Consider the following 117,879-nt stretch of genomic DNA (forward strand, 5'->3'; position numbering starts at 1 on the left):
AATTTATCTAAAGTGAAACTCACAAATGACAAAATTTAGGTGTCACTTGACTTTCTTGGTGTCAATTATAGAGATTGAAACAAAACTTTCAAGATTTTTAGTAATGCAGATGACCCTAACCTTACAAAATTTAAGTAAGATGGAAGACTGATGGGCAATGAGTGAATTAGAGGACACACTGCTTCAACCAATATGACAATATAGTTTGAATTCTGGAGCCAAAAGTTAGCCTGAAAAGAGGGAACAAGTTGAAAAAGTCCTCATTGGTCATTTTGACATTTACTATCCAACTTAGAGAAAATTCAAACCTAATCCGTTAATTATCATAAAAGAAAGCGACCTTTCTCCTGCCAAATCAGTTCTACAGATTGACCAAAAAGAAAAATCCCCTTTACGGCGACGTTTGGTTTGAAGTAATTGCATCCTTCCAAACGTCTCGGCCAGTAACTGGAGTTGCCGAGAAAATTAGTGAACGCCTTGTCGGTGGTAGAAAGGTATCTTCCATCTAAACAACGCGTTTTACCTAGAAAAATGCATTATTTAAGTAAAGAGAAAGTTTGAATACAATTTTGCCCAATTAAAAAAGAGTAAAAATTTAATGCAATGAAGATGGAAAGACCGACAATGTCAACCAATGGGATCAATACAATGAGTATGAATCTTCCTTCCACATAGCAAGGGAAATTTTCAATTTATATGGTTGATCTAAAATCAAAATTCTTATGAAAAAAAAAAAAATTGTAACTTTTTTATTTTTTTTTTTTTCAAATAGAGGTAACTTGAGATTTCAAAAAAATATTATAATTATTTCAATTTCAAGAAGAGGGACAACAAGGTGCAAGTGGCTAAAAGAAAGATGGTTTAAATGCAACGTTGATGTCTCTAGTCGCCAAGGTAAATATAACCAAGAAGGAGGGGTTTTAGAAACCCTGAGGGAAGATGTATGTGGGATTTTGTTGGTAGAGTCCAAAAGCGAAAGTGCACTAGAAGCCAAAATGTAAGCTAACTACCATGATATAAGACATGCTTTCAAAAAAGGTATTCAGCCTGTACTTGTGGAATCAAATTCAGCTCAGTCAATAGACCTGCTTAAGCCATGTGCCATAGTACAACGAAAGGTGGCCATGTTAAATTTTGCTATTAGAGACTTTACCGGTATTAATTGTTGCATCAGACTTAACCATGTGTCACTTATGATTGGATGTTGAAGAGGTCTAACAACTATGGAAGTTCTTCGCAATTCGGTTAAGATATTTCTCCTGACTCCTAGTTTAGAGGAAATCTTTCAAGGTGAAAGATGACCGGTTTGTTTTTGTTATTTTTTTTTGGGGTTTTTATCGGAAAAATAAAATAAGCATTCAATTAGGTGCATTATAATTTTTACTCATGGATGATATCTAATAACTTTAGGGCATGTTTGATTACATGAGTCTAGAGATTTCAAATATCTAGAAATTTCAAATCTATAGATTTCAAATCTATGGAGTCATAATTCATAAAGTTAACTGTTTGATTGTGGAATAAAATTTGTGAATTCATCCTTACAAAATTTGTAGTCAACGTGATTTTGGTGAATACACAAATGTCTAGTGTTTTTATAGTAGCAACATGAAATCTATAGATTTCACCCTATACCTATAAATTTACAAATTCATGTTTTTCTTCCTTATTTTTTCTAAGCTTAATTGTAATGGTGTTTGGTTACTAGATTTCAAGATTTCAAAGATCTAGAGATTCCAAATGGATATAGACTTCAAATCTATGAATCCATAGATTTAGAAATTAAGTGTTTGGTTCGTGGAATGAAATCAGGATTAACAGAAAAAGAAGAATTGATCACATGATTTTCGTGAATGTGCAAATGGTCTTTTTTGAAATCTATTGAATGGACACCACGTGGAGTAAATCTACAAATTCACGTTTTAGTGTAAAAAGGTGAAAAATTGAAATTAATGTGCCGATCATTTATCACCAAACATCCTCAAGTCAAACGCATCAAACATGATAAGATCATCCGGCGACGTTTTTACATAAATTATATTACACATTTTGTCAATGGAAGGGTTGAGTCAGGCGGTTAAACGGTCCGTATTGGATGTACACCACGTGGAGTGAATTCTGTTACATCTCAGTCGCATAAAAATTGAAATTAATGTGCCGATCATTTATCACCGAACATCCTCAAGTCAAACGCATCAAACATGATAAAATCAATTCAGAAGAGTGGGACCGGAGTGGCTGTGTCGTTAGATTGATGCGGTAGGTCCTACTTTTCTATCTATTTATACTTTTAAGGCGGTTCGTGAAATATCCGATGTACGTTTTATCTTTCACGCGGTGCACAATGGGGAAAGGTGCTTAGCAGCTCGGGCACCTTCATTTACAGCTATGTGCTATAAATTATCTAAAAAGAGAAGGGAATCTTCCGTCCCTTTCGTCAATTATTAATTTTGCTATAAATTCACATGGAAAGATCCCGAGGGGGCAGCAGAAGCCTCTGCTTCACTAAACGGAAGACGCGGTTCTGCAACTTGAAATCGCGTCCTTTGCCGGTTCATCAGCGGATCCGTGATTCCGTAGCACGCGAGGACCGGGAATGTATTTAATTATAGCGGCGGTTCGACCGAGAAGGTGGACTACCGCCTACCGACAGCAGCCATGCTCCCATGTCAGGAACTCAAGAGTGGACCAGTAGAATGCTGCCTGACTGAGTGAGCCTCATGGTTTGCACATGTACGTTGGCTTCTGTCCACCTAAATAAAAACCATTTCTATTTAAGCTTTTAAATTGTTGGAATTGTGTATCACCCAAACCATTTATAATTAGATTAAAAAAAAAGAGTAATTTTCATCTGGACCCTGAGATTTGGTCCATGTCACTTTTGGTTCAATTTAAATTATCTTTTGCATATGGGTCCCCTGTGATTTTAAAAAATGATTAAATAAAGACAATTTTAATAGAAACTGTTAGTTTAATAAATTTTGTAACGAAAATACCCTTATGTTTTTTGAATTTTATTTATTTATTTTAGTTTTAATCTACTAAATATATACTAAAATAAATAAATGAAAACCTTATCAAACTATTTTCTACGCAAGAACAGCCGACTGAAGAAAAAAAAAAAAGAAGAAGAAGAAGAAGAAGAAGAATACGAACAGTTGTGGATGTGGATTGGGGCGGAAGTGATAAAAGTAGCAGATTTTAATCACCTTCCTTCCAAAAGAACATGTTCATGGGATAGGAGGAGGAGGAAGAAGAAGAAGCAGAGGTGGTGTGCTGATTTGAAATATGAGAGGAATCGAAATCTTGAGGATGGGAAGTTGGGAGATTGGGATGCAAGTAGATTATTCGAGCCATCAATTTGGTCCCAAACAGGGCTACCTGGACCTCAGCTATACCTGTAAATGGATAGTCGAAATCCGCCTCCGAATTCGCATTCGTATTCGTTTAAGGGTATCCGTATCTGAAAATTTTCTTACCGAAAAATATCCGTATCCGTCCGCTAAGCAACCAAATTCAGATAATTGCTTATCGGATCGGATAATATCCGGATAAATTTTGATCCGGATAGAGTAAAGTATTTAACATTTTTTTTTAAAAATAGAGAATAATCGGATTCGGATAGCGGTATTCGGTAATCGGAAATTAAAAATTTATAATACAAAATGTAAAAAAGTGACAATTATCAATTAATAATCGGATATTTTATTGGATTGGATTATTATTGGATATCCGATAAAATTTCGAATTCGGATTCAGATGCCTTCTTTAAATTTTTGCCGGATTCGGATTCGGATACTGGTGTATCCAAGCCGAATCCGGTCCTTTTACAGGCCTAACCTCAGCCAAATGGAATAGCACCAAACCATGCCTCCTCCATCATTTCCCTCCATGGAAATTCCGGTGACCCAAAAACGCCTTCCCATGTCGCAGAAGTCGGTTCCTGTGCAGTGGCTTCAGTATTTTATGTTCTTCACTCGATTCCAATCCGGAAGGAGAATTGCCCTCAAAATAGGGCTTCTTATTCAGATCGTCTTGAGGTGTTGGCAAGATCTCCATCACCTGTGCTTGTAAATATATGCCTTCTGGAGATTGTTGTTGTTGAAGCTGCTGTCGTTGCGACGGCTTGAACCGGCTAGGTTGGCGATTTTTGGGTGGGTAAGGAGGGATGAAGGGGATGAAGCAGGAGTTGTTGCAACTGCTGCTCTCTCTATGGTGTCTTTCTCTAGAAAATGTTCGGGGAAATTGTGGTGAGCATTCTCTCCTCTTAGCCTGAAAGCCTCGCGATCATAGGCCATGGCTATGTCTTCTGCAGTGTCAAATGTGCCCAACCAGAGACAAAGGTAACTTGCAGAATGAACTGTTTGTATTCCGTTTTGTTTTCTAAACCCTACCATTTTTGCAAGGGAAAAAAGACTTTTGATTTTATTTTAGTATTTTTAAATTAAAATTCAAAAGACACAAGGGTATTTTTGTTATAAATTTATTAAATTAGTGGATTTTGTTAAGATTGTCATTATTTAATCATTTTTTAAAACCACAGAGGAGCCATATGCAAAAGAAAACTTAAATTGGACTAAAAATGATATAGACCAAACCTCAGGGGTCCAGATGAAAATTACCCAAAAAAAGAAAAGAAAAGTTAGAGTACTCGTTAGTCGGAGCTGACAGCTCGCTCTGTTAAGGCAGCTAGGATCAGGTCGAAGACTGCGAGGTAGGGAGACGTTAGCTACTAGATAGACCAAAGCTTCTAAAAAGTTTAATCAAGTAATTATTTATGGAGATAACAAGTTCCTCATTCACCTCTTAAAGACAAAAGCTCGTTTCCAATAGGCATGGTAAAAAATTCGAGAGAAACTCAAGTTTCGACCAGGTGAAAATGGGAAACTTATGTGAAAATTTAAGAAATTTTCCGAGGAAACTGAGGACTTTTCCGTACAAGTTTCGACAGGTTTTAGAGAGTATTTTGGGGTGGGATCCTGTATTTAAGCTAATTAGAGTATAAATAATACATTTGTTGTATTTTGCTAAAAAAATCAATGTAGATATGTCATTCAATGTACATAACATCAATGTATATTTGTCCAAAAAGTACATTATAAACTTAACTACTTAAGCACATAACATTTAATATATAATTTCTAACTTCAAAATAGTTGACAATAAAAGGAAAATACAACTTAGTGTTAAGAGGAGTGATAAGAATAGATTCATCTTGTGAGCTGAGTAGTACTATGCTTGTAACATACTCTCCTCCAACTAACGAACATAGACATCCAATGACATTTTATGCCTATGGTTGTCAAATTAATTGACAACTGTAACTTTATGAGTATGATCATCAATATGCTTAAATTAACCAACCTGATGGAATACGCATTTTGGATAGGAAAGTCCTGATGGAAGGGGTATTTGCGGGGTATTTGGGGAAACATGAAATAAAACAAAAAAAATTGAAAATTTGGGAAAACTACAAAATTATAGGAAAAAGTCCCAAGTTTCCCACGAAATTTGAGATTTTTTTTTTCCTCATGAACCAGCTGGTCCAACTGGGTTGAACAAAGTTTCGACAGGTTTCGAGGTTTCGACGAAATTTCAACAGTTTTGATCGAAACTGAGGATTTTTTTGGGTCTCCATAAGTTTCGTTTCGCATTTTCTAAAATGGGTGAAAATTTTACAAGTTTTGATGGAATTTTGTTTTATGCCAATAGGTATTATGGAATATCAACCATATAATTTGAATTATTCGGGATAATTTGTAGTCTCTATACTCTTTGGTTGCATTCTTAGAGAAGGGAATAACATAGAAAACTCATTAGCACTGTATGAATAACAAATCAGCACTCTTTTTTTGTTTTTCTTCCCTTTCTTTTTTGCTTTGGTCAATTTTAGTTGATGTTTAAGGATGTAAATTTTATTGTGATTTTAAGTTTAAATAAACTAAGACCTCATATTTTTACCAAACTTCCCCCTCCCCCCCTCAACCCGCAAAATAAATAAAAATGGTGTACTGTCCAAGGAATTGACCATTCATGAGTAATGAGGGTGACGCAGATTTTTGTATCCTCTACACAAGCGCAAGGTTGCGACACCTATAATTACAAGGATCCGATGGTTGAAATGAATATAGTTAGTAAGATTCTTTCTAATTTGCAATCTTAATCCCTTTAATGAAAGTAAATTTACAAAGAGGGCTAAATTTTGGATGAAACATAGAAAACAACAATCTTAAACCCTAACCCTCTCTTCCATTGCCTTAGCCTTCTCGGTTGTTCCATTCGCCAATGATGTGTTAGTCAAGCAGTTAAAGACCCGTCCCATAGTCACAAAGAGTGTCTCATAATCTCTCCTCTTCTCATGTTGAAGCTGAAACCAATTACAGTTCCAATTAAAATGAATCAGGATCTTTTTGCTTGTGGCTTCTCACTTGGTCTCAAACTTGTAACGACTCGTACAAAGAAAGAAGAACGGCAAGTTCTTATCTTATACTTAATCCCATAAAATTTCGTAGGAATTTATTCAAAAGCGATGATGTTGAACAAAATTTGTAATTTTTAATTTATAGGGTATATGATGAGCAATATGCACCATTCTTGTAAATCTATTCTTAATGGGTACTCTCCCTCTGGTTTGTTTCTGCTTGTCTTAACCCTTTTCTCAAGTATATTTGTCATGAATGTATTTGATCTGATCAAGCTTTTTTCAAACCATGATACTATCAACGTTTTCCTTCCTTTCTATTTTTCTTTTCTCATTTTTTATAGCTGGTTTGATGTAAATACTCAATTGGGCCACATATGTCTTAGGACCAAATTTATGTATAGGCATTAGGCTGAGCTACATAGGGCCCACAGAGCCAAGGGACCATCTTCAAATTCAATTTTTTGAAATCTATTTTTTTTTGGAAGCCAAAGAGTTTATACATAGGGTAGAGGAATATTACTATTATAGGTGCCGCCAGTTAGGTGTGAACCCAGGACTCTCTCCGTTTGAGGTTGGACTTTTAATGCACCATTGAAATCTGAAATATTCGTACTTGACCCCACGCCTGTTAAATCTTAACTTGTAAGTTGTAACCCGTCCGCTTCCAATATCGGAATCTACCATTTCCGCTCATTTGGGCCTAGGTGGGCTTTTCTTTCTCTTGTTGCCCAAGAGATCTGATGTAGATTTTATTTCCCATTAATGAATTTTCACTTTAGCAAAAGAACCAGGTTCTGGAAGCGGAAGCTGTAATGGTTCACTGGCGGCGATAGGGGATAAGAACATGAAGTCCTCTCGAAGAGAAGGAACTTGAACAAGGAAGTTGCAGCTATAAATTTCAATTTCAAATTCGATAAGAATGGGCTCGAATCAGTAAATCTGAACATTGTTTTTCCATTCAGAGGAGAACAAGCTGCAATGCTCTTCCGAAGCTCAATGGCCGTCACGCCTTCCCTGACTAGGAACCACTCTCTTTTCACCTTCATCACCAAGATTCCGTCACTATTAGTTGGTTACAGAAGTCAAGTTCATTGTCATCTTCTCAACTGTCCATCTCACAAACTCCTCAACAGAGACAGCACGACCTCCTACATGAACAAATCGATCCGGCACTGCTCAACAGCGCTCTCTGCAATAACCCCTGCTCATGAATCCTCAAAGACAACCAATGTTGCAATTTCCAACAAATCAAGGAGGAAAGCCTATCGAGATTCCGCGGAAGGCAAATTGCGACACGAACTCGATATGTGTTCGAAGCGTGGTGACCTCGCCGAAGCCCTTCGGCTCTATGATGATGCTCGGAGTAAAGCTATCCCACTTAGGGAACACCATTACAACGTTCTGCTCTACCTTTGCTCTTCTTCTCAATCTAAGGTTGAATCACATAGTGGCGTAGAGAATGAAAACAGCTTAAATTTGGGTTTAAAGAGGGGTTTGGAGATTTTTCAGCAAATGGGTATCGATAAAATTGCTCCAAATGAGGCTACGTTTACTAGTGTAGCTAGATTGGCTGTGGCTATGGAAGACCCAGATTTGGCTTTTGATATGGTGAGAAGGATGATGAGTTGTGATATCCCACCGAGGTTGAGGTCATACGGGCCAGCATTATTTGGTTTCTGTAAGAAGGGGGAGGCCGATAAGGCTTATGAAGTTGACGCTCACATGGCGTCATCTGGGGTATCACCAGAAGAGCCAGAGCTTGCCGCGTTATTAGGGCTTAGTGTAGATGTTGCCAGAGGGGATAGGGTTTATGAAATGTTGCACAGATTGAGATCCACAGTTAGGCAAGTGTCAGAATCGACGGCTGAAACTGTTGAGAGGTGGTTTAATTCTGATGCGGCAGCGGACGTTGGGAAGGAGAATTGGGATGCGAACAAGGTGAAAGAAGGAATTGCGAAGGGTGGAGGAGGGTGGCATGGGCAGGGGTGGTTGGGGAAGGGGACATGGAAAGTTGAGAGAGCTGAGATGGATGAGACTGGTGTTTGTCGTACTTGCGGGGAGAGGTTAGTTTGTATAGATATTGACCCGTTGGAGACAGAGAATTTTGCCTCCTCATTATCCAGCTTAGCTTGCAAGAGGGAGGTTAAGGCTGATTTCAATGGGTTTCAGGTACAACTATGTTACTTTCTCCTTTACTGCTATCATACCTTGTATGTTAAATTGGAAGCAATTCGCTTTTTCCACTGTTCTTCATGTTTGTGGATCGAAAATCATTTTAGTTATTTCTGTTTCTTGTACTTGTATGGCAGATTGCATTTCTTCAGCTTGAGATAGAATGATCGTTGTACTTTTTATGTATTTATTTATTTATTATTATTATTTTTTGGATGAATGAAGATATCATTAACCAAAACGCTGAAGGGGAGAGAGAATGTAAAAGGGAAAAGAAAATAGGGGAGAGACAGAAAGTGGGGTGGGGGGTTACAATTTACTAGCCGGCACAAAGGAAGAGCCAATACCCCAGGAAACAACAATTTTCCTGGGGGTATCCAAAACTGGGGGATGAGGGAGAGATTGTAATCTAGCATAAACATCGAAGCAAATGGCTTTCCAAAAAAATTCAAAAGATCTCAAGTTGGAAGTCCATCTTTTGAATTCTGCTCCCACCATAAATGAGAAACCAATGTGTTGAACACCAATTTTCTACCTCAGTACAAATAGATTTGCTTGAGAAGTGTCTCAAGAACCTGACCTAGTAGTAGTCTCTAGGGAAGCTAAAGGAGTGTCTGGAGCGGGGCCAAACTGTGACAATGGCTTTCTCCCATAGTGAGCAGGAGAAGGGACAAGAGAAGAAGAGATGATCTACATCTTCAAGGCCATTGCAACGTAGAATGCAGTTTGGGTTGACATTAAGGTGCTGGTGTTTAAGACATGTCTGGGTGGGGAGGCAAAGGCTAACGGCTCTCCTCTAGGTAGTTAGGGCATCATGGGGGATTTGGCCTTTGTACCAAACCGAGGGATACCAAGTAGGGAGGGATGGCAGATGAGGTTCCTGGTGGAGGAGGTGGAAAGGGATCTAGAGGGGGAAGGGAGCCAAATGGTACGGTCTTAGGTAGACAGGTTTTGGGGGGGGGGGGGGAGATTGGACTAGACTTGACTGGGACTCAGAAGGGAGGGATCAAGGGGGGGGTCCAAAGAGTTATCTTAGATAAACTCTGAGAGGAGGGAGAGTTTGGGGATACGAGTGGCATAGAGTTGACGCAAACTAGGAGTTTATAGAGGATACCTAGGGGATGCCAGGGTTCATGACAGAAGAAGGTGGAGGCTCCATCGCAATTTGGGTGGTGATGGCAGGGACGGCAAGGGGTTTGAGAAGGAGGAGCTTCCTCCAAACCCAGGAAGGATTATAGGGGAGAGAGATAGTCCAAAAGGAGTTCTCAAGCAGCAAATGGGAGCATACCCAGTTGACCCAAATGGCGTCATGCTTGGTGGAGATTTTCTAGATGAGGAGCTTGAGAAGACTGGCATAGCTATAGTCTCGAATCCCCGGAATCCACGACCATGCCCAGATTTAGGTTGACAGATAGAGGAGGAATCTAGAAGATTCTTGACCTTTCCAAAGGAAGGCATAGAAGAGGATTCCATGGCACGGATTGTTGCTTTGGGCAAGTAGAAGACACCACAACAGTAGAGGCAAGAGGATTGGAGAGAAGTCTACCCTTCTAGAGTTGAAGCTTTTTCTGAATTTGGTCTAGCATGGGGGAGCATAGATTCCATTTTTGACATAATTCTAGAAATTGTTTTAGGTGGAAATGAATTCACTGACAAGTTTGCAGGATGGTGACTTTCTATTGTCATTTGAGGCATCCTAGTCTAATACTTGAAGCATTTCATACCTGTATGCTTCCATTCTTACTTTAAGTTTGATATACCGATGCTTTATGGATTTCTTTTATGTCAAGTTTTTGTGGCAGGTTCCAATATGAAATGACATAATCTCAGTTGTAAAGACTAGTTTGAACAAGCCAGAGAATTTTCTTAATTCCTTATTTCAGGGATGAGTAGGGGCAGAAAAAAGTTTTTATTTTCAGTATTTTTTTATTGAATTTTATTCTGTCTTGGATTGTTCTTTATGTATTTCTCTATCCTGTAGTGAAGCGAAGAAGGTTTCGTGGAAATGCATATTCTTTCACCATTGTGACTAGGTCTTGAAATCTGAAACCTTGATTGTTGAATAGTTATATGGTTTTCAGGTGAGGTGCTTGTTTGTTCCCTTGAAGATAAAGGTATATGGTCACTTGGTCATGTTTGATAGGTGATAACACATATACCTTGTATTTGTCTAGGCTTTTCTTTTTTTTTGTTCAGTATGGAGGCCCAACTCTGAATGCACAACTTAATTGTAGGCACCAGGACATATTTTTTGTGTTTTAAGTGTTGTGGTTCTTGGTTACCACAAAAGAGTTGACCTCCACAATAGCTGCAGGGCCAGTTGGGTAAATTCATGACCCGTGTAAATTATCTGATTCTCATTGCCAAGAGAAGCATGAGATGTCACCTAAATATGACCATAGAAAACATAGAAGACCACCATCATTTCTTCTCTGTTTGCTCACTTGAAATTTTTTGTAAATTTGAAGTCTGTATGCTTGTTAAGGTGAACTTCAGCATGATTTATTTTTTGGAATGAACCATATTACTGAAGCATCAAAGAGTTTCTGTGCATGAGCATCTAAATGCATTGTAACAGTTATAACTCTATAGGAAAAAAATTGCCTACTTTTGCATTTGATTTTTTCTTCGCTTGCCTTTCCTGAAGATGGTAAACCTGTGTAGATGGTTGCTTGAGCTGTAATGGTTATTCAACTAGTTCTTTTGCTTCTAATTTATTTATGTTATTGGTAACTAATGTTCCCATTGGTTACCCACCTTCTTCAACTCTTTGGACTGACAAAATATGGTCATCAAATTGGAAACGAGCACATTGTTTCTTTTTTTGGACAGGATTCTCAAGCTGATTGATGTGCTATTTTTGGATTCGTTTTTCTACTTCTCATTCAATCTAATGAGGGCTTAACATGCCCCTTCTTCTTCTTCTTCTTCTCTTTTTTTCCCCCTTTCTTCATCTTCTTCTCACACTGGGCTGGCACGAGGGAAAAGTGAACTTCTTGATGAAAGAGTCACATGGGGAAGAAGTTATCTTTCTAAGATGGTGCAACTGGCATTTTTTGCGAAATTATAGAGTTTGTGTGAACTAACTCTGGAATTAGCAACCTTCCCTCTGTTTTTGGTTTCTTTGGACCGTCGTGTGTGATCCTGTTTGACTACTACAATATTGAAATTCTATAGAGAGTGAGAGTATGCTTGACATCCTCTCCGTTGACCAACTCCAACCAAGGTGCGAAAGCTCACTTTAAACAGTTGTTTTGACCACGTCGAGTTTCATCAGACCTCGGTGAGTTGGTGGGTTTTTCTTTTCCCCTCCCTGTTTTGAAGTGATGTTTTGGTGTGCAAGTGGCCATAGTTGGCTTCAAAATTTTTTAGGGGAGCTTGTTTTAGGATCAATAAGCCTATTTTATATTCAATGTGTTAAACTAAAAGACTGATTTGGTGTTCTGGTTTTTCATTTTCTTACTTTGTAGTTAGCATTGAACCCTGAAAGTGCCTATTCTACTCCTTGTTTGTCGACATAATCATGCAATACATGCATAAAGACACAAAATTACTTAAGAATGGTTAAAGTTTCGACTGCAGACCTAAGATACCATAAAGCGTTTGTAATGCATGTTGCATAGACACTGAATCCAAGTACAATGAATAATACATAAATCACAGACACCTTACTGCACTATTCTTCTGGTTCTCAACTCTCAACTCTCAACTCTCAACTCCAGCAATACAGTAGTATATGTATCTACCAACGGAGGATGTGAAGATTCTAGAAATATTTGAAATTCCATTGAAGTTTTCTGAAACTATGCATTTTTTATGTCTCATCTGTCATCTCATCTTGAGATGGTCAAGACTCATGAGTTTTCCAAGATTCTGCTGCACTTTTGACCTGTGCTCCAAACGTTATTAAGCATTGAACTGTGAAGTATCTGCTGGTAAGAGATAAAAAATTGGTTCTTAAATCTGAACAATTAATTTGGTACTTCATTCAATCTGGTACTTCATCTCCAAGTTGAATCTTCTGGTTGTCCTTTGTAAATGATTGAATCTATTGTTACCTGGATGATATTCTTTGCCTATTTGTGGAATGAGCCCTTCTCTTGTCATTCATCAATCATCAGTTACTTCCATAAAATTTAAGCAAATGTAGTCAACTTGCAAAATTAATTCTCAAAATGTTTTTCACTCGTATAGTTGATGGCTATTGCTTGGTCATGGTCTATGCCTCAGTCAAGTATTAAACAGTACATTTACAGACTGTCATTCAAATCTTGACTCACGTAGAAAAATCAACTTAATACAGGAGTGGCTTCGCCGACGTGATCCATATGATGCCATCATAGATGGAGCCAATGTGGGCCTTGTCAATCAGCACGATTTTAGCTTTTTACAAGTGAGTTGCACAGATACTACAATAGAAACCTGTTTGTTTGCTAAATTTGCTTTCCTTGCTTCCCTTCTGCCACATGCAGGCACCCTTGCTGATAAGATTCATATTTGCTACCTCATCCTGATAGATGAGATGCTGAAGGTGTTCATTTCTATGGCAGCTGAATTCTGTTGTAAATGAAATGCGTGAAAGGAGTCCATCAAAGAGGATACCACTTATTGTTTTGCATCATCGTCGTGTCCATGGTGGTCCTGCTGAGAACCCGAGAAATAAGAAGCTGATACAAGCCTGGAAAAAGGCTGGTGCACTTTACGCGACACCTGCTGGTTCAAATGATGATTGGTAAGATGTCTTGTTCTGTGAAAGAATTCTTTATCTACTGTTATACTTTCCCTCTATTGTGGTCATACTCAGTAATCATTGTGCTACCTATGCTCCACAGTTATTTAAGTGAATCTCAGAGTGCTGTGTATCTAATACCTCTGTTTTGTTCCATATGAACTTCCCATGTTCTGTTTACTGATGCTGCTACATTGTTGAGCTATATTCTGCATCCTATCTAACCAAACTATTACTTTTAAGTTTTGCTTTGTTGAGTAATAATTATGGTAATATTGATGCAGGGGGTTCCCTAGAAACTAGGGGATCTACAAGGGCTGGTCACTAGTCTTTAAGTTAGGCAATTATTAGTGGAGGTTTAACAACTAAATGGGGAAATGGAGCAACTAATCTGCTAAACATGCAAGTTTAGACAAATAATAGCAAAGTAAGACCAATTTAGCCCTAACTAACAGCATAACAGAGCAAGGAATTAATAGGGAAATATGGGGATAGGGATCAATGTGTTGTAAACCCTACTTTGAGTGCAGAATTTATTAAGAATCCAAGAAAATAATTACTAGCCTAGTCAAAATCCTATATCTAACATAAAAATGCAGTCAATCACTAAGTAAACAACCTTAGAAATTTATACTAGTGTACCTGCTGCAAAAGGAAAGGAATTGAGGATACAAAATAACTCAATAAAAGACACATGGAGATGAGGGTTCCTGGAGAGAATTTGGTTGATTCATCAAATTTTAGGTTGGGTCTGATGGGTCTCAACCTCAATCTTTCTGCCTCGGCGGAGTGGTTCTCCAAATGTTTGAATCACTATCACCTAAAATTTTCCGATTGCTTTCAAAGCATTTGCTTTTTAATGCCATCTAATCGTGGAGTTTACTTTTCAAATCTTCCTGGTGTTCATGTCCTGATTATCAATAATTTTTAAATCTATATTCTAATGTCTGACAATGGTTGTTGCTTATAACCCCTGTCATGTGAACAATTTTAATGTTAATATGGGTAGTTTTATGGGAGCATTGCAGAAAATAAGATAAGCTGCTGCTGTGAACTATGTCTAGGAATGGAAATCTTAAATGAATTTTAATGTGTAAATGAAATCTTATTGTTTTGCTATAGGACTTGCCCTTTTCCATTTAACGAGCAATTGCTGATGAAAAATAAAAGATAAAAAATTTACAAGTTTGATGTTAATCCAGGTACTGGTTGTATGCTGCTGTGAGTTGTAACTGTCTGCTGGTTACAAATGATGAGATGAGGGATCATTTATTCCAACTGCTAGGGACTAACTTCTTCCCAAGATGGAAAGAAAAGCACCAGGTTTGTTTATTGCTTATCTTTATGGTACAGGCATCTTACAGCAGTTCAGTTTAGAACATATTTTCTATCATGGAATCAGTGTTTTAATATCTTAAATGTAAATGTATCTGAAAGTCTGGTTTCTATGATGTGACAACATACACAGCATATAAACTGTGTTAGTTCTCAATGTAAATGAATATATTTTGCAAATATCAGTGGGGCACTTTTGGAACATCGTGAAAATGTTGATAGTTACATTTACTGTTCTCCTAGAGTATTTCAATTTATAGAGAATTTAAGTTCATTGGAATATATATATAATGTAGCTGAGTTCAGGAGGCTAATATAGAGTGGGAGGACTTGCAAGGTGGTGAGAATTGAGTGCTTCTGAGGGGTGAAGCAGTTAAGCTTTTCTGGATCCTGGGCACCTCATTTGCCCAATATAAAAGTCGATAAAGTGGGAGAATATTGAATGTTTGAGTTAGGTTAAGACCTGTAATCTGTTTTGAGTTTATATACTCTATTGGTTGTTTTAGAGATGACTTGAGTAAAGGATGAGTTTTGTTTCTCCAAAGAGTTGGGATTGTTGTCCCAAACTTGCTTCCTATTATCTCGGATCTGATCAGAGATTTGATTATTGTGCCTGGTTGCATCTGAGACCTAGAGCCTGGATTGTGACAATGAGTGCATCTGGAATCTGGATGGCAGAATGTCAATTTGGGTGACTGGGTGATGACCAATGAAGACCAACAGATGTGGCAGACTGATATGGTGACAACTGTTCCTTCGTGAGTGCTGAAAACCAATAAAAACATAGTTAGTATCAATGTAAGGCAAATTGAATACAGAGGCAGAAGTTCGCTGGTTAAAATGGGAGAAAGTGCCTATGAGTTATAGTGTCTATGGCCTGCCTGTGTACCATGGCAGGCTTGTGTCAGTACCCACTGTGAGGGTGGGAGGATGGGTGCCTGTCAAACTGATATTGTGTCACCTCAGAGGGGTCAAAAAGAAGAAGAAAGAAAAAACGAAAAGAGCAAAAAATCCCCTCTTGCTCCCGCACCCCTTTGATGCAGATGCTAGACTGAAACAAATCAACACTAATAGACATGCAGAAAAAGAATTGTGATAATCCAAAACACAAACTTAGACTAAACAGAATTGAAAAGTGATGAACCTGATGAAGGTGAAATTAAGATATTCTAGAGAATCTGTAGGGAGAAATTGTTGGGGGTAAGGCTGCATAGGAAAAATTACCCATTGGACTCTGCTTGTGCGGAACCCTTTGGGACTGGGTTTGCCCTAGAGACACTGTGGGGGTGCGTAGGTGGTAAGGATGGTAAACAAAGTTAGTGGGTGAATGATGAGAAACTGACAGGAACAGATTAGCAAGCCGAACAACAGAAAAATATTAAGTACGGAAAGAAGCCAATGGTCTTTTTCCTTTCTTACCTGGAGAGAGGTGGTCATTTTTCCCTTCCTGTGTCTGGGTGCAGGCAACACAGCCTGGTAGCAGCTTTTTCTCTCCCATTAAATAAATTGTAGTGTTTGCAAGGGGCCAGTAGACCTAGCTCTTTGGCTGTAAATCTCTATATGGCATTGGCCACAGGCCCTGGATCCATCACATGCTAGCTTAATAAGTGTATCAAGTAACTACATAAGAAACAAAAAGAATTGTATCTATTCATGTACTATGAAATTGGGATAAAATCTCATAAGTTGGCAATACCAGTGAAACCCAGTGTCTGTCTTCTTCATTTTACCTTGTCATTGCTTCAACAATTTCTTCATCACATTCAGTAAGTCAAGATAATTGAATTTTGAGAATATATGGTGAGTACTTATGCAAGATTAAATGGTGCGTCTCCTGTTGGAATTTCCGTAATCACTGTTAAGTCATTTATTTTAGCAATTTTCTACTTTCAAATAAAGGATTTTTTGTTAAAGTAAATTGATGCAACTTATTTGCTCCTATTATTACCATTCTGTATTATTTGTTATTCGTCTTAATAAGTCATATCCATGCTTGAGATGCCTGTTGAGTTTAATCATATTTTTATGAGGATTCTTCTGTGAGAACAATGGATTGGAATATTACTAGTCAACATGCACGTAGGCTTCAGCAAGTGCGATGTGAGAGCATAAGATTGCTCTTAATTCTATCACTGTTGCGCAAGTAGTTATCATGATGATTCAAAATTGAATATACAAGGCTGTCAAGACCCATTGCCATGTATGATTTCTCTCACTGCTGTGCTACCAATTAGCAATGTATGATTTCTGTTGATCTTTGCAGGTTCGACTTACAATGTCCAGACGTGGAACCACACTTCATATGCCACCACCATATTCAATTGTTATACAGGTGACTGATTCTCCCACTATCATCTTTTTCCCCAGTGACTTGAGTTGTGCTCCATCTTTCACTTTCTGACTAGAATGAAACTGCAGGAATCAGAGAGAGGTAGCTGGCATGTACCAATCGTCACTGATGATGACATTGAAACGCCAAGAAAGTGGGTGTGTGCCACCAGAGCACAAACCAACACTCTCTCATCGCAATAGCATGCCTTGGTGGGTGAAGAAAATTGTTAGATTGCTGTTTCAAAACAAAAGATTGTGTAATTTTTTGAATGTGAGGAACAGAAGCTGGGTGGTGGTTGTTGGGGTTCGAATCTGATCTTCTTCAATGGTGTATCAACAACGAAGAAATGACCTCAACAAAAGATAAAGTAGAAAGGACAGGAGATTCAAGCATAATTGGTGGATGTTGTATTCAACAATGAATTTCAAATAACGTACAGGATTGCGAAGCTTTCATGTTGCAAGTCATGTGATGAATCTTCACTTCATATTCTTCTTCTAACTACTTTTTTTTTTTTTTTTTTTTGGGGGGGGGGGGGGGGGGGGGGAGATTTTCAATGCCAACCCTAAGTTACTTGCCCCCTAATATTAAAGCAAGTATGCCATCCCTTGAGTTATGCAAGTTATTAATTAGACCCTCAATTAGTAACACTATTAGTCTCAGTTTCTAATTATTCTTTCAATGTTACTCCCCATGTGAAGTTTAAAAACACCATCCATGAACCATGGCTCCCAATTTCATGAGGGTTTGTGATTAGGAGAGGAAGAAGTCCAAAAGGTAAAGAAAGATGAAGGAACGTGTCAAGCGTGAATTTTTTTATTCACGGTTATTATTGTACTTTTGAAAAGTTTAATTTGCTTATATCAACATTTAACTGTGATTTTCTAATGACTAGAGATCTGTAGCTTGATTGATAGGTTGGATGGCTAGGGGGTGACATTAATTTTAAGGAGTAACTTAAGAGGTGTCTTTGAAAATCTCTCTCCCCCTCTGGTTGGAGAAATCACTGTATATTCGGATCAGTAATGTAATTCTTACCCTCAATAAAGGGGTAACAATTATTTCATGTGAGAATAGGAGAGGGATGTGCAGCTATGCCTTCTCCACCCTACTTCACACTTTATCTCACCTGCTGCCATCAACCAAACACAGACATAAGAGATAGGAATTGGGTTCTCTACCTCTTGGGGTAGTAGGAGTCGGGATCAGCTCCCCATCGGGAGAGCACCCGATGGCTTCCCAACCACAAAAACAGTGGTGCCGTCGAGAAGATATATTTTGAAAAAAAAAAAATTCATATTTTTACCTGTGGGCCACTGGGTTTTTGTAGTTGAGAATCCTCCCAGGACGAGAAGATGATCCTGATTTGAGTAGGAGACCATGAAAACTGCACTTCTAAGCATTGACGTCAATGTGGGGCGACCACAACGCTCTATGCCAATCCTTGGGATGGATAGTGGACCTGAACTCAGAGATAAGGGCCCAGAAGAATAACAATGGACGGCGCAGATTGATTGGGGACATGTTGTCTGACTCTTAATCTGTTGAACTTGATTAGAACTGTTGCCACGTCAGCAACTTTCGTCTTCAACATTATCCCCAGAAAGCCCATCAAAATGAAAACAAATACCGTGACGTGCCCGAACGTATGCCTGTTTAAATTAAACTTTTACATGAAGAACGGTGCCGGAGGTTGTGGATAGGAGAGAAGAGAAGAGAGTAGAAAGTACTTTTGGTCTTGTGGACTCAAATTCTCAGGCTCCACCAAAGACCAAGCTGCGAGATCTCTTCACGATCCCCACACACTCACTCCCTTTGCTGGCTCTGGGAAGAAAGAGATCGAGAGATAATGGAGCAATGGGCGAGCAGGGGAGTTCTGGTTTTAATAGAGAAATCTGAACAATGAGCAGTAAGTATCGTGTTATGTTTCCATGGCTTGCCATACTGCTACTTTATCTTCTTCTTCACCCAGGAGAAATGTGTTCTCTCTTGAAAAAAAGAAGCCAATCTCTCTCCAGATTTCCTCTCACAATAGATCGATTCCCGCATTTATTTCATCTCTGAACAGGAGGGGTTCGTACAAGTACAATCCCCTTGTTTTCCAGGTTTCGTTCTCTCACTCACTGCTACTTCAATTTCTAGGTCCTGTTCTCATGCTAGCTAGATTTTGCTTCTCTGGTTAAATAACTGATTCTTGTTTATGCATTCCTTCAATCCTTGCTTCTAAGTTTTATTCAGTTTCCGTTTTATCGCTTATCACCAAATGCACATCCAAAATGTAATTGATTAACAGTTTAAGTTTAATCGAAAATATATTTTCGGTTCAGTGCATCCAAATAGCTGTTATTGTGGTAGCATTATCTGGACTAACTAACTGCATTCCTTCTCAAGCACAAGAAGAAAATCAAAACAAGATTTGTAGCTTTGTTTGGACAATCATGGTTAAGAAAACTCAACCTCAGTGAATAGGATAGAGGCCCCAGTGACCTTTATGCATACTTAGTTCATGTAGAACTGCAAAGAAAATGAAATCAGACCATAAAGTTTGTGTCAGTGATTTAAAGGTTTTGATTAGAGAGACTCTGTGAATAGAGATTAAGTAAGTTGCATTGGTGTTTGCAATTATAACCATCAATGCTGCTCTTCTGATTTAGAGACTATACGCCTTTCCCAGGACATTCGTATGCTGAGTGTATTCAGTTTTGCTGTTATTCTTTTTCTTGTCCCGGTATTTGAAACTCAGAATTTATGTTAATTAAGAAAATGAATGGTATGTTTACCAGATTGTTTCTTGACGCATGTTTGTTTTAGGCTGCTAAGCTTTTGGGGCCTCCCGCAAGGTTTGAAGCTTCGAAGCTCAAAGTGGTTTTCATGGCAGAAGCAATTGAGAATAATACTGAAATTGTTCCAAGAACATACATTCTCTCTCATTGCGATGTGACAGCTAATTTAACCTTAGCCATCTCCAATTCCATCAATCTTGATCAGGTGCTTGCTCTTATTACATGCCCCCTTCTCTTTGTCATAGAACATGTGATAGAACCACTACGATTTGCGCTAAATTCTCCATCAATATCCTTGCAACACTTAATTTCGTAGTGATCCCCAAGGTCCAAGTTTGAATCCCAACTGGTTTTGATAAGAAAATGGAACTACAATAGAATGACTAGTTGAATGTATAAAATGGTATTAAGATTGTCAAGGAAGGTTCTTTGTATAACCCCTCTGACACCAGTAACTCCCAAGGGCAACTCATGTTAAATTGTTCAACTGGAAGGATGTATCCTACGCTGGATTATTCCTATCCTGCCCTTCTGCTTTCTAAGTGGTACCACAATTCAGGTTCTTGTTTGGTTATTTCACCAGAGAAAATGCAGTTCTGCACCTGCCATTACTTTTACACGTATACATTACAAAAACTGTCACAACACCCAGAGAGGAATATGTGTTCTTATAGTGTTGAGTTTCTAAATTAATAGTACTTTGGTGTTTTTCTTGGTTGATTGAATTCATTATCTTCCCCTGGAAGTTGAAAGGATGGTATAGCAAAGATGATGTGGTGGTTGAATGGAGGAAGGTTAAGGATGAATTTCTTTTGCATATTCACTGCCATGTGAGTGGTCCCAATCACTTGCCAGACATCATCGCTGAGTTTCGATACCATATCTTCACCAAGGAGTTGCCTTTGGTAAGTTATGACAAATTCAGTCTTGATCATTAAAATTGTTGTTGTGATCAAATCTTTTTCTTGACCATCAGAAGCAGTCCCTGGTGTATGCTCATAGTATTACTGGATATGTAGTTACAGTCGAGTTCAGCCTTGCTTGCAACAGCAGATTAATGAGTTGGGGCTTTTCCTATTGGCTAATCTTAAATATGAACTGGTCTTGAGACATCGATAAATTTTAATCTGATTCCCCATTTAGTTGTATACCTGCCTTGAAATTATAAGGATGATGATTGTGATGATGCACTCATGTCTCTAACTGTATCAGTGGTACATGCTAGGTTCTGAAGGCAATGCTACATGGAGATTCTATCCTTTTCAAAGAGCACCCAGAGCTAATGGAAACTCCAGTTTGGGTATATTTCCATTCTAGCTCAAAGAAGTACAATTCCGTAGAATGTTGGGGGGCCCTCAAGGATGCTGCAGAGGTAAATATGATGTTACAATTTGACAAAAAAAAAAAAAAAAATTGATGTTACAAGCGCAGGCAACAATAATGCAAGACCATTTGCACATTCAATACTTTGGTGTTAATTTGCAATGGTTTTATAAAAGCTTGCCCATTTACCACAGCTTTTTTACGTTTGCCCTTCCTAAAAACTAACGTCATTTTTTGAACCAGAATCCCAAGCAAAGCTTGCCAGGTTCATATAAATTTTGAAATATTATCTAGATGAAATGGATGAGGCAACCTGTATATATGGTACGGTTTTTTTTTCTTCTTCTTAATATAGATTTTGTTCATTCTGTTCCCTTTCAGAGAACGCAAGAGCATCAAGTGCAGAAGTTATTCAGTTCAGGTCCAGAAGTTTGTCAACCTTCTCGGCAAAAGTGGAGAAGCCCAAAATCCGTCATACAAGCTCTTGTGTTTTTCCTCCTTTAATTCAAGACCGCATTGCAAATATCTTCACATGATAGCAATCCGCCACCACTAATCCAAAACATTGGAAACTGTAAGTAATGAAATCTAGTGGTCGACGGGTGTGAAGATTACTCCTCCAGAAGCACACATATTACACATTTCTTCTTCACTCACCCCATTTTTAAAACGGAATCAGAACCATATGATTCATTTGTTAATTGATGGAGAATGTATTTCGTACTTCCTTTAATACTTGTGGACAAATTGGACTCTTTCAATGCCCTATTATGGTTGGTCTTCTTCGATGGTTCTTCTTCTTTACTTGCGAAAACAGTTCTGACATAAAACTCAACAGTTTCTTCTGACTTTTGCATAATTAATTGGATCTCCTTATATCTCTGCCAATAGAAGTTGGTCTCTAGTTTCTTGAGAATTATCAAAAGTAACGTAATGCATTTTGATTCCAAAAGAAGAAAGAAAAGAGAAGAAGATTACTACCCTTCTGAAAAATTGGTTTGTAACCTAAATGTGGTTAACCCCTATTCGATTCAGTTCTGCATTTCCTGGAACTAGAAGAACTCCATGAACTACCTGCTGTGGGAACGGCCTGAAACAAGATCTGCCACAGCAAAGATAGATTTGATCTGGTTCTGGTTTTCAAACACTGACGCCGATCCATGCATGACTGGATTAGCTTATGTTCTTGAAGACTTCTGAAGGAGCTGAGAGCATGTCTCTTTTTTTCTAACCCTTTCACCCGAAATAATTAGCCATGCCCAGTCGATAAGTATACCCCCCAGACTCATTAGCGACGGAATGCAACTAAATTTTTTTGGGGGGGTTGGTGAAAGGCCTCACTGCTTATGGGGCGGGAGACAGCGACCGTCGCTTAAGAGAAGCCAGGGTTTATTTTGTCGGTACCACGCGGTCCTCTATGAGAATGTACGATTTGTTTTAGCGACCGAAATGTGCAGACCAAAAACTCAGCGGTCAGTTTTAGCGACGGACACAGACAGTGAGCGGTTGATTAACGGGGGAGCAGTCGTAGCAGGAAAAACAGCAAGGGTATCAATCAGGCTTTAGCGACAGAATAGGTTCGAAAGCTCACTGTCACATAAGAAAGCGTGAACGGCCGATATTTCCTCAGCGACAGGATTTAGTTGTAGCGGAGTTTTTTTTTATTAATACAGTTCATGAACTGGGGATGTTTTTTCTTCTTTTTTTCGCAAACCTTTGTTATCCACTTTATTAATACAGTTCATGAACCGGGGATGTTTTTTCTTTTTCTTCTTTTTTTTCGCAAACCTTTGTTATCCACACTAGCATCGCTTTTTTCGTTGTGAATGATCCTGAGAACGCCCTTGAGCACGCGGGTAACCGCATCTATTTTTGCAGGACGAATAGGAAACCATAATTAGCGGATTGTATGTTCATGACTAATAACAGAGATTGCAACCAAAAGTGATTCCTTAAGTTCTATACACGAGCTTCGTAGAATAATTGGGGTTTTACAATTCAAATTTGTATAATGAAGATTGTCCTATGATCCCATCATATTGAAAAGAGAAAAAAGAAGCCAATTACTAGCGTGCAAAAATGCGTCCCGAGAGTCATGTTTCTGTAGATTACAGAGCAAATTCTATTTCTCAGCCAGGTAAGAACCGAAAACATGATTGGCCAAAACCAGGCCAATCTTCCATTTTAGCGCTAAAAACTTTCAGTCAGTAACACAACTGGTCACCCATAAGCTAGTGTTGAGACACGAGGCTTGAGATGGCAGCTGTTATCTGTTTTCAACAGGAATTTAACAACTTGCTAATCAAATGATTGATACAATCAGTAGCAGCACCCTCTCCCCAGTTGTAGGAAAACTTCATTCCAGAGATTTTGTTTTCCAGCTATATTTCTCAGCGATTTTCCCTCCTGGTGTACTCCTAAAAAGTGAACCGACATCAACAAAAGATTTCTAATTACTATGTTAATGAACCAAAAACACAAGTAACATGCGTTAGCAAAGAACCCAGCATCTGGGAGGATTGGACACACAACAGAGTAACCCAGCCCCAGCCCCATCTCCATTTCACCACCCAACACATGAGCCGGAGGCTGCTCGTCGCAACCAATGACTTCTTCACCCTCGGTAGCAAAATAGATTCCAGAACTTTGTGCATATTAGATGATCCCTCCATAACAGCAGCAAAAATCTCTCACCCACCAAGTCATTGAATTTTTACCAACTCGAACCAACAAACATGAAGCAACAGAAAGGTAAGGAAAAAAGGGAAGAAAGGATTAACGGCTACAAGGTAGAATTATATCCTTGCAGGTATCAACCTAGCCCCTTGTCAACAGCTAACCACTACGTTACTGAGTTTCGTGAGAACTAATATTGTGAGGATGAGGATCAACTGAAAGGTATACAATTTCATAAAATGCAAAACTCCTATACAAATTGCATCAGTATTGCTTTGTGTAACCTCAGTTGATAACATCCAACATGTCACAATAAAGGGGAAAAAAAGGAAGAAAGGATTAACAATTAAAACAATAGAATTATATCCCTGCTGGTATCAGCCTAGCCCCTAGTCAACACCTAGTCACTATGTTACCGAGTTTCGTGAAAACTAACGTTGTGAGGATCGGGATCACTGAAAGGTATATTATTTCATAAAACGCAAACTCTTGTACAAATTGCGTGGCTATTGCTTGGTGTAACCTCAGTTGGTAACATTGAGCTTGTCACCATAATCATGTTGCCCACACAATACAACCATGTGGTCGGGCGTAAATAGGTGTATTTTCACAATTAAATATTTTAACCATCAACCTCATAACCATATTTTGCCTTATACGTAGTTCATCTTTTATATATCACATACAATGAAAATATCTGATAACAACCCAGCACTAGGAATACCATATTACACTCTTAACAAATGTAGGAATCCCTGCACTAGAACAATTTAACCGTTTTTTCATCATCTAGTAATATAAGAAAGACAATAGTTTACATATGGGACAAAATATTATCATGAGATTGATACTTTGATTACCCAAAATGCACCATATTATTCGTCAGTTCGGGCCACTAGAAGGCAAAGTCCTTTTTAGTGCCACATTCAATGTAACCAATCGTGATTACACCAAGCAAGATGCAATTAATGTACCGCACAGTAATATACATGGAATGACTGTCAACAATAGCCACATTACATCAACAGCAGTAGAACAGAATGGCAAAGCATCTAAAAGACAAATTGATCTAACCATGACTTCCTCACATAAACAAGAAATACGCACGAAAGCACAACTAAATGCCCAATGTCACCAAAATTCTGTTTCAAAAAATTGAAAGAGGGAAAAAAGCATGCACAATGATTGAAGTGAAATTAGTAGAATGCAATCTCTTTGCTAACTTACTATACTGTTCCAAATTAGCAAAGTGGACGTGCCACTCTAACCAAACACACTCCCTTGTTCCATCCCCCCCCCTCCCCCCCCCCCCCCCCCAACCTCTCTTCCTTTCTTTCCTCATCTCCTACCAATTAATTCAAAAGGGGGAAAAACACCAACCGGTTTAGCATGGAGTTCAGAATTTTGTATGTTAGGACTAATACCAATTTACGTCTGTGTTGTATTTTTGGGTATATAGCATTCACGGTTTTTCAATCACATACTAAGAAAAATTCACTTCTCAAACATGCAACAGTCCACATCCACATCATAAAGCAGTTGGATTCAAACATTGAACAACCACGTACAAATATACGATGTAAATAATAAATAATTTAAAGAGTGGAGCAAAGTATCAATATATAAGGCTCAAGTAAAAATGGAACTTTTTCAATATTACATGAAACCAGTAAGAAAACAGCGTACCAATTAATACTTGAACATGATTACCCAGAAAACACCATGTTGGATGGAAGAAAGCTCATTGTTAGTGCAATGAACAAAATTTTTTCTTCCCTTGGTCATAGGGGTAACTGAAAACTGTCACTCGCACTGTCATCCAACACAACTGGACACATGACATTTTTCACTCATAGTATGACACTTAATTCTTTCAAATTAATTGGATCTTCCAAGCTTGAAAAATCTCATACAACTGTTCAGACCCGTTCAATTGGAGCTTGTCAGAGCAAGTAGGACTCTTCTAAAGGAACTCATTGCAAGCATACTAATGGTTTGTGTAAGATAAAGATTCACTACATTCACTTGTTTGCAAATAGTGAATGCATTGATCAGCAAAATAGACAAGGACTAGTCAAAATGAAAGCTGTCCGCTTCTGGACTAAGAACAAGACACACTAACATGGTTCGAATCAACAACCAGGTTTACGGGAGTTGATTTGGACTCCAAGAAAAAGTCATTGGGATCAACAATCAGGCTTTACAGAAGCTAACTCCATTGAGTGTGACTAAATATTCTTATCCCACGATTGGTTCACAATTACTTCAGCAAGTGCACTATATGATAAAAATAAGTATTTTACTGAACTCATCTCTTAAACCAGTTATACAACCTTCATCTCCCTCAATAAACAAAATGATGCAAAACTTCTCAAGATACTCGACCATAAGACTCTAACATGCAAAACAAAATCATCTTCAGGGTCTTAGGTCAGAGAGATTTTTTATGTAAAAATTACATTACCTTATCTGCAGTAGCCTTTCAGACTCTAGTCCAATGCAAACTTAATCATCATTTCTGGTGTGCCCTCGTGATCTGATTCAACTTGCTAGTTAGCATTACCATTTATGCTTGCCAAAAATTGAAGAAATGTACATACATGCTTCTAACTATCATTCCCTAATTAATAGAGAATATTACAGTACAAATCAGGCAAATTAAATGAGAACAGCAGCCAAAACATGGGTCCAGCACAAGTAAACCCCTTAATAGTCTAGTTTCCCAGTAATTCTCTTACAAACGGAATAAACCTCACATAATACTTAGCATTTACTTCTCCATCAAGTTAATCTCCACTTCACAGGAAAAAGTATGTCAGCATAGTGACCATGGTTTGAAGTATTGGTGTTATATGATACGCACTGACACATATCTTTCTTTTTTAAAACTGTATTTTTTTTCAGTTGGTACAATACAATACCTACCGCTACAACGATATATATGTTAAAAGTTGTATAAGAGTATTGCCATGTGTCTGCCTAAACAGCTAGATGTGGCTGATATACAACTTATGCATCTTGATAGTTGCTATTGCCATTAAAGGCCCCTGCAATTACTAGACTATAGTTTTGGTGATGAGATTAAATTGTTAAGAAGATTTCACGAAAAAGGCAGGTACCAAAAAAACTTGATCATTGTATAAACCATAGTTTTTAATCCTTTTTTTTTTCCTTTCCATAAATCAATATATAGGTAAAACTAGTTTTACTGATGCATCAAACTTGCTAATTGCAAGGGTTTGTACTTGAATCACTGAACAGCTCAGCTCGCTATAAATTGTTATCCATTTCAATATTTACGCATTATACATGTTATATATTTATTACTCATTTATGTTTTTTGCCCCAAAAGTGTACTTTCCTATGTGTCTTGACCACTTCCAAGCGTTGTTAATATGTATCTCCCAATGTGATACAAAATGCTATGATACACTTCTTAAAATCACTGAAGCGATACGACACCCAATATTGATACTTTAAACCTTGGTGCAAACATAAACGGATTCCCTTTGACAGATGCCAAACAAAATTTCAGCTTTCAAAACATTGACCGTTTTTACACCAAGGATCTGCTAACCTCACCAAAATGGGGAACAAGAAAGAGAAAAGGGGGAAAGGGGGGGGATCTGACTTGCTTAAATAGTAGTAAATGTAGGGAGGATGAGTTCATCATTGTATCTGTAAATAATGTCAAAAGTGCTACATATAAAATAAGGGTAACTAAGGCAGAAACAACATTTGCAGAGAACTAACACTGTAGTGAATAAACACAATGATAAATCAATAATAATATAAATTACCTAATTTCCCCATCCTCTCCGAGCTCCCCATCTTCAAGCTCCTCGTGACCGCCGTTTCTGCGGGAACCATCCCTGTGGTCTCGCTTATGTCTCTTATGCCTGCTTTCACTATCTGTTTCCGGAGAATATGCATGCTGCCCCAAAAATAAGAACATGTGTTATAACAAATTTCAAGATGTTCAAAGCTAATTACAATCACGAGTCTAATATTCCATGACATTTGAATTATTGATAAATAAGATCTGCAGCATACCTTCCTCGATTTTTTCCTATCACTGCTATGCCTACGGGACTTTTTAGGCTCTTCCTTGTCATCTTTTTCAGAGATGTCATCATCAGCTGCACTATGATGTCGCTTCCGGTGTTTCCTGTCCTTGTCTTTGTCCCTCTTTTTTTCCTCTTTAGATACATAACTGTCAGTTACATCAACAATTTCATTTTCTGTTTCATTCTTCTTGGATCGTTCCTTTCCCTTGTCCTTTTCACGTTCTCTCTCTTTCTCTTTTTTCTCTTTCTCCTTCCTCTTTTCTTTTTCTTCTTTTTCTTTTTCTTTTTTTGCCTGCAGAACAATTCACAGCATATCATAGTTTACAGTTAAGAGAGAATATTAAGCAGATAAACACAGTAAAATAGGAATTACTACATTCATTAGGATAATAAACATCAGTTGTTATTCACTCCAGAATAAATAAATAAATAATCATTAGTCAATTGCCTATTATTTTGGTGCTGTAGGCTCAGATTAACTAAGGCTTAAATGGAATTACAAATATTTGTAACAGTACTTAAAAAGAAAGCAGCAGTATGAAAATTAAATCTGAAGGTGGTCTGTGGATCTGCCATACAAAAGATGTCAACTTGGCTTGCCTCCTGAAACTCATCTGGCAGATGGCATCCAAACACGACTCCATTTGGGTCAATTGGGTTTACTCCTATTTCCTCAAATCCGACTTCCTCTGGTCTGCTCCCATCCTTGCTAATCCCTCCTGAATCTGGAGGAAACTCCTCTTGAACAATGCCCCCCTCTGAGAACCGTATAGGAAAGACCTCGTGCCCTTTTTGCCATCTCCACTCTTATCTCTTCTGGCTCCTCTACCTCCTAGCTAGATCTGTGGCATCCGATGGGTATTCTTTTCACTCTCATTGGCCCCTGTGCTATTTATTAGACCCGTATCCCTAAAGCTGCCCCCATTTCCACTTTCCTTACTAACAATTCTTGGGGCCCCTCCCCCACCCCAGTCTCACACAAGTTTGGATTCCTTCCCCCCCCCCCCCCCCATGACCTCATTGTTTGGCTCCCCTCTCCTTCCAATCTTTTCTCCACTTACAATCAGGTTATATCAAGGATCAACCTTAAAACCTTACTTGTTTGCACCTTTCACGGGTGATTTAACCAACGACAATCAAGATAGTGTTCCTAGTGTATGCTTTACAGTTTACGCTGATGATATTGTTTTGATAGATGAAACAAAAAGCAAGGATTAACGCCATAAGAATTATAAAGATCAAATTTTGAACCGCATTCATCCAAAAAAAACAATTTTTTTTACCCCAATGGCTTCATGCCAGGTACAATGAAGACAGAGTCGTGGTCTGCAACATTGAATATAGTAGAAAGAATAATGAGGTGCTGAAACTTGATGTGATCATGAGGGGGAGATTCCACAATGGAAATATTTTAGGTATGTTGGCTCAATCCATAAATCAGGAAAGCGATACAGGGGATTATGCTTCATAGAGAATTCAAATACAACAGTCAACAAATGAAGCGGAGAGGTATAACTTTGAGTTTTCTGTGCACAGCATGCTCCTTTAAAACTTTAAAAGGAAGATTTTATAATTCATAGGATTGGGCAAGGTGAAAGGTGTAGAATGTAAGGCAGCTATGACTTATGATGCATCATAAAGTCAATGTATCAGAGATAGGAAATGAGTGACTTAATTCAGATTGAAGAAACTAAAAGATTCAAGGGCAGACCTGAAATGACTATAGCAGAAATTGTGAGAAAGTCATGCAAAACTTAGACCTTCAATCAACTTCAACATTGAAAGTTAACTGAAAGGCATGAATTCATGTAGCTGACCCCATTTAGTTGAGATAAGGTTGCAATGTAGTGGTAGAGCTAGGAATTTCTCCCTAGATGGCTCCAATGAAAATTACATAGTATTCCTAAATTTGATTGAATAATCAACAAAATCAAATGACATTGTGCACCAGAAGTAGAAACCAATTATCAAACATCCAAATAATAAAATTTGCTGCCATAATAAGAGCTAAGAGGGCATAATTGGTCAACTATGCACAAAATAGAATCATCTCTGTAAATACTGGAATAACTACAGTACCTTTTCCTCCTCTCTCTTGCGCTCTCTCTCTTTTGCCTTTTCCTGCAGACGTGCCACATACTCCTCAAAGATCTCTCTCTTGAGGTTCTCTTCTCCAATTGCTCTAATTAAGTCAATGTGACCAGAAAAACATGAAACCCAAAATGCAAAGCAGGAACTTAAGTGTAAAATAGCATTAAAATAACTAACCCACCATACCTATATTCTTGACTATCTTCAAAAATAGGCTTGGACTCTTCCCATTCTGAAGATGCAGTAATTTCCTACAAAAAAGGGAAGCAATAAGTTAATCACTTCCATCACCAAATTATTCAATTAGGTCAAACATTTCTTCTTCTTTTTTTCCAATTAGGTCAAACATTTCTCCTAAATGGATGTCATCAGTACTATTTTAAAACCTTGATAGAATGTAACAGATCAGTGAAATCATCTGCTAAACGTTGACGCTTTTTGGCTTCTTTTTCTTCCTTCTCCTTGATCCTTTCAATCAACTCCTCAAATATAAGCTGCATGCAATATGAAAAAAATGCAAACATCACATTCGACCCATTTCATAGGCAGGTATAAGATGTCAAGTACAACATAGAGAGTGGAAATTACATCAAATGCCACAAGCTAGTGCTAAAGACCAGAAAATGCTACCATAAAACTGTTCAGAAGATAGTTCATAACAGCAGCTCAAAAACTATAATACAAGCAATGATACAAACACATAAGGATCTAATGACAAAAAAATTTAAATCACCATGTTCTAACAGTCATTGGAATCTGAAAGGTTAACTTGTTAAATTGACCACCAACCCAAAAGATTAACCTAATCTAAGGATATTCCCAACAAAATATCTACCATTGATTACATATAGGACCTGATAACCACTTACCAACACATAGAAGGTTGTGAGTATGCATGCACATGTGTGAGTGCATGTGCAAAAGCTGCTATGAGTACAAGTTATTAAGAAAGTGGGACAGATCACTAGGCATTAAGGCAATGTAAAGAAATGGAGAAGATGTTGGAACTTGGAATTACCTTTAAGTTGATATCAGAAATGGGTTGAGAGACAACAACATCGGAGATAGATGCCTTAAAGTCTTCAAGAGTCCAAGATGATGCAATATTAATCTGAGAAAACACAATGTTATACTTCCACTCATACATACAGACCTTTATACCTACCTTAAAACATAGATCAGAAAAAATATGAGTCATTACCTTTCCTAACTTAGCTGCATCTTTTATCCGAGTCTTATCTTCATGATACTGCAAGAGAACAACAGAAAGCGTGTCAACAGCAGAAGAACCACATATATATATATATATATATATATCACTTCATAATTATCTTGAGATTTGTAAATACATATATCTCAAGTTCTATTTGGAGTTGCAGCGTGCTTCGATTTGTTATAGATCCATTCTAAGGATATTAGGTGGCATCAAATCAAAAGATGGATCGAGTTTGTTTTCAGAAAGAGATCCCCCAATGCAACAACCCCCCCCCCAAACAACAACAACTACCAAAAAAAACCAAGAAACAAGGAAAAAAATGAAAACAAAATCATTTTAGGGATAAAGTTTTTCAGTTCTTCTAAAATAGTTGAACAGTGTCCTAGATCCTACATGAATCATCTGGAATCACCCCTGAACGTGTTCATTTTTCTTAAGGATTTGAATACCATCAACTTTGCTTTGACCAATACCGTCTTGAAAAGTCTGTGTGCAAGCATGAGCATCTGATGAACAGAGACAGCCTAGGTTTCAGACAACTGATATCTAAGTCATGCTTAAATTCAAATGATAGGACAAAGAAATAATATAGCCACTTAGCTACCCAAGAACATTGAAAAATCTACACAGCCCCAGTAACAAAGTTTCCTGCAAGTAACCATGTCAAAATACCATTGTAACAAGTAATCCAGACAAAGATTTCCAATTAACAAAAACAATAAGTAGATATAACTTAATTATACTACTAATCCCATCAATCACATCACAAGTAAAATTAAAAGTATACTGATACTTGGACAATTTACTGAAATCAGTACAAATTCAGTGAGTAGTTCTAGATTGGTAGGAGACCAACTTGAAGCCAAATTTCAGGATCTGCCATGAACAGGAAGGTTAATAGTCAAAATCATGGTCAGGGTTTAATGATTGAGTTATGTCAATCGGAATTCTGAAGTAGGGCAAGTTATCAATGAAGTTTATTTAGGTCCATTTCCAGATTACTAGAAAGAGAATAATCAGGCAAATTTAAGGCTGACGGTTGGGGCTAGGGTTTGGATCACATTTCCTAGAGTGTGTGAAGAAGATTCAGTCCAAGTTTGACTGGATTCTGAAGGAACTTAGGCATTGGCAGAACTTAGGTTCTCAGAATATCCGAAGATGGTGGAATATTAGGTTTTGAGGTTTAGATGATTGGTATAAGATGGGTTAGGGTTGGGAAAGATCAAATTTAAAGTTCCCGCAAATATTCAGAGACAGGAGTTTGACCAAACTAGAATTTGAATAAACAGTGCATTTCTAACTATAATTTCAACACAAACTTCAACTAGACCCAGCAGGCTTTCCACTGCAAGATGTCAATTGGATAAAAAACTGATCCCACCAGCATTTATCAAACACAAGATTAAAATCTCCAATTGGGAAGAAGAGTAGCACAATAGCTTTTTATTAACTCAGAATCTGTTTTCAGTGTCATCACCCCACCCCCCTGGGGGGTTGCGGGGCCCCCTTTTATTTCTAGTGCAATACTCAACCTTTCGGATAACCTATACTGACTAAGTGACTAGGGAAGTGAAATAATGAAAGAAACATCTTCAAAATAGACTGGACTAATAGAACCCTTATCCAGCCTCATTAAACAGTAATAATTATTTGCAGTTTAAATTGAACAATACAGGACTAATTCAAATGAATAAACCTGAAACAACGTAAATAAACAAAGTAAGAAGCAAACTAACTAATCTCTTATGCAACCTTATTAGCAAATAAACCCAGTTTGGTGATGAACCTAAATAACTGATTGACCAAATAAATAATAATGTACATAAACATAACCATGAATACATCAGACATATCTTATCAGTGGAGTGGTTACTAGAACATGACTAATACCAATCATTCAGTCAGTACAGTTGACCATTTTAATCCATTATCAGGACGCACCAACATAGGGGGTGCTTTCTAAGGATAAATAAATATGATAAAACTTATTTAATCCTAGTATTGTTAAAAAAAATACAAGGAATAGGATTATGCATAAGAAAATACCTGTTTCTCTAATTCTTCAACAACATCCTCAAACAAATCTTTAGGCGTAGAACCAGAAGAATTTGAAGATACTGCTATATATGCGGATAAGTCTTTAACCTAAACGTAGAAATGAAATGGGACAGATGAGATTCAAGAAAGATAAGGTGAAGTAAAATGATTTGGAAAATATCACCAGAAAACAATCCACTAAAAGTAACCTGTTCTGCCAGCCCAAATACAAAAGAGTTAGGCAAGAATACCTTCATACAATAGTCATGCCAACGAGTTTTAGCTGTAAGCATTCCTTCAGCAACATGCCCTTCCAGCAACTTACGGAATTCATCACGGTTTTTTCTCTCAACTCGTCTCTGTTGTTCCTGTAGTTGGACAACAAAGACAAGAATAAGAATGAAGATCACAGGAAGTTAAGGCTATAATACGCAAAGGAAGTGGATTCTTTTTCTACACCTTCTGAATCTTCTTCTGCTCTTCTTCTTCCTTCTCTAAGTCACGTATGTATTCCTGTTAATAAAAAGTACCATGAGTGCAGAGTTCAGTTGGAATATCAACAGGATGATTAAGCAAATTACCTGAAAATTTTCCAACCGATCTATCTTTTCAAGGCGAGAACATCTTTCATCATCCTCTAGGCGATCTTGAACTTTACGCCACTGACTGTTTACCTAGAGGCAAAACATACAGTTACATTAATCAAAACTTCTATGAACTCCAGGAAATATACGTATTTAAAAATACAGTTCAAAACCTCCTATTCTTAATTCAAAACCTCCTTACTTTAATGAAGTCACAAGATTCCAGAAATTGCCTGTACTCCATTATGTTCCGTTTTTGCTCCTCCTGAGCTTTAGCTCGTTCCTACAACACATATCCATGACATGAACTGTCAGAAAGATCCATACTGAATATATTCACTAACACGGAGATATCCATGATTCCATGTAAAGCAATACTAACTTTATAGAAAGCTCAAATGCTAAGAGAAAATATGCAGATAAAAGACAGAAATGGGGTTATTATAGTATAAAACACGACTTGAATTGGATCATATATGTTTTGGGCCTTAAATCAAATGAGTTTTCTTCTAATGGGCAACAATTTAAAGTAGGAATACAGGATTTCTTTATTGGTTTGCATTGAAAATTTTTTGTCTTATTTTATTTGTCATTTAAGTGTTTTAGTTAGGCTGGATTAAGTCTCTGAATTCAGCCATACTTTATGTTGTCTGCATACTGTCTTGGCTGAGTTTCAAGAGTAAAACACATCTAAGGTAGGCTGTCGGCTTGGATACAAATTTTGACCAATAAATCTTAAATCAATAAAGAAAATTTTGAAAGATTAGAATGTCTGCATGAACATATTGCACACACAGTTGTTAAGGCTTCATCTAGGCATCCAAGCGCCATGTAACCTCGTTGGCATGGTTTGAGATCTCACGAGATCTCGGCAACCTTGTTTTTTTAGGAAGGCGAGATGAGATAAAGGGCCACATGTGGAGATCTCGGCTATCTCGCTTTTTTAGGAAGGCGAGACAAGATAAAGGGCCAAATGTGGAGATCTCACCTATCTCGCCATATCTCGTTGGAACTCTCAATTTTCGCCGGATTTTTTTTCGGAATTCTGCTAGATTTCCACTTGCAACTACTCTTAGCACATCTATAACACCAAAGGAAGATCAATCACTCTATGATCGTCTTATGAACTTATGAATTATGGCTTATATAGAACTTCTGATGGTTGTATAATTTTATTATTCTATTTTTTAGCGCCGAGATTGTGATACTCATATGGATGTAAGCTTGATAACATTTAAGTTAGTTGATGTATTTGATACACTCACTTTTTAGAAGCCTTAAAGGTTCTATATTACATTTTGTATAACCTTGCATTCCCCAACCCGCAGTATTTAGGATTCACACTTAAGAGTCAACTTATAACTCATACTTAGGGTTGTTTTCTCTTAAATCCAAGGCCACCAATGTGTTTTTCAAAATGCCTAAATTAGGCTTACTACCAAGTTTGAGACCAACCTAGACCCTAAAACCCACCGAGATGGGCCATCGAGTTGGCCCAAAAAATGACCATATTTTGACTGAGATCTCGCTCAAGAGAGAGATCTTGAACAATGCTTGTAGGTATCAACCTGATTTTCAAGCCTCCCCAATGCTTTAGTTCACCTAGTCGCCATGACAACTACAGTTGCATGCCTAAATGCTTGTAAGTACGTACACAAAGACTATGCCATTGACTATCACTTTGAAGCTTGAGGAAAGCATGTCATAAAGAATGATGATTTCTGAAGGAATTCAACCACAAGAGAGTGGACCAGGAGGAAGTCTGATGTTTAACTATCAAAGAGTTTGGAATTAGAACATGGGGGGGGGGGGGGGGAGGAGAAGAAGAAGAAAAAAAAACCATTTGCCATAGTTATCCACTAAAAGATGCATGGCTTCATGATTGGTGAAACAGCCACCTAAAATCCTAAACTATTAAAAGACACATCCTTCATGATTGATGATTTTAAAGACCTCAATGAAACATATTTAAACATAGATGCTTTATGATTCATGATCATCAAGACCATGCTTTATGATTGAACAATGCTTGTAGGCCATCCTAATTCACATGCTGATATGGTTGGATGGCGATTCAAAATTTTCGTAGAGAACTCCAATATGTGCTGTACCACATAGAGTCAAATGGCAAATTGGAATTCTTGTGGACCGCATCTACTCATGATACATTGAGTTCAGTTGTATACAAGGCTAGTACACTTGCATGTTAAAATTGTCAGAATTACATATACATCAGACCAATCCACCTCTTCACCAAAATCTTTATCCCCCAGGGTGAATGGACTTAATATATGGGATTTGTTAAATTTATCCAATATCCTGAAGCATACTGGAGATTTACCCATTTGTTTTCTACTTAAATTTAAAAAAATAAAATAAAGCATTTTAAAGATTTAACCGCATTCAAGTGATGGAATGTGTACTCAATATGATTCCAAAATTACAGAACTCAATATTTGGTAACGCTGTTAAGTCTTCTCATTAGAATGAGGCGTCTTGCAAACAATTTAACAACTTAAGCAACCACAACATGCAGAGTCCTCACCTTTTTCTGGAGTTCCACCAAATAGTTTTCAAAAAGATCTTCACGGTCTCTAGCTCTCTCAACAGCCTTGAACCTCTCGTCATCCTCGAACATGGTTATTGCTTTGCTGCATATAGCCCAAAACATTAGATTAGAGCTGCCTTGCCATGTTATCTGGGGTAAACCACAAAAACAGCACTTGACAAAAAAGCATCTGAAAAGATATGGACCTCCATCTTGTAGATGATGTGAGCTCTTCTGACTCCTGCAAAACAATTCATGCAAAATTATCATCAGTTAGGGTCACCAGACTTAACAGCAAGAGTTCCTTCAGGTGAAATGAACTTACCTCCAACATTTTTGTAAATTCTTCCCTTGCTTTCTTCTGTCTGATTCGCCTCTCCTCAGCCTCCTGCTTTTTCCTTTGGCCCAGGTACTGTAACACAGTTATGAGGAACAAAAGTCGGATAGGCCCAAAATGTTATAACCCCCATCAGAGCAAGTAATCTTAATACCATCTGTGATATTCATTACCTCATTAAAAGCTTGCTTTCGCTCCCCAAGGGTTTTCAGAGCACCATACCTTTTATCAGTAATTATAATTCTCATAGTCTGAGGAGAACATTTTCACATTAATGACAAGTAATTGCATAGAAGCCAAACATGCTAATAAATAAGGTGAAATTGATTAATTACCTGTTCCCAAGTCCAGTCAGACTCAACATTCACTGATTCCAAGAGTGCTTTAAAAGCATTTTTTGCCTCCTGAAAATTATAAAATATAAGAAGCAACTATTCCAACCATACATAATTAAATTGGCATAACTGGTAGAGTCAGGCTTCATACTTGCTTACTAGCATAAACCAATGGTTCATCATCAACAGTTTTCTCCTCCACAGGAGTAACATTGACCTTGCCAGCACCTGCCATGCCCTTCTTGGCTTCCTGTACAGGATATAGACAAAATCCATATTTACACACTTAAAGCATACAAAAAATTAATCAGAGAAGCATATGAAAGTACTTCAAATTCAAACAAAAAATAACTAACAATACCTCCAAATCCTGAACAGAAGCACCATCCATTGGAGTTCCAATACCTTGAGATACATTTTCCAAGTTGGTCCTAAAAGAATTGACATGTAATGGAGAACAGAAAAATTAAAAGCAACTAGCAAACACATCACATGTTTATCTTGAAAAAACATGAACATACTTTGGAGTTGAGGCATTGAGCAAATCAAGAGGAACCCCACCACCCCCTGAAACAGTAGACTGTAAAGGAGTGACCGCTGCAGCAGGAGACAGAACCCCAGCTGCATTCGGTGTACCAGCAGAAGGTATTGCAGAAATAGCAGGTGATCCAGAAGCCACAACAGGGGGTGGGTTTAAAGAAACAATAGGTGCCACTGTAACTGGGCTCGATGCCACTCCTGAAGCTGCAACAGTGGAGGTAGAGCTAACTGAGATTCCCAAAGCAGGTGGGGTTTCAGCTGAAGTAACAGTGACAGAAGGCAAGGAGTTAGAAGTCACAGTAGTGTCTGACTGTACACCCTGACTAGCAGCATTTTCAGCCTGTTCACGAGCCGACTGGAGAGAACAACATGCCGAGTATGTTATCAATTAAAATAATAGAAAGGCTAAGATAGGATGCTATTTATGTCAATGAAGTATAAATAATTAATACCCTCAGTTCATCAGGTATTGTCCATTTTGATTGCTTAGTGACCTTGTTGTAGTAGTACCTGCAAAGTTTTCAATGTATAGGCATCAAAACTGTTTACAGCCCAAAACAGAGACAAAATTATAGTTTTCGACTATTTAACTTTAGCAGGTAACAACGAAAATTTTAGTTCACATCAAGTCTGACGAATATATCAAAGAGTAATCTCAAATGGAAAACAAAGAACTTTTCAAATGATTCCCAGAAATATTTATACAATTAATTTTATTTTTTTTAAATTACTTCAGATGGTAGAACAGTTTCACTTAACTTTGAGCCAGATTTTCAGTATTAAAGTATGAGAATGAAGAAATCTACTTCACTTTCACTAAAACCTATGGCTAGTAATTTTATGTTATACTACTGGCCTGCTCTTAAAACTTTACATTATCATTTGCATCCAACCAGACAAAGACTTCCCAAAATCAGACACTTACTTCCTGCCCTCTGGAGTTGTAAATTCCTTCCAGACAGTGGACGCATCTGCCCTCTGCGAAAGTAACAGAAACTAGTAAGCCAAGACTGAAACCAGAAACATAACCAAGTATAACAAAAATACATTTATTACCCTAACAAATTTGAAAAAAAGAAGGCCAAAATGGATCTAACGAAAATGACGCCATATAAAATGGTCCTTAACAACTTTAAACACCAAAGAGATGAAACAGGTATTGAATGACTTTGTCCCCCCAAAACAAATGAGAGACAATATCACACACTATGGACACGTTCCAAGGATTGAAAGTCTTCTGTTCTGAATTATGAGAGAAGAGCAACTTATAGAGAACAAGCCGCAAATCGAAAGACGAAATTCCAGAATCATCTAAAAGACTACTATTACAATGAATTATAAAGTTGAACCTAGATTCAGCTTCCATTTACACTGCATGGATATCATACAGCAACATGATGGTAAATAAGAGGTACAAATATCCATAAAAAGCATTGATACAAGAATTAAGTAATCAGGTGACTCCAATGAACAAGCAGTTGATTGTGATGCTCAAGAGAGCACCGAACTCTACAAAGTAGAAACATATCTCACCAAAAGATTCTCGTTACAGGAGAAACACCTTATCACAACTGATTTACGAAGAAACAGTTACAGAAGATATGACAAGCAGCACAGACCCATAGCATTTCATACCTCTCAATTGAGTAGCACAACATGTACCTGTAAGAATCCTTAAAAGCTATAGTAGTCAAGTAAATCATATACAAAAGCATGTGAAGATAAGCAACATAAAAAGAATAATACGTTGAAGCTAAGATAAACCAATCAAAACAGATATTGAAATACCAATTAAATAAATGCAGCACTCAATTGAAAAAGAATAAATAAAAAACTAGTAAGATAAACTGACTAACCAAATACAGCATGAAGTTTCATCATATAGCAATTAATAAGCATCAGTCTATATCATTGGGAACGAGTATAACATGATATAATAACTTTATGGGAACGAGTATAACATGATACAATAACTTTATGCTAACTAAACACATGTAAAAGCTTAAGTATTGATACTACCTTCAAATCATCTAAGACAAACCATAATTAAATTAAATGCACGGTAAGGAGCACAACAATGCAAAAAGAACACAAGCGTAAGGTGTTCCAACTATATAAAAACCATTTATAGGTTTAAGAACATTTTCCAACAAAACCCTATTGTGGCAAAAGGATGAAGGATCGAAAGAAAAAATCGCTTAGCTAAATATCCAAACCCAAACCTTCAGGTTGTGAACAGTAGCCAATAGCCATCACTAATTTACTGCAACAAATTGTATTGAAACAGCAACTCAGAGGAAAAACTCCCCAACAAGATACATTAAAGGGAACATAGCAGCAATTGCCTGCCTTGAGGAAGTGTAAACCCTTCTTCAAAATTGAGCATATGGAACGATTGTTTATGTTTACTTCTCCCCACTTGCCAAGACATCCATACCAGTGGGAAAAATGCAAAGAAACAGAAAACCCCCAATAAAGCATTTTGACCAATTTAAGCAATAATACAACGTCTGCTACCACGAAATGAAGGCAGACATACATCTTCAAAAGCATTTCCATGAGACGGAGACCATAATATATGAAATTTCAAAATTCATACTACAGTAATTTCCGTAATATGACTCACCTCAATGGGTGTCATCAATTCTAAAGGCTTCTCCCAACTAGACTGCCTTGTCTTCTTGTTGTAATAATATCTGACCATTTTATTTACATACCAACCAAAAAAAAATGTTCAGAAACTATGACAAGCGAAACTGGATGGATTCGTTAAGAAAGAAAATTTAATCAATCAAAAATTACATAGAAGTGCAAATGAGCTGCCATCTCCAAAAACAAAAATGATGAAGAAGAACGATAAAGCGTCAATTACACTAAAAACTACATTTCTGGCACTGAGACATACCTTCTCCCATCAGAAGACGTATGTTCTTGCCAATCTGATGCAGAATGTTGACTAGAGTCAGGTTGAGCATTTGTTGCCTGAAAAAACGAGGTGAAAACTAATGTATGCCTTCTTCTATTCAAGTGAAACATTTGAGTTTTAAGGACTAACTAAAATGACAGTACATAAAACAATTAACATAGAAGGACTAATTATCTGAAGAAGTCATAATGAAAGAAAGGCACCATACCACAGGTTGTTGTTGAGCAGTTTGCTGAACAGGTGTAACAAGAGGCACACTCTGGCCTGAAGAAGTGAGCCAAGGTTGCCCTCCAGCACTAGTTGGTAAATTCGGTGCATGCATCTGAGGTATTGGCTGGTACTGGTTCGAGGGATTAACGTTGCTCTGTGGCTGGCCATAAGATGATGGAGTAAACTGTGGACAACAACAACCATACAAAGTTAATGATTGATAACTTCTCAAAAACACAAAGCAGGCACGTCAAACATCAATGAAATCTTACAGTGTAAGAAGACGAAAGAGGGATTCCAATGCTACCAGCTACACCGCTCATGGGCTGCATACTTTGCTGAGGCTGTGGTGACACAGATGAAAAGGTATAGGGCATGGGAACTACCTGTGATGAAGCTGGCATACCATGTCCAGGCTGACCAGGCCTTGGAGGCAACTGTTGGGTTGGTTGAGAATACTGAAGCTGCTGACCTTGCTGCATTCCAACGTTTGGCATAGGAACACCTTGCCCAACAGGCCGAAATTGTTGCGAAGCACCTGCCATGAAAGGTTGTCCTTGCTGCTGCACTGACATCATAGGGCGAAACTGCAACAAAGGTCGAATTTCGCAAGCTATAGCATTCTCAAATTCACTATGTAGAACTCAACACGACATTCAAATACGAAAATAGAACTCGAAATTCATGAGGAGAAGAAACAATTACTTGCATAGACATGGATGGAGCAAAATTTTGAGGAGGACCAGCGGATCCCACCATAGGCGGTGGTCGAAATGGCTTTTCATTACAACAATGAAAATTGCTTTTAAAAAACAACAAAAGAACGAACAACTCGGCTCACATTAAAGAGAGGAAAATTTTCATTTTCTTACCTGTGCCGCAGAAGATTGAGGGTTATTCGCCATTCCCCTGTAAACCTGCAATCTTTACTCCTGAGAATGAAGTCTGCGAAATCCCAGCACCGACTACCACCATGTAAGAAAAGAGAATTGTTAAACAATTAAAAAATAAAATTGCAGAGAGAACAAAAAGCTGTAAGAATTGGAGCATAACGAGAACCGCAATGTTTCTATTTAATCTGAATCATGGCACCTTTAAACCGATCAAGAATTTCGCCCTTCTGTTGTATGGAGTTCCCCTTCCCTCGAAGTGTCGACAAACCCTAAACCCAAAAGATTCTGAAAGGCGGGCAAAAGGTCAGAAGTAGAGCTGATATAAAAGAAGGGATGTGCTCTTGCTGGATTTAGATACGCGGGAGATGAGCTAAAAGGGTATTACATTAGTTTATCGCGGCCATGGCCTCCATGCTCCTTTGCCTTTCGAAACGGAAATATTTGGGGTGTGTGTGCACTCGGGGGGCATTACGCACGCGTCTTTGCCCGAAATGGGTATTATGTTATTTTTTGGTAATTTTTCCTCTGAACCCCTGATGTAAAAGTAAAACCAGTTATTTTAGTTTTAAAAAATATATTTATTATTATTTTGACTAAATACCCTTGTATTTTTGGTTTCATTTTTTCACTTAGTAGCATATTGTTCAACCTAAAAAAACTAAGAGCATAATGGGTTAGAAAATTTCTTCAAAAAAACAATGGGAATTTATTATTTTTTGTTCATTATTAGTACATATTCTCTTCTACCTTTTCAATTGATTCGGAGGGTAGAACAATGGGAATTTCCCCCCCTTCACTAAGACTCTTTTTTATATCAATTAATTAAATTTTTTTTTTAATTTTAAGTTGTTTGGCATTTATTACCAGTTTTATTTTTGTTTAAAATAATAAAAAACTTCAAAAAATTCATAATGAACTTTTTTTCTATTATGAATTATGATACGAATTTCATTATCTTAATTTATGTACGAATTTACTTTTTATGGTTAAGATGAAGATAAAATAATCAATATATATTTTTTTATAAAAAATCATATTTTTTTCCTCTTTCACTTGTTCATTATTATTTAATAATAATTTTTTATTTTGATACTAATCATTTTATAATTTATTTTTAACAAAATTCTAAAATCATCAAACTATTTTTCATTCTTAACCCATAATGAATTATTGTATTTAAAAAAATAAATAAATAGACATAGTAGTGAATGAGAATTGATAAAAAAAAAAAAAAAAGCCTAGATTTCGCACTTCTGTGGCTGCAAGACGTCGGTAAAATTTTAACGTTTTTCTTCCGGGTAAGGAGTCCCATACCGTAAGCTTTTACCTAAAAAGGAAAAAAGAGTTCCGTATAGGATAAAAAATTGAAGGCTCACACCGATAAGCAGAATCATGCATTGTCATTTTATCTAATGCGTCTCCGATGAATGCACGTCTGCAACATGAGGACAACCAATAATGTTGCCTAATGAAAACATAAAAAACCTACACGGCTCCTGCCCGACCTGCACGCCTAACTGGTTCAAGGTGTTAGGCGCCTAAGATCGCCTGGCCATAAGTGTGTCTCTGTTTACGAACAAGGCGTCTTTGTTTCTAACCAAGGCAACTGCTAATTCTATTTTCCTCGCCAATGTCTCTCGAGACTGGAATTCCTCTGTCGTGGATAGTAGTTTATCGGCAAAATTTTCTTCTAGCAGCATATCATATTCGGGTGATCCAGACTGATGGTCAGTGAATTCACCCTTTTTATCATATTTAGAAGGTGGGGCTGACAGCAGGCTTGGAGACTGGACTTCCTCTGTGGTGGTCAGTGAAAACCCGTTTTGGATCATACATATGTCTCTGCTTTCTAATTCTGTTTTCCTCATCGATGTCTCTGGAAACTGGACTTCCTCTTGGGTGGATGGTAGTTTCTCGGCAGAATTGTCTCCTTGCACAGGCATATCATATTGGGGTGATCCAGATTGATGGTCAGTGAATTCCCCCTTTTTATCATATTTAGAAGGTGGGGCTGGCAGCAGGCTTGGAGACTGGACTTCCTCTGTGGTGGATGGTAGTTTCTCAGCAGAATTTTCCCTTTGCACAGGTATATCCTGTTTGGGTGATCGAGAATTGTGGTCAGACAGTTCGTGTTTTTGATCATATTTAGAAGGTGGGGATGGTAGCAGGCTTGGAGACTGGACTTCCTCTGTGTTGGACGGTAGTATCTGGATAGAATTTGCTCTCTGCAAAGGTGAGCTTACATGCTGCCGTTCATTCTCTGGTGAGTTGTCTTTCAGAGACCTGCAATATTTAATGGCAAGGGTTATTTAAGCTTAGTGAACTTGCAACAGATTCTAAAAGCTTAAGGCTAGGGGGGTTGAGACCAATGAATATTGTATAGAGCATTATCGTCTACTGATTCAGCATCTTCATTTTTCAACCAAAAAGCATTATCCTCATTTAGATAGGTGAAATCGTTTTGTCCAGCAATCATTTTATGCTCGTGATGAACCAGAAGCTGAAATGCATCATTCAGAGCCAATAGACTGGATTGAAGATCCTCCTCATCTCTGAAATGGAAGCAACGACAGAAGATGCAAAATCTGAAGTCAGCAAACGTCAGAAGACAATAATGATGATTGTATAAGATTATTATAATTTGCAGAACGAATTAAAACCGAAGAGAGTATCTTAATGTTCAACTAAATGAAGTAATTAAATCTGAAGAGAACATTTTCTCCATCTATAACTACTTCTCCAGCAATAATTCCCTTGCAACACTAGTACATAACAATTGCTGCCTCAAATAAATACGAAAAGATTATAAAGAGAACTACACATTATGATGGTCATCTAGCCTTGATGAAGTGACACATGGCTTGTTAAATGTTTGAGTGATGTCCGCATCACTTTCTTAATTTCTTGGACCTTTATTTTATTTAACACTTGATATCTTTTCCTTTAGTCTGTGAATTATCCCCAAGATTATCTGCATTTTAATGACACCTCTTTTAAGATTGTGAAAGTAATAATCCAGATAGCGATATTGTTTCTTCTGGGTCTCCCCATCTCTATTTTGCAACCCAGTGCTTCTCCCCTTGAAGGGTGGATGCATCTAGAGTAGCTTCTAGGCAGCAAGCTTTAGGGGCTTCACATGGGCTTCTAATGGCAAGGCAGCAAGTTTTTGAGGGTCCTCATTAGGGGTTGAATCTGCATCACCAGATCATCCCTCTTCTAACAGTGATCTTATCTCCATATCAACAAAGCATTTTGATCTTCGCTCCCCATTCCTTCTCCCAGGTACTCAAGCCAACATCTGATGGAAAGACATGAATGTCTACACCTTCCGTAAAAAAATGTGCAGGTACTTCTCTAAACCAGGAATTATGAAGCTGAACGCCCCTACCTAGATGTTTTTTGATATTGAATGATCAATGGACCTGTCTTTACTTGAAATACCTCATATATCTTGTTAGAAAACAAGCTTTAAATAATCAAAACAGTAGTTGAACTTGAACAGAGAAAAGAGAGAAGAGAAATGAAGAACTAGTAGAAGAGGCCTATGATTCTTGCTTGAAGAGTCTAGAATCATAGAGCCCTTTTATTTATAGCTTCTAATGAATCTAATACAACTTGAGCGACAAGTAATTGTCCTCTAGAAAAAAGGAAACAAAAAATTACAGCTTTAGTAACTTCCTAGCTCCTAAAATAGAAAGTTATGAAAATAGAAACTACCACCCAAATAGAAACTATGCTTTTTAGAAACTATCAAAACTTATGTAGAAAGGCTCTTACATTAGAAATAGAAACTATGCAGTTTTTACTGTTCACGTGATTAGTAACACAGTTTTTACAGTTTATGTGAACAGTATTTACTATTCACGTGAACAATAAAATAGTCCAGACTTGCATATAATTCAACATATCTCCTTCACTTTCCCTTCAGACTTGTCCTCCACAGTCCTATAACCTCCTAAAATCACAGTTAATGACATGATTTTCCATCCCTCCCCTAAAACTGTTGTTGCCTAATTAATACACCAACCATCTGCATGGAATTCCAACCAGATTTGATATCAACATGTGAGAAGGACTTGAGACATGAGCAACCAGAAATTGATGTAACCAATCAAATTGAGGGCCAACACTACTTAGGATCTTAAGTGATGATTTGAATTCCTTAGTTTTGGGGTAGTCAGCAGAATCTAGGGAATAGGGATGGCTGGTCAATGGGGTTCCTTATTTAAGTGATTTCGAGGGTGGCTTTTAGATCGATTGTGGGTATTATTTACATTTAAGCCCATTACAACAGGAAATACTAAGAACTAAAGCCCAACTCAAACCCAGATCACAACCTGGACCAAGTTTAAACCAAGCCTTAAAATCATGCCCTATTATCCAGACTCCATCCCTCAGCTTATATGCTTCAACCACAAAGGATCATAGATATGTTCATAGTCTAAGAAGGACACTGTAGGCATGGTAAGAAGGGAAATTGCATCCAACTGGTGCAACAGTTAAGAGCCAGGTCAATCCCACTCTGGTACCATGATGGAAGGAGGAGAGAGATTCTCAAACCTACAAGAGCAAGGAAAAAAATCAAGAGAGAGAGAGAGAAATGGAAATTCATGTCTAGGTCAAATTAAATGACCACACCTACATTCACATATAGAAAATCTAATGCATGTAAATGACATATATGCTCCTACTATGCATTAGGAAAAGTTTAGGTTGGAGCACCGAGGTAAAGGAACTCTCCCCTTGCTAATAACACTAACTGGCTATACAAGTTAAATGAAAAATGGGACAACTGCTTGGAATTTCTTGCTCTCTCACCTCCATTCATAGGAAAAGCTTAGTCTGTTCTAAAGTGATTCTAAGGCTACTAGGTTTGGCATATCCTCAAATGAATGAGGCCCAGTTAACCAAGATTTTTTGAAACAACCAAGTCAAATAGGATCAAAGAAAGAAATTCTTGAAAATTCAGTTATGGGCTATGCAAGGTTTCTTCATGAGATGGGCTGTAATATGATGAAATCAATGGTAAAGGATGTAGTTAGTCTCCATAAAACTTGCATCAATCTCATATGGGATGCTTAGGTTTGGTTTCAAGGGTAAAACATTAGATTTCAAAGGATTTCAAGGATATAGTCACAGCCCATGGGTGATATGTGATAAGTCCCTTGAAATGGGGGACTAAGAAGTAAGATTTACAAGTGCCAAAATGGACTGAAAATTGGAGGGCACGTGGGTAATGATAAAAAGGTATGATCCTCCAAGTTTGGTTGGTTTTAGATGGCTGGATTGGAAGATATGGGGTTTCTTGTTCTACGAGTCTAGGGAGTCTGAAAATTCAAGAAAATATTTATATCTTAAAAGTAGTATGTCAGAATGGGGACAAATTAAGATTTCAGGTCAGTAAGGTTTGGGGGGGGGGGGGGATGATGCACCTAAAGGTTAGATCTAATGGTTAGATTGGTGTAGAGCTGACCTTGAATTTTGGGTGTATTGGAAACTCTGAAATTTCAAGAAAATTCAAGAAAAAAAAGGTAATAGGAGATGGGGGATGGGATGTGGGATGCCAGATACTTGAGAGAGGAGAGCCTTGTAAACCTGTGGATCAAGTGGAATGTCATCATGAGGACTGTCAATTTGACCACAGCAAGATCATGGTTTGGACCTTCTATAACAAAGTTTAAATAAACAAGTAGTTGCTGCAGAGAACACACATAAAAGCACTCAAGGGTTGATATAAAAAAGTCAAATAATCTGAACTGTATTTATTCTTCCCTCTAGAGTATATAAATAGGGTTAAACAGCCTTACATCTCAGAATAGAAATAGGAATAAATTCCCAAAAGGAATAAAACTCCAAGGAATCCCTTCTAGATTTATAACTTGCAACACTTAAAGAAATGAAACATAAGAAAAGACTATTCTTCTCTAACAACTTAAGTTGGGCAGAATTTAGATAATTAGACTAATTAAACCAATAAATTAACCTATTTTCACACTCGGCTTAGACACTCAACATTTAGGCCCATAGAATAAGCCCATGACCCTGTAAACTTATGGGACAAAGGCCCAACATACATGTCTATCAACTCTAGGTTGGTTTCAAAGGAAAACAGTTAAATTTTGTGCTGGATCTACATCATGGTTACTATGACTTTTGAGGGGAAGTTTCACGCAAATTTGTTATCCACTCAAAAAGGGTTGGGTTGTGGATAGACTGTAGATAGACTGTTCAATTGGTGTAGTTCTTAAGGGCTGCGTTCATAGCCCGGCCAACCAAAAGTGACCAAGTGGAGTACAGTACATAACTTCAGTTTCTTATGAAAAAAACAAAATCACATAATTATCGAATAAAAAAAGGAAACTTATGAATAGTAACTGGAATTCTTTTCTTCTTTCTTCCCTTTTTTTGGGAGGGGGGGAGGGGGCTGGTGTTTTTGGGGGAAATAGTACCTGAGATCAGCAATGCAACGTGGAGAACGAACTACTTGCTGGGCTTGGGCTGTAAACAAGGGTACACTGTTCTGTTCTCGGGGTGGAAATTCTACTCCAGCAGACTGTTGATTGTTCATAAAATCAATTTCTATGAAGTTAGACCTCAATGAATATTAAGGATAATATAATTTCTTCATCAACTAGACAAGTAATTCATTTTTTCACATTTAACCAGCAACAAATAAGAGCACTGAGCTCACAGAGCTCAAAAGAACCAGTTGATTTGTCATACAATGATGGAAACTGATTATAATGTAATGATGCAGCCATATCAACTAACAAACATGGAAGATGGCAGGTTATGGGGCACGGATGTTCATATAGAGATGGCCACAAGTCAAGATGGTGATATAACAGTAAAAAAATAAAACCAGCCAATTCCAACAATGGAGAACAAGAGATAATTTGACACACAGATGATGTGGGTCTATCAGATCTAAAATATTGAATTAACACAAGCGAGTGAAAAGGGTTAAATAAAACACCTTTAGCTCATGGTATGCAGTACGGTATTGGGGATATATTCCAGCAGGTCCCCCATTTCCTTCCCATGTACCTATGAGGATTAATATTTTCTTTTTTACGCTTAAGTTGGGCTGCAAGGTGGAATTTTTAGAGAAATCAATACGGAAGAAATAAAATTCAAAAGAAGACAAAAAAAAAAAAAAAAATGGGGCAAGGATGAAGCACCTTCTCTTTCACAATATTTACTAGTTCCGACAAGACATCATATTCGAGGATCTGCGGGTATACATTGTCACCACAATTTTTGCCGAGTGTATCCAACACCTGAATAATCAAAATTTCAGAACCATCAGAAAAATGGAAAGAATGCCTGAAATAACCTATAAATTCATCTAACAGTGTTCATTTTTTAGCCAAGAAAAAAAAATAGCTTGGGAATAATCCAGTTGTTGGCTAATCCAACACTGAAAAAAACAAATATGCAGGAAAAACAAAACCTTTTTTCAAAAAAAGAAAGAAGAAAAAAAAAACCCTTAGAATGTAAAATATATGCTTGAGCTGGTCAAAATAGGGAAGAAGGATAAAGCACCTTCTTCACAATTTTGGACAGCTAATGAATATATCTCTTGCCACAATGTTTGTGGTGTCTCTGACTCCTAAATCATCAAATTAAGAAATACAGAAAGAATGCCCAATAGAGCCTAGAAATCCATGATACCAGATTTTCTTTTATAACCTAGCAAGCAGTGATATATTACATGAACTGGTCAAATAGTGAAGAAGGATAAAGCACTTTCTTTACAATTTTGAGCAGTACATTCATATTCTAGTTCAACAACATGCAGAATTGCATTCTCAAGAGAGAGAATGTCTGGTATCACCTGGAAATTCATGACACTGGAGATCTTTGTTTAAAAATTTTATAATCTAGCAAGTGAATAAGCCAATAGATGCCTAATTCAAGTTCTAATATCAGATAAATAATAGAAAAGAAATGACTCTTTTAGCCTAGGCTACCTGGCAACTGATATATAATGCACAACTAGGAAAATAGTGAAAAAGTAGGTGAAGTACCCTTTTTCCACTATTTTCACCATTTCAAGTATATATCACATTCAGCAATATGCTGAAAATACAATCTACACATTTACACCTGAATCATCAAATAGCGGAAAAAATAACCTATCAACCTACAATACCAAAATTGTCTTTCTTTATAAAAATAGCAAGTGAATAATCCAGTTAATGCATAAATCAAACACCAAAACAAATAATGATATATAGTTACCAAACTTCCATAAAAACCAGTCTTCCTCATCCACCCGAGCAATCCTGCTTTATTAACTCCCACAAAATCTAGCTTAACTCCCAAGCTTTTTCCATCATGAGTTTGATCCTTTTATGGGCTCGATACCCTCAAAAGGCATTTCAATCCACCTAAAAGACTAAGATTGAAGACATATCTGGTGGTATCCTCTACTCAAGCTTGGACATGCCATCATTAATTCATAAAGCACCTAGAGATAGCTTACACTAACAAAATACATAATTAAGAGAAGAAACACCATCACTGTCTCCCAATGCTTGATCATATTCACAAGAAGCTTCAACTCTGGAAGGGAAAGCTTTTTCCCTTCGCCGGTAGAGTAGTTCTCATTCACTCTGTGCTTCAATCCTCCTACCTCTACTGGTGTGGGATCTTCTCCATTCCCAAGTCCCCCATCCATGCTCCGGGAATCCCTGTTCGCGCCTTTCTTTGGAAAGGGAGGGAGACCACCCGCTTCATCCATTCTGTTAGTTGGTTGACCAGCTGTCACCCCAACTTCCCAGGGAGGTTTGGGAATTCGCAAAATCTTTGATGTTAACCTCGCCTACTTTCTCAAACTCATTTGGAAAATAGCCTCAAAGCAAGACTCCATTTGGGTTACTTGGGTTCATTCTTACTGTCTCCGTTCAGACTCCTTTTGGACTACTCCTTTGCCCTCCAATCCTTTGTGGTTCTGGAGGAAAATCCTCTCTCTACATCCCCTCGCTCTCTCTGTTATTTCTACCATCATCTCCTTTGGCTCTACCACCTCTTTCTGGCTTGACCCGTGGCATCCGATGGGCATTCTCTGATCCCATTTTGGCCCCTAAAATGTTTATATCTCTCGGATCCCTAAAGAGACCCCTTTGTCTGCTTTCATCACTGTTGGTTCATGGAACCCCTATCCCCTTCCCCTTCTCACACAGGTTTGGGATTCTATTCCCCCTCTCGCTAGCTCCGCTCATGACCTCACTGTTTGGCTAACCTCCCCCTCCAAAACCTTCTCCACCCTCTTCGCCTAGAACCACCTCCATGCCCATAACCCTTAACCCCCCTGGGTTCCCTTGGTCTGGTTCAAAGGTTCCATCCCTCGTCACTCCCTTACCCTTTGGAGAGCTCTCAACTATGACCTTCCCACCCAATCCTTCCTCATTAGCCACCATGTCCCAGTAAACCCCAACTGCATCCTTTTCTGGAACAACTTGGAAAACCCTGAGCACCTATTCTTCTTTTGCCCTCTCTCCAGATCTATCTGGAGAAGAGCCATTGCTTCCATTTGGCCCCATTCGAAGCGTTTATTTAGGTTTGTGCATGATTGGTCTTGGATTGTGAGAAATTTTTCAAGCACTTCCATTTGTGACCGGATTGGTAAGCTTGATTTCTGCGCCTCTATTCATCACCTTTGGTGGGAGCGTAATCTTAGGAGATGGACTTCCAATCTCGCTATACAAACATGATTTGGAATGCCATCTATTTTGATGTTTCCTCTAGACTGCTAGCTTCTCCCCATCCCTCTATTGATGATACCCCAAGGAACAGATTCATTGTTGTTTCCTAGGGTCTTAGTTCTTTTTTTCGGTCTTCCTCCTAAAGACCTTGTATCTTTCTTTCCGTTCTTTTTAATATAATTATTTATTCATCCAAAAAAAAACTTTCTACTGATGTTCTCATTCTGGAAATTCTATCTAATCAGTAAAATATGTTGACAAATGCAAAATTGATGGAATTGCCTCTTAAAATGAGTATAAGCCTGACCACATAATTACAAACTAGGGTACCTAAGGAATACCTAATACCTTGATCTTGAAACCAAATGTATTAGAAAGCTACCAAATAACAACTCAAGTAGATCAGAATACTTACTACAGTCAGGTTAGTATATCTCTTTTCAATTTATGGCAATAAGAATATCTATCTTCTTCTTTTTTTCTCTTCTTTTCTTTTCTTCTTCTTCTTCTTCTTCTTCTTCTTTCTTTCTTTCTTTCTTTTCTTTTTTTTTTTCATTTTTTTTTTTTTTTGTAAAAACCTACAAACTCAGATAGCATTATGATCTGCAATGAGACATGTACTGTGAGTGAATATCTAATCAGGAGCAAATCATACCACAAAATGAAAAGTCCCATCCTCTCATCAAGATATTGTGCCATCAATATGTAGAGGTTCATCTCACCAACACAACTCAAATAATCCTCTTCCAAACCATATCTGGTATGCTACATGGATCCTGGATAGCCAGTCATGACTTAACTCTGCTATATCTGTGTAGACTAATGAAGTCAACTGAAAGCAATTCATACATTTTCTTGCTCCTTTCACACAAACTTTTGCATTCCAAAACAACCCCCCCCCCCCCCAAAAAAAAAAAAAAAAAAAAAAAAAACCTGAACCAGTCATCAAGTATACTGGATTCTTCATATCACTGGATCTTAAACTAATGAAGTCAACTGAAAGCTATTCATATTTTTTTTTTCTTTTTTTTGAATAAACAGGCTTCCCAATGAACACCAACAAGAAGAAAAGGAAAAGAAAAAAATAAAAGAGAGAGAAGATAAATTCATAGAGGAATAAGACACACTAATGAATAGCAACAGACCATCTCTTATGTTATAAAAGAGGTCATGGCTCTTACAAGCTATGGATAGGGTTGAGGGTTTGTACCTCATACTGTAAAAAAGGAAGTAATGCCCAAGTGTAAGAAATGAAGAAAGAAACGAAACGAAACCATCCAATCCGTAGAGACATTGGAGCCTTTTAGCTATACAATACTCTTTATCTTATTTAAACTGTTCAAAAGGAAAAAGGATAAAATAGAAGTGTAACAAATTAAACCTCTACCCTTTACATCTAAGTAGGTAACAAAGAAGCAAAATTATTACTCTCTGTGGCTATGATTTATGCTGATTTTAGTGAGAACCAAAAGCCCCAAATTTGGTAGGTTGAGCTATCAGAGCTTGTTACAATGAAAAACCATTTGGCAGGATTAAGGCTGATATAATCAGTTACAGCACTGAATTAACAACTGAGTCAAGTGGTTCAGGAGTGCTCCAATTTCATCTTCCTTATACATTTTTGAATACCTATCTTGAAGCAGTTGAAGTTGTTTTGCATCACACTTCCAACGCAACCTTACATGTCTTCCATCCAACTCCATAACCAAACTAAAAAGAAAACACTACAACTTAAAAAAAATCAATCAGCAAACCAATGCAAAATTCAGACAAAAAATGAACAAGAAAAGAACATCACCAGACTAAAGTTAAAAATCAAGTTTGGTTGTCAGCCTGAGTTTGACCACCAATCTGAATATCTCAACCATCTAGAGAACCTCAATGGGAAAGCCCCTTTCAACTACCTTTTGAATGGGCGTTGAAACATTTATTCTACAACCAAAATGCAACATGTAAACCACCCATAGTATCTTCCTATTAAAACATTCATAAGGCAAATCCAGTGTTGAAGTCTATTGACAAGCAGCAGCTGGGGGACAATTTTCCTACGCAGCCTTACCCCAGCAATTTTTGCTGAGAAGCTGTTTCAATACCTTGACCTCAGGCTATGACTGTGGTCAACCAACCATTGTGCCAAGGCCTCCCCTTCACCTACTAAAACATTTATGTTGAAAAATACCAATTATGCAACAATAAATCTCTGCAAGATGGATAAAGTCAGAGACACTTACAGATAATGCAAGAAGTTGTACATAGGGATTTATATGCCGGAGTCGTTTCTTAAGTTGCCTCAGGGCATCCTCTGCTTGGCTGCAGTTTAAATCAGGAAACAGTTCAAGATGAAATAACACAACAAAGTAAAATGAATGCAGACACCACAACGGAACAAATGTACTGCTAAATAGCAAAAAGGAAAGAAACAGCAAATAGAACGTTAATGAAAACAATGAAATGATCAACAGGGCAAAATAAACAGATAGTGGAGAAAAAGCGACACAATTGCAACAACAGTGAGCTGAAAATCAGTAGCACTTCACAATACTAGCCCTAAAGACTACCAACCTCTGTCACGTCAAAGGGCTGAAGTTATAAGTCACTGAGGATGGTGATAACTGATAAAGATAACTAGCATGAACTCAGCAAACAATCAAGCAATACATTTGACATCATATTAAAGAGTGGTATAAAAATAAAAACATACTCAAACTGCATGATTCCATTCAGTTACTATCTTAATAAATGTCAGGTTTAGAGATGAGTTATGTGCTCAGAGGAATCGACTGTTCACCAGCATTGTAGACAAACTTACATAGAAGACTCAAAAACAGACAAACATGACAAAGATAAGGCCTAGGATACGAAGATGCTAACATAACTAATCCTGCATGTTAGTCTAGAACCATGTATAGACCTATTAAAGTACCCATTACAATGAAAACCCATAGGACCAAAGGCCCAATACAAATATAAACGAACCCAAGGCTTATTTCAGTTCAAAGTAGCTGATTTAGTCGATCAACTGCTTCAGTTTGCTTTTTATCTACTCATTTACAGAGTAAAGAATGTGTCAATACCTTTGCTCTTCATTTTCAGGCTGCTAAAGGATACGCTTTCAGTTTAGGTATGAACATGGATAGGTGACTGGATATTTCAAGACTGGAAAAAAGTTATCTGACATTCAACAGCCTGAAGACGCAAGTCACATAATATCCATAATGATCGTGCAGTGGGTTCTGGAGCTTTGAATCTAAAAGTTCAGGTTCTTCTTTATCTTTCTAGATTTCTTTCTACTACCCGACTGCAAAATGGCGTGCATGATAAGAATAATACAAGGCAAAGCAGAAAGTATACGAACATTGGCACGCAATGAATGCGAATTAGATTCCGGAGAAAGCTTGGACCCTAATCATCTCCCAAACTTCAGGAATGCACACTAACACTAAGTTGTGAACTCGTTATGCCAAAAAAGTGTAAACAAGAAATGCAAAGAGACAAAGACAAGTTGTTCCAGGGCTTGGGAAGATAGGAATTTCAGAACGAATGTCAATAGTTGAAAAAAGAGAGTTGCAGGCAAAAACGGAGAAACCAAAGTGTGTGTAAGCACAACGTTGCATGTCAAATTAATAAAGTAAAGAGATTCGGAATGCAAGAACCGCACGCAGGATCGTTATTAACAATGTCGCATAATGCTACGTTCGTTTCCCAGTCTGGATCAATAAGCATATGACTGGTTGCTTTTTCCACCAATGCCACGACATCATTTGCCATGGCTGCAAGTTATCCAAATCCGGCTACCGATTGGTACCTGGTAGAAACTAGAACAACTACAAAGAACACCAAATTTTCAGTAAGAAGCACGTCAATCCCTAATGAAGCAACAGACTGAGCTAAGCCAAAACAACTATTCGTGGATTTCTTCTTGTTCATGAGAAAATATCAATTACAACAATAATTTGCAATCGCCTAAGTTATATATCTACGGTGAACAGAAGAAAGAAATTAAAGAAAGTTCGCGATTGTTTCTGCCATTATGAATAATTCACCAGAAGGAAATCAAAGAAAGTCGCAATCGGTAAAACGAACAACCAGAACTCCTAAGATGATGATCAGAAAAACAAGAAATAGGATGCCATCATCAAAATATTCGAATCAGAGCACGAAAACTCGACTAGGTTAAAAGCAAAAATCCGCAAACCATAATACACTGAACACCAAGAAAGGCATTCCAACATTAAAAGATTTGAATCAAAGCATGAAAACTCAACTATCTGCTTGTTGATGATATCATTAATGCTATGATTCAATCATAGAAAAGCCAACAGTAATTCTTGAATTTCTTCGTATTCGTGCCAGGTGATATAAACAAAATCCAAGACTAACAAAATGAGAATCTTGAAGGCTAGATAAGACCTTGGTTGAAGATACAGGAAGCTATGTCAACCTTGGAAGGAGGAATTATCGAAACCGCAAAAGGATCGCGAATTTGGAAATCGATTCTAACTCTATGCTTTTTCGGCTTCTTCCTCAGAAAACTTTTGTTCAATTTTTAGTCTCAGCTTCCAGTTTCATTTACGGTTAAGGGCAATCCGAACTTCCGAAATTCCAAACAAAACCAACCAAATCAGTTCATATCGATCCTAGATTCCGGAATAAGCATCAAAATCGAATCAATTATTTTTCGATTTAAAATTTTCAGACCATTTCGATTCGGTTTGACGAATTACAGAACATATCGATTTTAATTTCCAGGCTTTTCGGTATAGTGGTTTCTCCAAGGTGAGTCAAACCATTGGTCCGAGTTGGTCTTTTGGGTGGAAGGTCCGGGTTGGTTTCGATCGAGTCTACTTGGTCCATCCTACTTTACGATTCCAAACCGGGAATAATAAGTTGTTAGATTCAAATAGCAATCGATTTTTTACCAAAAAAAAAAAAAATCGCAATCGATTTCTTTTCCCTTTATGCCACTTCTAGAAAAATGTTATCTGTTGGACACAATTTGAATATTCATATGGTTGAGGAAGCTAATGCCTCTCTCTCTCATGACTCTAGATTATCTCTCCACCAAATGTTTCTTACCATATATAGGAGTTTGAACCTTCTTTGAATACTGACAAAATGAAGCAGTGATGAAATCTCAGTGAGTCTCATATGAATCACACCCTTATTATGTAGTATAGAAGCATTAAGGTGATCCAAACTCATAAGTTATGTAACGGAAAGATAGTATGCAAAGAAAAGCCTCAACGTTGCCAATCAATTTCTTTTAGGAAACTAGAGAAACAGATTCGATCCATACATTATCAATGGTGTTGAAGCTTTGTTGACCGACCAGTATGAAGGATAAACTTGAGGGTTTGAATAACAAAGAGGCTTAGACAAACTAAAGTGATGGATTAGCTGAGAATTTTCAGTAATAACCGTTTTGGCTGTGACTTCCCAAAGCAGTGACCACCCTCTAGTCTAGTAACCATGCCACTTGGACTCCCTAGCCAATGAAAAACATTTAGATCCAGACATTGTTCATGGGTTCAAGGTGGTTTCCTGTAGACATTGAACATTGAAGAAGCTCTTGGATCTATTCCAATCTTTGTTTCTCTATAATTACAAGCTGATTTTATTCATTAATGCTGAAAAAATATAACAGAAGTGCTATTTTTTTTGGGTAAACAGAAGTGCTATTTATAAGTTTATTACATGTAATAGTTAAAATCTTGTCCTGAATATGAACCTGGCAGTGTTGTTCTCAGCTCCCCTTGATTGACAGAGAAGCCACATCAATTTCTCCTCTGAAACATTGTTGATCATTACAAATTCAGCAAGATAGGCCTCTATGTGAAAAAGATCGATCAAAATCGTGGAGAGAATTCTCCACCACAAGCCCTATTGATACTGTTTGCTATGTAAGGTTGATCTCTCCTGGCAATTCTTGAACCTTGGCTTCTTGTTAGGAAACAGATACAGCAGGGAACTTCCACTGAGCAAACAAAACTGGTTAGTTGTTCTTGAGGAATCTCGTCTCTCACTATGCAGGCCTCTGCATTCTAACCCATTTTATCAAGCAAATCAAGGTCATCTGCAATGGTCAATCCACAACTAATCCCTCAACATCTAGAGAGAAAAGGAGACGAGGTAATTGAAGAAAACCAACCCAAAGAGTAACTAATTACAGACCTCTGATCTGCTATTCTAAGTACTATTAGCGAGATAGTTACAAAAATCATTCTTGTTTGGTCGTTCCCATTCAAGAGTAGGAGCCCTTTCAGTCATAACGTCTTGTCTTTGGGTTGGAAGCAAGACCAGCAATGAGCAAAGCGACCAATTTTGCTGCAAACAGAGAAAGATCAGTTTAAGAACTGTGAATTTCACAATAAGCCCATGAAGTCAGATCTGAAAGATCTCTTTGAAAGGATTGATTAAACTAAGACTAGATCATTAAGGGAATCTAGTTATGCAAAATCTGAAATCAGTTTTAGAGTATATACCTTCTTCTTCTGCTGCCTCCACTGCTGCTGCTTCCACTGCTACCCGTGCTTCCATTGTTATTCCTGTTTATAACCCCTACATCACTGTCTCCTGCAAATGAGTATCTTTTTTTCCACCACTCCTTATCTACCTCCTTCCGTTTTGTCTCCAACTCGGGTGATCTAGGTGGAATTTTAGACTCTGTTCCCATTGACAAGCTCTTCTTCTTCTTCTTCAATCCCAAAGAAGATGGGAAGAACATCTTAAGCATAACATGTTCAGGAGTTTCTAAACTGACACTTCTTCCAATCCTTCTCTGTTTTGTCTCCTGACCCTTCTTCCTCTTTGGTCTCTTTTCACTCTGAACCTTTGCTTCACTAGTCTTGTTATCTGCACTAGTCTCCACACAAGGCTTCTCCACAAGATCTTGCAAGGAGAGCTCATATGAACTTTCTGGAATGTTTCGAATCATGTCCATGATCTCTTTTCGACCTTTGGCAATCGCAAGCCTCCGAGAAGTCGGAGAAAGGCTGTTATGGTGAAGAAGTGAAGCCTCTGCTTCAGGAACTCTGGTCGGACTAGTTTCCCAGAGTGTTGGTGATGGTGGCCCAGATTCATCTTCTCCTTCTGTAATTGTTCTGAATTCAATCCCACCTCCATCAAAATACCCATAATTCTGGTAATTCTGAGCTGTTCTTCGAACCCTGATGTTGTAATCCGATGAGTAGCTATAGGTATCAGAGAACCCACGTCGGAAATCAGGCATGGTTGAAGCTTGAGAGAACGATCTTGCAAGAAAGAAGTGGTGATTGTGTTTAGAAGAGCACAAGGGTTGGGTGAAGATGCAATATTATCATCACCGCGCATTGTGCTTCTGGGCCAACAAGTCCAAGTCGTTTTCTACACGGAGAACGATGGTGGCTTGGGAGAGACATAAAGTCAAGGTTTCTAGATGGAGTATCTCTTGAAATTCCAATTTTGTCTTCTCAATCGTGCAATTGTTGCTCCATAAAGACTGCCGTGTCCTTTTTCTTGATCATCCCTTCTGGGTTTTAGAGTACAAGTTGGTGAAGCTATCCTTCAATTTTTCTCCGCCGTGCAAATATTACATATTTATTAAATTCCGAAACAATAATTTGTTTTCATCTGACCCATGTATCGGCCACGCCATGTCATCATCAGTGACGTGGTAATGTTTCTAAATGAGAATTTAAAAAAAATTCTCATTCTAGGGCTAGTTCAGCTGGTAATAATCAATACATAACATTCAATGCAAGCCATGGCAATGTTTTAGATGAAAGTTTGGGAGAAAATTCAAGATTTGTGTCCTAAGCAAACTGATTTCAACTCAAAATAAGATACATAAGGAGATTAAATGTGATAAAATTTCTTTTCTTGAGTTTTCTCTCGCACAAAGCAGTAGCGGGTCTTAAGCATTGTCGCTTATCTAGAGAGAAAATTCACACATCTATTGGTCTTTCTTGCTTAGTAAATAAATTCAAACCTATAAAATTTGTCACCGACTTCCATTATTTCAATAGAGGGTCTTTTATTATAATCTTTGTTTCTTCATTTGGAAATAAGTTTAGAAAAAAATCATCATTAAGTGTAAAAACATATTCTGCATTCAAAGAACCCACCCCTAGTTATTATTATTTTTTTCTTTTGAGGAAATACAATTTTATTATATAAAACATTAAAAAAAAACATTGAATATTTCACATAACCCACCTCCTAAAATTTGAAAGAATAAATGAAGATTTCACGGGTAACAATTGAGTTGATTTCAATTTTTTATCATAAGGTTAGCTCACTTGGCAATTATCAATACTTCTTATTAATTTCCACGCATTAATTTGTTTTCATGTGAACCATACAGTGGTCACACCATGTTATTATATGCTCATCTCTGATATGGCAATGTTCTAGATGAAATTTAGAAGAAAACTCAAAATTTGTGTCCGAAAAAACTGATTTCGACTCAAAATAGTGTATATAAAGAGATTACATAAAAAAAATTTATTGAGTTTCCTCTTGCATAAAATAGTAGAAGGTCTCAGCCCTCAGGCAACCAACACTAAGTTGACAAAAAAATTCACACGTGTTGGTCTCTCTCACTTAGTAAGTAAATTCACATATAAATTTGTCGCCAAATTCCATTATTTAATAGATGATTTTTTCTTATTATAATATTTATTTTATCATTAAGAAATAAAATAAAAAATATATAGAAAACAGTCTACATTCAGAGAACCCACCCCCAACTTGTTATTATTTTTTTGTAATAAAATGATAATTTCTTTAAAAAAAAAAGGTAAAAAAACATTGAATTTTCATATAACCCATCTCCTATGAGTTTTTTTTTTTTTTTTTTTTTTTGGGTAAGACCATCTCCTAAGAGTTGAAAGAATAAATTGAAATTTCATGGGTATTTATTTTTATCCTTTTAATAAATTTCGATGTATTTGATTTATGAAAATAAAATCACTTTTGTTTGTTTATCGGTGTTACTTATGTCATATGTATGGAGCCGTAATATACAAACATGTGATCCAAACTTTTTTGACCTACTTACAAGTTGAGAAAAACTTTGTTAACATAAAGTTAAAGTAAAGTTAGTACTCATAGTCTGATAAGTCTCTCAAAACTTATCTAACTTTGCTTGATATTTGACAATGTTATAACAATAAAAAAAATAATATCAAAATATATAATTTTTAAATAAAAAATTTAATCATCTTATTATTTAATTTTAATAATTCACATTCTCATATTAACTAAAAATCACAAAAATCTATCATTCCACACCATAACCATCTTATTTTATTTATGAATTATACATTATATATATATTCTCTTAGATCTAACTTTATATTGATATAGATCCATGAAAATTGCATTAAAGAAAGTCGATATGACATTTAAAGGAATTTCCTATTAATGTTCTCAAGTTTATGGAACAATTTGTAACTTTATTTTTGTATTTCTTATTTAAGGTATTGCTTATTTATTTTTAATGAGAATAAAATCCATCATTCCACATGGCTTTACAAAACAAACAAGATACAATAAGTCTTGAAAATGATTTAGTTGGCAAATGATCAACGCTTACAAGAGGTCAAAGTTCGAATTCCCTTGAAAACGTGGGATGAATGCCAGCTATTGCCTACTTTCATTATATAAACCTCAAATCCAAGGAAAAAAAATGATTTAAACGTGGATCATATATTTTAAAACACAACAATCGGTTCTTTTAAATAAGTCATCATAAATATTTATTTACTATCTAAAAAAAATAATATTTTACATGATCAATTACTTATTATGAATTTTAACCCAAAGAAGAAGAAAAAAAACTATTTATTATTAATGGATTGAACAGTTGGGTAAGAAAAAGAAAAAAATAATAATAATACACTTGGAATTGGGTGGTGGCACATAAAATGCAGATAGATTTGATCATTAAATTTCTACAAAGAAAATATTGATCATTAAATTATTATGTTGATATAAAACATTGTTATATTAAGAAAGAAAACTTGGAAATAAATTATAGTTATTCACCGTCCAGCAATTAAAGTAGTCTAGAAGCTTTGGGTCTGTTATCGTGTATCATAGATTAAATTACTCAAACTCGTGGTGCACAGCACAGTTCTAATTTATAAGAAATTATGTAAAAGTATTATTAGATTATCAAAATATGAAGTCAATATATTTTTATATTCATCTTTATAGTAATGGAGATGCTCATTTTACAGTCAAGGGTGCAACAAAACATAAGTATATAAAAAATTTCGTATAATTCTCAACTATTAGATGTTCTAGTGCTGTACACAATTGGAGATTCATCTCCTAATTTTTTTTCTTTTCTTAATAAAATCGCTTTATATTGTAAAAATAAAAAAATAAAAATGAAGTCAATCAATTTCGACATTCACATAATACAATTGATTGCCAAATTCATATTAACGTTGATTCGAATTGATTCTTCTAATATTGGATTATCACTAGAAGGAGATTAAATGAAATATTTTGCATTTGAAAATTAGAACGGAACCCATTATCGTTCGACGTGATTGTCGGGTTGATTGCTTAATTAAAAAGAAAGGAGAACTTTTTTTTTCATATACAAGTTTTACGTAATTAGCATTACCATGTCACGTAAGTGCAATGAAATAAATAATACGTGATTGTCGATTGATTGTTTAATCAAATAGTAAGGAGAAATTTTTTCTTCACATACAAGTTTTGCATAATTAGTATTATCATATCACGTAAATACGACGAAAAGATATTAGAATCAAAGACATGTCATAAAGAATTATAAACTAATCTGAATAGTTGACCTCAATAATTCATTTATACATGTCTTCGCCCATGTAAAATAAATAAATAACATGTGCTATATATATTTTTTAATACGATAACCTTGCCAACAATGTAGTATTATTTTACAAATAAATTTTCTTTTAGGGGTGGCGTTGGGGAGTTTCAAATGTCACATGATACAGAAGTAGTTGGTTTGAAATATGTTCGCACAATAAAGTTTCTAATTATTTGATTAAGTGAGGTGGCTAATCTTTTGCGAATCATTTATATATTGAGAAAATAACCCTCCCCTTAAAAGAGTTTTTAATTCTTAATATCTTATTTATAAGATGTTGATTGAGACTTTCTTTTGTTTTTGTTTGAGATTGAAATTGGATCCTGAGAATCTTTTCTGGTTCTAGATTTTACGATCAAGTGGGTAAACTTATTTTTGCTGCCACTGTTCACCATTTATGGTGAGAGCGTAACATAAGAAAATAAACTTCCAAATCAAGAATCTTGATCTCGAGTCTTGATTTGAAATGTCATCTATTTTTATGTTTCTTCTATAATTATTACTTTTCTCCAGTCCCAGTCTTTGACTCTTCGAGAAATAAGTCGATTGTTAGTTCTTGGAGCCTAAACTCTTCTTTCCAATCGAGAGGACCCGTTTCTCTTTGTATTTCCCAATGGTCCCGTATTTTTAATATAAAATTTTATTCATCAACACAAAAACAGCAAAAAAAAAGGTTGATTTTGCCAAAATTTCGTTGTGGAGAGAACAAGGGCACTTAACGCAGAAGTTGTATTCCAACTAATTCGATTAAGGTGATGAGTTGAATCAAATCACTTGAGTGGAGTTGGGCCAATCCTTGGAAATGAAGTCTCATAGAATTCACCCATTGACCCGTATCAGTTAAGGTGATTTTAGCAACGGGTCCATCACTTTATCTATTGGTAGGTGATGAGGCACTACTGGCATCTGTTATCTAAAGAAAAGAGAGGATTGAAATCTCTAAAATTTCTCAGATAGTGCATTTTCTTCACTTTCTTCACTTTGAATTTTGACTGTGAGTTCAACAATTTTAGAGTCAAAATTTTGGATCTTCTACTTCAAAGTTCAAACCCAGTTTTCTCCAAACATTTGGAATTCTGAAACTGAGGGTCCAAGGGAGTATGACATGACCAGGGCAGATGAAGTGACTGACCTTGTCAAATTTTATGGTCATGTAGAGTGTCAACACTTTTTTTGGGTAAATGTAGAGTGTCAACACACTGTGCAGGAATAAAGAAGAGACATTTGGGTTAGGACTTCAAGACCACACAATTCATGTTGTCTTCTTCTTAACCTGTGTGTTTAAAAATGTTTAAAACTTATATATGTTATACATCAGAAATAAACTAATTGTTGGGTTTATATATGGTAAAGACCTATATAATATATTTTTAGGGTTAAGAATCACACTTACAAGTAAATCCGTACAAAGAGAGGTGACCTTATCCTTTTATTTATAGGCTTTAGGGTTCTATATAAAGTATATAAACTTATTTTCGAGCTCATTAGATCCAACATTAAAGGTTTGGGTTGACTAATCTCAGGGTGAAGACACATTTAGTATTCGTATTCAAGGTTTAAAGTATCGGTATCCAGTATTGTATCAGTCAAGTGATTTTATAAGACGTAAAGTATCGAGTATTGTATCGTTCTGACTAATGTATTTTAATGCAATTAAATAGAGAGACGTATTGAGATGTATCATATCAGTTGTGTCAAATATAGATATGTATCAGCTAGTATGGTATATATCAGTTGTGTCAAATATAGATATGTATCAGCTAGTATGGTATGGTATCGTGAGATGCTTTAAACCGGCGAATTACAACACTTGAGAAGCAAGCGATTAGTGCTGCACTACTGCTCAAGGCTGAAGCAATCTGGATTCTTTAGGGCTAGAAAAATCGCTTCTGTGTCTAGGGACTGGCAAGAATCCTTCATTGCTTCTATATGTGTGATAGCCGATTGGCTAATGACCCACAAAGAAAGAAGTGATTGAAATGGTATCCAGTGCAGGGTGAACGATGGTGTATATGGAATAAGAAGATTTGAAGTGAACATATCTCACCTTCCATGCCTAACTTTACATGGGTGTGAATGCAGCCTCTGTACTTAACCGTTTCCTTCAGAAGAATAACCAGAGAACCAGGACATCACCCACTAATTCTATAGCCATTACCGAGTCCATCAAAGCTCACCTCCAATCTGGAAGCCTAAAAAAAGCCGTCTCAACACTGTTTGCTTCTCCTGTACCCGTCCCTTTTTATATTTATGGTCGTCTCTTCAAACTATGCGCATCCAATCTTGCAATTGTTGAAGCTCGGAAGGTTGAATCCCATCTTGTAACCTTTCATCCTAACCCGCCAACCTTCCTTCTCAACCGAGGCATTGAAGCTTATGGAAAATGTGGCTGTTTGAAGGATGCGAGGGAACTGTTCGAAGAAATGCCTGAGCGAGATGGTGGGTCATGGAATGCAATAATCACTGCCTATTCACAAGGTGGCTTTGCTGAGAAAGCATTGAAAATGTTCTCACGGATGAATAAGTTGGGAGTTACTCCTAACGAGATCAGCTTTGCTAGTGCACTTGGGTCATGTGCTGTGATTTTGTCTTTGTTTCTTTCCAGGCAAGTGCATGGGCTTATTATAAAATATGGCCTTTGCTGGAATGTGATTTTGGGCAGTTCATTGGTTGATGTTTATGGGAAATGCCGGATTATTGGGGATGCTCGTAGAATGTTTGACGAGATCCCTAATCCGAATTCTGTTTCTTGGAATGTGATTATTAGGAGATATCTTGAGATAGGAGATGAGAGGGAAGCAATCACAATGTTTTTCAAAATGGTCAAGGCAAATGTTAGGCAGTTGAAATTTACATTCTCTAATGCTCTTACTGCTTGTTCAAGTATCTCTGCGCACGAGGAGGGGTATCAGATCCATGACGTTGCAATTAAGGTTGGTTTTGAAGAGGATACTGTAGTTATGAACTCTCTGATTAATATGTATGCAAAATGTGGAGGTCTTGAGGATGCTCGTCGGCTTTTTGATGAACCTGGAACAAAAAATGTGGTTTCTTGGACTTCAATTGTGTCAGGCTATGCAGCAGGTGGGAGAACTGCAGAGGCAAGAGAGCTTTTCACTAAGATGCCTGAAAGGACTGTAGTCTCTTGGAATGCAATGTTGGCAGGGTATGTAAAGTTTTTTCTGTGGGAGGAAGCTTTGGATTTTGTCTTCTGGATGCGCAAAACTACCGAAGATGTTGACCATGTGACACTCAGTTTGATCCTTAACGTGTGTGCTGGGATTTCAGATGTTGAATTAGGGAAACAAGTTCATGGGTTTGCCTATAGGCATGGGTTCTTCTCTGATCCTTTTGTTGGCAATGGACTCCTTGACATGTATGGGAAGTGCCGGAACTTTAGGTATGCTAGAATTTGGTTCTTTGAGATGGGTCATTGTCGTGATAGAGTTTCTTGGAATGCTTTAATGAGTAGTTATGCTCGTCATCATCAGAGTGAAGTAGCTTTGGAAATTTTTCGGGAGATGCTATGGGAGACAACACCAAGTGAGTTCACATTCGGAACACTCTTGGCAGCTTGTGCAAATATCTTTACACTTAAACAAGGGAAGCAGATCCATGGGTACATGATCAGAAATGGTTATGAGATTGATCTTGTTCTCAGGGGAGCTTTGGTTGACATGTACTCTAAATGCCGATGTCTTGAATATGCCCTTAAGGTTTTTAAAGAGCCAGTTTCACGGGATGTGATCTTATGGAACTCCATGCTTTTGGGGTGTGCTCATAATGGAAGAGGTGCAGATGTTCTTCACTTGTTTGGGTTGATGCAGGAGGAAGGAATTAAAGCCGATCATGTCACTCTTCAAGGGATTCTACTTGCTTGTATTGGTGAGGGATTTGTTGATATTGGTAGGCAGTATTTCAATTCAATGAGTGATAAATTCTGCATCATACCTAGGCTAGAGCATTATGAATGCATGATTGAGCTGTTTGCTAGGTATGGTTACCTTGATGAACTTGAGGATTTTGTTGAGAGAATGCCATTTGACCCAACTGTAGAAATGTTGACTAGAATCTTTGATGCATGTCGAGAACATGAGCATTCAAGGTTGGGAGAATGGGCTGCACAACGCCTTAATGAATTCAAACCCCTAACTCCATTTCGGTTTGAGGCCTTATCTGAACCTGATTTGAAAAAGTTCTGATCATTGAATGCAGAAGCACAGAATTTTATTAATCATTGGTTTCTCTCAATGAGACTGTTGTTTTGTTCAGAATTTCTCAATGCAACAACACCGATGCTAGAGATAATTGTCATTCGTCAACATCTTCATGAAAAGAGGATCTGATTCTAACTTAAGAAAGGGGACTACAAACTAACAACACAGTCTACATTAGGGGCATTGAGATGACAAGGCCTTTCATACATGTGGCTGAAAGATGTATTTGCTTAGAAAACTGTCCTTTTATGCCAAAATGAACACTGGTTATTGAATGGTCTGCTGAGAACAAAGAGTAAACTAGGAAGCTTGCCATGCAAAAGGATGCTTGGACTTTGACAAAATGAGTCTGCAATAGTTAAATTGGTGCATGCATGCTCTACTGAGGTTGAATCTAGAATCTGCGGAAGAGAACATGGGTTTCTTGAAAGTTAAAAGTGTTTTATTCCTCGTTATCTTCGAGCTGAGCATTCTTAATTTGAAGAGTGACTGAAGTCAACTCGATATAGCCTTCACCAGTGGATATGCCAGAGATCCTGTTAAGTTTCACTTTTCTTTTGGATCAAAAGATATTACTGACTTGAGAGTGTCACGAAGTATTCACAAGATCTCTTTTTAACTCAATTATTTTCTTCCCCCCCCCCCCCCCCTCCCCCGCTTTTCCTTTTTGTAGGAATTTTTAACAGGTGTAAATCCCTACCAAAGCATTACCCAGAACAATGAAAATACATGAATATGATATACCTTGCCTTTGGGAGGCGGGGTGGCCAAGACCGAAGCGAGGACGGCCGCAGTGTGGAGACGAATCAAAGTGGATATTGAAGGGGGAAAAGAAAAAAAGAAAAAAAGAAAAAAAAAGAAAAAAAACAAAAGAAAGAAAGTGAGCCTACCAGCAAATGGCAGGCATATGAGCCCAATTTTGGATGGCAAAGTATCATTCGATACATTTGAGAAACAGTAATCCATTATAGAAGTATTTTGCATCACTGTGGAGGGAAAAATAAGAGATAGAGGTCAAACTAAACATAACACAAAAAACTGGATGATTTGAGTGTGATAGGAGAAATTTCGAATTTCAGCTTTCTATTACCAAGACATTTACCCTATGTATATGTATTAAAAAAAGAGAAAGAGTCGTTATTCATTCCATTCTTGAGTCACCAATCCAGTATCTTCATCAAGAATGAACAAGGAGTCATCATGGGGATAGGGTAGAAAATCTGCTTCCCTCATCTGGTCTGCTAGAATATCGATTACTTCATAGATTTCTTCTGTTTGACAATGGGACTTGTCTTCTGCCACAAACCAATGTCTAACATTTCTCACTTCAATAACACTATAAGCTACTTCCTTTTTCAAACTCCTCTCCTTCATGAGTGACCTCACCTGACGTGCATCATTCCATCTCTTTGCTGCAGCATAAATGTTTGATAGCATAACATATCTTGCAGCATTCCAAGGCTCTAGTTCAAAGAGAGCTTCTGCAGCCACTCTTGCAAGATCCAAGTTCCCATGAACCCGACAACCCCCTAGTAGCGCACCCCACATTCCGATGCGATCGGGGCCATGAGGTGCATTACTGATCAACTGTACTGCTTCCTCAAGTCTGTTCATTCGTCCCAGCATGTCGATAAGGATTGCATAGTGATCTGACCGTGGGCATACACCAAAGTCCTTTCCCATTATCTCTAAGAAATTTCGTCCTTCGGATACTAAACCTGTATGGCTACATGCAGTTAAAACTCCAAGAAAGGTTACATGATTTGGTGTTGCACTTTCTTCTGTCATCTTTTTGAATACCTCTAGTGATTCCTCTGCATATCCATTCTGAGCTAATCCTGTTATCATTGAGTTCCAAGATATTATATCCTTCTCAGGGATCTGCTCAAACAACATTTTAGCTGATTTCATATCACCACACTTGGCATACATGTCAATTAAAGCATTAAATATAAACACATTGGACAAATCACTTCTATCACCATTTCTAATAATGCACCCATGAAGCTGTTTCCCTCGTTCAATGAGAGCTAGATCTGCACAAGCACTTAATAAACCAACAAATGTGAATGCACTTGGTGGGATACCCTCATCCTGCATCTGCTCAAACAAATCCAATGCCTCATCTCCTCGCCCATTTTGTGCAAGTCCTGTGATTAGAGCAGTCCAAGAGATAGCATTCTTCACTGGCATCTGATTAAATATCGAATGAGCTTTATCCAGTTGTGATGCCCGTGCATAAGCAACTACCATTGAAGTCCATGAGACAACATCCCTTTCATCCATTTGACTGAAAACTTTATATGAAGCATCAGGGTCACCACACTTTCCATATGCATCAACCAAAACATTGTTCATTATAAGATTTATTTCCATGCCAATCACAGTCAATGCTCCATGGACCTGACGCAAGAGTTCTGGTGTCCCCAAGTTGGCACAAGTACTTGCAATACTGACAAACGTGTACTTATCTATCAACAGAGCATTGTACTGTTTCTGCATCCTCTGAAAGAAACCAATTGCTTGTTTGTGAAAGCCATGATGGCTTAATCCTGAAATGATAGAATTATAGCTAACAAGATTTGGTGCCGGCATTTCATCAAACAACTTCTGGGCTTTATCAAAAAACCCAAACCGACAAGATGCAGAAATGATTGTATTCCATGAGTGTGTGTTCTTGATTGGGAGTTCATCAAACGCAACAAGAGCACTTTCCAAGGAATCGCATTTGGAATACATGTAGATGATACGGTTAGCAAGAAAGACGTTGACATTGAGAGCAGTTTTGATGAGATGACAATGGATAACTCTTCCCAGCTTCAGATGTCGGGTTGCGAGACACTTCTCAATAAGAGACACATAGTGATGTACAGGATCAATGGCGTTGGCGCCGCCGTTGAGCATTACAACTGGAATGGTAAGAGCAAACTCCAAGAATACAGTTAAATGGAACACAAGATCTCAGTGGGACCCGCCACAATTGGGTCCTACCTGACGCCACCTTATTTGTGCCACGATCGACTAGAAAAGCAATCTCCTCTTGTCTTCAAACATTAGATTCAGTTTCTGTTAGATATTGTAAGACGACTCGTGATTATGAAGATGGTCTACAGATAATTCATGAATTCCAGAGACCAAAATGGACCTTGATATCCATGCCTACGTTCATCTGTTGCGATCATGCAACAATAGCCGCTCGATTCAACAAGGGAAGCAGCTCCATGTTCCTCTTCTCAAACTGGGATTACTTAATTCTGCGACGTTCATCGGCAACTACCTTTTGCAGTTGTATACGAGGTGGGGTAAGTTGACTGATGCGGAGGTTTTGTTCGATGAAATGCCTCATAGAAACTGCTTTTCATGGAATACTATGATAGAGGCCCACCTGAAATCTGGAAACAAGGAAGATTCACTTGGGTTATTTAATTCCATGCCCCACAAGAACGATTTCTCTTGGACAGCAGTTATATCGAGTCTGGTAAAATCAGGTGACCTTCTAACGGCTAGGAGGCTATTTAATGAAATGCCTGTCAAAAATGGGGTTGCCTGGAATTCAATGATTCATGGGTACGTTCGGCATGGATACCCAGAACAAGCTCTGAAGCTTTATAAGGATTTGTGCTCAGAGCCTCGTGAAATGTCACAGACTGATACCTTTGTTCTTGCAACAGTTATTGGTGCCTGTGCAAATGTTGCAGCCCTTGATTGGGGTAAGCAAATCCATACTCGCATCATCATCAGTGATGTGGAGTTTGATTCAGTGCTCGGGAGTTCCCTTGTTAACATGTATGGGAAATGTGGGGATTTAGATAGTGCGAATCGTGTTCTGAATTTGATGCCAGAATCAGATGACTTCTCTGCATCCGCATTGATCGCTGGGTATGCGAATTGTGGTAGGTTTGGTGATGCCAGAAGAATTTTTGATAGAATAAGTAGCCCATGTGTTGTGGTGTGGAACTCCATGATCGCTGGATATGTTGCCAATAATTTAGTAGGGGAAGCACTTAATCTCTTCACTAGGATGCGGAGAGATGGAATTCAGGCAGACCCCTCAACTCTGGCCAGTGTCTTGAGTGCTTGCATTAGCATGTGCAATCTTATCTACGGTAAGCAGATGCATGCTCATTGTTACAAAATTGGGGTTGTTCATGACATTATCGTTTCTAGTGTTCTAGTTGATATGTACTCCAAGTGTGGAAGACAAAATGATGCTTGCAAATTCGTTGATGAGCTCAAAAACTACGATACTGTTCTGTTTAATTCTATGATCACTTTATACTCCAATTGCGAAAGAATTGAAGATGCAAGACGGGTCTTCGAGACAATGCCTGTTAGGAGCTTAATCTCCTGGAATTCTATGATAGTGGGTTATAGTCAAAATGGCTGTCCTGTAGAGGCCCTAAAACTTTTCTGTGAGATGCATAGCCTGGATTTAAGGATGGACAAGGTTACCCTGGCCAGTGCAATCAGTGCTTGTGCTAGCATTTGTTCTTTGGACCTTGGGGAGCAGATCTTTGCTCGAAGCACCATCACTGGCCTTGAGTCAGATGAGATCATCTCCACCTCCCTCATTGATCTCTACTGCAAGTGTGGTAATGTTAAAAATGGAAGGAAACTGTTTGAAGAAATTAGAAAATTTGATGAGGTCTCATGGAATTCAATGTTGGTGGGTTATGCTACAAATGGTCATGGGATTGAAGCATTGAAGTTATTTGATGAGATGATACATGCTGGTGTTCATCCTAATGGCATTACGTTTACAGGTGTGTTGTCTGCCTGTGACCACTGTGGACTAGTCGAGGAGGGAAAGAGATTGTTCCATTCAATGAAATGGGAGTATCAAATTGAGCCAGGGATTGAGCATTACTCATGCATGATTGACTTGTTTGCTCGTGCAGGCTTCCTTAAGGAGGCAATGGATCTCATTAACCAGATGCCATTTGAGGCGGATGCTAGCATGTGGTCATCGGTGTTGAGAGGATGTATATATCATGGAGATAAAGCTCTTGCGAGTAAGGTGGCACAGTATATTATTATGCTTGATTATGTTGATTCTAGTGCTTATGTGCAATTAGCTAGCATTTATGCGACTTCTGGGGATTGGGAGAAATCTGCAAAAGTTAGAAAGATAATGCAAGATATGAAGATCAGAAAGAATCCTGGTCGCAGTTGGGTGGATAGCTGAACATTAAGTTTAATCGATGTGCCTTTAAGGGCCTTGGTTCATTCTGGACTCCCTATTTTTTCTCTATTATGCTAACATGGCGCCCTTCCCTCTTCAGATCATGGTATGGGATCCTGTTTTGATAATCTTACATCATGATTGGTGAACCCAGTAGTTCTAACTTTGTCTATGTCTCATGTGGTGATTTAGGCCTCGTTCTTTCTCAAATGTGTCAGACTAGAGAACTCAAATTTCCTCTCTGAAGAGATGCACATAATGGATTCAGTACTTGAAACTTGATTATTCAGATGATGGAGATCTTTGGCTTATGTTGGCCGAGGACTTACAGGCCAAAATTTTGTTTTTGGTAGCATTGTGAGCTCTGCATCATTCCTCTTTCTGGGAGATATGGAACTAAATATTCCATTCTGACTGATCTGCGCTTTTGAAAGTGTAAAATCAGATCTGAGTTGGTTTCTCCTTTAATGAGAATTTTGTTTTCTTGGTACTGGTTTCAGAGGATACTTTGGAACACCATGCCATAATCATGTGTTTGACTAGAAGTGGAGGCATGAATGAAGGGAATAATTCAAGTGGAATTTGGGGCAAGGTGAACAGAAGTGGAGAAGTAGGATCAAGAACCATGTCTTTCTTTCTAGTGTAAACTATATACACTGTCAGGGAGGGAAAGATAACTTTTCAATATTAAGATTAATGTAACAGGAGATGCAGTTCTGAAATGTATCTGTCAGCAGCTCAAGATGTGGGTTCAGACAAGGGGAAAAGTGAGGCAGAAATGTTAATAGGAGGTATTGTTCTTGTGATCGTCTGTACTAATCTTCTCTTTCTTTAAAAGATGGATTAATTGAGTACGGCAAAGGAATCCTGATGGATGCTTGGGTCATGCAAGAGTCAACCTAATGTACTGCACAAGTTATTGATCTATACAGAAGTTAAAAGCATTCTTATCACCGTGGTTACAGTGGCCTGGGGTTTATTTGGTGCACATTATTCTAAAAGGCCTTGTCAGCTGACAATCAGGGAAACAGAAGAAAGTGGTGGTTTCTATGACACTCATCTAATTTGCAAGAGGGGTTTCTCATAGTTATGAGTGGAATTGTGCTCGTCATCTTTATGGTTAAAGTTGGAGTCAGAACCATTGTAAGATCTAAACTGAAGATTGACAATGCCATGGAATGCACCGGTCATTAGTAAGTGGTTTCTTCAATGTACTATAGCATAACAAAAAGGACCTGCTTGCATTACTTTGGGAGACTTCGTCGTGAATGGATTTTGGATTTACATGACAAACTTTGATCAAGCAGCCAACTGCGCAGAAAAATATTGTACTTTAAGCTGCAAATGGAGAAAAACAAGAAAAAGAAACAGCAACTAACTTTCTCAGTGAGAATGGAAATTGATTAGGTCAGTAATGTTGGCAGTTTTATTGCTATGATGGGTTGGACCTGCACGTAGAAAGTATGTTAGCTCTTGAGGCATCTGCAGCTAGAAACTGGATTTTTATATCTTGTAGCCAGAGAATGAAGATGAAGGACCTATCTCAAGCCTGAAAATAGTACTGCAGGGAACAGACTTAAGGGAATATGAACGAGGCAAAAGTTCACTTCTGGCTTTGAATCTCATTCTCAATGAAAGAAAAGACTCTACATTACATTAAATCAAAAGATTCTCTATCTTGTGCATAGCAGAAACCATTGCCTGCTCTGCAAACCCTTCTGGCCATATGGAAGGATGATAATTAAAAATTCCAAACCTTTTGGATGTTTAGAAAATGTCCTTGATAGACCAGTTGCCAATTTTTTAACTCAAATTTTATCAGATTTCTCCCATGTATTTTGTTGCATCCACTAACTTTTTAGCTGTTTATGTATTGCCCTGACCCAGTCCCAGAATTTTTTAAGTTCTATTGGCCACTCTGTCAACTCTATTCACTTATCCATTTACATCCCTTGTTTTTGAGGATCACTACTTATAGATGGTCAAGACATGTGATCCCACATTTTCGAGAAGAAAATGAAGAAACTCTTTCTAATTCAGTGATGTTAGAACTTCAAAAGTTGTGCTCTCTGTTTCTGTTCAGTTCCTATGTTCTTGTGGCCATACAGGTGTGGTTGAGTAGGGGTGGTTTTAGTCTTTTCAATTCAATCATGTGGATCATACAGAACATGCCAGTGCAGCCTCCACTATACTCTGGAGCTTGATCAATAGAATTTTATTCCAGTGGCCCCGAAGTAAGCATGTTAAGGTCTCTTAATCTAGTCCCTCCAGTCTCTCTAAAGCTATTTTGTACAACCAATGGATCTTTTCAGCCACAAATCTTGTCTAGAATGTCTACTATGAATTGGCTACTTCAATTATTTTCATGTGATCCTCCAGGAAAAAAAGCAAAAACAAAGTGGAGTGGGTGAGAAGGGTACTAATTATTTGAGGACTAGAACATGCCCGAACAAATTCTTTTAATGGAATCCAAACACAAAGGTCCCTCAAGTCAATGATACGATTTGGATTGATCTAATATAATCAGAAAATTAAAAAAAGGGAAAAAATAATAATCTAAAACCATGAATATACAAAACTAAGATAGCAACCTTTCTTTCTATATGAAAGAGAACAATAAGAACAGACAGGAAGAGAGAGGTTTTAGAATCAATCAGTAAATCTGATTTTCGTATTACATTATTTCTATTTCCCGTACCTGTTCATTAATCACCTGACAAACCCAGTTCTAAACCCCGATCTTCTTCTTCATTTTGGACAATTTGAGTCATGTTGATGGAGAGAGAACAGTTCCATTTGACATACATGATTGATTCAAACAAGGCTTCCCTTGATACTTCTGCAAGAGCACCTACACCTAAGAACAATATAGGAGATGAATCTATAGACCAAGATGAAGCAAACCATGATGACCACATTTCTCCACCTGCTCTCTTCCCCAAACCCTTCTTCCCTCATTACATCCTCTGCACTCATTACACACTCACCAAGCAAGTATTGCAAGCACTTCTCCTTCCCAGAGAACTCATTTATCAAGAACCCTTCAAATGGATACTTAAACAGTGATATATAATGCATAAAAACCCAATACTTTGGCATTGCACTCTTCGGTATAAAATAACCAGAAAACAAAAAGAACGAACCCATCACCCCTCCAATCACAGAGTTCCCAACGATGAAATTCGGCATCAGGGCACTGCAACACACCACAACCGAATTAGCCGTGTAGAGAATCAACCATATCAGTAGCAGAAAAAACATGAAAGCCGTGAAGCTCGGGTTCAGACCCACAAGCCAGTACAGAGGAACAGAGAACAGAAAGGCCAAGATAAGCAGAAATGGCAGAAAAACAAGCCCATTAGCAATCACATAAGATGAAACTCTGTAACTCCCACTTGATGTCTCCTTCATGAAAATCTCCCTCTCTTGCAGAAAGATGGGCAGAGCTTCTGTGCAGCAAGACAGTAGGAACGTCAATAGGAACGCAAACAAACCAACCCTCTCTTCGGCACCTGAGAAATCATCTGTGAGATTATAAAATATGGAGCCCAATACTAGCCCCGCAATCAGCATCTGAATCGTTCTGCAAGCAAATAGCTCCTTTGTTCTATAAACATTCTTGGAAAACCTGTGAGTTAGTATAACCGTCTCTTTTAATCTCGAATTAGCAAACTTGTGAGGAAGATCAATTCGAGCATTTGCAAGGGAGCCTTCGAAGAGTTCTTGCAGAGTAGAATTACCACTTCGAATTCTCGGCCGTTGTGACAGTTGCGATAGTTGGAGTGTTTCCACGGCATCGACGGCAAACTCAACGACGTTAACTTGAAGAGGTAGCTGAAAACCCATGGAACGCAAGTGCAGGCTCAGCTGCTCCACTGTGCCGTGATGTAAAACTGTGCCATCAGCAATCAAGAGGATAGAGTTGAGCAGCTTCACTATTCTGAACCCGGGTTGATGGATGGTCAGGATTATGGTCCGACCGCGTGTCTCGGCCATGGTTTTCAACATGTCTATGATTTGCAATGCTGAGGTGCTATCAAGCCCTGAGGTTGGTTCGTCGAGGATCAAGACCTTGGGGTCGTGGATTACATCAACCCCTATAGACACGCGCCGCCTCTCACCGCCGGAGATGCCGCGAACCAGATCATTGCCTATCCTGGTTGATGCAACGTGGGTCAAACCCAGCTCGTCTATTAGGGACTTGACCCGGGAACTCAACTCGGCCGGTTCAAGGTTAAGCCGGAGCTTAGCACTGAACATGAGAGTTTCTTCAACGGTGAGAAGAGGGAAGAGAGAGTCTTGTTGGGTTACGTAGCCGGAGATTTTTTTGAAGCTGGCTTTGTCCATGGGTTTTTGGTTTGCGAGGAGCGAACCTGTCTGAGGAGTGATTCGACCGGCGAGGACTTCTAGAAGTGTAGACTTGCCGGCACCGCTTGGACCAACGATGGCGAGGATCTCCCATGGTTTGGCTCTGCAAGTAACGTTCTTGAGAACGTGACGGAACTCTGGTTCTTTGGTTTCTGGTTCGAGCTGTTCTTCGTGTTCTTCGCTGCTGCTGCTGAGGATCTTAAATGGGTATCCAAATCTACTTCTTTGGTGGGTGTAGATCTTGTAGTTGACGCCCACTGCTTCTATCTCACAGCCTTGTTTCTTCATTGAAAGTCCTTTTCCTTGTGACTCTCTGTACTTGAACATCTTAAACTCATGAACTCCTCTCCAGACTCTCTACCAATCGGGTTCTCTTCTATTCACGCAATGACCATTGTATCCTTACATGGTTCACGTGCACCTTGTCCTTCAAATCTGTTTTTGGAATTCCGGTTGTTACGTATTATTCACGTGCACTTCTCGTTGCTTTGTTGAGTTGGTGTTGTAGCATGCATGCAGTTCTGATCTGTACTCGTGTTTACCTTCCCAATGGTATTTTCTAAAGAAGACGGGGCCAAAATGGTCATTACGAATTGTGCAACGAATAAGGAGGAGGCCGCGACCGTAGTGGTCCCACTTAGATTCTGACTGATAAATCACATGAAACACTGAAACCTTATTTTAGTGGCCAATATCTCTCGAGGAGATTTCTGAGTGCAAATGTCCGGCCCCACAGTTTTCTTAGTTACCGAATAAGCCCTTACGACCTGGATACAGTACCAAGGGATTGGGTCGACTTTGGAGTCCGGTCCAGCCCCAGATTCATATTAAATAGTTGGCCAGGTCTGGGTGGACCGGATCCCCAGGTAGGAAGATGAGGTGGCACGAATCTTTCTTGTGAACAAAACCAGATAGAGAAGAAGCTTTACCTAAATCCTCAGCATTGATGTATCCACCTGGCAAATATGAGGAAATTTGTCTGGACTTGATAAGAACCTCCCGTGAACTCTAGCTAGTGGGCCCACCTGGCCCAGCCCAAGAATAAGTCCAAATGACACTCAATATTATTTATTTCTCAATGGTAGTTTTTATTTCTTGTGGTGGTTGACATTCAAAACTGTAGCATATCCTCAAGCCCGTGAGTCCACTTCTATCAAACTTAAAGGAGCCCCAAATTCCCTAATGCCTTCTTCAACCACTCGTTGTCTTTTCTCCAGCGAATTCCCATTCTTGTGTTGTCAATCGAATATTTTGTTAGTTAAAAAACCGGTCAAGTTTAACCACATTTAGTGCCGGTCCAGTGATAGGTTCAATGTGTGGTCCAGTGATAGCGACTGGGTCAATTTCCGAAAGATTATGGATGGGTTTGCCTGAGCTGGATTGGGTAGGAGGATATACGGCCCATACAAGTTATAATGGGCCTATAATGTCCATTCAATCCCTAGAATGGTCTGTTTGGTTGGAAATTAGCAATCAAAATCGCCTTTCCGTTGGTTTCTTATGTTGTGTTGAGAATCTGAGAGTAAGGCGAACGGTTGCGCACAGATGGAGCTTCAAGCAATCTTTTGCCCTATCTCTGCAGGTATAGCCTTGCAATTACCATTTAAGCGTCTCAGTTTTTGACCATGGATTCCAAATTCAATTCTTCTCAGTTAACTTGTATGGGGTACCTACGTTTCTTCTTCTTTTCATTACGACTTGGATTGAATGGAGGATCTGTGTTGGTGGCTACAAGAAGCTAATTATACATTCAATACTACGTGTTTTCTGGATTATATTTGTTTATTCTTTGAAAAGAAACGTAAGGTCTATACTAATGAGGGGAACAAAAATTTTCCTGTTCAGACATATTTTGATAATTTGTGACGTCCAATTTCTTGGCTTACTAGTTGCAGTGTTCAATGTTGACATTTTTTTTTCTTTGGAGGGTAAAAGTTCAATCTTAATTCCCTAACAAGGAAAACACTTGTACCTGTGGCAGGGCGTTCTCTAATTTCAAGATGCCATCAATTATGTAAGCAGAAGAATCACTATAGATTTTATTCAGGAAATAAAATTGTGGGTTGTAGAAGTTTCCACGAACGCTTGAGGCCAAAATGTGTTGGTGCTTCTAATTCTTTTTCAAGTGGTGCCGAAGAAGATCCATATGAACCCCCTTCGGATACACAACTATTAGATGCTAAAGTGATGTACTGTGTAGCTCCAGCTATGGGCCATAACCAGGTATTTTGATGTTGAAGTGAAGTCTGCCACTGTTGCCAATATGTTTTTTTAAACATAGTATATTCTGTGTGTTGGCAAAAGGAATTTTATGAATTAACTACTACTGATGTCAAATTTACTGTACTTTTTATTTATATTTTTCCGCATGTTAGATGTTTTCCATTATATGAGTGATCCCATGTTGGTCAAAGCCAATGCTGCTACATTTATGGTATCCAAGCTCTGCATCTTTTCTTTACCAACTTGTATCCCTTCCCAAATATTCAGTCATTATTTTACTGAAGACATATGTGCAAATTGAACCGCATATTTTCTGGCTTGTTATGTTTCTAAATTGACTGGTTATCGGTTTCAATGTAGCATGTATTATGCTGGTGCCTACTCCGGTTAGTAACTGGAGTGCATCAAGATCAATACTCCCGAAACCCTGAGTTAAAGAGGAGAACCCTAACAGGAAATTTCTCTCATGCTAGAGCATATAAGGTCTTTTTCAGATGCAACATTTAACCTGAAAGAAACTTTAGTGTGTACATGATGGCGGGCCTGTGGGGATAAGGGAAATTTGTATGGGCGAGGGCTATCCACACAGGCACCCACTCTTAAAAGAGAAGACTCAGACTTCTATTCAATTTACTCAGCCCATTCATGAGTTACACGCAAATATATAAAGAAAGTAACATGGCTCATAATATGACTATGAAACTGAAAATAACAATTTGCAATTTGAATCCAAACTCTTAACTCCTATGTAGGTAACCCAGAACAAATAAAAGACTGAAATTAATAAGCTACTAAATAAACTCATAGAACCCATCATTGGCCCAAAATCCTACCCTCCCTAAGGTCAATCAAGATGTTTTGGCTGCAGCAATGATAACCTAATCTAGTATCCATGAAGTATGACTTGATTATTATCTGACTGATAGCATTATGCCAAGACTTCCATAACTGAAAAAAATTATAAAACTTTTGCTTTTCTACCATCAGCAGTCATATCAAAATACCATGTTTTGCATCTGATGTCCTTGATAGGCCACCTTATTGTAACTTTTAGCCAATATCCACGGAGCCCTTCCCATGTTCTAGAGAACTTCTGTGGTCAGGTTGCTTTTTCTGTAGGTCATATTCTTGCATTAATTGAATGACTAGATTCTTAGATATGCACACTCCATGGGAGGGAAAGAAAATAAAAAAGCGAGATTTGATCTGCTTCCAGATTCAGCAGCTAACCTTGATAGATTACCAGAAAAGCTTGAGATTAAGTTAAATCTGTGAAAATTTTTGCTGGTTCCAATCTAGTTGCCTTTTTGTTTTCTACGATATGATGTGGTTTTGATGAGAAGATGTTCCGCTCACCATATAATGTTTAGGGAACTGCTAAATTACATACTAGGTTGAATGGTTAAAATTTTCTCCTGAGATCTTTTTGTTACAATTATTATTATTATTATTATTATTATTATTATTATTATTATTATTATTATTATTATTATTATTATTATTATTATTATTATTATTATTATTATTATTATTATTATTATTATTATTATTATTATTATTATTTTGAGATGTTACTACACATTTATTGCATTTATTTTTTCATGGTGCTGGGGATTTTGAAGCTTTCAGTTTTATTTATTTTCTTTTACATTCTTTAAATTATCATTAACAGGAGTCACATCCTGAATCTCACTTTAGAGTCCCTGCAATTGTGGATGCTCTTGAAAAGATGGAGCTCACTTCAAAGGTATGAAATGCAAGATACAGTCCTAGTTTACTTTCTCCTTTAATGCTGTCTCTTGCTTCTGTTCATAAATTTTATTTGTTCAATTATAACATTTAAATCTTTTGCAAACTGGTAGGAGGGTGTGTAAGGAGGATCATGTTTTGATATGCTTTATCATCAGTCTTATATTCCTCTTTGCTTTATGTAGGCTATTAGGCATGTTCTCTTTGAATTAGTGTAAGTATTCTGATCTTGTTATCCTCATCTGCAAAAATTTCATACTCTCACGAATCTTAAGAGATTTTATAAGTGGACCCTCTGTTCCTGCCATGTTGAAGAATGATTTGTCAATTCCACTGAGTTGGATATCTAGAGAACAGTCTGGATTAGCCACTTGCTAAAGTTCAGTTCCAAAACCAGTCATTTATCTTCACATGTATTGCGTGCCATACCCTCTTAGGTATGTTAGTGTTCCCTCTTGTTAGTCCTGAGTTTATCAATGTTTTATGTTTCGACTTAGAAATGTGGAACTAAATCTCCATCTTTCAAGTCTAGATTTCAAGCCAGAGGAGGCTCAGGGTCAAAACCTTGGACTAAGATCTGGCATGTCTTGGTTTTGGGCCTGACGAGAACTGGCCTTGAAACTGAGATTTGGAATCCTAGTTGTCAAGGTGACCATGGTGTTGGAGAGGGTTCAGAAAGCAAGGCAACCAAGGAGCTTGGATGCCTAGGTGTTGTTCTGACATCTGTGTATAGAAATTGCTTGAAAACATTGTTTGAGTTCAGCGGCTTTGGTGGGGATGCCACATGGCAGAACTCTGTTCTCATATAGGAAACATCCCCCTTCAATTTTGACATGGTGGATAAAATATGGACTCATGGGTATATGAGGTTTACAAATTTAAAAAAATAATAAAAATCTTAAGAACATCACAGTTTTGGGGGTACATGAGTCGAAGAAATGCATGCCTTTAAGCCACCATATATAAAGTTCTCTCAGGCATATATGAACCTGTGGTGCTTGAATGTTCCTCTTTCTCATTATAGCCTGCATTACTATATCTATATCTATCTATCTATCTACATATTTGAATTCTGATTCCTAGCTAAATTGAACTCAGTTCTTATACGGTTGACCTCTATGATTCTCCATCCATTCACAAATTCAGTTCCTAAACAAGTTGCCTTTACTGGTTCACATACATACACCGGGATTGAGACATAAAATGTGAATCTCAATCTTGATCAAGGTCAAGGTGCTATCTAATCTAATTTTGGTTTAGGATTGATTTCAACTAATCTTTTACTTTCAAACTCTGCATTCAGTGCTTTGCTCTTTAATATTCGCAGTATGTGATCATTAAGAACTAAAAATGAAGAAAAAGCATTAGTGGTATTGAGATAATATGTCATTTGGTATTGGTGGTACACTGGCAAATTTATTAATAAATAAATGAATAGGTTGCACAGAGTGGTTTTCTTTGTTTAGACTGTGATTAGATATTCTCTCTCGACACTACATAAACAAGAATGTGCACTTTGAGATGACAGTTGGGTTTATTGTTTAATATTTTAAGTGAATGCTATGTATCACTTTTTGTGAATTTGTGCCACTGATTGGAACTTTTATGGACCTATTGTTGTATTCGTTCTTTTAAGAAGTATCAAAGGTAATTTTTTTGGAGATTTAATGGTTAACCTGATGAATTTTCTTTATTCTGATTCATGTATTCTTTTTTTATGTTAGTACCGTGGCTCAGACGTAATTGATCTTAAAAATTTTAGGGCTGCTTCAGTAGATGATATTGCAAGTGTTCATGCAAGGACTTATGTATCTGGTCTTGAGAAGGTAGTCTTCCTTTGTTTTGGCTTTCTATTCTTTCTTCCTCTTTTTCCCTTCCTACTTCTTCTTCTTTTTAATAAATCACCCACAGATACCTTATCTGATACTGCATTAACATGGAAAATGTCTTGATGTCTTTTATGATCACAGTTTTTGCAATTATATTTAATATTTGATTGCCCTCTATTCTTTATATGCTTACTGCATATTTCATAGGCTATGACTCGGGCGTCTGATGAAGGTATCATCTTTATTGATGGATCTGGACCAACATATGCTACTTCAACTGTAAGAAACATGACTTATTTGCTTCTTCTTTTTCTTGAGCTGATGAAGTCTAGCATCCCATGTTCATTGGCAGCTTGTAATTTGTTTTAGAACTTATCATAGGGTTTTTAAAGTAAATAGAGAAAAGGTTCTCTGAGCTGCTGTTGTAGGGTAGGCTAGCAGTTTGTGTCTTTCTTATCTTCTCATATGAAATGGCCTCATTGCTTTCTAATTTATGGTATGTTTTATTGCACCTGACTGATATGCTCCTCTTTGCCACTTTCGCTGAGAATCCTCTCCCCTTAAGTGGAGCATGGGCAGAAACATTGGCCATACTGCACCGGTATGCCCCTTTGTAAAGAATTGATTATAGTCTCACTGCTTGGTTAAAAAATTCTATTACATGGTATAATAGTATTTTTCTATTTACCAGCCCATCCCCAACATTGGCCTACTGATGCAGAAATAGGAGGATTCTACAAAATCTATACGAGATTGGGAAAATATCCTACAAGATCTAGATGAGATTTGAGTGGGCCATATCTGTTCAAGATATTCCAGCTACTATGGGGATTTTGGGTTTAGCTTCATTGCTTCTTTCTATTTTGGTAGGGTTGGATGGATATACGCTTAGCCATATAGCATGCCCTCTTTAGCTACATTTGAGGCCATACCAAATAACCATTTGTTAATCTCTGTTTTGTGAGTCTATATGAGCTTGTCTTATTTTTGCCATACTGGTGCAGACATTTCAGGAGTCACTTATTGCAGCTGGAGCAGGGGTTTCTTTAGTTGATTCAGTGGTGATGTCCCAACTTACATCAATATTTTCTTTCTTCTCCAATTCCACTCTTTGTCTTTATTTCTTTTGCTAATCAGAAAATTAATCAGTGGTGATGTCCCAAACTATGACTTTGTTTCTTTATCTTTGAGTTCATTACTAAGATGGTGCTTTGTATTTATGATGATGACGACTTCAGTTATGAAGATCTAGATTCTTCTTGTGATTGTGAACCAGTCTAAATCTTGTTTGAAATGCCCTATCTGCCAAAGGTTTGTGGTTTTTTGGTCAGGTAGCAGCATCAAAGATCAACCAAAATCCACCTGTAGGTTTTGCTCTGATAAGGCCCCCAGGTCATCATGCTATTCCAAAAGGGCCAATGGGATTTTGTGTCTTCGGAAATGTTGCTATTGCAGCTCGTTATGCTCAACGAGTTCATGGGTTAAAACGAGTTCTTATCATCGATTTTGATGTTCACCATGGGAATGGAACAAATGATGCTTTCTTTGACGACCCTGATGTTTTCTTCCTTTCAACTCATCAGGTAAGAAAATACTTGGTTCATTACTTGTGGTATTTTCTGACTTTCTGTATGCTACTTTTCAATGTTATCATCGTCATTCAGTTAAGCATGTTATCTTACATGCTGCTAGTGGATAAATTCTAGTTGTGCACATGGTGGTGCCCCAGCATCCTAGTGATGCAATATATACAATAGAATACTGAATCTAGCATGGCTTTGTAGATATGATCTCGAGAAATGGATTCTAGAGGACATTTACAGATGCATAAAATTGAAGAATTATCGGGTTTTCTCTTCTTACATATTTTTCCATCTATGCTGCAAGAAGTTGACTTAGCTAACTAGAGCATGTATATGTGCTTGAATAGAATTATTAATATGAGAGATCAAAACTATGCGTCTCAACATAATACTGCTCAGTATATCTGCCACATGGTGTGTCAGTTTCAAATGTCACTTATTTTAAACTCCAGCTTTCCCTGCATATTCCAAGTTTGTAATCCAACAGATTTTTGCCACTTGGCAAAATAAAGAAAAACAAATGGTTAGAGATTCAAATCTTTTGAGAGATTTAGATTTTTTTAAATAGAAGGAAAAGTTGCAATGGATGGTGGGCATATGATTGCTGTTGATTTAGGGGGAAAAAAGTGGGAACCAATCAATGGTGGGCATATGATTGCTGTTATTGATTTGGGAAAAAAAGTGGGAACCAAAAAGGCGTCCTATCACATCTACTCACATGTTACTTCTCTTTCTGCCTATAGAATTTTAATTAGGTATTAGTGTAAAACTGCAACATATTGTGTGTCCATCTCCCTTCTTTTTCATGGTATAATGTACTTGTAACATGAATGGATGTGACAGAACATAGTCGCTTGATTAGAGTATAAATGATTGAAGGTCCTGGAGAAGCATAGGAGACATTCAAGTGTTTTCCGTGTCAACTTTACGTGGTTAGAGAGGTGTAGGCATTCCCGGATGAGGTTTTCCTTGTCAAAGTACAGAAAGGACCTGACAGGTAATCATCCATGGTTATAGAATGGTGTAAGGTATTTAATTGTCCTGGGTTTATTTCTGGGATATTTTTCACTAGTTCAGACTAGGGTTCAGTTGTGTTTCTTTCAGATATTATAGTTTTTGTTTCCTTAAATTTTATTTTGTAATTTTAATAAGGGTTATACTTAATGTTACTAGGATGGGAATTTTCATCATTTTGCTTGTGGTATTTTGTAGTTGCTCTTTGGGTTTCCTAGGGATTAAGAAACTCAAGAAGTTCAGCAACTTCTTAAAAAAGCTACTTAGCTTCTTGGAAAGCTATTATTTGCAGCTCAAGTAAGCCATGCTTGGCTTCTTGGGCAAGCAACTCTTTTGCTATGTAAGGATGTAGAACTCTTGGAGAAAGAGAGAATTGAAAAACCCAGTGACAAGTTTTCACTTGAACCCATAGGAAGCTTACCCCTTTGTAACTCCTCATTTCCCCTGTTTTTGGACCTCCCTGTATTTCACTTGGTGAGTTTTCTAATTGTTAGGTGAGATCTTGGGATTCCTTGATTTTAATCTCACCAATGCAGTTTGAACTGTATGAATTGAACATCTTGCCCAGGGAACCTAGTCAAGAAGCTGAGAAGGCAGTCTTATGCCTAGGTAGTTTACACAGTGACTCAATCCCTAAAGCATTGGCATTGGGCAATTGGTTTAGTCTGCAAGCTATACTTATCCTTGATCTGCTGTACTCAGTCCCAGAAATTTAAACGTTTAGGTTTTCCTTCGTCAAGTGGTTGAAAGAATACGCTCTAGTTGAGGAAACTTCCCATCTTTGGAAAGAAAGCTTAATTGGCTCGACTCAGCTGACACAAAAGTTGTACCAGCTTATTTTGTCTCAAACCATAATTGAACACCTTGAAACTGTAATACTTCCTTCCAAGATGACTGGAGCTTTCTGATACATGCATGTTGATGAGTGTACATTCTTCTACAAATGCAGGCTGGAAGCTACCCTGGAACTGGTAAAATTGACGAGATTGGTCATGGTAGAGGTGAGGGAACAACATTGAACCTGCCCTTACCAGGAGGCTCAGGTGACACTGCTATGAGATCAATTTTTGAGGAAGTGATTGTACCTTGTGCCCAAAGGTTCAAACCAGATATCATCCTCGTATCAGCAGGGTAAGTTGCTTATTGCCTGGTAGTTGCTTTAGCATTCCCTCAACCTTCCTCAGCCTTTTTGTTTCCCTTTTTTTGGGAACCTAATGGTGAGAACCAGATGTTAATTAAACAGACTTCCAACATGCAAATTCCTTAGTGACCTGACTTTTGACAAAAACATCGAATTACGACAAACTGTTTTCCATGTTTCTTCCATATAGTTTATATCTGAATTATACGAACGATCATTCTCAATCCCCTGTTTGGTGACTCACTTGTATTTTCAATGATTGGTTCAGCTATGATGCGCATGTACTGGATCCACTAGCTGGCCTGCAATTTACTACAGGAACCTACTACATGCTTGCATCAAACATCAAGCAACTAGCGAACCAGCTGTGCAAAGGCCGCTGTGTGTTTTTCCTAGAAGGTGGGTACAATCTTCAATCTCTCTCATATTCTGTGGCAGACTCATTCAGGGCTTTTCTAGGTGAACCAAGTTCAGCATCTGCGTTTGATAATCCTGCCATCCTGTACGAGGAACCTTCAGATAAGGTGAAAGAAGCAATTCAGAAAGTTAAGCACATACACTCCCTATAAACATATTTGCATATAAATCAACCCATATCTTAATTCCACTGTTTCTTATCCATTACAGTTACATAATTGTATGTATGGTATATTTGGTCTGTGACAGTTACCTTGTCCAATTTTTCATAGTTAGAATATTTAAAAGAAGTACAGATGCATGTAAGTATAATATTCATTTATGTATTTGTAGACATTTTGGAGTCCAAGCCAGGAATTTTTGGGTAAGCTCAGCCCAACTTGAACCCTAACTTGGCAGTTTGGGGGAACCCAAAGACTCAATCCTCGAATATGGAAAACTAAATTTTTTGTAAATTCAACCATGATCTTTCACTGACCTCTAGGAAGACGCTATAAAAAGATCTCCTGGAAGATGGTATAGATATTTTTACGGGGATGATTGATTCAGTATTGACAGTTACAGTTTTTACAGAGAACGATTGGAGCAACTCTAGTGCTTAATGTCACTTTCCAGCTGAAGTTGACATTATTCTTAGCTCTGTAACTGTAGATTGTGTTTGCTTCATATAATTAAAAGCAATCTCTTATGTGACATAAAACATGATTTTGCTGTAAGATTCTCCACTATTTTTTCATTGAAACTTTTTGCTGCACGGACTATACTATTGGAAAAAGACAAGCATATACATTACAGCCATCTAGTAAAGATTCTCCTCTTAACCATAAAAACGACTCCTAGGCTTTCCCTTTCAGCTCTCATATTTTGACAAATCTGTCTCAAGTGCAAGGTTTTCAAACTCAGTACTCAATATAGTTCTTGGTCTCCATTGATGAGCTGAAACCGTCGAATAGAAGGCAACCTGAAAGCCCAATTTTCAGGATAAAGAGACCTTGTCAAGATCATGACTTATAAACAAACTACCATATATCTTAGATTATTGTGAGCTGGTGGACCATGAGGAGTTTCCACCTTTAGATAAAATCATTGTGAGATCAGAATCGTGACCAAGAGAAGTTTGTGCCTTTTCCACGCATTGCCATCTTTGTTGGGTGTTCCATCTTTGGCAGTGCATGAACCTGCATGTCTAGTTGTAGCACTGATCACCAATCACAGGTGCGTCTCCTCCTTATTATAAGGCACTATGCCCACCTTCCTTCTTAATTATCCATTAAAAAAAATATATAAGTAAAGTGGTTTCTGTGACATAGTTACTAATCTAGTTTTAAATTAGGATGATGAAATGTATAAAATATTAGGTTAAAAATTTGTGGGGGGTAAGGAAATGATGTGGGTATCTAAAATCAATGTTGCCAATGTGGGGGACTATAATCACTAGGATTTAAAGGGAGTAAGAAAGGGGAGTAGTGGATGGAGAAAGCGAATGAGACATAAATACATAGGTAAATTTAATTGTTTCATTAATTACTTGGTTCCCTTTGTAAGTGATTGACTTGTAGTTCTTACTTCTATCCTAACAAAGGAAAAAAAAAAAATAAAAGGAGAAGACTTTGGTTGGTTACCTTATCACTGATAAATTGACAACTTTAACCTCCCTCCCCTAACTCTCTCCCTCCCTCATTTGTGAAGAAATGTAATGTTGACGCATATAGTGAGCATGTATGACATAAGCAAATTTAAGACAATCTCAACCAAAGAAGCAAAAGAAAAAAAATTTAAAAAAGGAAAATTTAAGACAATCATGTGGTGGGGGCTCTACAATCCAACCCATCACCAAAGTATATCAATGCCACGTATGACACCCAATAATCATAATCTATTCCTTTGCCAAAGTGACATTTCTTTTCTGAGAGAGAAAAGAGGGGAAAAAAATACACACTGCAACCATATAAGAAACTAATTACTAGTTAAGGGTTATGCTTACTACACACAAAATATTATGGTAATATAAATGTTATATCAAGCGACAAAAAAAAAAAAAAATCTCTAGATTCCCTACTTATAAGTGTATTCGGAACATGCAATTTCTCTTTCAGTGATCTAGATGAATGCACACTTATGCTGACTGGTTCATTTTTTTCTTGGGTTATGGTAACTGATTCATATAACAATGTGAACTCAGAAAATATCTCTTCTAGTTAGTGTAAAGCGAACCCTCAAATTATTGATAATAAAGATACGAAAAAGAAAGAACACGAACGGATAGACAATACATAAAAAGAGTTAAGAACATGGTGGGGGTCGATCTAAGATTTAAAATCTCTATAAGACATCATAAATCTGTTCAATGAAAAATGGTGGAGATCTACCCCCACTCATACCCATATAGATAATTGAACCAAAATCTTCTAGAGGCAGTTATTTATATCACGCATGATGATTTTATAGCCTAATCTGAAACTGTAATTGACATGTTATATGTTCAAATGTTTTGGTCTTAAATTTTGAATTGTAATATCCCTATTTGATTCAAGTTGCTCAATTAATTGGCCATCTCTTTGAGATGTAGATTCAAAAACTGCAGTACTTGTCGGCATATGAAGACATTAATTTCAAAGTTTGGTAGCTTTTCATGCTTTCCACAATCGTTTCATTCATTGTTTTCCCTGTGGAGCTTTTCGTTTTCGTCGTTGTACGTAAAAGACATAATTTCAATACGATTCAAACAAAAATACAAATCCTAATGTTGGATCAGGCGAAAATTATTTTGCACTTCAAACTGAAAAGGTTGCGCAATTGGTGGGTCATCTACAGCTTCAGGTGGATTAGGAGAACAATTTCAGTATTACCTTGTTTGACCCATCTAGTAATTTAATTCCTCAAAGAATAATGTTTGGGTAAAATATCCTCTAGTTTGGATTGATTAAAAATAGGGTTTAACATGTAGTGCAGATGAAGCCATGAAATATTTTGAGACAAATTTTAGACAGAAACCTCAGTGTTCCATGAAGTCTTCCTTCTTAAGGTTACTAATTGAAAATTCTGAATTGTTGTATAAATATATATATGTGAAGTGAGCGGCTACAGGTTGAGTGGGGTTTAGGTTGAAGAACAGAGTACCACGTGGATGAATACAGAGTTGTGGAAGGATCAAGTCTGGGTTAGTTTTGAAGGGCAGTTCAAGCTGGCAACAACATCATCATCGATCATAATCATCATTATTATTATCTGTGTTGTGAAGGTTTGGAAATGAAAGATACCTAATAAGTCGTTTCGAGTTGCCATCATATATAGCTCATCCTTCAAGGTTGAATCCTGATCACTATCATGGACTCTCTAACCCTAACATATCACGTTAGCTCAAAGTATCTTATCTTTACCCTTAGCCTTAGCCGCCTCCTTCCTCACTATACAATTCAACTCAGAACTCTCTTTTCCTTCCATGTATGATATATCCATAATCAAACCATCTTCTCTCTCACATCAATCTTTTCTTTCAATTTCCTTCCTCCCTTGTATTATCTTATATATGTCTACCTCTGTCAATATCTCTCTCTCCCTCTAGCTACTGCTGCTGCTGCTGCTGCTGCTGCTTCTGCTGCTTCTGCATACTGATATTAAGATGGGAGATGAAAATATCAACCTCCCTCCTGGGTTTCGCTTCTGCCCAACTGATGAAGAGCTCATAGTTCACTTCCTCTATCGTAAGGTGTCACTCTTACCTTGCCATCCGGACTTCATTCCTGACCTGGATCTCTATCCATATGATCCATGGGAACTCAATGGTTTGAAACATATAAATCTCTACTCCTCTTGTCTTTTCTTCTTTCCTTCTTTTCTATTATTGTATTTGACGTTGGCTATTGGGATATGATTTATGAGTGCAGGAAAGGCATTGCAGGGTGAAAACCAATGGTATTTCTTTAGCAGAAGAACTCCAAACCGAGTTTCAGCTAATGGGTATTGGAAATCAATGGGTGTGGATGAAGCTATAGTCTCAACTAATGGCAGTAAGAAAGTGGGCATGAAGAAGTACCTTGCGTTCTACATCGGCGAAGCTCCTGGCGGGATTAAAACCAATTGGATAATGCAAGAGTATCACCTTTCTGATAGCAGTTCCAGTGTTAGACCTTCCAAAAGAAGAGGAACTAATCAACTTGTAAGTGATATTATATATGAATACATCGTTAGTTCCAAGTAAAATTAATTGATTTCCTTTTTTTATAAATATATATGATATGGGCAGGATGCAAGCAAATGGGTACTGTGCCGAGTATATGAGAGGAATGGTGATTCTCATGGGGGATTTACTGATGGAGATGATGATGGTACAGATCTTTCATCCTTGGATGAAGTTTTCTTGTCATTAGATGACCTTGATGAAATTAGTTTGCCTAATCAAACCAGAAACTATGATTAAAGTAGCTAGGCAACTATAGTAAGATGTGCTTCCTTTCGAAGGGCTAAATCCAATTGTAACATTGCATCAAGTTTACTGTTAGTATGAGAATTGAGAACTATGAACATTTTGCAACATAGTTTAATCTCACAGGTTTTCTACTTCTATTGAGATTCTCGTGTTGGATTTATTGGCATGGGTGGAGCCCGAGTAGCACTCTTAGCTTGGCTTGCTATCCCTTACCATACCTCTACCATTCCTTCTTTAGACCTTTTTAGCTGTTTTTTTGGTTTGATGATCTTTGGTGCTGTTTTATATCACAAAGCTAAAGGAACAACTGTTTTTACAATGGGTGCATGCTTAGGTGTGCATTTCGTCATACATGTTGTAAGCATTTATTTACACAATACAAGAACAAGATCACTAATGTGGCTATAAACCCGGCTCGGATTCAGAAGAAGAAAAGAAAAGAAAAGAAAGAAACAATCACAATACAAGAAATCTTTCATCAATCTATGCCGCCACGAAGCTGAACTGCTGGAATAGACAAAATGCACGCACTCCACGAAGAACAACGTGGGGACAGTCATCTCATTTCGTTAATCAATAACATTTTTTTATCAAAAGAAATGCTTACAATAATATTATACTTTGCTTCATAAGCTCGTAACCACTACTCTTGCTAATCATCTCTTCCATACTGACATGTCAAAATAAATACATGCATGAGCAGGGAAGGGGATATTACCTCTCTCTTTCTCTCTCCTGAGCTGAAATCCAATTTGAAAGCCGTTATGATTGCAGAAAAACATGGCCTTGGGCCTAGCACAACTTGTTCATAAAGCTTGGCGTGTCTGATATAGACAAGAATGGAAGTTACCGAGATGAACCCGCCAGGATTATGTTCTCTATTAGGGTGGGTTGGGAGAAACCAAGGAAGATTGTTGGGCCACCATGTAGCTTTTCAAAAAAGCTAATTATGTAAATCCATGGAACCACATCTAAGTCAAACAAACTCTGTTAGAGAGTCAACACCCACACAGAAAGATGAGAAGGGGAGAGTCAAAGAGTGGAAATTATCTTTAGAATATAAAAGGGTCCTCATGAGTGACAAGTAGTGCTACTGTGAAGGGCTCTACAACTATAGGTTGGACCACATGCCCCCCGGCCCACCCAACCCTCCAAACACGCTTCTTCTTTGTTTCTTCACTTCTTCCTCTTTCAATTCAAGACACTTTGCTGAAGTCCTTCCATAAATCTGGTTATGTGACAATCCAGATACTAAGCTCTAATTTAAGGATCATACTAGAGATTCAGGACCAGATTCGACTCTGCAAACCCAATCTAGATTGACAAATCCACACTCCATCTTGATCAAAACTCAGTTGGAGTCTATTCTCTACCAGTGAAGATAGAAAGGTCTATGCTCCCCTTACACTTCTCCACCCTGCAATAGGGTAGAACCCACTTCAGAGTGCTGACAAAATGAATAAAATGTGAGACCCACATAGGTCCCACCTCTATTGTGTGGTAGATATGTGTGAGAGAGAGCACTAACCTCTACCTTGACAAGTAAAGGATCCAAACTCAGGTTTCTTGGATTTTTTTTTTGGGGGGGGGGGGGGGGTGGTGAGGAGAAGGCTACAATTTCTCCATAAATTATATCATACTAGAGACCAATCCTGATCTGATCCCAAAAATTGAATATTTACTCTATTACAAGGAACAGAGCAGGCTACTTATGTTGCATCACTGAAGAGATGAAACTGAAAGAAGCTTTTCTGTACATTTTTCTAATGCATTTGATCATCACTGGTGTCAAGTCTCAACAACAAAAGCTCAAATTAATTTATCAATTTTATACTTCAAACGCATGTCATTCAAAAAGAAAAAGGGCAGCTTGTTGTATTTCTGAAGGTACACAGAACAACAAAGTATTATAGCAGCTAATGAGAGTTTGTTCCGAAATGCATTGGGCACATGAAGATCATCTTCATCAAGTGCCAATGGTTTCCCTCTAGTAACACTCAAGAAACACACCTTGACTCACAGATGAGGCCAATTAGATCAGCACAGTAATTACTAGCACTAAAACAATCACATGGATGAAGACGATTGGGCTTCACTCAAAGAATCTTGAACTGCCTTCAATAGCAAAGGCATCAACTTTTGGTTGGTGACTATGATGCCTGTGTCTAGATCCAGGAATTTGCCCCTGGAGAAATCCAAAGGATTTCCTACAGCATCTGTTACCACACCACCAGCTTCTGTAACACATCAACAAGCATAAATAATTATATATGGATAATAAATTAATAAGAGTTACTTCCAAGAAAGACAATGGAATCTCAATATTCATTGCAAAGGAGGATTTTATAATGATGATACCAGGAACATGGCAAAAAGAACAAATGTTCTCAAGTTTTGTCTGACAGAATTTCCAAATTTCAAGTCATAATGTTTCCTCAAGAAGGTTTCAACTGAGGACCTTGTTTACCATGCCTGTTAAGTTGGTAACAGGCCTCAGCCACTCAGAGTGGGTTACTGATCCCCAGAGACAAACAAAGGGTGAAACTTTCTTTTTAAATCCAAGAAGAAAATAATTGGTGCACCATTACTGGAAGATACAAAACTACAAATGGCCGCTGGTTGATTCACTGAATCTCAAATAAAAATTTCTTGTTTCACTTATGTATCACTAGTCGTCTCCTCCAGTGCCAATGTACTGGATAGACGATCTTTATCCATATGTTTCTCTTCAATTCAAAAATGATTTAGGAGACTCTTGGCGAGGCAAGGGTGATAAGGCCAAGGATGATTTTGTGGGCACCAATTCCACGAGATCATCATTTCTGTATTTTCCTATGCTTTGCTCCACTAGAAGCTCTACCCAATGTGCTATGTTCTTTTTCTTTTCTTGATAAATTCAGTAAATTTCTATCGTAACTCTTAGAAGTGATTCTATCTATCTTTTTTTTGGAAGGATGGAATAGTTATTTTTAACCACCCCACTCCCTAAACCTTTCACTGGGGCAAGAAGGATGCGAAGTATATATGTGTAATGCTTTACTGCAGAATTTTTTCTTGGATTTCTATATAAAACAAGCTTATTTATTTTCACTGATTTCAGTCTTCAGTGCATAAATACAGCATACACTATTCCATACATAGGACATGCATAACTTCCCTCGAAAGGCCAAAACGTTACCACTGCGGTGTGTTTTACCATATTGTAAAAATATGGTAAACACAACATCAAGTTTGTACAAACATGTGCAACACCAAATAAAAAAAAATATTAAATACTCCCAACAACCTGAACAAGAAAATTTCTTCAAAGTCGACAAACAAACAGTGTAAAACATTATAATACTTCCCTCCACAACTGTAGTTGGTGGATAAGTTTTTGTACATACCTGTGACTACAATTGACCCAGCTGCATGGTCCCATATCTTTTCACGATATCCTTTATGAGGAAAACGTAAGTATATTGCTCCATCTCCTCTGGATAATGCCCCATACTTTGCTTGGCTATCTATTCTAACAGGAGGTGCTTGGACTCCAAGTTTCTAAAGAAAAAGAAAATATCTAAGTAGCACGTAACATGAAGTAATGCATATGGTATATAGATATAGATACATCATAGATACATACAGATATATATCTGTATCTGAGTACATCTAAAAGTCTTTAGTCTAGGATTTGAAGGGTTAGAGGATTAACAGTCTGGGTGAACAACTCATGCAGTCCCATGATTTTGAGTATTGGGGCATTCCATAGTTTGGACCCAGCCAAAAGATTGACTAGGAGAAAATCAGCCTTAACAGATGTACACTAGCATGTTTGTCCAGTATTTATTCGAAAAGGGAGAAACTATAGATTAAATTTTAATGCAAACCAAAGGCAGTCACCACCATTCATGGTTTCAGGTGCAGGTTCTGGGTTCGATCCAGGTAGGAGCCAGATCTTTCCAGACACCAAACTTATGATAAAAGGACTTGACTAACAACAATCTTCCAACTGGCTATGGGTTCACGAACACATCAGACATCAAAGATAAACAATCTCAAGTTAGAAAGCATATGGTGCCTAAAAATATTGGTTCAGCCATTCATATACCCAACTGCAAGACATTCAGCAATAAAAGAATACAGTGATGAGCTTTCAACAAGCCATCAAGGATGTATAATGTAAAACCTTTCATGCAAAAAACTTTCTTGATACAAGTGTTAGGCATTAGCTGAAGCTTTGAGCACTAGAATAGTACCTATTAAGTGCCCCAGCTGCATTTTTTTGACATGCAAGTCCACAGTTGTAACAGCTTCTAGGCAACCCAAGGCATTGGAGGCTGGCCAAGATGCCTCCCCGCCTAGGTGTAGCCTAACAGGTATATGCAAGTCCTATGAATGATATGCAATGAATCCTCAAAATTCAGAACCCAGGGGTTGCATGTCCCAAACCAACACCCATGTCATCCAACAGAAGTTACTTTGACATTAAAATAAGTTTCCAAGTAGGTGATGTTCCTCTGAACAATAGACAGTAAGAATAATACACACACACACAGTACCTTTGCTATAGAACCAGATAAATCATGCGAGGAATGCGCTGCTTCAAATGATTCGAAAAAAGATGCTTCCGCAGGATTATCAACGGTACTGACAGTCACCTGAAAAGCATAAATAAGGCTAAAATTATCAAAGATCCAGTTACCAAGTGAACTACTGAAACATCTCGAATGTGTATCAACCTTTTTGGGTGAAGAACCATCCAAGGACTGCATATAGGTGCCGCAACCAGTTTTGGCATAGAAAAGGCAACCAACTTGGTTCTGAGAAGAATGCTGATCCTGACTACCAATTGATGAAAGTGGGAGATTTGGACAAGCCAAAACACCAAGAACTACTTTTCCTTCATCTAGCAGTGCTAATGCTATGCAATATTGACCTCCTCTTAGAAACCTAAAATCCAAATATACTGAATGTTAAGACAAGATACCAAAGAAAGGTCAGGGCGACACAGATAGCCAGAAATATATAACAGTCAAATGGGAGAGCAAGGAACAGGTATACAGGCAAGTTACAAAATGGGAAGTCATTAAGAAAAAGACATGGAACCCCTTCCTTTGTAGACAAGTAAACTTTTTATTCATTTTCAACAGGTTAAATTGGGATATCTTTTGGTAACAAATGGTGGCAGCCAAACTTTTGCAAGACCTCTACCATACTTCTGTAGCCCTTTCTAGGAATTAAAAAAAAATACAGGAAAAGATTTATCAATCTATTGCTTTTAAAGAACGCAATGTATCATGATTGCATTCAGAAAATTCAGGACTGTAGGGTATGATTTCCAGCAACAAAAGGGGATCAATGAATAAGGAACGAAGGCCCAGATCTATTAAAACTCACCCCTTAGTACCATCTATGGGATCCAAAACCCAGTGCTGGCCAACAGGACCCCCTTCAGATTTGCCACTATCAATGGCCTTAAGCACATCTTCTGTTGACAATGAAATGCCGGATGTTTCATCACTAGATAAAGTCTCATTCACAAGTTTAGTTATACGTTCCAGCATTTCCTGACCACTTTCCACACGCAGATCTCCTGAATCCTATGGAGGTACTCAACTCATATTGTTAGCTTCTATACATCAGATGCACTAGCAATTTTAAGAATAATATGAGTCTGCATATTACCTCCTCAGCTACCAATGAAAAGGATTCAGAATGAAGTTCGTTTTCCAGAACAAAGCTAACTAGTGCCTGTGAACCTGAAAGAATAAGACATAGCATTGACCATTATTTATGTTGATGAAAAATAGGAATTCTATCAACCCTAAAAGCTGAAAAAGTAACACTTGACACCATCCACAAGGAGCATTGGAAACTCATCTCATCTTAGTACATGTGAGCAAGCTATGGTTTTCTCTTCTATTTTTTGAGCATGATCATATTGGTGAAGTATAAGTATTGTCACAAATATATCTGATGACTATTTCAAAGTCAACAGCCAGGTTCAGTCAATATTGTCACACAGATAAAATCACCATTGCAGATGAAAAGGTAAATTTTCTAATTACTGGAAGACAGATTTTGTTTTTAAAAATATTAGAAAAAAAGGCAAAAATTCTATCACCGTACCCTAATGAGGTCCTTTGTGTGTGAGAGGAAGAACTGCATGCTGAATATAGGACGGCAATCTACTTCTCCTCCATCCTGCTGCAATGCATTGTGGATTCATATGCTAGGAGGAAGAGACACCGTATTGAATGTCAGTCTATGGTCTCACAACCAAAAAGCATCCTAGTAAAAAGGGCGTACCTAGTGCCGAAGCTCCCACACTGTGGGGTCTGGGGAAGGGACTTTTTAGGAAGCCTTACCCCTGCTTTGCAGAGAGGCTGATTTGAACCCGCGACCTCCAGCGCACAATGGAGAGACTCCACCATTGCGCCAGGCCTGCCCTTCAACCAAAAAGCATCCTGGTGATCTTATTAAAATGTACTTCTTATCTCTTGTTGAAGTATACGTACATTTGGGAGTTTTACTGTTCACGTTCACGTGAACAGTAAAAGCAGCTTTTACTGTTCACGTGAACAGTAAAACTCCCAAATTTACGTATACTTCAACACTCCCCCTCAAGCTGGAGTGTACACAAAGAAAACTTCAGCTTGCACAATAAGAATAAACTTGAAAAGTAGCACCAATCTTGAATCGTGTAGCAATGGTAGATGTCGATAAACACTGAGAAAACTTCACCCAAGAGATAATCAACACCAATTAATAAAAAACTTTAATTCTTCATTGCAATAGAACCATCCAATATTGAGAACAATCGACAATGTTGAAGACGAACAAAGTCCATAAGTATAGCAGGATCAAAGACACTATCCATATAATGCCGGTAGTAGGGAGAAATATCCACACTAAATCTTCAAAATTATAACTCCAAAGTCCATATAAATGCTTCACAAGAACGCAAGTAGTAGGTAGGCAAAAGGCATTATCCACGTAATGCCGGTAGCAGGGAGAAATATCCACACTAAATCTTCAAAATTGCAACTCCAATGTCCATATAAATGCTTCACATGAAGGCAATTAACAGGTAAAGTATGGGTAGGTAAAAGACAATATTGATTACTGTGGACCAAGTTGGTAACGTAGTATGGGATACTACGGACCAAGTAGGTAGGTAAAGGACAGTATGAGTTACTGTGACCAAGTAGGTAAGGTAAAGGACAGTATGGGTTACTGTGAACCAAGTAGGTAAGGTAAAAAAAACAGTATGGGTTACTACGGACCAAGTAGGTAAGGTAAAAAACAGTATGGGTTACTGCAGACCAAGTAGGTAAGGTAAAAAACAGTATGGGTTACTGCGGACCAAGTAGGTAAGGTAAAAGACAATATGGGTTACTGCGGACCAAGTAGATAAGCTAGTATGGGTAACTACAGATCAAGTAGGTAGGTAAAAGGGCAATATAGGTAATGATATTGTTGTAGAATGCCATAAGTTGAGGGCAAAGATCTTCACTAATAATATCCATCAGCACATCTTGAGTAGATATAGAATAAGGTACCATTCTCCCCTTCACGTATAGCATTACACGTGGACAATTAATGATGACCAATGACAAGCATCTTAAAAGTATGAGCACAAAAAAAACCCAAGAAGGAAAAGTAACAGCCACAGAGCAGTGTATTATTCACCAATAAAGCTGATTAAGCAGAAGAAAATCGTCTCACGGGACAAAGTCTTGTTCACCAAGGAGGAAAAAAAATTCTGGACCACCACTAACCCTTAGGCATGAGCAAATTAGATCAGGAAAAAATATATATATATATTGAACCAGCTTGGAATCTCAAAATTGCAGTAGTCGCTGCAGCAATCCACTTAGAAGAAGTGCAATAACAGTAGTTGCAGTAGCAAATAATATCAGATCTCGGACCATAGCAACAACCTTCTGCTAGGTTTAAAACTCTAAAAGATCTTGATATGAAGGAAAAGTAATCCTCTAGGTCTTTGTAGAAGTTTTAGATAAAAAGAAGGCTAAACTTGATTCTGAAATAAACAACGGAAGCAGTAGTAAAGCAAGAAGGTAGCAGCAGAATTTTTCAAAAGAGAGAAATTCAATGAAACAGGGGTACTAGTATACGACTTGCAACTAAACTTATAGCATAAACAATGGAAGACAATACTTAGGTCTTGCAATCCGAATTATGGGCATATCTTTGCAAGAATCAAGAGGAATCCCAAGACATCAGTATAGTGCAGATTAAACTTCAGATTTGCACACAAAAAAAGGGTAGTAGCAGCCTCAATTGAATCAAATAGGTAGACATATCCCCAGAAAGCTTAAGGCCTTTTTGTAGTATTAATACATAGATACTTGGTGCTTCAAAAGTTAAAGAAGGACAGCCATGCACAATTACTGCAGCGAAGGTTGGGGCTGCCCTTGATAAAATAAAATAAAAAAATAAATAAAATAAATAAAGAAAGAAGAAGAAAAAAAAACTGGGCAGCCAAGAGAGAGAAAATGGTCCCTAAGTTGATTAAACTTGCTCCGATGCCATGTTAGAAAACAAGCATTAAATAATCAAAACAGCAGCTGAACTTGAACAAAGAAAAGAGAGAAGAAGAAGAAGAGAAGAGAGATGAAGAACTAGTAGAAGAGGCTCGTGATTCTTGCTTAAGAGTCTAAAATCATAGAGCACTTTTATTTATAGCTTCTAATGAATCTAATACAACTTGAGAGACAAGTAATTGTCCTCTAGAAAGAGGAAACAAGATATTACAGCTTTAGTAACTTCCTAACTCCTAAAATAGAAAGTTCTGAAAATAGAAACTACCACAAAAATAAAAACTATGCTTTCTAAAAAACTCCCAAAACTTATGTAGCAAGACTCCCACATTAGAAATATAAAATATAATTAAAAATATAAAATATAATAAAAACAATAGTCACGTGAATAAAAGCGTTACTGTTCTTGTGAACAGTAAGCGTTACTGTCTGTGCGTAGCTGTTTTACTGTTCGAGTGAACAGTAAAAGCTGTTTTGACTGTTCGAGTGAACAGTAAAAGCTGTTTTGACTGTTCACGTGAACAGTAAAACTCCCAAATTTACGTATACTTCAAAATCTCTCATTGTCTTCTGTATTCTTTTTACTATTTATTTTTGGGGCTGATCCAAGTCCTGGATCTGTAGTTATCAAAACCCTTACTCTGCTGTAATACTTGATCAATAGTCCTACACTACTACCTATGGATTAGGCATAAGTGCATAATTACTTCTTGTTTAGAGAGTCAACAGCACCATTACATGCCCTACTAATGTTACTGCTTCTTGAATACCTGAACTTATGGAAAACTAACTCCTTGGACATAACAGTTTTTGCACGAACACTCTGATGCAATAATACCAAGTAAAAAGCAGTTTTTTAAATATAAATACTCTCCTTCAACCAAATCATGACAGGAATAACAAGCAGGAAAAAAGAAAAAAAAAAAAGGAACAATATTGCATAGACAGTGATTACAAACCATAATCTGCCACCGTTACAGGACTTTTATCAGATTTTGACTGAACATCTGACTGTAAAATTGCTTTTTGCACCTTCTGGAGACACAAACATCAATTAAACCATATTAATCTTTTTAATGCAATAAAAAAGGATCACTAATGAAAGGAAAATTGTGTTCACAGAGGAAAATGAGCACCAGTATATTCACACAACGTTATTACTGTTAAATATAGAGAGTTCAAAAGTATCATGATTGATTAATAAATCAAAACGAGCAATAAGTGAAGCACTGATTAGGTCAAAATCACTACATTATCACAGATAATAAGCAGTGAATATGAAGTCTACAGAAAAAACAGCAATCCTACCCCCACCATAAGCATTTCATATTAAGTCATTCACAACCAACAAATTAAGAGTTCTCAGACAGAAATTCATGTCAGCTATTATGCAGCCTTGACAACATTGAAAGTTGTTTAAGTCTTGGAGGACATTCATTTAGATAGAATTACACATCAATTTTGGCACATAAGTATACTACAATAGTTTGAGGACTCTTTCGGAGTTGAACACCACAGTCTTACTTAAACTAACCTACCAAACTAGAGTTTGTAGTTGAAGGGGGAGGAGGAGTTGGGTTGGCGGGGCAGAGTTTCTCTCTTTTCTCAAAATTTACTTTTTCTGTGGTTCTTATGAAATAGTCGACAGCACAGGGTGCACAAAATGTGACCTTGGTCCTTTTGATACAAGTAATGTAGTCTGGCTTAGCTTAATGAACGTGTGGGCAAATGCAGAATTTATCCAACAAAATTGCTCTCAGACAGTCCAGATTAGAATGGCTAAAGTTGAAAAAAAGTCCAATGGCTACTAGGAAAGTAAAATAGCATTTGGTGTAGGTATTATCCATTCCGGTTACTCTGGCTTGACAACAAACAGCATCTCAAAAACAGTTGAATGGCGAACAAGATCCCTGTAGACAACCAATTTATCTGGTAAATAATTCAGATGAGTTAGAATGGAGTTGAGGATTATTACCCCAGTCATCACTCCTATCTGTAAGTCCCTTCATCTAATTGACTGGAAAAATAATCTCATTGATGAACCAGCATAAGTGAATATACGATGGCAGTCAGTGATATGAGACTGGCTCCATTCTAGGGTCTTTGATAGCATTTCAAGTTTTAATCGTCAGAAGCAGTAATTCAACAGCATCGAGAAGAGGGTTTTTTGTACAAGAAGAACCAATTTATGATGCAAGTAATGACGATTCGCGAAGAGGATAAATATTTGATGAGGAGAAAAGGTTCCCAAAGAAATGAAAATCTTCCCGTCCACCTACCCAAGCAGGCGCAACCACAGAAACTTCTTTTGAAAAATGTCATGAAAACGTCGAAATGGCCAATTCCACATCTGGGTTTTCCAGGAAATAACACTTTCTGATGTGGGTATTGCTTAAATAACACTGATAAGCCACCGGAAAGAAAGAAATTCAATCGAGCGAAGAACATCAATTATCAATCGGAGCAGAACATGTACTTAGGTTTTCCATACTACTTCAAACAGGTCAGATTAAAACTTACCTGACACAGCCCAGCAGCAATAGACGCAGCTTTCTTCGCAGCAGTGAGCTCCCTCTCGTACGACATTGAAGCAATTGGGGATTTTCTCAGAAGAATCGACAACAGAGGGTTGACCACTTTCGTTTTCACGAAGAAAGGTGATTTCACTGGATTTATAGTTTTAAACCCTGAAAAACTGACAATTGATGTTGCCATTTCGCGGGCTATACAGCACCCTAGATAACCGGCTATAGAATAATTTTACGCGTTCTAACGTTCTCCGGAGAAAGGTACAAATGTACACATGCACGCACGAGCAGGAAGGTGTGAACGCAAGTTGGATCCGTGGATGTGATTGATGAACCGTGATGTCAACGAAACTCCTCTATCTACCGTACGATCCTGATATGGTGTCTGAGTCGTGCTTTGTGATGACTTTTCTTCTTTTTCTTGTTGGGTGGATGTAAGTTAGGTAACACAGAATCCTTTCCATATGTTCTATGATTTAATCACGTGTATGATTTTTTCACCCATGTACAGTAATAGCATTCAATATTATATCTAGGCCTAAAGGATTACTATAAGGACATCACGTGACTTTTTCCATTTGATGGTCTGGCTGTGGTGTTTGGCTTTAGTGCTGCGCAATTAATGTGCATCGATGAGCTTCTTGCTGTCGAGGATCAATTATGGTGATCAATCTTGACCACCCATTTTGATTTTTTTTTTCTTCACTTTTTGAACTACACCTATTGAAACTTAAAAAAAAATAGAAAAAATAAAACAAGTAATCGACACCACTTTAAATCCCAACCGTAGGCAACTTAGTGCTTGCGCAGCACTGAAGCACAACCCTAAGGATTAGCCTAAGCTTACTTTCTCTTAATCCTTTTACAAATGTTTCTAAAACCAACAAACAAACCTCAACATATACGCTGGTGAAAAGCCATATAAAGCTTAACCCATACATAACCCAGTAGACTCATAAACATTTCAGACTTTTTTGTTTCTTGAAATTTTGAAAATGCATTAACCTAACATTAGTTACAGTGAAATTTTGCCTCAGGTCTCCAGCTTGAGAGCTTAACATAATTCAGCTTTGTTCAAAAAAAAAAAGAATTTCAGCTTTGTTAAAAAAATAAAATAATAAAAAAATAAAAATAAAAAAATAAAAAAAGAATTACAGTGAAGTGGACCTTCTCCATATGGGTCAGGCTTGGGCCTACTTTATGTTAGGCCTTTACAATTGTTGAGCCCAAGAGAGAAGTCACAACCAGACTGTTGTTCAACCCAGGGAAAGAAAATGAAAAAAAAAAAAATGTCTTATTGGTTTATCCATGTTACATATTAAGAGAGAGCACGGTTCAAGGTATTGGTATTGTATTGTCGGTAAGGAAAATACGTATTTTGCAACATAACGATCTCTTGATACAACCGATACGTGCTATCTCTTGATACGACCGATACGTGCTGATTCGAAGTTTTATACCATATTAATTTCAATGTCAACAATACCCGTTCCAAACATATACAACGCATTAAAACTATGAGAAAAAATAAAAGAAGGTCAACTCCATGGGCCCCAAATACCTAAATGCCCCTCTAAAGAAGATGGTGATTCCATCTACCTCTCTAAGAAGTGAATGACACATAGTGATAAGCAAATTAAAGCTATGTCATGTTGACCAAACAATAGTTGTGTCCTCTATGCTTAATTTGATCTAAGGAAATGAGTCAAATATCATGATGCAGTGATTGATTTTTGGATTCCTTGTCGAAGGCAAAGATAACAAATCTCATATTAGATATGGAAAACTAGTAAAGGAAATTGATATGTATTTGGGCACCATTTAGGGTCAGTTTTCAAGGACGATTTTTATATATAAATTCTAACCAATGATATCAGAATCAAATCCCACATTCCCACCAAAGGTAGGGTAGACCTCAGCATTGTTGTTCCCCACTTAGTGCTAAGCATTGTAAAAATTGTTCTATAGTTCTTCCTTGACACCAAAAAAGAAAATAGAACTGGACCCTTTACCCCATGTCCTTGTCTATAGTAAAAGTTGATTTGTTCTTTAGGGTATTATTTAGTACACTACGAGCACTCCTTTATGAGTGAGAGTGAGTGGTATGCCTCTAAAGATAAGAAAAGGTAGGAAAGCATTGAACATAAACTTATGATTGTGAAACAAATGACTCATGCATGTCCTATGATCGTGACAATTGATTCATCACCACATGCATTATGCATGTGTCGTAATGTTATTGGGTTTGGGTTTAGCCTTTAGATTCTTTCGATTTGAGCTATTCTAATGATAGTATATATATGTATAAGATCAAAAATGGAAAGTTCATTGCATGATTGGCATATTTTCAATGCCTCTCGATAGTTGATGCATAAGGTAGTATTGCTTCATCATCTTCTTTATGTGTGTTTTCGAATAAGATTCAGTACATTCTTACGTTACCAAAAATTAAATATTTCTTGGAGATCCTCTTCACTTTACAAGAAGAGCAACTTTGCCCCTCCCCCCCCCCCTTGTTTGGTATGTGGGAATCGAATTGAAGATATATGCATTGTTTTATTGCCCTCATGTGCGTGAATGTTGGAAACTCTCTCCTTTGCGTCTTGATGTCATCGGAATTTTATGGTGTCCATCTCCATGATTGGATGGACTTTATCCAGAATAAATTCAAAGGGTTTGAAGATAAAGAGGGGGTAAATCAATTATGGAATGCTCTTGTTCGGTGTATTTGAAAACCTAGATATGCAGCACTATGTTGTGGTCTTGATGTTTGTGTCCAATTTGCCATGACTAACTACTACTTTTAATGTGCAAATATTGTTAACTATGTGACCAATACGGAGCATAGGTGAGATAATCAATTCTGATTGCTTACCAACAAAGCTAGCTTTGAGGGCTATCCTTCTTCTCTAGATTGGATGAGCCTTAATTTAGTTTATGAGATTGTTAGGTTATCTTCAGATTTTCAACATGGAAAACATCTTCTGCTGTGCGCAATTCTCTATTGTGCAGAACAATGCACTTTTATACAAAATCATAGCCTGGGAAATCAAAGAAACTATAAGACTTTTTTGAACTTTTCAATTTTTAAATCAAACTTTAAATTTCAGCCTATGATTTGGTATAAAAGTGCATTGCCATGCACAACAAAGGATTTCCCCCTTTTCATCATGTTTATTTCTATTATATTCCTAAATGTTAGAATGTGGGTACTTTGTAAAACTCTCTCACTTGATCTTGGTGGTCTATTCCACCTCTCTTTATCATTAAAGTTGTCATCGAGGTTTCCTAGCCTTAATAGTATTTCTTAATGAAAATTTTCAGTTTTTGATAAATAAATAAATAAATAAATAAAATAAATAAAAAGCAATTATATATACCATGTTTCCATGATTATCATTGAAACTTTTTGAGAAGCGAAGTATCAATAGTTCAATAACATAAGTGAAGCTTCACACCTTCCGCTTATCCATCAGTTGGTTCAGTCCGGTTTTAATTTGTATGAATTGATTGGTCTGATTTGGTTTTATAATTTCTTACTGGTTTTAAACAAATAAGGACTTGGTTTGTTTCTAGAGTTTTTTTTTTTTAAGGTGCCCCCTTAAATGCATTTCATGACTTCTCCTCAGGCCATAATTCAAATTATTAAATTAACTTTGATTTTTTTTTTGCCAAAAAAGATTTGTATAAAATTAACTTTGTTGACGGTTAAGCCTTTTGAATGCCAAGTAAGGGTTGGAAATGATCATATTACCCCTCTTTGTGCGTAAAGATGTAAATGCCCTCTAAACCCAATCCTAATGGGTCACCTATTTTCTTCTTTTATTTTGCTGGCATCACTATTGTCCCTCCCCTATCACCACCTCCCTTCGGATCCACATCCTCTGTAATTCCTTCCCCATTCCATCTAGGCATGGGACCAACCACCTGGTCAAGGGGGGAATAAATTCAACTTTAGTCAAAAATGGACATGTCAACTTTTTTACTTTTTGAACGGACATGTCAACTTTTTTTTTTTCTTTCCCTAAGGTAAATAGATGATTTATTCAAATGGTAAAGCCAAGGAAAGAGAACAAAGATTCACCAACCAAGAAGTAAAAGATGGCCAAACAATGATGCACGCAAAAATATCAGCTTGATATGGCTGGAAAATGACTAACTACCAGGTAAAGATGGGAAGAAGCTGACAAAATTAACATCTTACTTTGCAACATATATTGTTACGTATTAGATTAGCCCTAATCATGATGATAGTGCCATGTAACTCCTTTGATGTAATTTGATAATTTTTAACAAATTAACTAAATATACCTAGACATAAAATAACAAGAAGAAAAAAAAAAATGACATCAGTGACCAAGCTTTAAATAATGTGGCGTATCTATCCATAAGATTTTCCATTACAAATAATATTTATTTATTTACCTCTAACCCTTTTGTTATAGCTTTTTTTTCTTGTTAGCAATTATAAACATCACCCATAAAGCTCCCAATAGAGGACCATTACTCCATCAGCGAACCAAGCTCCATCTATTTAGGAAATTCACTTATGGATCCCTTTTTAATCTTTGCCAAAGCCCCCAAAAGTAGATTCTAATGCACCACCTTAATTTTCCTTTTTCTTTCTTATTCTCTTTTTGAGCAGCTCTACCTAATTATGTACCAATTTCTCCAGTTGTTTGCCTTCATATGTTGTGCCCTAATTTTTTTTACTTATTTATTTGACTTAGAATGTTAAAATTAAAATTTTATTGTCAGAATATAATTAATGTTTATGTTCCTCCCTCTAAATGCATTTTCAAAAGTTAAATAAATAATTTTTTTAAATTTAATTTATAATTCCATGGATGCAGCATATGGAATCTTTGGAAAACTTCCTAACTCCTTTAGTTAGTTAAAAGCTCGTCCAAGCACCTCGTCCCTCTCTTTTTTTTCTATATATTCGACCACAACTTGTGGTGTTTCCCATTTATCATCTTATGAAAGATTCTTTAAATGCTGTAGAATTATACGAGATCTTGTTAGCCTTTATCGATGCTTGCGTACCATGAATAAATAATAAAAAGGATTAGGTCTACATTCCTTTTGTTTCAAAAGTTTTCCTAATGCACGGAAAGTTAAGAAGAAACTTACTAAATCAAACTTCCTAAAGGTTTCTTTTATGATTAAAAAAGAAAATTTCTTAAAAGTACTTTAATTTTTGAAAGATAATCTTAACAAAATACATAGAACATATTCATTGTCGGGAGACGTGTCATATATCTAAATACAAGGGTATGCTAATGATCATTAGGTTTCTTCAACTTGACATTGTATTGTATTTGCATTTTCCTTGATCAGAATAGTGATACAAGAATCGTGCTCTCATATAAAATTCATTCATCAAAGTTTAATCTTAGTGTCAGATGTGTATGGTCAAAGATTCAAATATAAAACTTCATTAATTTTAAGGCTTCTACATAAGAAGCTATTATCAAAGATAACCCTTGATTCCCCTATTCTCTTTGACAACTTTTTTTTTTTTTTTGTTTTTTGAGCAAATTGTATTAGCACCCTAAAATAGATATCTTAAAGCACTGACACTTCACTTTATATTTGAAAAACAAATAAGTCATATTCTTATAGAACAATTAGTTATATTATTGCAAAAACCATTGTACTCTTTTCTATCAAACTTATTCCCAATAAATCTTATTCTCATTTACCAATATATAAAAAATGTGTCCTATACGAAAGTTACATTGTTGTTGGTTTTTTTTCTTTCTTTTCTTCATATTTAGTAAGGGTATTTTTGAAATTAAAGAAAAGTAAACAGTGAGTTAAACGATTTAACTAACAGAATGTACTAGTGTGTTTAGGCATGAGCGAGATTCAAATATCGAAATTCAAATCTAGACCAAATCAGGAGTTATAATATAAAATAGGTTTGGTGGGAATGATGATTCATCCAAAATTTATTTGATCGACAGATTTTTGTGAATGCATGAACTTTTTTGAAATCCGGATTCACCCCCCCCAATCGATCACCTTTACACTAAACCGACAGATCTAGAGATTTTACAACCAAACGGGTATTTGCTTCGATTCAATTTAATTAATCTAATGAATTGGGGTGTCTGTGTTTTTCAAATATAAAGTAAGATGTCAGCACTTTAAAGCCTTTATTTTGGAAGTATCAATATAATTTGCTTTGATATTTTTTAATATATTAATGCAGATATTTATTGTAAACGTTTTTTAAATAAAAAAATAATATTGTCTTTTAAAGACATGTTAGACTATTATTGGCCAATAAAGAATCTTAGATGATTGAGTCACAAACTTCGAGTGTCTGTAGCCGTCAAATGTGCATTGAAGGCAGCTAGTAAGAGTCATTCCTTCCGCGGTGAATAAATCCTTTCACCAAATTTACAAGAGTGAAAAGGTCAAACCGAAGATTCCTGTTTAGGGTTGAAATTGGATTTCAAATCATAATGACCATCATCACCACACCACTAATACCTTACCATCCAATCAAAAAGACCCACTCCCACTTCAAGCCAGAATCAAATCCCTGTTCGTCCGCATCGGCACCACGTCACCATATTTTACAGAGGGATTATTTTAATCCCCATGGGCATCCTCGTAAATTTCCAAAAGGACATCTCACTGGGTCCCAGAATGTGCATGCTTACGTGATCCCCAGCTGTACGGGATCACGAAATTATTCAGTGACAACAGGAACGACAAAGCCATAAGCAGAAATTTCAGAGACCATTCTTTTTAATTTCTACAATTGTTTACAGGCTCAGACGTTCGTTCGCCGCGTCAATGCGTTATGATCACTAGTAAAATTACAGAAAAGAAAATCAAGCAAGAAGAAGAAAAATAGTTTTTAAACAGTTGTGTTTTTTTTTTTTAATTTCCACCGTGATTATTTAACGGACTTCCCACATCGTATCGAGTCATCACTTTTGTTCGAACGCTTTTTGTTTAATCGTTTTTTCTTTTGGATTTTTATCCCTCAAAAGCTTCTCTCAACCAGAGACACAATCCAGCGCCCTTTCTCTGCAAGTGCTCTTCCAACGTCGAAAGCAGAATTAAGCCTCAAACCAGTTGCAATTCGATATATTTAAAAACTCTTGTTGGCGATGCTTCATGAATAGCAATCGACGATCACTGGCTGACGATTTGAAGGTGAGTTTATTTCTTCTTCTTCATCTTCTTTGAACTGTCGTTTGGTGTTCTTCTTTAAAATTTCAGCCTTCTTCAATTTCTTTGCGGTTTCGTTCGTTTCCGAAGCTCTGCAGGTGTTTCTCTTTCTGTTTCAAATTCTCTTCACAATTGAGTGAGTTATTGTTGGATTTGTGTTTCATCATGAAACGTATATCTGAAAACCTACTTGTTTTCTCTGGAATTAATTAATCTTCTTGATATCCCGCTACAATTCGACTTCTTTTGCGATATTTGTTCTGAGAGTAGTAACCTTCCATTATTGCAGACGCGAGAATTATGCAAAATTGATGATTAATTGTTTCGAAAAGTTTTTTTTTTCTCCAACAAATGCCAGTAAACTCTGGAAATCTGTTTTTGGTCACAAACAGCAACAAACTTTGGAAATATTCTCGATAGTTTTTTTTTTCCTGCTATTTCTCTCCGAAAAGAAATGCTTCTCCTTGTGTTGAATAATAAATTCACATCTCTAGGTCACACTCTTTCTGTGAAAGATTAAAGATTCCGCCAATTCCTCTCTTCTCTTCCTGCAAAAACTACCTTTCCTTTAATTGAAATTCTTCTGAAACTCACTGTATCATGAATTTATGATGACATCAATGACTATGATTTTCTTCCCGCTAGATTCTGCGAACTGCGAAAATCGTGTAGGTTGAGTACTTTTGCTATTGGCCATCTAATTGAGTGGAGTAGCCATTAGAATAGTATTAACGGTCACAATTGTTCGAGAATAAACAAAATTAGACTTGATTTCGATTTGATTAATTGACGATGAGCAGAAAATTAATTTTCATTACTTCCAACTTTGCATTCCAGTCTTGATCTTTTCTTATCCTGGTAATCATTCTTCTAAACCTTTTTTGAACTCTATGGATTCTTTAAGCATGTATGGGCACTCACCATTAGAGCCTGGGCTTCTTCTCCTCCTCTCCTTTTTGGAAATCCATTTCTTCAAATATTCCTAGAAAGCTGTGCCATAAGTTGACGCTAACTGGTCGAATGCAACAAACAGCACCTACACCTATACAATATGGCCAAAAATGATCACGTTTTTATGGATTTCCATCTTTTCATGGAACCAAATGACGACTCCTGCGAGCATAGCTATGCAGCTTCACACCGCGACACGAGGCGTTCTTTGCAACCGAGGTCAAGTTGGGTTTTACCTGTTTGGTGCGTTTCTATTAAATTCAACTGATTCAGTTCATTTAAAAAAATAATAAAAAATCAGTTTTGCTTTGAATACTTATTTTAATGAAACTCATGTGACATTATCCGAGGGTGGCACCACAGACACCTTCACAAGCACAATACGGTCAGGTTGGCCCAGCCACTTCCAAAATCGTCCCTTTGGAAGGTCCATGGATTTGAAATATTAATAAACACAAGGCTGCAAGGACAAGCAGCATTTGTGCTGTCTGTTTCTTTATTGTGAAAATCACATTCACTTATTTTTTTTTTCCCGCTGTTTCTTACTTGTTGCAGGGTGGAGATTTCATCATGTAAAAAGCATATCTAAGAAGATCGGTTTGGGACCGTTGATTCTACTCCCTCCAAACGTCCTGCTTCTCTTTAATTTAACCAAACAAGGTACTATTACTCTCTCTTTCTACAGGGTTTATTCAGCGAAGTTGAAGCTTTGCTTCACCTTCACGGCTACACGGCCATTGTATTTGTTTTTGTTTCGCAATTTCATCAATTGGATCAACTTTGTGCAGTTTCCCATTACCTTGGGTTATGCGTTTGCTATTGTTGTGGACCAACTGCGCCATTGTGTCCCTGGTCCACAACAATAGTCTTCGTCAGACAGAGTCAACCTTAGGATTCATGGAAACGGGAAAAATTAGATTCTATTCCTATGGCATCTAATTCCCACTGAATGTTGGATGGTGAAGTCCAATGCAGCGTCAAGCTAGAGATACGTGTTCTTTTATATATATATATATAAAAGAGGAAGAGTCAGTTTTGAATTTTGATAGGAAAAATAAGAGGTGAGCTCCTTGTAATATGTAGTGAAGAAGTGTGACGAGAGCACAAACCTCTATCTCGATAGAAGTTTAGATTTTCTATCTATTTGGGTAAAACAGTGATGCTCTCCTTACATCTCTCTGTCATACATTAGGAGTATAGTCCACATAAGATCTACCGGGAGATTCCACTTTTTATTTATTTTTCAGCATTCTGAGGTAGGCCCCCCCTCTTAAGTGGGAACACAGGCATTTACTCTAATGGGTAGAGAATCAAAATATTAAATCGATGAGATTAACTAAAACGGTTTAAATATTTCAAATCAAAGCAGAGTAGTAAATAGTTTCGCTCAAATGGTTTTTAAATGATTCCAGTTACAATTTTTGTTGGGTTACCTATTTTTCAAGCTCTGAAACAAAATCTCGAATTGTTTAGCTAGAAACAGTACATGTAGGCCCAATTTTTGGCTTGAGATAAAAATGGCTCATATATGATGTATATCCGCTGAAAACCATTAATAATGTACCTAGAGTATAAGGATTATCTAGTTTTTTTTAATAAGTTTAGCATGTAGAACCGATTCAATAAGGTATTTGTTTTAATTGGTTCAAGGCTGATGGTTGAACCCTAAAGGATTTTGAATTTTGTATTGTAAAAAGTTCTTTTTTGGCATAAGGGATACATATGGTATCATAGAGAATCAAACTCATGACCTCTTCATTAATATTTTAATCATTGCCAACTGAGACACCTTTAATTTATTTAAAAGATTTTAAATATTTTTTGATACCAATAAAGGTAATTAATTTAAAATCTAAAAAATAAGTATTATTCACCCATCATGAATAGTGAGAATAATATCTTCAAACTCCTATTGTGTTGTGAGCAATTAATACCTCGAACTTTCTTTCATTTTGGGGGTTTTGAAATTTTGAAATATTTTCACAGGTTGTGTGTAATTTAAATTTAAAACCAAATCTTTCATCAAGAGGTGTTCTTTCTGATAGATGGCAACTTGTTTGATAGATTTCTTTTATTTTTTGAAAAAATTTTTTCATTGAAAAGAAGAGATGTTAGACATGTGAAATCTATTTTAAATATTTATAGAATCCAACGGTCAACTCGTTTGACTGGCCGTTGAAAATAGTCAAAGATGTTGTGCTACAAAGTGAATAATCAATAGCTTAGGAAAGTAAATGAATCATCCGCCATGGGTTGGAAAATTTAAGATAGGAGTCTAGAAAGATCCACACTCACTTTATAGTGTGCCTCAAATGAACTTCTTGTGGCTTGCAGACTTATCGAGACTAGACAGTGTGCCATTGCAAAGGAGAAACTTAGAAATAGGAGGAGTGATTTGATGGACAGAGTTTGCTGGCCCTACTTTGATCCCGAGTATGAAAACTTGAACCTTCGCATAAATCCTCCAAGGTTAGGTTTTCTTCACACTTATCCAACTTTGATATCTTTACCCCCATCAAAGTTCAATCCATGAATCTCTATAATGCTCTTATGCTAACTAAAGCTTTTCATGTTGTGTCTACTTTCATTCACAATGTAGGGTGTCCATTGACAATGAGACTTGCAAAGATTGCACATTGGTGAAGGTAAACTCTCAATTGATCTCTATCGATACAAATTACACCAAGTTATATTTAGCAGATTGCCTTTAAAGATTGATATGCAGTATTTCTAAGTGGAACGGAACATAACTAGAAGCATATTGTAGTTTTATCATCTGGACTTTCATCCTCTCCAATGCCCTAACATTCAACGAATTAAGATTATGCTCCTTTGACACTTCTCAATCATATACTTTAGAGGGAGGCACGCCTGATCTATCTTGCTAGAAATCAAAGGCGAGTCTTCTTCTTACATATGTGGTAATTAAGTGTAAGAAGAGCATAATCTTCTGTCGAAATATAATTTCAAGCCTTAGTCAAACATACATCGAATGATTGATGTGCTTGGCACACGACATAGCCTGTCGCATAATTAACTACATGTTGGACAGACTTGAGAAGATCTGATTTCTTAATTCTCTAGACTTAATCATTGTTCGAAGAAATAACGTTTGATGCGTTTTTTGTCATTTTTCATTTTTTGGTGAAGGATGCACTAGACATTTCCATATAGATCAGTGAACAGTCAGCCGAAGTATTCCCTATCCTTAGATCTTAGAAAAAATAATTAAGTACATGAATCTAGAAGAATCCAAATCCATTACGTTGGGGGCAAGGAGGGGATAAATTTCTTTTGGTAAGCGAGGGGATAAAATTACACCTCTGTATTATACCGTATGAGAGGATAATGGGCCCTTTGACCCCAAAAAAGGGGTAGGCTCCCTAGCGTATAGTGTAAATTGGTTAATCATGTGTTTTTTCTCAACATATTTTTAAACATTGTAGTTTTAAACCCAAAAAAGACTTGGTTTGATCGCTTTAATCTCAGCTCTTAATTTATGGTAAAAAGTAATAAAAAATAAAAAATAAACATTTACGGTTATTTGGATGAGAAAAACGGTATATAAATTTTAATTTTGTCAAATATTTTAAATATTATGTCAAACTTATTTAATTGGTCAAATTCAACTAATCATCGAAGTATTTCGCTCTGAATTCTTGATTTTCAATATATATTGGAGAGGAATTTTTTTTCTTCCCTGCATAGATGGATCATGCTCCTACTATTTTACCAACGAATGCAAACGAATCCATCATCTGGAATCTGATCTCAAGTACTTCTGAGTGCTAGTTATTTTTTGGGGGCGAAAGATGATATATAGTGTGAAACTTTCTTTATTTCTAGAATGACTAGGAAAATTTTCAAAAATGTTGGAACAAGACATTTTTATTAATACATATTAAAATAAACTAATCTTACTGATAGAAATATCAATTGAAAGATTAACTTAATTAATCCAATATGATACATTATGGGTGAATTTGGCTTTGCAGGTGGACAGCATGAACAAGCCAGGCATACTGCTTGAAGTAGTCCAAGTTCTAACGGATCTTGATCTCATTATCTCCAAGGCTTACATCTCTTCTGATGGCGGATGGTTTATGGACGGTATAAAGCAAACATTCTCTCTCTCTCTGTCTCTCTCTCTGTTATACACACGCACTTGATGCTTACCTTTGCTTTATGGATCAACAGTGTTTCACGTTACCGACCAGCGAGGAAACAAGGTTACAGATACTAGAACCATTGAACACATCGAGAATGTAAGTTTTTTCTTTCTTTGTCTCCTTCCAATTTTTTTCCCAGAAAGAGGATGGTAAGGACGTTCTTTCGTAGATAACAAGTCTCTAAAATATTTGGATAAGAGAAATGTGCAGATGGCAACAGAGACAAAATTATAAAGAGGGAAAACAAAATTGTAGTTCTGTTTCAAAACTCTTCCATCTATCCAGGAATCCAAAATGAGAGCCTTCCTGGCTCTGTTTGAACCATCTTGAATTCCTGCCTATCAGTTCCAATGTGTGGCATGAAATGCTCGTTGAGCAGTCTATTGGTCTCGATTCCGTGATGGGTTCACTGCTATTAAGTCAGACCTAGTCCGGTGGGTGGCTGAAGGTTCAGCCATCTCAAATGCTGAAAACCAACTTGGTTTAGGTCAAGGATCAACAACCCTATGGACTTGCTTCCTTCTGAGTAAATGGCCTAATCCGCTACTATACTAGAGTTTCTAGAGTATGATTTACAGTTTTTTGTTTTGTAGATGAGTAAATTTTTGTGATTTTGCGTATGTAGGCTCTAGGACCAAAGGGTCACACTGTGACAAATGGGGTGAAGGCTTGGCCAGGGAAGAGGGTGGGTGTGCACTCCATTGGTGACCATACAGCCGTTGAGCTGATTGGCAGGGACCGTCCAGGTCTCTTATCAGAGATCTCAGCTGTACTCACGAACCTCCACTGCAATGTGGTTGCCGCTGAAGTATGGACCCATAACATGCATGTAGCATGTGTTCTTTACATCAACGATGACACCACAGGTCGTGCTGTGGAGGATCCAATCCGATTGTCTGCAATGGAGGAGCAGCTCAAGAACATTGTACAAGGGCGTGTGGATGACGCGAAAGCAGCTCGCACTAGCTCCTCTGTGGAGTTCACCCATATGGACCGCCGTCTCCACCAGATGATGTTTGCTGCACGAGACTATGAAGGTGGTGGGATTACAGAAAAGAAGGCTTATGCACCTGCATTCCGGCCAGTTATCACGGTCGATCGGTGTGAGGACAAGGGGTATTCGGTGGTGAATGTCCGATGCAAAGATAGACCAAAACTGTTGTTTGACATTGTGTGTACACTCACGGACATGCAGTATGTTGTTTCTCATGCCTCCATCTCATCCAGTGGCCACTATGCACTACAGGTACTTGCCTCCATCTTTGGATCAATATCCATCTTTGTCTGAAGTGTTCTGAAGTACTTACCCTTACTTTTCAATCCTAACGATGTCACAATTCAGAATTTTGAATTGAGGCACTTATTAATTTCATTTTATGGGAATTTATAGGAGTATTATATACGACATATGGATGGTTGTATACTTGATACTGAAGGAGAGAAACAGAGGGTTATCAAGTGTCTTGAAGCTGCCATTCAGCGAAGAGTATCTGAGGTGAGGGACCATTACAAATCTAACTAAAAAACCTGCTTCGTTCTGTTTTTGCTTGTATTGTAGCATAAATACATAGTCCCATTATGTGTTTTATGTTCTCAGTGTCTCAAGCTGTGTAGCTGAATCTTGATGTGTGCTAAATGTTCTGTTCGTATGCTGTCTAGGATGGTTTCAGTCTTACATGTTTATTACTTTCTGTATATTGAACCATTTGCAGTTGTCCACCCGTGTAGTCAATGTAGAGCTATTTCCCTCTTCGGTGTTCCTTATGTCTAGCATTCTAGTTTTGCTGATTCTTTTTTTGGTAACAAAGTGTTTATTATTGAGGTGACAAGGCCGGGACCTCAGAATTACATTGACTACGAAGCCAAGGAGTGGATATAGGCCATTCTGTTGTAAACAGACATGGCCCTCCTTGCTAGACAATCAGCAACAAAGTTGATCCGTCTAGGAATAAAGGAAAAACTACAATCCTCAAGACAAGAACCTAAATACAATATATCAGGGAGGATGGGTCTAATATCCTGTGGTGAGGAATGGGTTTTCCTGAATCAGAAATATGATTAACTCCTGACAATCAGATTCTACAAGAACTTTATTCCACGGCTTCAACCAGCGTATAAAGCATTGCTGACCTCAAAGCCAGGACCTCCCCTTTCTTGATGTTGAAGGTCCCTCTGGAATACTCACCATAAAAAGGATTAAAGGATGAAATCTTCCATTTGTCAGCCGTGATATGATTTCCTCAACATGCATGGCTGTCACATACATTTTCCTTAGTTTTTTAGTTGCGTCATTGGTCTCACTTATAAGCCTATGCATTATACCAGGAATTGATAGGTCTACTAGTTAAGATTTGTAGTGTTTTACTATCACTTTTAATCTTAAGACTGGAGAATACAATCCTTCACAATCTGTTTTTTTGTATAGAGTACCGATGAAGGGATTGTCTATTGGTTAGAGTTCACAAGATCAGGCTTGGATTAGGACCTACTATCGGAATTCCAGCATGGTTAGAGGCTAGGACAAGTCTACTTCTCATTACTTACTGTAGAACCCTATGCTTTTCTTTCCTCCTCCCTCATTCCAGTTAGGTTCATAATTCCTTATGAAACTGATATCAGTGGAAACTTAAGGTATCATTTTTTCCCCCTTCATACTCTACCAATATTCAAACATCCATGACTGTTAATTTAAACTATGCATTTGTAGTGCCATTTTATTTTAACTTCATGCTTTATTGCAGTTCAGCTATGTCTGTTGCATCAAGATATCCTCAAGTATCTTGCAGGGCCTTGATGCCACTTCTAGTATATTTTGTTGATTATACAAAATTGTAATACATACTTAACATTGGCCATGCTATTTGAAATTTGGGATATAAGCTCCTTGTTGAATGCACTGCAGGGTCTAACCTTAGAGATTTGTGCAAGAGATAGAGTAGGGCTGCTATCTGAAGTAACTAGAATTTTTCGCGAGAATGGATTGACTGTTGCAAGAGCAGGTGTCACAACAGTTGGGGAGAAAGCCATGAATGTTTTCTACGTAAATGATGCTTCTGGGAATCCTGTGGATGTGAAAACCATCGATGCGCTCCATAAAGAGATTGGACACACTATGATGCTCAATGTCAAGAAAGTGCCAACAGGCAGTGACGAGGCACCTGAGTCCAGTGGATGGGGTAAGACAAGCTTCTTCTTTGGGAGTTTGTTTGAGCGATTCTTGCCTTGAAACAGGTCCCTTCGCTCACATAAACCTGCAATTAATGTACAGAACATACTAGATGTTCAGGAAAAGAAAATTGTGAAACAGCCAAAAGGCCATGTTTATGCTTAGTTCTGATGGAGGATTAATTTTTTTCTGGGTGAGTAAGTTTGATTAATTATTTGCTTCCATCAATTAATATATACAAATACGTTTTCTGTTTTATCATGTAGGAAGTGGAGCAGAGAGAGAGAGAGAGAGATTTCTAGGTTAAATGCTATCAAATAGGCATCAACTTGATAGAAAATCAGAACAGTAGGACTCATAGCTTATCATATTTCTGCAGTTATTTGGTAAAATACATAGCTGAAACTCCCAAAAGATCTCCATGGAATTGAAGCCAGTCATGACTTGTGAGCTACTGCCAAATCTCACTGATATCATCTATGTTATCCTTATCTTTAAAAAAAATTCTTGAACACCTCTCCATCCATAGAGTCCATACTACTTTGCAAGGGAAAAGCAGCTTTTGAAAAGAACACCTATGAATAATATTATTGAAGTAGTTCATGAAGATTAATGAAACCTTTTGTACATAACAAGACAGTAAATCTGAAGATGATGAGGAAGTTTCAAGGTTCCAATGCAAATACTTGTCATGATGAAGAAATAGAGACTTTGCTTTGAAGATAGTCTCTGCCAGTTTTCATCATAGCTGTGTAAATCTTTAACATGACACAAAGCAGTTCTGATAAAAATCTTTTACGTTATTATTCACATGGCTTACGTTTCTTAATAGAGCTCGATCCATGTCTTGGATCTGCCAAAGTGTTCTTTCTCCAATCAGAATTTTAATGATAAGGTTCTTATAAAAGCATTCAACATGGCTAACATATTCAATCAAATCATCCACACATCCACAGAAAGTATGTATTAATTGTCCAATTGAAGATAAGGAATCTAACCCAGATTTTGCATCGGATACACTCAAAACAGAAAAGAGGAAACAATTTTTATCAGAAACCATCA

General features: G+C 37.4%; 12 protein-coding genes and 1 pseudogene across 18 annotated transcripts; 7 read left to right on the forward strand and 6 right to left on the reverse strand.

Annotated features, from left to right (window-relative positions):
- Positions 1-7,119: 7,119 nt before the first annotated feature.
- PRORP1 (proteinaceous RNase P 1) lies at positions 7,120-17,470 on the forward strand. Its single transcript, XM_089162994.1, has 6 exons — positions 7,120-8,593; positions 12,900-12,989; positions 13,147-13,328; positions 14,528-14,648; positions 16,924-16,992; positions 17,079-17,470. Exons 1-6 carry the CDS (start codon positions 7,403-7,405, stop codon positions 17,190-17,192), a joined length of 1,767 nt encoding a protein of 588 aa, XP_089019120.1. The 5' UTR covers positions 7,120-7,402; the 3' UTR covers positions 17,193-17,470.
- Positions 17,471-18,661: 1,191 nt separating this feature from the next.
- Positions 18,662-21,773, forward strand: LOC149008917 (STAY-GREEN-like protein). Of its 2 annotated transcripts, none has more exons than XM_089163949.1 (5): positions 18,662-19,097; positions 19,804-19,980; positions 20,522-20,680; positions 21,001-21,147; positions 21,480-21,773. In XM_089163949.1, the coding sequence occupies exons 1-5, from the start codon at positions 18,924-18,926 to the stop codon at positions 21,600-21,602; spliced, it is 780 nt and encodes a 259-aa protein (XP_089020075.1). In that variant the 5' UTR covers positions 18,662-18,923; the 3' UTR covers positions 21,603-21,773. The 2 variants fall into 2 exon arrangements, with proteins under 2 accessions (XP_089020075.1, XP_089020076.1); XM_089163950.1 differs by having other exon boundaries at positions 21,010-21,147.
- A 746-nt stretch (positions 21,774-22,519) lies between these two features.
- PRP40A (pre-mRNA-processing protein 40A) lies at positions 22,520-42,030 on the reverse strand. 5 transcript variants are annotated; one of them, XM_089160450.1, is made up of 32 exons: positions 41,944-42,030; positions 41,758-41,843; positions 41,538-41,630; positions 41,371-41,442; positions 40,938-41,252; positions 40,664-40,849; positions 40,435-40,511; positions 40,156-40,225; positions 38,455-38,507; positions 37,982-38,039; positions 37,511-37,884; positions 37,351-37,420; positions 37,141-37,239; positions 36,990-37,058; positions 36,828-36,905; positions 36,643-36,729; positions 36,524-36,558; positions 36,315-36,420; positions 33,972-34,052; positions 33,767-33,859; positions 33,645-33,698; positions 33,437-33,553; positions 33,195-33,293; positions 31,134-31,181; positions 30,951-31,043; positions 30,319-30,426; positions 30,119-30,183; positions 29,921-30,023; positions 27,828-28,133; positions 27,575-27,708; positions 26,239-26,310; positions 22,520-23,515 (listed from the first exon to the last, which is right to left on the reverse strand). In XM_089160450.1, exons 3-31 carry the CDS (start codon positions 41,568-41,570, stop codon positions 26,280-26,282), a joined length of 3,114 nt encoding a protein of 1,037 aa, XP_089016576.1. In that variant the 5' UTR covers positions 41,571-41,630; positions 41,758-41,843; positions 41,944-42,030; the 3' UTR covers positions 22,520-23,515; positions 26,239-26,279. The 5 variants fall into 5 exon arrangements, with proteins under 5 accessions (XP_089016576.1, XP_089016578.1, XP_089016577.1 ...); XM_089160452.1 differs by lacking the exon at positions 41,944-42,030 and having other exon boundaries at positions 41,538-41,610; positions 41,758-41,935; XM_089160451.1 differs by lacking the exon at positions 41,944-42,030 and having other exon boundaries at positions 22,520-23,504; positions 41,758-41,935.
- Positions 42,031-42,821: 791 nt separating this feature from the next.
- Positions 42,822-55,823, reverse strand: LOC149008919 (uncharacterized). Its single transcript, XM_089161151.1, has 8 exons — positions 55,679-55,823; positions 54,927-55,092; positions 53,500-53,578; positions 48,740-48,838; positions 48,535-48,645; positions 48,008-48,111; positions 43,925-44,110; positions 42,822-43,841 (listed from the first exon to the last, which is right to left on the reverse strand). The coding sequence occupies exons 2-8, from the start codon at positions 55,034-55,036 to the stop codon at positions 43,097-43,099; spliced, it is 1,434 nt and encodes a 477-aa protein (XP_089017277.1). The 5' UTR covers positions 55,037-55,092; positions 55,679-55,823; the 3' UTR covers positions 42,822-43,096.
- Positions 55,824-56,939: 1,116 nt separating this feature from the next.
- LOC149008920 (uncharacterized) lies at positions 56,940-58,496 on the reverse strand. The gene is made up of 2 exons (XM_089160898.1): positions 57,751-58,496; positions 56,940-57,592 (listed from the first exon to the last, which is right to left on the reverse strand). Exons 1-2 carry the CDS (start codon positions 58,494-58,496, stop codon positions 57,532-57,534), a joined length of 807 nt encoding a protein of 268 aa, XP_089017024.1. The 3' UTR covers positions 56,940-57,531.
- A 5,428-nt stretch (positions 58,497-63,924) lies between these two features.
- On the forward strand, positions 63,925-66,946 carry LOC149008921 (Tetratricopeptide repeat (TPR)-like superfamily protein). The gene has a single exon (XM_089164448.1). The coding sequence runs from the start codon at positions 64,181-64,183 to the stop codon at positions 66,314-66,316; it is 2,136 nt and encodes a 711-aa protein (XP_089020574.1). The 5' UTR covers positions 63,925-64,180; the 3' UTR covers positions 66,317-66,946.
- Positions 66,947-67,227: 281 nt separating this feature from the next.
- On the reverse strand, positions 67,228-69,260 carry LOC149008922 (pentatricopeptide repeat-containing protein At2g22070 pseudogene; annotated as a pseudogene).
- Positions 69,261-69,355: 95 nt separating this feature from the next.
- Positions 69,356-72,269, forward strand: LOC149008923 (Pentatricopeptide repeat (PPR) superfamily protein). The gene has a single exon (XM_089162186.1). The coding sequence runs from the start codon at positions 69,471-69,473 to the stop codon at positions 71,514-71,516; it is 2,046 nt and encodes a 681-aa protein (XP_089018312.1). The 5' UTR covers positions 69,356-69,470; the 3' UTR covers positions 71,517-72,269.
- A 196-nt stretch (positions 72,270-72,465) lies between these two features.
- On the reverse strand, positions 72,466-76,302 carry LOC149008924 (ABC transporter G family member 5-like). The gene has a single exon (XM_089162187.1). It carries the CDS (start codon positions 76,206-76,208, stop codon positions 74,328-74,330), a length of 1,881 nt encoding a protein of 626 aa, XP_089018313.1. The 5' UTR covers positions 76,209-76,302; the 3' UTR covers positions 72,466-74,327.
- A 1,028-nt stretch (positions 76,303-77,330) lies between these two features.
- Positions 77,331-86,715, forward strand: HDA14 (histone deacetylase 14). Of its 2 annotated transcripts, XM_089161813.1 has the most exons (10): positions 77,331-77,463; positions 77,863-78,104; positions 79,777-79,851; positions 80,039-80,067; positions 81,616-81,679; positions 81,890-81,961; positions 82,687-82,743; positions 83,014-83,265; positions 85,229-85,410; positions 85,689-86,715. In XM_089161813.1, exons 1-10 carry the CDS (start codon positions 77,427-77,429, stop codon positions 85,987-85,989), a joined length of 1,311 nt encoding a protein of 436 aa, XP_089017939.1. In that variant the 5' UTR covers positions 77,331-77,426; the 3' UTR covers positions 85,990-86,715. The 2 variants fall into 2 exon arrangements, with proteins under 2 accessions (XP_089017939.1, XP_089017937.1); XM_089161811.1 differs by lacking the exon at positions 80,039-80,067 and having other exon boundaries at positions 81,578-81,679; positions 85,689-86,706.
- Positions 86,716-88,968: 2,253 nt separating this feature from the next.
- LOC149008926 (NAC domain-containing protein 104-like) lies at positions 88,969-90,422 on the forward strand. The gene is made up of 3 exons (XM_089161852.1): positions 88,969-89,622; positions 89,725-89,996; positions 90,084-90,422. Exons 1-3 carry the CDS (start codon positions 89,460-89,462, stop codon positions 90,255-90,257), a joined length of 609 nt encoding a protein of 202 aa, XP_089017978.1. The 5' UTR covers positions 88,969-89,459; the 3' UTR covers positions 90,258-90,422.
- Positions 90,423-91,918: 1,496 nt separating this feature from the next.
- Positions 91,919-101,573, reverse strand: LOC149008927 (3'(2'),5'-bisphosphate nucleotidase 1-like). The gene is made up of 8 exons (XM_089161851.1): positions 101,333-101,573; positions 99,772-99,847; positions 95,934-96,007; positions 95,646-95,848; positions 94,988-95,198; positions 94,808-94,906; positions 93,653-93,806; positions 91,919-92,503 (listed from the first exon to the last, which is right to left on the reverse strand). Exons 1-8 carry the CDS (start codon positions 101,525-101,527, stop codon positions 92,334-92,336), a joined length of 1,182 nt encoding a protein of 393 aa, XP_089017977.1. The 5' UTR covers positions 101,528-101,573; the 3' UTR covers positions 91,919-92,333.
- Positions 101,574-108,168: 6,595 nt separating this feature from the next.
- On the forward strand, positions 108,169-117,384 carry LOC149008928 (ACT domain-containing protein ACR3-like). The gene is made up of 9 exons (XM_089161459.1): positions 108,169-108,516; positions 110,038-110,142; positions 111,817-111,951; positions 112,082-112,127; positions 113,478-113,592; positions 113,680-113,747; positions 114,277-114,897; positions 115,042-115,146; positions 116,554-117,384. Exons 3-9 carry the CDS (start codon positions 111,881-111,883, stop codon positions 116,875-116,877), a joined length of 1,350 nt encoding a protein of 449 aa, XP_089017585.1. The 5' UTR covers positions 108,169-108,516; positions 110,038-110,142; positions 111,817-111,880; the 3' UTR covers positions 116,878-117,384.
- Positions 117,385-117,879: the final 495 nt, after the last annotated feature.

This window comes from Hakea prostrata, chromosome 7 (assembly GCF_041222555.1).
Source record: "Hakea prostrata isolate BN-2017 chromosome 7, UWA_Hpros_2, whole genome shotgun sequence".
NCBI classification, from domain to species: domain Eukaryota; kingdom Viridiplantae; phylum Streptophyta; class Magnoliopsida; order Proteales; family Proteaceae; genus Hakea; species Hakea prostrata.

Excerpts from the sequence above, each read along its gene's own strand:
- HDA14 (XM_089161811.1), top strand. The coding sequence starts at position 77,427 with ATGGAGCTTCAAGCAATCTTTTGCCCTATCTCTGCAG. Across the intron at positions 79,852-81,577 it reads AGATGGAGCTCACTTCAAAG|TACCGTGGCTCAGACGTAAT; the intron begins GTATGAAATGCA and ends TTTTTATGTTAG. Across the intron at positions 81,680-81,889 it reads ATGTATCTGGTCTTGAGAAG|GCTATGACTCGGGCGTCTGA; the intron begins GTAGTCTTCCTT and ends CATATTTCATAG.
- LOC149008919 (XM_089161151.1), bottom strand. The coding sequence starts at position 55,036 with ATGGCAAATGATGTCGTGGCATTGGTGGAAAAAGCAACCAGTCATATG. Across the intron at positions 53,579-54,926 it reads ATTGTTAATAACGATCCTGC|CCAAGCAGAGGATGCCCTGA; the intron begins GTGCGGTTCTTG and ends TTTAAACTGCAG. Across the intron at positions 48,839-53,499 it reads TACAACTTCTTGCATTATCT|GTGTTGGATACACTCGGCAA; the intron begins GTAAGTGTCTCT and ends TTGATTATTCAG.
- LOC149008917 (XM_089163949.1), top strand. The coding sequence starts at position 18,924 with ATGGCTTGCCATACTGCTACTTTATCTTCTTCTTCACCCAGGAGAAAT. Across the intron at positions 19,981-20,521 it reads ATTCCATCAATCTTGATCAG|TTGAAAGGATGGTATAGCAA; the intron begins GTGCTTGCTCTT and ends TTCCCCTGGAAG. Across the intron at positions 20,681-21,000 it reads TCACCAAGGAGTTGCCTTTG|GTTCTGAAGGCAATGCTACA; the intron begins GTAAGTTATGAC and ends GGTACATGCTAG.
- LOC149008926 (XM_089161852.1), top strand. The coding sequence starts at position 89,460 with ATGGGAGATGAAAATATCAACCTCCCTCCTGGGTTTCGCTTCTGCCCA. Across the intron at positions 89,623-89,724 it reads TGATCCATGGGAACTCAATG|GAAAGGCATTGCAGGGTGAA; the intron begins GTTTGAAACATA and ends TTATGAGTGCAG. Across the intron at positions 89,997-90,083 it reads GAAGAGGAACTAATCAACTT|GATGCAAGCAAATGGGTACT; the intron begins GTAAGTGATATT and ends TGATATGGGCAG.
- LOC149008923 (XM_089162186.1), top strand. The coding sequence starts at position 69,471 with ATGGACCTTGATATCCATGCCTACGTTCATCTGTTGCGATCATGCAAC.
- LOC149008921 (XM_089164448.1), top strand. The coding sequence starts at position 64,181 with ATGGGTGTGAATGCAGCCTCTGTACTTAACCGTTTCCTTCAGAAGAAT.
- LOC149008924 (XM_089162187.1), bottom strand. The coding sequence starts at position 76,208 with ATGTTCAAGTACAGAGAGTCACAAGGAAAAGGACTTTCAATGAAGAAA.
- LOC149008920 (XM_089160898.1), bottom strand. The coding sequence starts at position 58,496 with ATGCCTGATTTCCGACGTGGGTTCTCTGATACCTATAGCTACTCATCG. Across the intron at positions 57,593-57,750 it reads GGAGGCAGCAGAAGAAGAAG|CAAAATTGGTCGCTTTGCTC; the intron begins GTATATACTCTA and ends CTCTGTTTGCAG.
- PRORP1 (XM_089162994.1), top strand. The coding sequence starts at position 7,403 with ATGCTCTTCCGAAGCTCAATGGCCGTCACGCCTTCCCTGACTAGGAAC. Across the intron at positions 12,990-13,146 it reads ACGATTTTAGCTTTTTACAA|CTGAATTCTGTTGTAAATGA; the intron begins GTGAGTTGCACA and ends TTTCTATGGCAG. Across the intron at positions 14,649-16,923 it reads GATGGAAAGAAAAGCACCAG|GTTCGACTTACAATGTCCAG; the intron begins GTTTGTTTATTG and ends TGATCTTTGCAG.
- LOC149008928 (XM_089161459.1), top strand. The coding sequence starts at position 111,881 with ATGGACAGAGTTTGCTGGCCCTACTTTGATCCCGAGTATGAAAACTTG. Across the intron at positions 112,128-113,477 it reads AAGATTGCACATTGGTGAAG|GTGGACAGCATGAACAAGCC; the intron begins GTAAACTCTCAA and ends TTGGCTTTGCAG. Across the intron at positions 115,147-116,553 it reads TTCAGCGAAGAGTATCTGAG|GGTCTAACCTTAGAGATTTG; the intron begins GTGAGGGACCAT and ends AATGCACTGCAG.
- PRP40A (XM_089160450.1), bottom strand. The coding sequence starts at position 41,570 with ATGGCGAATAACCCTCAATCTTCTGCGGCACAG. Across the intron at positions 40,512-40,663 it reads CTGCTCAACAACAACCTGTG|GCAACAAATGCTCAACCTGA; the intron begins GTATGGTGCCTT and ends TCGTTTTTTCAG. Across the intron at positions 33,554-33,644 it reads AGCAGAAGAAGATTCAGAAG|GAACAACAGAGACGAGTTGA; the intron begins GTGTAGAAAAAG and ends GTCCAACTACAG.
- LOC149008927 (XM_089161851.1), bottom strand. The coding sequence starts at position 101,527 with ATGGCAACATCAATTGTCAGTTTTTCAGGGTTTAAAACTATAAATCCA. Across the intron at positions 99,848-101,332 it reads TTGCTGCTGGGCTGTGTCAG|AAGGTGCAAAAAGCAATTTT; the intron begins GTAAGTTTTAAT and ends TTGTGTCTCCAG. Across the intron at positions 95,199-95,645 it reads CCCATAGATGGTACTAAGGG|GTTTCTAAGAGGAGGTCAAT; the intron begins GTGAGTTTTAAT and ends TTTGGATTTTAG.